At 40.0% G+C, this 122,685-nt stretch overlaps 1 protein-coding gene across 5 annotated transcripts; it reads left to right on the forward strand.

The window, feature by feature from the left end:
* Positions 1-18,003: 18,003 nt before the first annotated feature.
* RECK (reversion inducing cysteine rich protein with kazal motifs) lies at positions 18,004-105,382 on the forward strand. Of its 5 annotated transcripts, XM_049896683.1 has the most exons (21): positions 18,004-18,169; positions 24,550-24,608; positions 30,485-30,559; positions 31,458-31,494; positions 34,029-34,114; positions 36,212-36,259; positions 65,431-65,464; positions 66,511-66,708; positions 68,883-69,150; positions 71,531-71,710; positions 77,469-77,681; positions 79,119-79,255; positions 81,525-81,665; positions 83,057-83,245; positions 84,648-84,770; positions 93,895-94,066; positions 98,648-98,840; positions 100,108-100,318; positions 101,819-101,892; positions 102,710-102,865; positions 103,836-105,380. In XM_049896683.1, exons 1-21 carry the CDS (start codon positions 18,070-18,072, stop codon positions 104,055-104,057), a joined length of 2,916 nt encoding a protein of 971 aa, XP_049752640.1. In that variant the 5' UTR covers positions 18,004-18,069; the 3' UTR covers positions 104,058-105,380. The 5 variants fall into 5 exon arrangements, with proteins under 5 accessions (XP_049752640.1, XP_049752642.1, XP_049752643.1 ...); XM_049896685.1 differs by lacking the exons at positions 18,004-18,169; positions 24,550-24,608; positions 30,485-30,559; positions 31,458-31,494 and adding exons at positions 37,393-37,494; positions 54,948-55,163 and having other exon boundaries at positions 34,076-34,114; positions 103,836-105,382; XM_049896686.1 differs by lacking the exons at positions 18,004-18,169; positions 24,550-24,608; positions 30,485-30,559; positions 31,458-31,494; positions 34,029-34,114 and adding exons at positions 37,413-37,494; positions 54,948-55,163 and having other exon boundaries at positions 36,215-36,259; positions 103,836-105,382.
* Positions 105,383-122,685: the final 17,303 nt, after the last annotated feature.

Below are 122,685 nucleotides of genomic sequence, written 5' to 3' on the forward strand. Positions count from 1 at the left end.
AAAAGTTACAGCGGTGCTGGGATCTTGGAGTACACTGTTTTATCCTGTATAGAACTGCTGCTTACTCTACGCTGCTTTGGTCTCATCCCAGAGAAATTTGTTATATCTGATGTAGGGATAAATTAGAAAACATCATCACCCCAACGTACAAGGGTGTACCTTACCATCATGGCGTGTCTTAGCTCTAGAAATAGTGGGACTTAGCAGCTGCTTTGTTTTGATCTAATGAACACTATGAATTTGCCATTCACCACATTCTCTTTATTTTTCACTGCAGGGAAGCTCAGAAGCAAACATGCCACCCCCACTGCGGTAGTAGTACAGTGCTGCATAAATAGGTGCCAGCGGCTCCCAGACTTTTTTCCATCCAACTGAAACGACACATGGTAGTTATATCCAGCACACACTGCCATGAGTATGCGCACATTGTGATGAAATCCCAAAAGGATTGTGGGAAGCAAATGCAAAAATAATTTTCAATCCTGCAACTAATGCCAGGCTAGCAGTATCAGTTACTCTCCCCTAGGTGGCACGGGTAAGATCAGCTGTGGGTTCTGTGCAGCTCCAGAACTCTGAACAAGTTCAGGACTTTCTCCTCTGCTTAAGGATCTTATTGAAATATGAGTGCAACAGACTGTATTATAGTGATCATTTTAAATCCACTTTATATTTATAGAAGTCAGTTACTACTGAACTTTGGTCCTTTAACCATTATTTGTATATGACAAGATGTTCTCTTTTTCTTTCCTCCCTCTTCCTTCCACATCCCCATGTTAAATCAGACCCAAGTCCTTGCCTTGGATATATTTTTTTGGTGGTAGTGCAATGGGTTCTACAGAGACGATGATCCAGGCAACTAAAAAATCTGAAATTCATCAGCTCCTTCACCTTTTTAAAAATCTAACCCCACTAAAGATATACATTTAGGTGCCCTGAAGGGGAAGGGGAAGAGAAGAGCACCCTTGAGTACACGAAGAAAGGAGGGATTCCCAGAGGCAGGGAAGGGGCAGGGGTTGGCAGACTCACCTACTACTCCATGGCAGAGCCCTAAGGCCTCGGAGGGAATGGCTGCTTGATGCTCCCACACAAAGTTTCTCAAAGATGTTGGTTCCCCCTCACTGGTACATTTCATCGTGAAGAGGGTGGCCTTTGGGCCTTCCCAGTAAAAATCATTGGGTGGTGAGTTCTTTAGTCTCACATAGTAAGTCCATTCTACCATTCACACACTCCCTGAACCTTCTAATCTCTTCCTCCATACTCTGCAAAAACAATTCCAGCCTCCTCATCCCATTTACTATAGATTATTGTTGTGTCCCAGCTTCATGATCCCTTTATAGCAGTGATTAGGAGGTGTCCTTGCCTTTCATCTTAAGTCAGGGAGACTGCTCCGTATCAAGAAACTCTCCCCATCCAGTGTTGTATACTCCTCAGTCCAACACCTTTAAGATCAACTCCCATACATATTTCCCTAGTTGCTTCTGGTATATACTAGCCAAATTCTTTTGGTGAGTAAGCTATTTCATCTCAGAGCAGGAACTTCACTGAATGGAGGTATGAGAATAGGCCAGGGTGAATCTTCAGGAAGGTATCTACCTTAGATGAGGTCTTTGCATGATGTCCAGGTAAAGGGAGGGGGCTTCTTCTGTTGGCCTGGAAGACTCAAGGGAATCTGAGGGTTCATAATTCTCAGGTGCATCCACTCAAATATCCTCATCTTAGGACTCAAGGTCCCACTCTTTACCTATCAGAACCTTGATTTTTGCACTGTAAACCTGTCCTACACATTCAGTCTCCTTTGTAGCTCTGCTATTTTTACAATTAAATTCTAGATTTGCTTTTTAGCCCAATCTGCCCTATGGATGAAGGAGATGAGAATTTCTTTTAAAACTTCCATAGAGGCTTTCTGGCTTTCATTGCATACCCGGAGTTAACAGTTGGCTTATCCAAGCCTATTATTCCCATTCTTTAAGAAAAGAGAGTCATTTCTACCATCCTTACAAATTCCATTAACCCAAATTGTTGAAGTGCTAAAGCTAAAGTTACTCAATACTTCCCCTTCTACCCGCACTTCTTTAAGGCTGAAGCATTTATTGCCAACTCCCTTCCCCCATTGGTTGAGCATTGCCTCCAAAGTTGTGGTATTGGTTTTCTGTTGCTGCTAACAACTTAGCAGCTTAAACCAACACTCATTTATTAACTCACAGTTATACAGGGCAGACGTCCAGCATGCATGGCTGGGTTCTTTGCTTAGGGTATCAAACGGTTGAATTCAACCAATGTGTCTTCTGGACTGAGTGCTTCTCTGGAGACCCTGGGGGAAAATGCACTTCCAAGATCACTCACATTGTTGGTAAAATTTAGGTCCTTGCCTAAGGTTTTCATTTCTTTGCCACATGGCTCCCTCAAGTCAGCATCAGTGCGCACAATCTTTCTAGTGCTTTGAATCTCTGTCTTCCTCTTCTGCCACCAGTCAGAGAAAACTCTCTGCTTTTAAAGCATTCATGTGATTAGTTCAGGCCCACCCAGATAACCTATTTTAAGGCTGTGTCATATAACATGGAAACCTTGGTGGCATAGTGGTTAAGTGCTACAGCTGCTAACCAAAGGGTCAGCAGCAGTTTGAATCCGCCAGGCACTCCTTGGAAACTCTATGGGGCAGTTCTTCTCTGTCCTATAGGGTCGCTATGAGTCGGAATTGACTAAACGGCACTGGGTTTGGTTTTTTTGTTTTGTCATATAACATAATCCATTCACGGAAATCGAATCCATCATTTTATCAAATCCCAAAGATTCCAATTCCAGTATGCCTGAGGTAGAGCCAATAACAAAACTGGCCTTAACAATAGTTATTTAATGTTTTAAATCCCCCCCCCAAAAAACCAAAGGCTCTATTAATCTTCATAAATTGCTAGTGAAGAATAATTGAACAATGCAAGGATCTTTTGAGGGTAATAATGTTAGATTCTTCTTACCAGATTTGGACTTATTATGAAGTAACTACTACTGAACTGTATATCATTGGTTTTCAAAAGTTTGTAAAATCAAAGATATAAGAGATGTCAGAAAATGAATCCACACACTATAAAAATTTAATACATATATGTCAGATAAAAATTAGTTGCATAAAGCAGGAATCACTTTTTAATAAATGGTGAGACAGCAACAATATTCAATCAAATGAAGATTTGCCTTTGATCCATACATCACACCATATGCTGCAAAAAACCTCAGATGGATAAGTTAAACATAAAACACCATCGTGATTACAAAAAGCTAAAACAGAATGACATATTTATTCCAGCTGTGGAAGAGAGTGTGATTAATTATTTTGAAAGAGAAAGAGGGTATCAGAGTTAAAATACACGTGTTCAAATGCACATTTTACAGAACCCTTATACAGTCTGATCAAATAAGAATCAAACTTCTCCCAAATAGATGTTTGTTAGGATTTGATCTGAGTTTCTTTTTAAAAATACATTCTAAATAACTTTTAATATGAAGTAGAAGACTGTTGTTACTGTTGTTATTAGGTGCTGTCCAGTTAGTTCTGACTCATAGTGACCCTATGCACAACAGAACAAAACACTGCCTGGTCCTGTGCCATCTTCACAACTGTTGCTGTTTGAGCCCATTGTTGCAGCCACTGTGTAAATCCATCTCATTGAGGGTCTTACCCTTTTTGTTAACCCTTTACTAAGCATGATGTTCTTCTCCAGGGACTGGTCCCTCCTTATAACATGTCCAAAGCATGTGAGATCTCACCATCCTCACTTCTAAGGAGCATTCTGATTGTACTTCTTCGAAGACACATTTGTTCATTTTTCTGGCAGTTCATGGCATATTCAATATTCCTTGCCAAACACCATAATTCAATATGTCCCATAGGGCTTTCCAAGGAGCAGCTGGTGGATTCAAATTGCCCACTTTTTGTTTAGCAGCCTCAGCTCTTAACCACTGTGCCACCAGGGCTCTAATGATTCAATAGACATCCACAAACTTGTTTCAGTTTTTCACACTTTAGTGGCTACCACCACGTTACCGTGGTGCTGCCGAATTGACTCACTTTTGTACAGACCTTGGAATAAATCTTTTCCTGACATCTCTGTGCATTTATTGATCTTCTTTAAATGTGTCCTTGATTAGGAAAAGTGTAGCTCTGCATGGATATTTTCTTTAATCCAAGCCTATGCATATCCGCTCATGTAAAACCGTACAAAGGAGTATCTATGTGCACTGTTCTCAATTAAGTGCCAGGCGAGACTCAAAGTCATCTTCTCAGTGCTTGTCCTCATTATGGTGCTACAGACAATTGCACCTCAACAAATGAACATGTAACTGGCTACATGGTAATGATATCACATGATAAAAAGTACCACATTAACTATAAATTTTAGATGCTACTTCTCTTACCTTATATTTATGATAAGGAATTTGAGCAGCTATTAAATCTTATTAGTGACCTGATGTTGAAACAAAAAATTCTGTACTTTTTTTCAAGGTACCCCCTTAATTTAATAAAAGAACAATCTTTTCAAAAAACGTGACACTTTGCAAATGACTCCTCTGTATGAATCAGGATTTTCTTAACGGTCGGTAACCAAAACAAAATATAGAAACTAAATTGAAAGCTGAAAATGGTATGACTGCAACTGTTACTCATAACTCCTGATTTCAAATTTGTATGTTCATCAAAATCTCACCATTCTCGTTCATTGTCTTTGAACCAAGTAATCGTTATAGACTTGAACTTATGAAATAAATTAGTAGCAATGAAACAGTGTTTTTTTTTTCTGTTTTTTTTATAGCAGGACTCTGTAAGATTTTATTGAAAAAATAATTCCACTGCTAAAAATAATATATATATATTTTTTAGTTTGAAAATTGCTTAAATAAACAGACAAAGAGAATAGAGAATGGGGACAATTTCGTTCTCATAGTCTCTTGCCTTTGGAGGGCTGGTTGGAGACTGGCAGAATATTGTACCAGAATTACAGGTCAAGGTTCACAATGCTTAATGTCATAATATGTTGATGTTGAATGCCTTGGAGTAGAGCTTTCCTTTCTCCTCAGAGATCTCACTTCAGGGACCAATGTGGATGTCAGAAATGCTGATTCTGCTCCAAGGCACAGGGACCCTTTGTTCACCAATGCCATATTCCCAGTCATTAATTGAACAGCGAACATGACACACTAGAATCTGGAAAATGCTGTCTCTGGCTGGGCAGTTGCTTCCAAGCAACAACTTCTAAAAGAGGTATACAAATCTATAATGGACAGCTGGTTGTCTCTGCCATATCCCCCTTCTTGCTGAATGACTAAAACTTAATCTAAATCAGTTCAGTGGTATCTTAGTTTAGTTGGGGTCTCTCTCTAACTCCTGTGCCTAGTTTTGAGAGGAATATGTACCACCAACACCACCAGTTGGGACTGGGGAAGAATGCAGGACGTCTGATCCTCCGTTGTCATCATTAATCCCTGTTGGCACCTGCATTCTCATCTGGTATCCAGTTGCACAGTCCATGTAAATATATGTCACCTTGTCCTAATCTTGAGGCATCTTCAGGCTCTCAGCTCCCTCTCAGCTGCTACTATAACCCTCTTAAAAAAAATAGAAAACATTTAGCTGCTTTTCTGTGGCACTAGGTGGGAAGCAAGGAACATGACTTATTTGCAGCCATTTCTACTCTACACTCATCACGCTGAGGACAGGGGTTTTATGAACTCTGGAAGGGCTCAGGTCCCCTCTTATCTCATATTCTTAAGCCTATCTGGGAGTTCTTTATCCCATCTAACTCCACCCCTCACCAGGAAGTCCTTCTTCTTCTCCAGTGACTCCTCTTATCCTCCATCTTGGTCAGTCAAATCATCTGGAGACTGGTGAGGGTAAAGCAGCTGCATCTGACTGATGACAGTATTCTTCCAAGTCTTTTGTTTATACAAATATTTTATTCCCTCAGCCTTTCAGGGCATAGTTTTGACATGAAAAGCCTAGGTTCTGATACCTCTAAATCTTTTTATCTTAAAGCCACCATCTCTGCTATAATTTCTAATGCCTATTTTTAAAAATCACAAGCAAGCTCACCCTGCACAGAGGTTTATTCTTCAGGTACAAATCCTGTTAAAATTCATAACAAAATATAAATATACGGATAGGCTAAAAGTAAAAGAATGAGGGGAATATATCATACAAACACTAATAAAAATATTTGATGAGTTTTGCTTACCTAAGAATACAAAAAGGGAGGCAGGGCCAAGATGGCGGAGTAGTCAGACACTTCCTGTGGTCCCACTTAAAACAAAGACCTGAAGAAACAAGTGAATTGATTATATATGACAATCTAAGAGCCCTGAACATCAAAGGCAAAGTTGAGGAATTGGACTGAGCAGCATGGGGAGGGAGAGACAGTTCAGAAGCAGCAAGGAGTTGCCAGACCTGATCCAGCAGGAACTGGCATGCTGCAGGCTGGGATCGGCTGGAGCCAGTGGTAAGACAAGCCAGTGACATTCAGGATGCGTTTTCCACATCAGGAGAGACTGAGTGGCGGACAGTCTACTCACGCCTCCAGAATCAGTGAAAAGTGGTGCTCAATTGACAAAAGATAAGTATGTGCGTCTAAGTTACATCGCAGATCAAAAAACACCCCTTTGGGAAAAACCTCTCTCCCATTTACTTGCCCCCTTCCCACTCTGCACTGGTCTGAGCCAGCTTCAGAGATTGCCACATTGCCTGGGCCAGAAGTAGGACCTGTCACACACTCTGAACCATTCTCCTAGCCTTGGAGAGGGAACAAATTAACAAACAGGGAAAAATAGACCACTGGCTCCCCTAAGCCAGGAACTCAGAGCAAAAACAGCTCCTTTGCCTAGGCACAGGCATAAGGGGTCCATGAACTTTGAATGCCTTTCATCCCTGCAGACCTGTGTGGGCCCATTTCAAAAGTGTAGAGCCTCATTAGCATGGTACAACAGGGTATATACCTGAAGTCTAACATCAACTGTTTCAGCTACATGGTGGAGAGGCATGTTTGTGACATTTGACACCACTCTGCCTATTAAGGAGGTCCTCACCTACCCACATCAGGAGCCTGAGGACTGGTGGCTCCACCCATGCCACCTAGCCACCTGTGACAGGAGTCCAAGAATAAATGATGCCTCACAGTCCTTATAGCCAACAGCATAGGATGCCTGCAGTTTGGCTGCAAAACCCACCTACCTAAGCTCTCTAGGGAATAGGGACGTGCTTTCATCACAGACACTCAGGGGCAGGTTGTCAGGCCCCTGCCTTGCTCAGGGCATGACCCTCTACTACAGCCAGAAACCTGTGCCTATGCCAGTCACCCCCTGCTTGTCTAGCACTGTAGGTGACAGCCTGCACCACACACTTGGTGACCAATTACATGGACACCTGACCTGAATCCATACAAGAAAAGTAAGTGGACTCCTGGGCTCACATACCTAGTAACATCTCTAACTACCTGGTGACAGGACATTAGAGCTTCAACGGTGCCAATAAGCAAACTAGCTTACTCAAGCAGCCTATTTGGGCGTATCAGAACAAAACAAACCAATAAGCTAGGACACAGTAAGCAAAAATAAAATAAATACAATAACTTATTGATGGCTGAGAAATGACAGTCAACATCAAATTACATAAGAAGGCAGACTATGATGGCTTCAGCAAGCTCCCAAAAAAATGAATCAAGAAAACTTCCAGATGAAGATAACTTCCTGAATTACCAGAGGTAGAATATAAAAAATTAGGGTATAGAACTCTTTAAGAGATCAGGAAGGAGATCAGGCAAAACGAAGAACAAGCCAAGTAGCACACAGACAAAGCAATAGAGGAAATTAAGAAGATTAGAGAAGAGTATGATAAGAAGTTTAATAGGCTTCAAAAATATGTAGAGAGGCAGCAAACAGAAATCCAGAAGATTAACAATAAAACTTCAGAATTAGACAACTCAGTAGAAAGTCGCAGGAGCAGAACTGAGGCAACGGAAGTCAGAATTAGTGAGGCTGAAGATAAAGCAATTGACACCAACATATTTGAGGAAAAATCAGATAAAAGAATTTTAAAAAGTGAAGAAACCCTAAGAATCATGTGGGACTCTATTGAGAGAAATAACCTACGAGTGATTGGAGTACGAGAACAGGGGGGATAACAGAAAATACAGAGAAATTTGTTGAAGATTTGTTGACAGAAAACTTCCCTGATATCATGAAAGATGAGAAGATATCTATCCAAGATGCTCGTTGAACCCCACACAAGGTAGATCCCAAAAGAAAGTCACCAAGACATATTATAATCAAACTAGCCAAAACAAAAGATAGAGAATTTTAAGAGCGGCTAGGGAACAAATGAAAAGTCACCTACAAAAGAGAGTCAATAAGACTAAGCTTGGACTACTCTGCAGAAACCATGCAGCCAAGAAGGCAATGGGATGACATATATAAAACCTTGAAGGAAAAAAAATTGCCAGCCAAGAATTATATATCCAGTAAAAATGTCTCTCAAATATGATGGTGAAATTAGGACATTTCCAGATAAACATAAATTTAGGGAGTTTGCAAAAACTCTCAACGGCACTGGGTAAACCAAAATTACAAGCAATACTAACGGGAGTGCTCTGGTTAGAAAATCAATAACATCAGATCACAACCCAAGACCAGAACACAGGACAGAGCAACCAGATTATCAATACAGATAGGGAAACCACAAAAATAAATCAAAGTTAAAATTCTCAAAATAGGGAAACAGACATCATTATCTAAAAGATGACAACATTAAAACAAAAAAGAGGGACTAAAAAATGCAGTCTTAGATCTTTCGCAGGGAGAGGAAGTCAAGATGATATAAAGAAATAAAAGATTGGTTTAAAAACAGAAAAGCAGGGGTAAATATTAAGGTAACCACAAAGGAAACTAACAATCCTACACATCAAAAAAAAAAGAAAAACATAAGACTCAACAAACAGAAAATCAACAACAATGAAAAAGATGAAAAGAAAATACATAAAGAAAAAGACTCGGCACAGAAAATTAAGTGGAACAAAGAAACTGTCAACAACACACACACACACACACAAAAGACATCAAAATGACAGCACTAAACTCATACCTATTTATAATTACAATGAAAGTAAATGGACAAAATGCACTAACAAAGAGACAGAGAGTGGCAGAATGGATTAAAAAAACCTGATCCATCTATACGCTGCCTACAAGAGACATACCTTAGACTTAAAGACACAAACAAATTAAAACTCAAAGGGTGGAAAAAATATATTAAGCAAACAACAATCAAAAAACAGCAGAAGTGGCAATATTTACTTCTGACAAAACAGACTTTAAAGTAAAATCTACCACAAAGGATAAAGAGGGACATGGTATAATGAATGATCAGAGGGTAAATACACCAGGAGGATATAACCATAATAAATATTTACACACCCAATAACAGGGCTCCAAAATACATAAAACAACCTCTAACCACATTGACAAGAGAGATACACAGCTCCACAATAATAGTAGGAGACTTGAACACACCACTTTCGGTATAGGACAGAACATCCAGAAAGAAGCTCAGTAAAGACACAGAAGATCTAAATGCCACAATCAACCAACTTGACCTCACAGATATATACAGAACACTCCACCCAACAGCAGCCAAGTATACTTTCTTTTCCAGTGCCCGTGGAACATTCTCCAGAACAGACCACATATTAGACCATAATGCAAGCCTTAACAGAATCCAAAGCATTGAAATATTACAAAGCATCATTTCTGACCATAAAGCCATAGTAGTAGAAATCAATAAGAGTAAAAGGAAGGAAAAAAAAAATCAAGCACATGGAAACCAAACAACACTTTGCTCAAAAACTACTGGGTCATAGAAGAAATTAAAAATGGAATAAAAAAATTCATAGAAACAAATGAGAGTGAAAACACATCCTACCAGAACCTTTAGGATGAAGCAAAAGCAATGCTCAGAGGTCAATTTATAGCAATAAATACACACATCCAAAAAAGAAGAAAGGGCCAAAATCAAAACATTAGCCCTACAACTAGAACAAATAGAAAGACAGCAGCAAAAGAAGCCCTCGGGCACCAGAAGAAAGCAAGTAATAAAAATTAGAGCAGAATTAAATTAAGTAGAGAGTAGAAAAACAATTGAAAGAGCTAACAAGACCAAAAGCTGGTTCTGTGAAAAGATTAACAAAATCAATAAACCATTGGCCAAACGGACAAAAGAAGAACAGGAGAGGAAGCAAATAACCCAAATAAGAAAAGGGATGGGTGATATCACAAAAGACCCAAATGAAATTAAAAGAATCATAAGAGAATACCATGAAAAACTGTACTTTAACAAATTTGAAAACCTAGAGGAAATGGACAAATTTCTAGAAACACACTACCTACCTAAACTAACACAAAGGTAGAACAACTAAACAAACCTATAACAAAAGAAGAGATTGAAAAAGTAATTTAAAAACTGCCCCCACCCCCCAAAAAAAGAAGCTCTGGCCTGGACGGTGTCACTGGAGAGTACTACCAAACTTTCAGATGAGTTAAAACCACTAAAGGTATTTCAGAGCATAGAAAAGGATGGAATACTCCCAAACTCATGCTATGAAGCCAGGATAACCCTGATCCCAAAACCAGGTAAAGACACCACAAAAAAAGAAAATTACAGACCTATGTAAAGAAAAAAAATTTCTCTTTTACTTTATATCCCTCATGAACATAGATGCAAAAATCCTCAATAAAATTCTAGCCAATAGAATTCAACAACATATCAAAAAAAATAATTCATCATAATCAAGTGGGATTCATACCAGGTATGCAAGCATGGTTCAACATTAGAAAAACAAAAATAAAACAAAAGATAAGAACCAATCTTATCAGTTGACACAGAAAAGGCAATTGACAAGGTCCAACACCCATTCATGATAAAAACTCTCAGCAAAATAGGAATAGAAGGGACATTCCTCAACATAATAAAGGGCATTTACGCAAAGCTTACAGCCAACATCATCCTAAATGGAGAGAGTCTGAAAGCATTCCCCTTGAGATCGGGAACCAGACAAGGATGCCCTTTATCACCACTTTTATTCAACACTGTGCGGGAGGTCCTAGCCAGACCAATAAGGCTAGAAAAAGAAATAAAGGGCATCCAAATTGGTGAGGAAGAATTAAACGTATCTCTATTTACAGATGACATGATTTTATACACAGAAAACCCTAAAGAACCCACAAGAAAACTACTGGAACTAATAGAAGAGTTCAGCAAAGTATCAGGATTCAAGATAAACATACACAAATCAGTTTTATTTCTTCTGCACCAACAAAGAGAATGTTGAAAAGGAAATGACCAAATCAATACCATTTACAATAGCCCACAAGAAGATAAAATAATTAGGAATAAATCTAACCAGAGATGTAAAAGACCTATGCAAAGAAAAGTACAAAACACTACTGCAAGAAACCAAAAGAGGCTTACATAAATCGGGTAACGTACCTTCACATGGATAGGAAGACTCAACATTGTGAAAATGTCTATTCTACCCAAAGTAATCTATGGGTACAATGCAATCCCGATCCAAATTTCAATGGCGTTTTTTGATGAGATGGAGAAGCAAATCACTAATTTCATATGGAAAGGGAAGAGGCCGGGATAAGTAAAGCATTACTGAAGAAGAACAAGGTGTGAGGCCTCACACTACCTGATTTTAGAACCTATTACACTGCCATGGTGGAAACCCTGGTGGTGTAGTGGTTAAGTGCTACGGCTGCTAATCAAAAGGTCAGCAGTTCAAATCCACCAGGCTGTCCTTGGAAACTCTGTGGGGCAGTTCTACTCCGTCCAATAGGGTCGCTATGGGTTGGAACTGACTCGACGGCAATGGGTATACTGCCATGGTAGTCAAGACAGCCTGGTACTGGTACAGCAACAGATAGATACATAGACCAATGGAACAGAATTGAGAATCCAGACTTAAATTCATCCACTTATGAGCAGCTGATATTTGACAAAGGCCCAAAGTCCATTAATTGGGGAAAAGACAGTCTCCTTAACAAACAGTGCTGGCATAACTGGATATCCATCTGCAAAAAAATGAAACAAGGCCCATACCTCACACCATGCACAAAAAATTAACTCAAAATGGATCAAAGACCTAAATTTAAAATCTAAAACGATAAAGATCATGGAGGAAAAGATAGGGACAATGCTAGGAGCCCTAATACATGGCATAAACAGTATACAAAACTTTACTGACAATGCACAAACACCTGAAGAGAAACTAGATAACTGGGAGCTCCTAAAAATCAAACACTTATGCTCATCAAAAGACTTCACCAAAAGACTAAAAAGATTACTGGGACTGGGAAAAAAAATTTGGCTATGACAAATCTGATCAGTGTCAATCTCTAAAATTCACAAGATACTGCAACATCTCAACAACAAAAAGACAAATAATCCAATTAAAAAACGGGCAAAGGATATGAACAGGCACTTCACCAAAGAAAACATTCAGGCAGCTAATAGATACATGAGGAAATGCTCACGATCCTGAGCCATGAGAGAAATGCAAATCAAAACTACAATATGATACCATCTCACCCCAACAAGGCTAGCGTTAATCTGAAAAAACAAAGTAATAAATGTTGGAGAGGTTGTGGAGAGACTGGAACACTTATATACTGCTGGTGGAAATTTATCTGGAAATCAATTTGGTGCTTCCTTAAAAAGCTAAAAATAGAACTACCATACAATCCAGCAATTCCACTCCTTGGAATATATCCTAGAGAAATAAGAGCCCTCACACAAATAGAAATATGCACACCCATGTTCACTGCAGCACTGTTTACAATAGCAAAAAGATGGAAACAACCTAGGTGCCCATCGACAGGTGAATGGATAAATAAATTATGGTATATTCACACAATGGAATGCTATGCAATGATAAGACCAATGATGAATCTGTGAAACATCTCATAGCATGGATGAACCTGGAAGGCATTATGCTGAGTGAAGTCAGTCGCAAAAGGACAAATATTGTATGAGACCACTATTATAAGAACTCACAAAAAGGTTTAACATAGAAGAAAACATTCTTTGATGGTTACAAGGGTGGGGAGGGAGGGAGACAGGTATTCACTAACTAGATAGTAGACAAGAATTATTTTAGGTGAAGGGAAGAACAACACACAATACAGGGGAAGTCAGCACGACTGGACTAAACCAAAAGCTAAGAAGTTTCCTGAATACAACCAAACACTTCAAGGGACAGAATAGCAGGAGCAGGGGCCTGGGGACCATAGTTTCAGGGGACATTTAGATCAATTGGCGTAACAACGTTTATTAAGAAAATGTTCTGCATTCCACTTTGGTGAATGGCATCCGGGGTCTTAAAAGCTGGCAAGCGGCTATTTAAGATGCATCAATTGGTCCCAACATACCTGGAGCAAAGGAGAATGAAGAATACCAAAGACACAAGCAAAATACAAGCCCAGGAGACAGAAAGGGCCACATAAACCAGAGACTCCAACAGCCTGAGACCAGAAGAACTAGATGGTACCCGGCTACCACAAATGACCTCCCTAACAGGGAACACAACAGAGAGTCCCTGATGGAGCTGGAGAAAATTGGAGTGCAGAACTCAAATTCTATTAAAAAGACCAGACTTAATGGTCTGACTGAGATTGGAGGGACCCCAGGAGGCATGGCCCTCGGACTGTTAGCCCAAAACTAAAACCATCCCCGAAACCAACTCTTCAGACAAAGATTAGACTGGACTATAAGACATAAAGTGATACTGGTGAGGAGTGTGCTTCTTAGCTCAAGTAGACACATGAAACTATGTGGATAGCTCCTGTCCGGAGGCTAGATGAGAAGGCAGAGGGGGACAGGAGTTGGTTGAATGGACACAGGAAATATAGGGTAGAGAGGAGGAGTGTGCTACCACATTATAGGGAGAGAACTAGGATCACATAACAATGTGTGTATAAGTTTTTGTATGAGAAACATGTGAATTGTAAACTTCCACTTAAAGCACAATAAAAAAAATAAAGTTGGAGATCAGCAAAAAAAAAGAATACAAAAAGTTTTTTGTTTTTTTTTTCACTCAGGACAAAATCCTTGGTCAGTAACATTTTGGAAGTGCAATACGGAACTCTAAGCACTAATCTTTCTTTAGAATGAAAGATTACACCAACACTGTAGAATAGAAATATAATGCAAGCCACAGATGTGACACACAAACATAATTTTAAGTTTTCTAGTAGCGACATTAAAATTTTTAAAGAAACAGGTGAAATTAACTTTAATATCTCACAATTTTTACATTAAAAAGGGTTAAAATCTGGTTTTAGCATATCTCAATGTCTCAAATGTAGACTAACTACATTTCAAGCTTTTAAGAGCAACATGTGGCTAGTTGCTACCGTAATGGACAATGCAACTCTAGACTTTTTGACTCTTCTCTCCTGTGGGGTGGGGAAAGTAGGAAGCAGATCTAGCCAGCCAATTCTGTGGCCCAAGTTGAAGGTAGTCCCCATCTGTCTTAGTCATCTAGTGCCGCTATAACAGAAGTACCTACAAGTGGATGGCTTTAACAAAGAGAAATTTATTCTCTCACAGTCCAGTAGGATAGAAGTCTGAATTCTGGGTGCCAGCTCCAGAGGAAGGCTTTCTCTCTCTGTTGGCTCTAGAGGAAGGTCCTTGTCTTCAGTCTTCCCTTGGTCTCGGAGCATCTCAGTGCAGGAACCTCAAATCCAATGGGTGTGCTCTGCTCCTGGTGCTGCTTTCTTGGTGGTATGAGGCTCCCATGTCTCTCCGCTCTCCTCTCTCTCCCACATCTCAGAAGTGATTGGCCCAAGACACCACTCAAACCTGTAGGCCTCACCAGTACAACTGCCACCAATCCATCCCATTATATCACAGTGGTAGGATTTACAACATATAGGGAAATCACATCAGAAGATAAAATGGTAGACAAGGGAATCATGATCTAGCCAAGTTGACAGATATTTTGGGGGGACACAATTCAATCCATGTTCTGGCAAACATTTATCACCTGCCAAGCATTGTGTTAGACATTTTAAGTACAGTATCTTCTTCAATCTTCTCAAGAAGTCCAAGATATAAGTACTATCAGTTCCATTTGAGACAGGAGAAATCTGAAACGTAGAGAAGTTAAATGACTGCACAAAGTTATATAGCTATTTAGTGGTAAAGTGCAATTTGGAATCAGATGTGTCTAAAGTTCATGCTCTTTCCACTACATTAAGTTACTGCTCTCTGTCCCATGGGAAAGCTGTTCCTGGTGGACTGAATGGAGGGAAACTGAAAACAAGCTTTTGGTTTCATCACTGAACAGCAAGTCGATTCCACAATGGATGATGTGGTATTTGTTGAAGCCTACTAACCATGCCTGAGGCCTGTGTCAGACCAGTTGCCTCATTGGGCAACAGACAATAGAGTCTCCAGTTTCCATCTGCCTTATGGGTTCACCTCACAGACATTTAGTGGCCCAGAGAATATTTGGCCAAGAAGGGCCCTATTTCCTGACTTCTCCCAGGATACAGTGATTGGTCAGCAATCTTTCAGGGCAGGAAGATCTGAAGGGGCTCCCTCTTAGCATGTCTCATTACCACAACTCATTTCAGCCACTCTTCTAATATGTCTATCCCAATTATACATCTCAGTAGTAGAAATACTCACTCTTCCCTTACAGGGCCCCTCAGCCTCATTAGCATGACTACGTTGCTTACTTTTACAGTGCAAGTTTGCTCCCATATCTCATAAGAGTTACCTGGAAATAAAGTCATTTCTGACTACATAACTAAGAAATCTCCAAGTATTCAATCATTCTCTTTGTGTATAAGGTGTCACCTCTGTGGCTCAACAGGTGTGGGCCCAACCACCCCTCTTATTTGAACTGCACCTGGTCAGTAGTCCTATATCCTTTTCCTCTTTCTTCAGCCTCTTCTTCAGAGTCAGTGATTTCTAAGTGGGTGGATGGATGGCCTTTGCTTTAGGGACCCAGTGGTATAAGGACCCATTTCCATAGCTTATAGCAGTCAGTTAACCTACTGAATTACCTTGGGAGTACACAGAGCTAGGGTGATCAACTGTTCTGTTTTGCTTGGGACTGAAGGAACTCCTGGGACAGGGGACTTTCAGTTTTAAAACCACGAAAGTCTCAGGCAAACCAGGATGAATTGGTCACCTCATCCAGAGCCCACTTTCTGCTTAGGTCTTTCCAGGGCACAGTTGGGCCCAGAGCAACCACCTTAGTCTCCTCAGCTGAGCCTGATTACCATAAGAAGTTGGGGGAGGGGGGGTTCTGGGCTGAGAAGACACACATGGTGACAGAGAGGTGAGAGCAACTAAAAGGTGTGGGATAACAAGGTAAGAGGTTCTGAAAGAATAGGTGAAGGAGTGTGTGGAGATGAAATTAGGAAGGTGGTTGGGTGCATTTGCTAAGAACACCATGTTAATTAAATAAGTGTGCATCACTCTTTTCTGTAAGAAATGCCCTCTCTTAAGAGAGTTTGAAACAGGCAAGTTGTTAGAATAGTGTTTTAGAAAGACCATTGTAACCTATTCATGTTTTCCTGTTGTAAACTTAGAAAGAGCATGGATTTAAAGAGGTCTATGAGGATTATTTATTTATTTTTTTTTGAGGATGGCGCTGGGTTTTTGTTTTATGGTGCAGTTCCGAATCAACTCGGTGGTAACAAGCTTGGTATGGGGCAGTTATGCTCTGTTCTATAGGGTCATTATGAGTGGGAATTGACTCAAGGGCAACAGGCTTGTTTTGTTTTTTCTGGTTTAGGAGATATATAAATCAATTTCCATATATAGACTTTGTTTGGAACTTGATCCGAACAAACCGTAAAAAGAAGTTATGAAACAATCAGAAAAATGTGAATACTGGCTGGGTATTTAGTGATATTAAAGAATTAGAATGTTTGCTGTGGTTACTTTTCTTTTAAGGGGGAAAAGGAAAAGGGTTTAATTCAGAAACAGGGAGAGAATATTAGCTTTGATAGCCAATGGACCCTCTCAAACTCTCAAACATACTCCACAGTAGCTGTGGGGGTGGGGGGCAGGGAGCTGAGAGGGTAAGGGGATGGGGTGAGGACTCACCTCCAAACTGTCTCTTGAACACAGTCTAAACTCCTTAGTCTGACACTCAAGGTTCTCCACATCTGGATACACAAACCTCCCTCCTCCCATCTTTTCCCAAGGGAATAGGTACTTAATAGTATTTCAAAGACACACTGAGGCTACAGGTGCAAAAGAGCTTTGGTGGTGAATTCGTGCTTCAGGCCCTTGTCAGAGGGTCATGTCTAAAGCAGAGATCTTCAGCTTGGGGGATGCGAGTTCTCTGGTCGTGATACGTCTACTTTCGGTAGCTGTGAGGCAGCATCTCGGTAGAAAGAAAACTAAGAGCATCATTGAGGGTACGTGAACAGAGAGGTCCCTTTGATTTAGTCTTGGCCTAAGCCCTAGATGGAAAACCCGGTGGCACAGTGGTTAAGCGTTTGGCTGCTAACCAAAAGGTAGGCAGTTGGAATCCACCAGGCGCTCCATGGAAACCCTGTGAGGCAGTTCTACTCTGTCCTATAGGATCGCTATGAGTCGGAATGGACTCGACAGCAACGGGTTTAAGCCCTAGTTCTCAGGAGAACTCGCAGGTCCCGGGCAAGTCAGTCTCCTTTCTGGGCCTCAGTGTGCCTATCCGTAAACCTCGGACGGTGGGGGAGGAGTTCTGAGGCCCTTCCAGCTCTGGTATCTTCCCATTCCCCTATTGGAGAACGCTGACCGCGAGGGTTTGCTGCAGAATCCGACACACAGCTGGGCCTTAACAAAGAGCCGGGGTCCAGGGCAAGTTCCCGCCCGCTAGAGTTTTTAGAAACTCTGTGCGGCTGGGGGGCGGGGCTTGAGCGCACCTCAGCCAATCATCAAAGGCCCAGGGCAATGGGGCGGAGCCTCGCGCGAGCAGCTGCTGCCCGGCTGGGTCCGAGCATCCCGCGGCTCCCGACCCGCCCGGCCCGGACATGGCGACCGTCCGGGCCTCGCTGCGAGGCACGCTGCTCGTTCTCCTGGCCGTGACGGGGGTCGCGGAGGTGGCAGGGGGCCTGGCCCCGGGCAGCGTAGGTGAGTACCCGCCGGCGAGGCGCTCCAAGATGGCGCGGGGCAGGGGGCGGGGGTGCGGACGACCACCAGACCCGGCCCGGCCCACATCCGGTGACCCAGGGTCCGGAGGTCCCCGCAGTCGGGAGGAGAGGGTAGGACGCGACGGAGGAAGCCCCCTCTCCACCCTCGCTCTCCCCGCCCCCGAGATCCTCCGAACTGGCCCCGGCGACCCTAGCTGGAGGCCTTTCGCAGCCACACCAGACCCGGGCCCCCAGCCCAGCTCTTACCTCTCCGGCGGGCCCGGCGCCTGTCAGAGAGGGACGAAATGCCGTCGCCCAGGGTCGTTGCGAGGATTGGACCGGGTTTCCGATGTGCAGCCGCCTTACGACCGCTCTGCCCTGTTCTTGTTATTTGTTGCGTGACCCTCTCTCGGTTCCGAAGGGCCGGCCTCGGTGGCGGTGAGCATTGATGGGCCCCACAACCCGCCTGGTTCGAGTCTCAGGAGAGAATGGGCCCAAGTGTTCTAAACCCGATTCTGCTGCCTTTCACTCTGGGTACTGTGTGAGAGAGAGTTGTGGGCCCAGGCGGGGGACAAATTGGCAGGCTTGAAGAGAGTTTTGTTTTTGCTCTAGAGAAATTAAACTAAGGGTAGATAAGAAATTAACTCTCGTCAGTGCTTATTGATTGTTTCCCAGATGCTGGGCTTTAGAAGTTGGTGCCAGCTCCTGCCCACCAGGAGCTCTCTGGCTAGGAAGTGAGATACCACAGGACGAATTCAAGACAGAAGTGTCCAGGGGAGATGAAGGGCCGGATGCACAAAGGGAGAGAGATGACACCCACCTAGGGTGGGAGGAAAATTGACTGATCCCCCTGCTGCAGTAGGTGTTAAAAGATGGATGGGATTTGTACTTGCCGAAGGGAAGTGCGTTGCTTACAGGAGGAGACACTTAAAAAGAGCAAAGTCAGCCCCCACAAGGCTTATTTCCATGTTAAAGATTAAAAGAAAGCAAAATATTTAAGGAAGGGAGAGAATTGGGTAAGGAACCTGAGATAAGGTAGATAACTGTAATTGTGTTCTAAAGTTAGCCCAGAAACCAAAAAAGGGAGTGAGAGTAATGGTTAGATCAACTGACCTTTCTGAGCCCCATTTTTCTCACTGTTAAAGAAATTGGACTAGAGCACTTCCAAAGTCTTGGTCCATAGAATGCTAGTTGTCCGTTGTTATCCCACACTCGGTAGACTCTGAGGAGTAGTAGAGTATTAAGAACACTTGAATAAGTTACTTAGCCATAATCTCTGATGCTTTGATGTTCACATTTATAAGATGTGGATAATCCTAGTACCTTCTCAGGGAGTTAAATGTGAGCATTAACTGAGGTCGTACATGTATAACATTTAGAATAAAACATTTAGAATAGCACATAGTAAACACTTGAATGTTCGCTATTAAATAAGTTTGGGAAACAGTTCACATTGTATCCCCTATCCCCCTCTTAGAAACTCACAGAACACATTAGGTTCACCAAAAAGGGCCCAAGAATTCTTAGTGTAAAGAAACTTCTTTGCTGGGGGAATGGATGCTAATGTAGATAGGGTTTCTTTTGGGAATGATGAAAAATATTCTAAAATTAGATACGATTGATGGTTGCACAACTCTTTAAATATGCTAAAAACCACTGAATTGCACACTTTAAAAGGGTGAATTCCATGGTCTGTAAATTATATCTCAATAAAATTGTTTTAAAAAGGAAACCTGCTTGCCCATAGAACTTTTTTTTTTTCCCCCATAATACCGAAAGCACGCTGTGGAAAATGCTGAGCTAGGTGATTTCTAAAGGCCCTTCAAACTCTAAAAGTCTGTGACAATATATAGTTTGATAAAAAGAAGAATTCCAAGTTTGACCTAAAAGTGAGTCTTGTTCCTTGAACTAAATTAAATTCTAGGAAGCATATATCATTTGAGCAATATAATAGACAAAGGGTTCCACTGTGAATTTGTAGAAAGTGCGGAAAATGTTTTTCAGTCCCAAACAAAAATTGAGAACACAGTATTAAATTGTATTTCAGTGAAGGCCTGGCTTAAATTCCTGCTCAATCTTCTAACCCCTCTTTTCACCCCCAGTGTTGGATACTCCTGTCTCCTCTGGTATAAGGCTTTTCAGGTCACTGACCCCTGTATACCATAAGACTTTACAAGTCTTATCTGCTTTGATTTAGGAATTTTCATTCTCATACCTGGGGATGGATGTAGGGGAATGAATGATAGGATTTGCTCAGTGATTACCTTTTGTGCAGTTTGGCCACAAACGTTGGAGTAATGCCACACTTCCTATTCCAGTATACTTTCTGGCCTCTCTGCCACTCTCTCACACGTGCACGCACATACCTTCTAGTGTTCTTTTTGGAGGATAGGTTTGAACCGAATCCTGCATTCTCAGGATCTGTGTATCCTGGCACCTGATAGTAGCTCTGTTTCTAATTTAACAGTACAAAAGAGGGAAAGATGTAACATTAATGGCTAGGTTTCAAGAAGTTGACATTTAAGGAATTATGTAATAGCCCAGAATCCTAAAAATGTAATGAATTTTAAGTTGGAAGAAGCAAAGGTCTATCTGGAGAAAAGTAATGAGAAGCAGATTCTCTTCCCAAAGAAGTGTCTTGGCCCATGTTATTAGAAGAGCTAGTTTTGGTGATAGACCAGATATGACAGTTTATTCTGCTATGCTGCTCCAAATTCTGTCCTGCATCCATAGATTTAGGCAGTCCTTCATTAATCATATTTTTCTCTATGCCACTTCTAGGAGAAAGTGGGAAAATATCAAGGACGGGATTTTTAATGTATTAATGTTGTTGTTAATTGCCATCGAGTCAGTTCTGACTTGTGGTGTCCCCATGTGTGCAGAGTAGAACTACTCCATAAGATTTTCAAGGCTATGACCTTTTGGAAGCAGATCGCCAGGCCCGTCCTCCGAGGAGCCTCTCAATGGATAGCTTCGAACAGCCAACCTTTCAGCTAGTAGACATGCACTTAACTGTTTATATCACCCAGTGACTCCTTTTTATGTACTATGAATGATGTACTATGAATGTGCTTTTTTAAAAAGCAAAACAGCAAAGTAAAAAAATTTGTTTATTCAGAAAATGCATATTGAGTGCTTACTGTTCTAGTTTCAGGATTGCTGCTCTGAATAAGCTTACGTTCTAGTGGAAGGGAGATAGACAATAGACAAATACAGTGTTTTCTGATAGTGATAAATATGAAGAAACCAAACCAGATGAGAACACAAGGAATTGCATGAGTGAGAGGGGGAGTGATTCTTTACATATGGAAAATGACAGTCACTTTAAGATGTTTTGATTAAGTTTGATTTAAAAATAAGATTTCACATTGGTAATAAAAACAAGATAAGGCCAGATTTTTTTTATTAACATATCTTTTTAGAATGGAATTTTTCCAGTATCAGTCAGGTGAGATTTAACTTTTTTTTGTATGTACGTATTTTGTTTTAGTAATTCTTTAGGTAGGTTAACTAAAACAAATCTTTATTTTCTTTAGAAAAGAAAACAAGAATGGCTTTTCATTAAAACCAAATTGAATTATAGCTTTTTGGAAGCTTCTGTGGCAAAATCCCTATAATCTTTAAAATCCTATAATTCTGCGAATATTTCTTATTTTTAGATTAGGGTGTGTATTAGTTTTTTAAAATGCTAGTTGGTCTTAGAAGTTGCATTTCTCTGCATGTGGCTGGAACATGTGCTTCCTGCTTACTTGACTATCTTTAGTACACACGTGGCCAAAACCAGCAGCCAAACCTTGATGTTTTTAATTATTGGATAATTCTGCTTGGATATTTCAAGGCTACACAAATACCTTCCTAAACCTGGCACACATAGCCTTTAATAATCAGTTTTTTGGTTTTTATTGATTTTATGATCACAGACTCTCAGAATGACAGTGTAAGACATGACACTCTTCCTTGTGTCTTTAATGAGCATAACGCCTCTGCTTTTTATCTTCTCAATATCAAATTTTATTTTGAACTGTTTTACTTTTATCTGTTCAATTTCATTTCATGAGAATAGAGAGTTTTAAATTATTTTTGTTGAAGAACATTCAAATCAAATTATAAAAACCAGACATTTCTAGAATTTATTGGCGTAGAAAACGTTAGGCCTTGGAAAATAGACCATTTGTGCACTGTAATAGTTAAATGACCCAATTAATCCATTTTAATTGCTCTAAAAAAGATAAAGACCTTTAATTACCACATTAATTGCACTTGAATCCTCTTTCCCTCCCCCTCCTAATCCTTAATGAAGGCATATGAATTGATGTATGGAGAGTGTTAAAGATTCTAGTAAGTGTTTGTTGTTTCAAAGAAAGAAAAATGTGTGCTAATATAATAAGGGCTGAGGTTAAGAATAGGATGTGGAAAATGCGGTGGAGCAGAGGTCCCCTAACCTGTTCACAGGTGGCAGGCCTCTCAAGGGAGGAGGATGAAGGGAAATGTACTATTACAGAGGAATGCTTGTTTGCGGGGAGGGCAGGAGGGCTTGTTACCAGGAGACTTCCGGCTGTCCTCTTTAATCCCATTTTGTCAGAAATATCAGAAAAAGTTTTTGGAAGTACTAGAAGGAAATACACCATAATGTCAATAGAGCTTGTGGCAGGGTGATGGGATTATAGATCATTTTCATTTTTCTTTTCCAAACTTTTGGTACCTTTTTAATAGAAAAAAAGAAACTCTTAAAATTTTAACTCTGGGGGTCACTTTGCAATAAATATGCCTTACATTAAATAGGAAAAAAAGGCTTTTAAATTTATATTTTTAATAAAACCATAATTATTGGAGTTTTAATTATAAGATGTTTTGTGTTTCAGTTCTAAACAGACCTTCGCTCCAAGAAACTGTTTTTCAAAAATCCCTAGGCCCAAATCAGACTCCTGTCTGCCTGATTGTTTACTTTTTTCTAAGCCTGTGTTTATTGGGACCATATGTTATCCTGAGTTATCTTCGCTTATGATCAGCTGGGTACTTTGCCCTCGTGTGACCTTCGCGTCAGTGGATAGCAGAAAGTGCCGACTTCTAGAGTACTTCAAAAGAGCACATCAGAATCACACATGAGAGCCTTTTCCTGCCTGCCCTTCCCATTTTAATGAGGTAGCATGGTGTGACATTACAGGGGTGATGGGAGTTATGAGAAAGCCTCATGAGTGATTAAGCCCTCCCCCCAAATTAGAAATTCTTAGAAAGTAACTCCAGGAAACTTTTCCTTCTGAAACTTAGTGAGATTTTTATAAATGGTCTACAGAATTTTGTAAGTCAAATGCTTATGACTTCAAGACACCTTTTCCATAGGAATAGTGTTAGAAAACCAGCCCTGCAATAGTCTTTTAGAAACCAAACTGTACTAATATGCCGATCGTATCATAGACCCTGTCATTGTTGTATGCAGAGGTGTTTCCAGCTTCAAACTTAGAAGCCCTGTTGGTAAGATATAAAGAGGATTTCTTCTTTTATTCATTTGTTTATTCATTCATTTCTCCCCAATTCCAATCCTACCTCAATTAAAAAATGCTCTGCTTTTATCTCATTTGTATACTGAAATTGATATCTAGCTGCCTGAAATGTAGTAACTTTCACTTCCTTGTCTCTTTTGATTTGTCAGCCCAAGACACCTCCCACACAGGCCCGATCGATCTTTTTGCCAGCCTGCCACACCACTAGAACAGTTATATGCCCCTGCAGATTGTCTCTGTAGGCAATTTGTGAGTTCCTCTCAGCTGGTAATGCTGCTTGGCACCCTTTTTGCTTTTCTCTAATTTGATCTTTCTCAAACTGGCATTCTAAAATGTTAATAAGTGACATGAAGAAAGTGTTTTCAGCTCTGAGAAATCTGTCTACTAGGTCTCTATTTAGAAAGCTCAGTGTGCATTAATGTATTAAAGGTTTTGAGAAGTCTTGCAGTGAAGAAATCTGTTTAACTTTGTTTAATCCTTCATTTCCCAATTTATTAGAACATGAAACATTTTCTGTTGAGGCATAAATGTTAATATCTCATGAAAGTGTTCCTTAGAACAGTAAAGGTTTGGTGAGTTAAAACGACTAATAATTGGTCTGTTAAATGAACAAGGAAACCCTGGTGGCATAGTGGTTAAGTGCTACAGCTGCTAACTGAAGGATTGGCAGTTCAAATCCGCCAGCTGCTCCTTGGAAACTGTGGGGCAGTTCTACTCTGTCATATAGGGTCGCTATGAGTTGGAATCGACTTGACGGTACTGGGTTTGGTTTGGTTTTTTTTTTTTGGTTAAATGAACAATTTGTCTAACCACCTGAAGTAAGTGAGTCACCTTGTTTACTTAACAGTGGGACAACAGGTGTTTATTTTTTTCTCCCTAGGTGTGTTGTGCTGTAATCACTCAAAGGATAACCAAATGTGCCGTGATGTATGCGAACAGGTAAGCTTGCATAATAGCTACAGAGGCTGTTATTTGTGTCATTGTTTATAAAGTACTGTTGTTTTCAGAGAAATCTGTTGGACCTGACCTTAACCAAGTGATCAGAGTTCACATCACCAATAATGGGACAAATTGATATGTGTCTGCTGACAGGATACACTGAGAAGGAGTGCAGTGTCAGTTATGTAGGATTCCTGCCAAAAAGGCATAACTGGAATCATGAGGAAACAAACCCAATTGAGGGATAATCCTCAAAACAACAGCCTCTACTCTTCGAAGAAATGCCGAGAAACTGTTCCAGATTAAAGAGACAAAAGATATGACAGCTAAATGCAATGTGTGATCCTGGGCTGAATCGTGGAATTAAAAAAAAAAAAAATGCCGTGTGTTGGAACCGACTTGACGGTACCTAACAACAACAATAATAAAGGACATTATTGGAATAAATTGGTAAAATTTGAATATGGGCTTATATTTACTGATAGTACTATATCAATACTGTGATCCTGAATTTGATTTTTATCTTGTGATTAGGTATTATGGTATCCTTGGTCTCAGGAGATACATGCTCATACATTAGGAATAAATGATCATGATAAGTGTCATTTCTAAAATGGTTCATCAAAATAATCATAATAATAATGTTGTATATATATGTATAAAGAGGGTTAAAGCAACGTTACAAAATGTTAATAATGACTGCATCTAGGCAGAGAGTATGTGGGTGTTATAGTGTTTTTGAAATTTTTCTGTAGGTTTGAATTATTCTGGTTGAGCTTTGCTAGGCAAGTTCCACTGAGAAAATGCCTGTTCACAAAGACTTACCTTTCTTTCGTCATATAGGTTGTAGTTCTATCCCTAAAGCTTGAGAAGTGATGATGTCAGTCATCTTTTGGAGGAGTTTTCAAGTGATAACTTAGATTTTTTCACTTCCTAAAACTGAGAGAGCTACCTAACTAGAGTTGTGACTTCTCTCAAGTAATACTTTGGACTTAGAAAGATTTTGCAAGACACTCTTTGATTATAAGGTATGATAGTGACTCAGTTTATCTATCTGAATAGCTGCTAGAGAATTCAGTGACATGTTGCAATCTGCAGTCACTATTTGGAGCCCTGGTGGTGCAGTGATTGAGAGCTCGGCTGCTAACCAAAAGGTTGGCAGTCTGAATCCATCAGCCTTTCCTTGGAAACTCTATGGGGTATTTCTACTCTGTCCTATAGGGTCTCTATGAGTTGGAGTCTACTCAACAGCAATGGTTTATTGCACAGTAAGTTGTGTGCAAATTTATTGCAGGAACAATAAAGTAAAGCAAAAATGGCCCCTTGATGGTGCCACTGTAAGGAAGCTTTGAAAGTAGCTCTGCTACTTTCGGAACCACTACTTTCCTGACCTTTTCCCTTTGTTTCTTCATGGTTAGAAATTCTGTACTTAGCAATATTGCATCAGTCAAGCAGATGTTAAACTATTTAGCAATGCTTAAATGAAAACAAGTTTTGTACCACTGATCACTCTAGAGAAGGCCCCAAACTTGGGTATTAAACAAGGATTTACTGACCTCTTCTTGCACACCCTAATGGTGTGGTGGTTAAGCACTCAACTGCTAACCGAAAGGTCGGCAGCTCAAACCCACCACCTGCTCTGTGGAAGAAAAATGTGGCAATCTGCATCTGTAAATAGTGAAGCCTTGGAATCTCTGTGGGGCAGTTCTGCTCTGTCCTAGAGGGTTGCTATGAGTTGGAATCGACTTGACAGCAGTGGATTTGGTCAGTGGGTTTTCTTTTATAAGCAGTACTAATAAGGCATTGAAGATAGCAATGAAGTATAGAGTACTTGCTGCCTTGTGGGAGCTTAAAATCTTATTGGTGAGAGAGAAGACCTGCATGGATAAAACAGTTAGGTAACTCTCAGGCAATATATCCTAAACGCCAAGTTGAGAATAGAATGCCGTGGATAATAGGAACTGTAGGAGTTTCAGAGGAGTATACATGGACTGGAACAGTCAGAGAAGGTCTTGTGAGGCAATGGTACTTCACCTAACTTTTAAAGTTTAACGTTTAAAGTGAGTAGGAAGATATGTCATCTGGGAAGAAGAAACTGAATGAAGGCTTAGAGTTGAGAATAAGCATGAAACTTTAAGAAAAAATATGAACTCTGTAGCTGGCACAGAGTAACATGGGTAGGGAGTGGGAAAGGAGCAACAGGATTGTGTCCAAGCCTTAAGTGACATGGAAAGTGATTTGGACTTTCTCTCGAGCCGTGGGGAGGTTTTTGAGTGAGGGAGTGAGTGATAACGGTGTCTTAAGATTAGTATGGTGGCCATGTATAACACAGAGGGCTTGAGGTAGGAAAATGAAATCAGAGGCTGATATTATATACAGGTTTATTTCTGAGGTGATGAACACTCAGATTAAGGTTATGATCTTAGAAAAGGCTATGAGGGATACTGTGGGGAAGAATCTATAGAACTAGAAATAGTGTGGCATAATGGAAAGAGCAAGAACTTCAGAGTCAGACGTGGCCTGGGACAATTTCTTTCCCTACCGCGTAATAACTCTGTGACCTAGGATAAGTTGTTTTAACCTCCCTGAGCCTTAGTTTTCTCCTCTGAAAAGGGGAGATAATAATACAGAATATTGAGGATTAAATGAGAAAATGTATGTGATGTATATAAATGTACCTCAAGCACTAAAGGAATTCAGTGTATAATAACCAAAAACCAAACCCATTGCCATTGAGTCGATTCCTACTCATAGCGACTCATAGGACAAAGTAGAACTGCCCCACAGGGTTTCTGAGAAGTGCCCAGTAGATTTGAACTGCCAGCCTTTTGGTCAGCAGCCTTAGCTCTTAACCACTACACCACCAGCGTTTCCTCAAAATATATAATAGCTATGGTTATCAGTAATTAGTTGAGTACTATAGATGGTGCAGTAGTTGAGAGCTGGGCTGCTAAACAAAAGTTCGGCAGTTCAAATCCGCCAGCCGCTCCTTGGAAACCCTATGAGGCAGTTCTGCTCTGTCCTATAGGGTCACTATGAGTCAGAACGGACTTGACACCACATAAAACACAACAATAGTTACCCCACTGAAGAAAAATTTTCCCTGACCAAGTTGCTAACTAAATGAAAAATAAGACAAAGGAATAAGGCAGATGGGATAGAAAATAGTACTTTTATTACTGTTACGCAGCTGTGGAATGTGGCTTTTATCTCCAAGCACACACTAAACCACAGAATTAGACTTAATTCATGAAAAGGCCTGGGTTACATATGTTCAGTTTCTCCTACCAGACAACAGTCAGATAAGTCTGTCTTCTCAATCATGGGAGGAGTGAGTGAAGGGTATGGAGAGACGCCAGGGCTATTAAAACTAATAGAGCTCACTTCAAATGGAAGGAATACCAGGAGTGAGAAGTGATTTCTTTTACCACCAATAGAGAATGCAAAAAGGGTGGAGTCCTTGTGGCATTTAGGTTTTGAATAGCACCTTGGGAAAAGGATTTGGTTTGAAGGGAAGGTGAACTTCCTTCTATAGTTGTTGAATTATCAGTGAAAACCACTGGGTAAAGACAGTTGGAGATATGGAATGAAAATGTTTGGATTTGGAGCTTAGTTAAGAAGTCAGGGCAGGTGTTTTATAATAGTCAACAAAATAAGGATAATTAGTTTACAATAAGACTGTCAGCAGTGTCAGATGCCAAAGAAAAGTCAAGGAGTTTGAGATGTGAGAAAAGGCCCTTAGTTTAAAAAAAGACTGTCAGTGTAGATATTCTGGAGCAAGGACTTTTGTCTGGTTCGTTTATGCTGAATTCCCCCGTACCTAGAACAGGGCCTGACGCTTAGAATGCTCTCAATAAATACTTCTAGATTGACTGGAGTGGTGGGCTTAAAAATAATATTGCAGGGAATTTTTTACTTTTTTATAAAATGAAAATTCTAATTTATTATGTAATATTTCAGACTTACAAAAAGGTATTCAGTTTTTCTATCTTATCTTCCCAGCCATTTTATAAATTCTTTGAATGTAGGAATTGTATCCTGTTCATCTTTGTTGTACCCATGTCTCATGTCCCTTGCTCATGGTAGCTGGTCAGTAAATGCTTGCAGGTTGGTTGATGAAGAAGTGGATGCAATCAATGAAAGGAAAAAATAAGGTATTATTTGGAGAACTCAGTAAGTCAATGTGGAAATGAAGTTTTTTTTTTTTTTAATTAAATTAAAAGGCTTTTGCTTGTTCGAAGACAAAGGGAAATGAGTTATAACAGAGGGAGTGGATGCACCTGGGTAAAGACCTCTCAAGATTCAGGGTGTAAGCTCTGTGCTCTGATTATCCTTGCCTTATATGGTGTATATGTTTGGTTATTAAAGTTTTTGCTCTGAGATAGTTTGTATAATCATAGTATATGTTCTGGGTAAGGATTCATTCTTCTTTTTGTGATTACCAGTTGTTTAGTGAGAAAAGTGACTGTTTATGTTCAAGTCTACCTTATTAGCTGAAAGTATACATGTTGGTTCTATATGTCTTTTAAGATTCATCTGTAGATTATTCCTTGCAATTTGTTTGACGAAGAAATCTGGTCATTTATCCTGCAGAGTTTCCCATAGTCTGACTTTTGCTATTTGCATCCTGTGGTATCATTTCACATGTTCCTCTCTTCTCTGTATTTCCTGGTACTTGGTACTTGGTAGTTAGATCTAGAGCAGAGCTGTGCAATAGAACTTTGTCCAATGATGAAAATATTCTATACCTGTACTGTCCGATGCAGCCCTGGTGGCATAGTGGTTAAGAGTTTGGCTGCTAACCAAAAGGTTTGCAGTTCAAATCCACTAGCCGCTCCTTGGAAACCCTACGGGGCAGTTCTACTCTGTCCTCCGGGTTGCTATGAGTTGGAATCGATTTGAGGACAATGGGGTACTACCCAGTAGCCACTAGCCACATGTGCCTATTGAAATGTAGCTAAAGAGGCTGAGGAGCTGAATTTTTAATTTTATTTCATTTTAATTATTTAAATTTAAATAGCTACACATGGCTAGTAACTACCTTATTAGACCCAGAGGCTTGATTAGATTCAGGTAAAACTTTTTGTTTTGGCCAAGTCTTTCTCATATATGGTATTTTGTCTGGTTGCAAAATGGTGACGTTATAGCTCTTTTCAATTCTTAATTGTGGTTGGTGGTTTTGGAGAAGAGTGTCTACTAAATAAACTGGAGATAAATCCTTTTTCATTGCCCTTAGCATTCATGAATTTTACAGTCTTGACTATTCACAGGTAACTATGAAGGTCTGTCTGATACATGTAATGGTTTATAATTTACTGAGGCACCAAATTGTAACTTCATTAATTAAAGTCCTGTTTGAAAGTGTGCCATTTAGCCTGGTAAGTGAACCTTGTCAGTTCCTAAGCATCTATCAAAAATAGCGTTGTCTCTGTTTTTTGGAGAAGTTATGTGCCGTAATGCTGTTCACAAATTTGTTCTTCACCAGTATCAAGGGTATAGTCAATTTTCCTTGTAATCAGATGGCTAAAAGCAATTCATAGAACAGTTTAGAATAAATTTATCTTTTTTCCTTATTTTTCTGTTTTCTTCTCTCTCAGTCCTCTAACAAGTCCTTTTTTGGTCATTAGAAAAGGGTCTTAGACCTGCTGTATTTGAACTTTGTTGATTATTTGTCAAACTAACCAACCTTAAAAAAATGTTACATCAGCTAAAATTTAAATACTATCCAAAGGTTTTCCATTTATAAAAAGGAAGTTGGATAATGTTCTGTAGAGAATTGATATAGCTAGAGGATAAGTCGTCTTACCTCTTCTCATTTCTTATGAAACGAAAAAAAAAAGCTGCAAAAACTTTTTTTTTCTTTTTGTGTGAAATAGATTTTCTCCTCAAAAAGTGAATCCCGTCTAAAACATCTGTTGCAGAGAGCTCCAGATTATTGTCCTGAAACAATGGTAGGTCTTATTTAGCTTAACTATGGAAGCTTTTGTTTAAACAAAGCCACCTAATAAGTTACTTTTAGATTTAGCAAAATTTTAAATGTTATGGGGGCTTGTGGTCAAAGTAAAATGTTAGATTTAACTGGATAAATTTAACAAGATCTTCACACAAATTGCTAGATAGAATATTGTTTTTTTTTTATCTTTATTGTCTATTCTGTGATACTGGTTCAAAAACAGTCTTAAATGTATTCCAGGCTTTAAATTTCATTATGATATTTTATTTGGAACTTGAAATTTTATTTATTGTTGTATTTTGACCAATTTTATGAAAACCGTAGTGACTAAATCTTATATTTATTTTGAATTTGAAAAGTTGAATTTGGGATAAAGGAAAGGTGTGACTTCTCATTACTCTTATATTCTCATTTTTCTGTATACTGTAGGCACATTGCTTGCTGGTCTCAACCACATAACTTAAGATGGCTCTAATGCTTGGGCTGTCTATCCTCAGTGTTTGGGATAGCCTCATGAGCTTTCATGAAGAGAGCCTCTTTAGATGTGTTGAGTTGCATTGTGTGAGCGGGGGCGGGGGAGGAGGAGGAAGCTGATGATCAAACAGTTCTGATGATTTTGTCTATGTGCTTGGAAACTGTGCTTCCAAGGACCGTTCTGAGTAACTAGAGTCTCCTTAGCACTCAAAGATGGGAAGTAGAAAAAGAACAAGCTATATTTTTACATCTCAGTTTTTTTCTTCCCTGAAAAACTAGACAGTGTGTATATAGTCCTAGAACATAGACTGTATTAAAACAGCCATAATCAAATAAGCTATATATATAATTTCTAGAGAAGTTAATTGTCATATTTAGGAACTGGTTATCTACATAAAAGTTTTTGGTGATTGCTATTTTAGGTTGAAATTTGGAGTTGTATGAATTCGTCTTTGCCAGGTAAGCAATAAAAGTTTAACATTTAGCACTTTATTTTTAAAAACTTATTTTGTGACTACAAAATCAGTGTCATAGTTCCTGTAACCCGATATATACCCTTAAGTTTCTATTCTCTCCTTCCTTTCACCACCCAAATTTTCAGATGTGCAATTTATTCTCATTCACTCAGCCCTTAACTTTGTGCTATACCATTCTATTGAAACTGCTCTTTGAGAGATGACCAGGATCTCTTGTTTCCTAGATCCTATGGTTTTTTATTAGGACTTATCCTTTTTTACTTTCCTGCCATACTTGTACTATTGACCACTACTTCCTTGTGACTCTGCCTTGGCCTCATCACCTTGTTATCACTTTCATTTCTCCTCTTAGCCCCATAAGGACTGTGGTTATTTCTGTGTGCCTTGTCCTCTTCTCTTCTCTCTCCATACTTACCCTGGTAATCTCATCCCTCCCTAAAACAGTTAACTAATCACCCCGAGAAGGTAATTATTAAATCCAAATCATTGTTCTTGACTTCCAGACATCTCTACCTGGAACTCTGCATCCAGGTGACATCCAAAGTACAAATCCAGAATCATACTCATCTTTAACTGCTTCTTCTGTGAATGACACTAGACTGAAAACACTCAAGTTATCTTTGATTACTGTTTTTTTCTAGCTCCATTGACTTTCCTTTTGTAAAACTTTGCATCTGTCCTCTCTATTTCTAGTTCAAGCCTTTATTATTACAGTCTTGGAATAGATGATATAATAATCTTATAACTGGCGATTCAACAGGTCATATCTGTCCTCCCTACACCCTTCAGAAAGAATCTTTCAGTGAATATCTACTTCCGTTGGACTAAACGCCCAAACTCCCTAGCCTGACACTGAAGGTCATCTGCCATCCCTGGTTAAAGCCAGTACCTTGAAAAAAGGAGTATATGTTATGTGTCTCTGAATTCTAAGGACTTGTCACACTGTTTTGAAGTTTGCATTTCAAACAAATTGGACTGTTTGCCTTCCTGGAATTACCCACCTTCTTGTCTGTTCTCCTGGTTATCTCTCTTCCTGTTGTCCTGGAATCACACACACACACTGTTCTTGGCAAAATCTAATCTCCATAATTGGGTAGATCATATATTTAATCCATTTCATAGCCTACTAGTACCTACTAGAGTGCCTAGCACATAGTAGGGCCTCAGTAAATGTCAGTGCTTGTTGGATAATACTTTCTAAGAGGCCAGTGAATATATGGAACCAGCAGTATGCTGAACTATGGTAAAAACGTTCACTGAGTTTATGACCTATGTTGATTCCATTCAAAATTTTTTTGAAAATGTGAAGGATTCTGAATAGCAAGCAGTAAAGATTTAGAGGAAACTATACTAGGCACACAACAATATTGGGGAGTGGAGTTAGAAGGGAGCTTGTTGCCCTTTGTACGCTTAAAACACATAGGAATACAGCAGTTTATACTACGCAGTATTTTTAGCCAGTTTTTACAATTGGGGTGGTTTATATCTGTATCAACTTTGGAGTAGTTTATAGTTATATTTTGAGAGCTTTCTCTGTGCCGTTTGATTTTTTTTTTTTTTTTTTTTAGCAAAATACTTCTGTTGTTATAATAAGTCCTAGTTTTGTTTGGAGAACTGTGTTACCTATTGCACTGAGAATCCCTGACATTTTTCATATGTAAATAACAATCTAATTTAGTTTAGGTGTGGATCTGCAGATCCATGTATTTTATGGAAACAGTGTAAAGCATTTTTAAAAAGAGGTAAGGAGAAATTTGTAACATCTCTGCAAGCTTAAGTCTTTTCTCTTTTTATAATTATTACTTATATCTCCTAATTTTAACCTAGAGTCTTTCACTGACATTTATGACTACAAAAAGGATCTAAAAAATACATTAGAACACTTTTATAATTTTGTCATCTCTCAGTATCACAGTAATTTGGTTGGAGAGACTGCTGCTGTGCATAAATTGAACCAGAATAGTCATCTTGCCCCATGATCAAGTATACCCATCAAAGCCAAGGTTGGCTCACAGAAGATATTCCTGTCTGTTTACTAAGTATCAGTTTTAAAACAATATCATGGGTTTTACTCTATTCTAGGTATCTAATATTTGGAATACAGTAATTTGTTTCTGTTTGTTGGTTTGCTTGTTAAGTTAAATTGGAATCTTTGCCTCTGATTCACTCTGAAGTTGAGGAAGGCATCTCTCATGCTTTCCTTACCTTGTGTGTCCTTTGATGAAGGCACTATCTACCCAGAAGTGAGAATGACCTAAACAGAGTCTAGGGTAGGTATGGGAATGAGAGAAAAAGCAAGGGACCTGATAATCATATTGTGAAGGACTCTGAGGAGCCTGATCATGTTGGATATAAAGGTAGGGGGAAGGGCTTACTAATTTTGAGCCCCTGCTACCTGACCTAGTTATTCTGTGGACACCTACTTTGACTTCTAGTAGAATCCATGAACCAATTTTGCATGCTGTTTGTGTTTGTCAGTACTTATGACCAACCATATTTGGACATTTTGTTTTTAAGGTGTGTTTAAGAAGTCTGACAGCTGGGTTGGCTTAGGCTGCTGTGAACTGGCTATTGCCTCGGAGTGTCGACAGGCATGCAAGCAGGTAACACTGGGCAGTCAGGCTCTTAAGGAGAGTGGAGTGCCAGTGGGATTGTAGCTGTGCATGTGTCCTGGGCCTTGCCTACCTCATAGCTTTGGAGAGGTGACCCACAAAAGCTGCAAATTTAGCATTTCTTGGACAGATCGTTTCCTTTTAGACTTGCTGCTTTTTCAGTTATGGCTACTGCACATAAGACTGTCAGCCTTCTCTCTTTATTTCTTTATCTATCCTTCTCTTTGCCATGCAAAGAAAGAATATTATAGGAATCAAGACGTTTCGTACTTTGCCTGTGGTCATGCTGAGTCTATGCACAGTGACTCCAAGTGATCATGTAAGTTTAGGATATGCCTAGATGAGAGCAGCGACATAGTTGGCGTGTTTTGTTTTCATCCTCCCCTCTCTCTTTTATCATGAATTTACCCTGACCATGTTCTCATATCCCTTCTCTGTTCCTGAGATGACCATGACTCCTGCAGTGATTGATGACTTCTCTTTGTTGATTTGATATATCTCTAGTCCAGTTCAGGTTAGGCTCCTGAGTTCTTACTCACCATGTATATTTTGATAGTGGCTCCTCAGAGTTCTGTGGGAAAACAGACCTTCTGGTGCCTCAGACCGCAAGTGATGGGAGTGGACCTGAGTGGAAAATTAGAAATGATTGTTAAAAAAAAGACCAGACTTACTGGCCTGACAGAAACTGGAGAAACCCTGAGGGTATGGCCCCCAGACACCCTCTTAGCTCAGTAATAAAGTCACTCCTGAGATTCACCCTTCAGCCAAAGATTAGACAGGCCCATAAAACAGAATGAGACTAAAGGGGCACACCAGCCCAGGGGCAAGGACTAGAAGGCAGAAGGGGACAGGAAAGCTGGTAATAGGGAACCCAAGGTAGAGAAGGGAGAGTATTGACATGCCATGGGCTTGGTAACCAAGGTCACAAAATGATATGTGTACTAATTGTTTAATAAGAAGCTAGTTTGTTCTATAAACCTTTATCTAAAGTACAGTAATAAAAAATAAAGAGATGATTGTTTAGATAGGCCTGAAACTGCAGCTGGAAAGCCTCCTCTTGGTTTCTTTTTCTAGGCACTGGCCTCTGGACAGGAGTGTATGAGGCATGGTATCACCTTCACTTTCACACAAACCACTGTACTACAGCCTGAGCAACATTCTTTGGGCAGCACATAGCATAACTAACTGTTGCTTTCCTCCAGGCATTGGAATAAAGCTGAGTTGTGAAGGATATGAACTGTCACGAGTCTAGTGAGACAGAAACAAATGGCCTGCCCATTCTGTGTCATGCCCTCCTTTCCTTATCAGTAGGCCTGTTCTAAATTGCACGGACCTAGGTGATAGAACAGGAGGGAAAGGAACAAGGCTAGAGCCCATGGCTCTCAAACTATGTTTCTAGATGGGGCCTGATGTCATGTGGAAGAATAGCCACCACTATGTGGATTTATTTTCACTTTTTGTGTATAGAAAGTACATACTTAAATGTGGTAAATAACTTGCTATTTCTCTGAGTATCTGTTTCCTCATCTGCAGGGAGAATAATAACGTCTTCACAAACTTACTAAGAGAATTACATTAAAATAACTTTTGTTAATTGCTTGGCATAGTAACCTCTACCTTTTTAGTTTCTCCCTCCATTATATGTGGCATTTTTCTGAGAAGTTCAGTAAATTCAGTGTGAGAGCTTAGAATATGAAGGGTTAAAGAAAAAGCAAAATATAAGTGCCCTGGCAAAGCTTCACAAGAAAATTCGTTGCAGAGTGGGATTCAACTAAAAAAGACCCTCTGATTTACATTTTCTTCAAAGTCAGCTGGTTTCTGAAATAACAAAAGGACCATTTTATTATGTGAGATTAAAGCCATAAGAATTAGAATGAAGTTCTAACATATTGTGTAGGTCCTGGGGGTAATGTTTGTCTTAAAGAAATTGCATGAAACTTGTTGTATTTTATGAACTTTTAAACATTTGAGCAAAAGGTTTTCCTTGATGAAATAAACCCTATACCAGGTTTATTCATTTGTGTTCTTTTTTGTCCTGTTTTGAATGCTCTGTGCAGTACATTAATGGAGAAATTTGTTGGTTTTTAGGCATCTTCAAAGAATGATATTTCCAAAGTTTGCAGAAAAGAACACGAGGTATGCATTTTATTTGATAAGTTTTGATAGACAATTCAAATGTTATCTGAATTTATAAAATGACTTAAATTTTAAAAATGAATTCATTCTTACACAGAATGCCTTTTTCCTTATAGAAAATTTAGCCTTGACAAAAATGTCATTTACCTTGTTTGGAAATATTATGACTTTGTTGAAATTAAGTATTAATTTTAAAGAAATGCTTAAATCTCATGTACAGAAGACTTAACCTATAATGTTTCTACATAAAAGTGACTGGTTGTACCCAAGGTTGTGAAATTGATAAAGCTTTTCTTTTTGCCCCTTTTATATATCCCTTGACCCATCCGGGTGTCTGTTTTTATAAACTACCTTTATTATGGAGAAAAGTTATCAGAAAAACAAAATCTACTGTGAATAGCTTTAGACTTTCCTAGCATCTTACATTTGAAAAAAAATACTAAATTGCCAGGCTGTGATAAACCTGAAGGTCTTAACTCCCAGTGGTGGGATTTCAGACACTGTGATATCTAGATGGGAGAGATACTAGGGTACAGGTAGAGGAGGTGTTTCACACCATGTATATATGTGCAGAAGATTGTCCCTGATATGAAAAAGCTCATCGTTGGGACTACATTATTCAGTTTCTAGAACCCCATTGTACAATGTGGCAGTATTAATGTTTTTCATAGTGTGTAAGGCCAAGTAATTAAGGATACTTAAGGGCATATGCCTCATTCATCATTTTTGTATACAAGCATTGGAATTCATTGTATTCTCTTGGAGAAGAAATACAGAACAATTCTCTTAACTACTTCTAGATTATAGTTCTGATTTTTTTCTTTTCCCAAAGCCTGTTAATTATATCTCTTTATTAACATTTTTGAACTGGAGAATCTTATTTATCTTTTGTCCCTTTGTACTTTTTGCTAAGTTATATCTGCTTCTTTGAAGACAAGTTTTCAAATTAACTACAACTCTCTTCTTTTCTTATTGAAAGGAGCCTTGCTATAAAGAAGTAAAAAATCTTTCTTTTTTTTCTTATCTCTTTAGCGTTGAAATGACCAGTTGTAGTTTCTCTTGAACAAAGTGGCTAACTGTGATAATCCCTTCTTTTCTCCCACATGATGTCTGACACTGTCCATCTCATGTAGCCTGTCCTCCATTATTTTAGTGTGCTTCCTTCTCTTGTCTGGATTTCTCCATTGCCCTAGGAAGTCTGCCAGTATGTGTTGATGAAGGACGGGACAGGAAAGGTAAGAGAGACAAAAACTGTCCTATGATGGAAATACTAAGAGTAGTTTACTTTTCCCAGTTTGTCTTCCTTTATTTGGTCTAGGATTAAACAACCATTTCCAAATATCTACATGTCAAGAGAGTTCTTTTATTTTTATGTTAAAAACTATCCCACAAATTATTCAAGATAATTCAAGACTTAATTTCATTTCTTATATGTTATTTAGAAATAAAAAAGAGAGGCAAGTACAGAAAGAGGTTCTGCATTATAAAACCCAAATAACAGTTACCATCATGATTGTTGAAGCCTAGTCTAGAGATACTGGCTATTTGTTAGAAGGTTAACTGGGTAAGTTTGGTGTAATGCAGCCTGTTATAACTGGATTGATTAATTATGAACGTCAGAATAATTTGGAAAACCAAGCTTTTAATAACTTCTCTTAACACTGGAGTGGTCCCTAGGGTAAACTTCTGTTTGTGTAAAGCAGTTCTTTTAGGCTTACAATTTTAGGGGTTAGCATTTACCCTGAAGGATCGTTTTGTGTAGTTTAATTGGAGATTCAGAGAATGAGCAATTAAATTTGGAGGAGCTAATGTTTATCTTTACTGTTAAGCTGCTTCTGAGTCTCTTTTGAGGGAATTTCCTAAGAAATTTATTTAAACAAATAAAGTTTAAAGTTTTTAATGCCATTTAAGATTCTGTTTCTTTCCAACCAAGCTAAGATAAACCAATTAGATGTAAAGCATTGTTTTACTTGATTTATGGGGTCTGGGTTCTTTGTTATGCAAATTAATAAATATTCATTGAATACTGAGATAGTTTTATATGAGGAATAAGGAAAATCAAAGAAGAATAGATGCCTTTGAACTATGGTGCTGAGAAGAATATTGAATATACCATGGACTGCCAGAAGAACAAACAAATCTGTCTTGGAGGAAGCACAGCCAGAATGTTCCTTAGAGGCAAGGATGGTGAAACTTCATCTCATGTACTTTGGACATGTTATCAGGAGGCACCAGTGCCTGGAGAAGGACATCATGCTTAGTAAAGTAGAGGGTCAACAAAAAAGAAGAAGACCCTCAACGAGATGGATTGACACAGTGGCTGCAACAATAGGCCGAAACATAGCAACAATTTTGAGGATGGTGTAGGAGGGGGCATTGTTTTGTTTTGTTGTACATAGGGTCACTGTGAGTTGGTACCAACTTGACAGCACCTAACAACAACAAGAATTATGTAGTAGAAAGAACACAAACTTTGGAGTCAGACCTAGCTTAGAATTCTGATTAAGCTACATATAGCTTAACTAAAGTATTTTACTAAATACTAAAAAAATTCAATACTAAATTTTTAATACTGATTTAAATACTAAATTTAAATTCTTTAAAGTACTAAAGAATTTTATTTATTGAGTCAGGATAATTAAAATATATGCTGTACATACAAGGGCTCAGGGAAATCAGACAGCAGAAGGGGCATGTTGAGAGTTATCAGGGAAAATTTTGCAAAAGAGAGAGGCATGAAAGGATTGGTAAGATGTGGGTAAGAAGACTCTGGATCAAAGGTATGTTAGCAGAAATGCACATGGGTTTTTGCAGAGGGCAAAGAGATGATTGTCCTGTTTAGAACTGAGAATCTGTGCTTGGATAGGCAAAGTGGGATCAGATCCTGGAAAGATAACATTTTGGGACTCAACCCATCATTAAGTAGAGGAAGATGATGAAGATTCTGTAATGGGAGACCAACATAACAAATAACAAGCCCAATATTTTAGAAAGCTTAAATTCCTAGTTGTGTGCAGACTACATTTTAGCTCCCCCAACCCCCCCAGCTTAGCTTAAAAGAGATAATGCCCAGAACTAGAATGATAGTAATAGAGTCAAGTATTAAAGAATAAATTAGAGATTTGAAGGCGTAATCCAGCAACAGAATTTGTTATGTTGAACTGAATACAAACCAGAAAAATCAAACCCATTGTCGTCGAGTTGATTCCATCTCATAGTGACCATACAGAAGAGGATGATATATTCAGAGAGAGAGAAGAAACAGTTCTAAGCTATTAAGCCTAGTTTCCTGGGGTGCATTTACTGTTCTCCTAAGCTTGAAGGTATTGTTTGAAACTTTCTGGCAATAAGGCAGATTTGGTACCTGGACCAACTCTCCTTATGGAAACAATTAGAATGTTGGATTAATTTGTTGGAAAGAAAAAAAATGTTCAAGTCGAAAACTAAGTGAAAGCAGGAATCCGGAGATGTAAGCAAAGCACAAAAGGAGGCATTAGCCTTGAGGGAATTTACTGGTCAATTCTCCTAGCTTTGTAGCTTCATGGGCTCAGAGGTCAGGGGACAAATCCTAGGTCCCGAGTAAAGGTGAAATCTGATTGGAGTTCCCTCCTTTTCCCACCAATAAATATGGATTCCCAAAGGGTGTCCACCCTCAGTATTTGGGTGATCAAGAAATAAACTCACCTTCACATGCTCCAGAGGACTGCCAGGGAAATTGTTTTCCCAAACCTTAATGTTGCCTCCATTGAGAATTCATATCTATAAGCTGCCTTTCATTTGAGTTTTCAGCCCAAATTCATACTAAACAAGTGTTCGTAAAACCTCAAGCTGAGAATTTATTTGAAGTTGTTCTGAAATGACGGTGGCCCTCAGGTACCTGAGAAAAGAAAACACAAATCCTCTCTAGAGGAACCAATCTTCATACATTTCGTGTTTAATATGCCTAAAAAATAAAATAATCTTGGAAGTATGAATAAAGAGCAAGCATATTTGAAAAAGAACTAAAGAGGAGAGGTGGGGCTGAGATGGCAGAGTGGTCAGATGCTTCCAGTGAACCCTCTTCCAACAAAGACCCGAAAAAACAAGTGAAAAGATTACATTTACGACAAGCTAGAAGCCCTGAACTAGAATCAAAGGCAAAGTTAGAAAACGGACTGAGTGGCAAGGGGAGGGAGAGACAGTTCAGAAGTGGAGAGGAGTTGCTGGACCTGAATTGCTGGGAACCCTCAGGCATCATTCCCAGGAGCGGCTGTGGCGGGCTGGTGGTAGTGTTCAGCAGCAGTTTCTTCAGGGAGAAGCATCCAGCCACAAGGCCTACTCACACCACCAGACCCAGAGAAGAACAGCACTCTTGGCAAAAGCTAAATGCTTGCATGTATTTTACTGTGCCCCCTGCCCCAAAGCTGGCTTCAGTGGCTGTCAATTTCCCTGAGCCTGAGATAAGTCCTGTTGCATGCTCTGAGCTATTCTCCCAGCCTTGGAGAAGGAATAAATTCACAGTTGGGGAAAAGATAAAATGCCAGCTCCAGTAACCTGGGGAGCTCAGGACGGAAGTGGCTCTTGTCCAGGCATAAACGGTCTGTGAAATTTGAATACCTTTCTCCCCTGCATGGACCTGTGTGGGCCTGTTTCAGGAGAATAGGCCCTTGTTGGCAGACTGCAACTATTTCAGCTGTGCGGTGGATAGGTAGGTGTTTGATGTTTCACACCACTTTGCCTATTAAACAGGGTCCTCGCCTACCCACATCAGGGACCTAGGGACTGGTGCCACCACTCAGGTCACCCAGCCACCAGTGACTGGGGTCCAAGGATAACTGGTACCTCCCAGTCCTTACAGCCAAAAGCACTGGGTGCCCAAGGTCCAGCTGCAGAACCCACCCACCTGTGCACTCTAGGGAACAGGGATGCGCTTCCTCACAGATGCTTGGGAGAGTTGTCAGCCCCCTGCCTTGTTTAGAGCGTGACCCCCTGCTGCAACCAGATACCGGTACCTACACCAATCACCCCTGCCCCCCAAGACTGTAGGACAGAGCCTGTACCACACACTTGATGACCAGCTACCTGGACACCTGAGCTGAATCCATACAAGAAAAGTGAATGGACTTCTAGGCTCATATACCTGGTAACAGCTCTAGCCAACTGGTGACAGGACATTAGAGCTTCAAGGTAAAAATAATCAAGGTAGCTCACTCAAGCAACCTATTTGGGCATATCAAAACAAAACAAAGGAAGCTAGGATACAGTAAGCAAACAAACTAATACAATAACTTATAGATTGCTTGGAGACAACAGTCAGTACCAAATCACATAAAGAAGCAGACCATGATCGCTTCAACAGGCTCTCAAAACAAGCAATGAAGGGATCTTCTGGACGAAGGTACCTTCCTGGAATTACCAGATGCAGAATACAAACGATTAATATACAGAACTCTTCAAGACATCAGGAAGGACGTCAGGCAATATGCAGAACAGGCCAAGGAATACACAGATAAAGCAGTTGAAGAAATTAAAAAGGTTATTCAAGTACATAGTGAAAAATTGAATAAGCTGCAAGAATCCATAGAGAGACAGCAATCAGAAATTCAGAAGATTAACAATAAAATTACAGAATTAGACAACTCGATAGAAAGTCAGAGGAGCAGAATTGAGGAAGTGGAAGGCAGAATTTGTGAGATTGAAGATAAAGCACTTGCCACCAATATACTTGAGGACAAATCATATAAAAGAATTAAAAAAAATGAAGAAACCGTAAGAATCATGTGGGACTCTATCAAGAGAAATAACCTATGAGTGATTGGAGTACCAGAACAGGGAGGGGTAACAGAAAATACAGAGAAAATTGTTGAAGATTTGTTGGCAGAAAACTTCCCTGATATCATGAAAGATGAGAAGATATCTATCCAGGATACTCATCGAACTCCACATAAGGTAGATTTTAAAAGAAAGTCACCAACACATGTTATAATCAAACTTGCCAAAACCAAAGATAAAGAGAGAATTTTAAGAGCAGCTAGGGATAAATGAAAAGTCACCTACAAAGGAGAGTCGATAACAATAAGCTCGGACTGCTTGGCAGAAATGCAGGCAAGAAGGCAGTGGGATGACTTACCTAAAGCACTGAAGGACAAAAATTGCCAGCCAAGAATCATATATCCAGCAAACTGTCTCTCTAATATGAAGGTGGTAGGGCAGGGCTGAGATGGCTGACTAGGTAGATGCTACCTTGGATCCCTCTTGCAACAAAGACTCAGAAAAACAAGTGAATTGATCACATACATGACAATCTACGAACCCTGACCAACAAACACAGATTTAAAGAGTTGACCTGAGTGACAGAGACTGAGAACGAACAACCACGGGGAAGCAGCAACTGTTTTCGGAGCCTGGAGCCAGCGTCCCGGTCAGGAAACCTTGGCACCAGGCTTTGGACTGGGTGCAGGGGAGCTGAGCACGGCATCCTATGATGGCGCAAACATGGGGCGCAACCCTTCCCCCCGAACTGACCTCGGGGGGGCCCAACCGGTCAGCGTAGGCGGCGCGGCCACGCGGCTGGCGGGAGGAGAAGTTGCCGGGAGGCAGCGACTGGTTTTGGAGCCAGGAGTGTGGCGTCCCAGCCGGGGAACCTTGGCACGGGGCTTTGGACTGGGCAAGCAGGGGAGCTGAGCACGACATCCTGTGACGGTGCAAACACGGGGCGCAGCCCCAGCCCCCTGAACTGACCTCGGGGAAAGCCCAGCCAGTGCACGCAGGCAGCGCAGCGACGTGGCTGACAGGAGGAGAAGTCACCGGGAGGCAGCGACTGTTTTTGGAGCCAGGAGTGCAGCGTCCCAGCCGGGGAACCTTGACGCTGGGCTTTGGACTGGGAGTGGAGGAACTGACCGCAGCTTCTAAGACAGTGCAAGCACGGGACGGGAGGTGGGCCTGACCCTCGGGGGCAATCTCTACCCAGCCAGCTCACACAGTCCATGCACCCCTCGGGAATCTCGGATAAAACAGTCATCCCAAGCAAGATAAGTAACTTTGTCTATATTCCGGGGTGCTACTCTCTCCTGTTTTTCTGAACCCTCCCCTCCCCTTCCCAGGCGGCTTCATTAACATTGGAATTTCCAGAGGGAGAACTGCTCCGCGGTTTTTCTTTTCCTTTTCTTTTTTTGGTCTTTTCCTAACCCATTCTTCTGGCCTGAGAGAAGCAACCACAAAAAACCCAGGGACCAAAAATCCTTCCCCAATTGGACTAAAAACACAGAACCAGCTCCAGCCAAGCATATGTGATCCCTACAGGGAACAAGGTGGCTATTATAATGCAAAGGCATTTCTGATAGGGATCTGACTGCAATTGTTTTAGTTGATTTACTGGAAAGACAAGTTTCCCAGGTCTGATATCTCTGCGTATTCAACAGAGCCCTCACTGACCCACAACAGGGAACTGAGGGCTGAAGCTCCCCCCAGACCACCTAGCCTCCTGCCTTAGGGGTCTAAGGAGGGTGACATCTACCAAACTGTAGAGGTACTTGCATTGGGGGCCTAAGGTACAGCTGCAGAGGGGGAAGCCTCTCAACATCCTGCCCTCCCTGGAGTGTGAACCCCAGCTGCTACTAAAATCTGGTACACACAACTATCACCACTACTTCTCTAGGTGGATAGGTGACAGTCTGCATCACACACTGGATGACCCAAAATCAGATTCTACTCAATAATAGTGAATGGACTCAGGCATATATATCTGGTAACAGGCCAAACCCGCTGGTAATAGGTCGTAAGTGAGTCAAGGGCTATAACAATCAAGACAACGCAATCTAGTAGCCCATCTACGTATATTGAAAGAAAACAAAACAAGATAAGACTCAGTGAGCAAATATAGAATAAATCACTACAATATCTTAGTGATGGCTCGGAGACAGCAGTCGATATCAAACCACATAAAGAAGCAGACCATGACTGCTTCTACAATCCCCCAAACTAAAGAATCAAAATCTTTCCCAATTGAAGCTATAATCCTGGAATTGCCAGATACAGAATATAAAAAACTAATTTACAGAATGCTTCAAGACATCAGGGATGACCTCAGAAATGAAATAAGGCAAGCTACAGAAAAAACCAAGGAACACACTGATAAAGCAGTTGAAGAACTCAAAAAGATTATTCAAGAACATAGTGGAAAAATTAATAAGTTGCAAGAATCCATAGACAGCATTCAGAAATCCAAAAGATTAACAATAAAATTACAGAATTAGACAATGCAATAGGAAGTCAGAGGAGCAGACTCGAGCAATTAGAATGCAGAGTGGGGAATCTGGAGGACCAGGGAATTAACACCAATATAGCTGAAAAAAAAATCAAAAGAATTTTAAAAAATGAAGAAACCCTAAGAATCGTGTGGGACTCTATCAAGAAGGATAACTTGCGTGTGATTGGAGTCCCAGAACAGGGAGGGATAACAGAAAACACAGAGAGAATAGTTGAAGATCTGCTGGCAGAAAACTTCCCTGACTTCATGAAAGACGAAAGGATATCTATCCAAGATGCTCACCGAACCCCATTTAAGATTGATCCAAAAAGAAAAACACCAAGACATATTATCATCAAACTTGCCAAAACCAAAGATAAAGAGAAAATTTTAAAAGCAGCCAGGGATAAAACAAAGGTCTCCTACAAGGGAGAATCAATAAGAATAAGTTCAGACTGACTACTCAGCAGAAACCACGCAGGCAAGAAGGCAATGGGATGACATATACAGAGCACTGAAGGAGAAAAACTGCCAGCCAAGGATCATTTATCCAGCAAAACTCTCTCTGAAATATGAAGGCGAAATTAAGATACTTTTATAGATAAACACAAGCTTAGAGAATTTGCAAAAACCAAACCAAAGCTACAAGAAATACTAAAGGAAATTGTTTGCTCAGAAAACCAATAATATCAGATACCAGCACAACACAAGGTCACAGAACAGAGCAGCCTGATATCAACTCAAATAGGGAAATCACAAAAACAAATTAAGATTAATTAAAAAAAAAAAAAAAACGCTCAAAACAGGGAATCATTGAAGTCAATATGTAGAAGATCACATCAATCAAAAAGAGGGACTAAATACAGGTGGCATAAAACTGCCATATGGAGAGGGATACAAGGCAATATAGGACAGTACAAGTTAGGTTTTTACTTAGAAAAATAGGGGTAAATATTAAGGTAACCACAAAGAGGTATAAAAACTCCATAACTCAAAATAAAAACCAAGAAAAACGTAACGACTCAGCAAACATAAAGTCAAATACTATGAAAATGAGGAACACACAATTTACAAAGGAAGACGTCTCAGCACAAAAAAGTACGTGGAAAAATGAAATTGTCAACAACACACATAAAAAAGCATCAGAATGACAACACTAAACACATACTTATCTATAATTACGCTGAATATAAATGGACTAAATGCACCAGTAAAGAGACAGAGAGTCTCAGACTGGATAAAGAAACACGATCCGTCTATATGCTGCCTACAAGAGACACACCTTAGACTTAGAGACACAAACAAACTAAAACTCAAAGGATGGAAAAAAAATATATCAAGCAAACAATAAGCAAAAAAGCAGGAGTAGCAATATTAATTTCTGACAAAATAGACTTTAAAGTTAAATCCACCATAAAGGATAAAGAAGGACACTACGTAATGATAAAAGGGACAATTGACCAGGAAGATATAACCATATTAAATATTTATTCACCCAGTGACAGGGCTGCAAGAGACATAAAACAAATTTTAACAACTGAAAAGTGAGATAGACACCTCCACAATTATAGTAGGAGACTTCAACACACCACTTTCAGAGAAGGACAGGACATCCAATAAGAAGCTCAATAGAGACACGGAAGACCTAATTACTACAATCAACCAACTTGACCTCATTGACTTATACAGAACTCTCCACCCAACTGCTGCAAAGTATACTTTTTTTTTCTAGTGCACATGGAACATTCTCTAGAATAGACCACATATTAGGTCATAAAACAAACCTTTGCAGAATCCAAAACATCGAAATATTACAAAGCATCTTCTCAGACCACAAGGCCATAAAAGTGGAAATCAATAAGAGAAAAATTAGGGAAAAGAAATCAAATACTTGGAAACTGAACAATACCCTGCTGAAAAAAGACTGGGTTATAGAAGACATTAAGGAGGGAATAAAGAAATTCATAGAAAGCAACGAGAATGAAAATACTTCCTATCAAAACCTCTGGGACACAGCAAAAGCAGTGCTCAGAGGCCAATGTATATCAATCAGTGCACGCATACAAAAAGAAGAAAGAGCCAAAATCAGAGAACTGTCCCTACAATTTGAACAAATAGAAAGTGAGCAACAAAAGAATCCATCAGGCACCAGAAGAAAACAAATAATAAAAATTAGAGCTGAACTAAATGAATTAAAAAAAAAAAATGAATTACAGAACAGGAAAACAATTGAAAGAATTAACAAAGCCAAAAGCTGGTTCTTTGAAAAGAATTAACAAAATTCATAAACCATTGGCCAGACTGACTAAAGAAATACAGGAAAGGAAACAACCCGAATAAGAAATGAGATGGGCCACATCACAACAGACGCAACTGAAATTAAAAGAATTATATCAGATTACTACGAAAAATTGTACTCTAACAAATTTGCAAACCTAGAAGAAATGGATGAATTCCTGGAAAAACACTACCTACCTAAACTAACACATTCAGAAGTAGAACAACTAAATAGACCCATAACAAAAAAAGAGATTGAAACGGTAATCAAAAAACTCCCAACAGAATAAAGCCCTGGCCCGAATGGCTTTACTGCAGAGTTCTACCAAACTTTCAGAGAAGTGTTAACACCACTACTACTAAAGGTATTTCAAAGCATAGAGAATGATGGAATACTACCTAACTCATTCTATGAAGCCAGCATATCCCTGATGCCAAAACCAGGTAAAGACATTACAAAAAAAGAAAATTACAGACCTATATCCCTCATAAACATAGATGTAAAAATCCTCAACAAAATTCTAGCCAATAGAATTCAACAACATATCAAAAAAATAATCCACCATGACCAAGTGGGATTTATACCAGGTATGCAAGGCTGGTTTAATATTAGAAAAACCATTAATGTAATCCACCATATAAATAAAACAAAAGACAGAAACCACATGATCTTATCAATTGATGCAGAAAAGGCATTTGACAAAGTCTAACACCCATTTATGATAAAAAGAAGTCTCAGCAAAATAGGAATTGAAGGAAAATTCCTCAACATAATAAAGGGCATCTATGCAAAGCCAACAGCCAATATCACTCTAAATGGAGAGAACCTGAAAGCATTCCCCTTGAGAACGGGAACCAGACAAGGATGCCCTTTATCACCGCTCTTATTCAACATCGTGTTGGAAGTCTTAGCCAGGGCAATTAGGCTAGACAAAGAAATAAAAGGTATCCGGATTGGCAAGGAAGAAGTAAAGTTATCACTATTTGCAGATGACATGATTATATACACAGAAAACCCTAAGGAATCCTCCAGAAAACTACTGAAACTAATAGAAGAGTTTGGCAGACTCTCAGGTTATAAAATAAACATACAAAAATCACTTGGATTCCTCTACATCAACAAAAAGAACACCGAAGAGGAAATAACCAAATCAATACCATTCACAGTAGCCCCCAAGAAGATAAGATACTTAGGAATAAATCTTACCAAGGATGTAAAAGACCTATACAAAGAAAACTACAAAGCTCTACTACAAGACATTCAAAAGGACATACTTAAGTGGAAAAACATACCTTGCTCATGGATAGGAAGACTTAACATAGTAAAAATGTCTATTCTACCAAAAGCCATCTATACATTTAACGCGCTTCCGATCCAAATTCCAATGTCATATTTTAAGGGGATAGAGAAACAAATCACCAATTTCATATGGAAGGGAAAGAAGCCCCGGATAAGCAAAGCACTACTGAAAAAGAAGAAGAAAGTGGGAGGCCTCACCTTACCTGACTTCAGAACCTATTATACAGCCACAGTAGTCAAAACAGCCTGGTATTGGTACAACAACAGACACATAGACCAATGGAACAGAATTGAGAACCCAGACATAGATCCATCCACGTATGAGCAGCTGATATTTGACAAAGGACCAGTGTCAATTAACTGGGGAAAAGATAGCCTTTTTAACAAATGGTGCTGGCATAACTGGATATCCATTTGCAAAAAAATGAAACAGGACCCATACCTCACACCATGCACAAAAACTAACTCCAAGTGGATCAAAGACCTAAACATAAAGACTAAAACGATGAAGATCATGGAAGAAAAAATTGGGAAAACCCTAGGAGCCCTAATACAAGGTATAAACAGAATACAAAACATTACCAAAAATGATGAAGAGAAACCCGATAACTGGGAGCTCCTAAAAATCAAACACCTATGCTCATCTAAAGACTTCACCAATAGAGTAAAAAGACCACCTACAGACTGGGAAAGAATTTTCAGCTATGACATCTCCGACCAGCGCCTGATCTCTACAATCTACATGATTCTGTCAAAACTCAACCACAAAAAGACAAACAACCCAATCAAAAAGTGGGCAAAGGATATGAACACACATTTCACTAAAGAAGATATTCAGGCAGCTAACAGATACATGAGAAAATGCTCTCGATCATTAGCCATTAGAGAAATGCAAATTAAAACTACGATGAGATTCCATCTCACACCAGCAAGGCTGGCATTAATCCAAAAAACACCAAATAATAAATGTTGGAGAGGCTGCGGAGAGATTGGAACTCTCATACACTGCTGGTGGGAATGTAAAATGGTAGAACCACTTTGGAAATCTATCTGGCGTTATCTTAAACAGTTAGAAATAGAACTACCATACAACCCAGAAATCCCACTCCTAGGAATATACCCTAGAGATACAAGAGCCTTCATACAAACAGATATATGCACACCCATGTTTATTGCAGCTCAGTTTACAATAGCAAAAAGTTGGAAGCAACCAAGGTGTCCATCAACGGATGAATGGGTAAATAAATTGTGGTATATTCACACAATGGAATAGTACGCATCGATAAAGAACAGTGACGAATCTGTGAAACATTTCATAACATGGAGGAACCTGGAAGGCATTATGCTGAGCGAAATTAGTCAGAGGCAAAAGGACAAATATTGTATAAGACCACTATTATAAGATCTTGAGAAATAGTAAACCTGAGAAGAACACATACTTTTGTGGTTACGAGGGGGGGAGGGAGGGGGGGTGGGAGAGGGTTTTTTATTGATTAATCAGTAGATAAGAACTGCTTTAGGTGAAGGGAAAGACAACATTCAATACATGGAAGGTGAGGTCAATTGGACTGGACCAAAAGCAAAGAAGTTTCCGGGATAAAATGAATGCTTCAAAGGTCAGCGGAGCAAGCGCGGGGGTCTGGGGAACATGGTTTGCGGGGACTTCTAAGTCAATTGGCAAAATAATTCTATTATGAAATGATTCTGCATCCCACTTTGAAATGTGGCGTCTGGGGTCTTAAATGCTAACAAGCGGCCATCTAAGATGCAGCAATTGGTCTCAACCCACCTGGAGCAAAGGAAAATGAAAAACACCAAGGCTACACGACAACTAAGAGCCCAGGAGACAGAAAGGGCCACATGAACCAGAGACCTACATCATCCTGAGACCAGAAGAACTAGTTGGTGCCCGGCCACAATCGATGACTGCCCTGACAGGGAGCACAGCAGAGGACCCCTGAGGGAGCAGGAGATCAGTGGGATGCAGACCCCAAATTCTCATAAAAAGACCAAACTTAATGGTCTGACTGAGACTAGAGGAATCCCGGCGGCCATGCTCCTCAGACCTTCTGTTGACACAGGACAGGAACCATCCCCGAAGACAACTCATCAGATATGAAGGGGACTGGTCAGCAGGTGGGAGAGAGACGCTGATGAAGAGTGAGCTAATTATATCAGGTGGACACTTGAGATTGTGTTGGCAACTCTTGTCTGGAGGGGGGATGGGAGGATAGAGAGAGAGGGAAGCCGGCAAAATTGTCAAGAAAGGAGAGACTGAAAGGGCTGACTCAAGAGGGGGAGAGCAAGTGGGAGTAGGGAGTGAGATATATGTAAACTTATATGTGACAGACTGATTGGATTTGTAAACGTTCACTTGAAGCTTAATAAAAGTTATTAAAAAAAAAGAAAGAGCCAAAATCAGAGAACTGTCCCTACAATTTGAACAAATAGAAAGTGAGCAACAAAAGAATCCATCAGTCACCAGAAGAAAACAAAGAATAAAAATTAGAGCTGAACTAAATGAATTAAAAAAAAAAATGAATTACAGAACAGGAAAACAATTGAAAGAATTAACAAAGCCAAAAGCTGGTTCTTTGAAAAGAATTAACAAAATTCATAAACCATTGGCCAGACTGACTAAAGAAATACAGGAAAGGAAACAAATAACCCGAATAAGAAACGAGATGGGCCACATCACAACAGACCCAACTGAAATTAAAAGAATCATATCAGATTATTACGAAAAATTGTACTCTAACAAATTTGCAAACCTAGAAGAAATGGATGAATTCCTGGAAAAACACTACCTACCTAAACTAACACAATCAGAAGTAGAACAACTAAATAGACCCATAACAAAAAAAGAGATTGAAACGGTAATCAAAAAACTCCCAACAGAATAAAGCCCTGGCCCGAATGGCTTTACTGCAGAGTTCTACCAAACTTTCAGAGAAGTGTTAACACCACTACTACTAAAGGTATTTCAAAGCATAGAGAATGATGGAATACTACCTAACTCATTCTATGAAGCCAGCATATCCCTGATACCAAAACCAGGTAAAGACATTACAAAAAAAGAAAATTACAGACCTATATCCCTCATAAACATAGATGTAAAAATCCTCAACAAAATTCTAGCCAATAGAATTCAACAACATATCAAAAAAATAATCCACCATGACCAAGTGGGATTTATACCAGGTATGCAAGGCTGGTTTAATATTAGAAAAACCATTAATGTAATCCACCATATAAATAAAACAAAAGACAGAAACCACATGATCTTATCAATTGATGCAGAAAAGGCATTTGACAAAGTCTAACACCCATTTATGATAAAAAGAAGTCTCAGCAAAATAGGAATTGAAGGAAAATTCCTCAACATAATAAAGGGCATCTATACAAAGCCAACAGCCAACATCACTCTAAATGGAGAGAGCCTGAAAGCATTTCCCTTGAGAACGGGAACCAGACAAGGATGCCCTTTGTCACTGCTCTTATTCAACATTGTGTTAGATGTCCTAGCCAGAGCAATTAGGCTAGACAAAGAAATAAAGGGCATCTGGATTGGCAAGGAAGAAGTAAAATTATCTCTATTTGCAGATGACATGATCTTATACACAGAAAACCCTAAGGAGTCCTCCAGAAGACGACTGAAACTAATAGAAGAGTTTGGCAGACTCTCAGGTTATAAGATAAACATACAAAAATCACTTGGATTCCTCTTCATCAACAAAAAGAACATCGACGAGGAAATCACCAAATCAATACCATTCACAGTAGCCCCCAAGAAGATGAAATACTTAGGAATAAATCTTACCAAAGATGTAAAAGACCTATACAAAGAAAACTACAAAGTACTACTACAAGAAACTAAAAAGGGCCTACTTAAGTGGAAAAACATACCTTGCTCATGGATAGGAAGACTTAACATAGTAAAAATGTCTAGTCTACCAAAAGCCATCTATATGTACAATGCAAGTCCGATCCAAATTCCAATGACATTTTTTAATGTGATGGAGAAACAAATCACCGACTTCATATGGAAGGGAAAGAAGCCTCGGATAAGTAAAGCATTACTGAAAAAGAAGAAGAAAGTGGGAGGCTTCACTCTACCTGATTTCAGAACCTATTATACAGCGACAGTAGTCAAAACAGCCTGGTACTGGTACAACAACAGGCACATAGACCAATGGAACAGAATTGAGAACCCAGATATAAACCCATCCACAAATGAGCAGCTGATATTTGACAAAGGCCCAGTGTCAGTTTATTGGGGAAAAGATAGTCTTTTTAACAAATGGTGCTGGCATAACTGGATATCCATTTGCAAAAAAATGAAACAGGACCCATACCTCACACCATGCACAAAAACTAACTCCAAGTGGATCAAAGACCTAAACATAAAGACTAAAACGATAAAGATCATGGAAGAAAAAATAGGGACAATGTTAGGAGCCCTAATACAAGGCATAACCAGAATATAAAACATTACCAAAAATGACGAAGAGAAACCAGATAACTGGGAGCTCCTAAAAATCAAACATCTATGCTCATCTAAAGACTTCACCAAAAGAGTAAAAAGACCACCTACAGACTGGGAAAGAACTTTCAGCTATGACATCTCCGACCAGCACCTGATCTCTAAAATCTATATGATTCTGTTTAAACTCAACCACAAAAAGACAAAACAACCCAATCAAGAAGTGGGCAAAGGATATGAACACACACTTCACTAAAGAAGATATTCAGGCAGCTAACAGATACATGAGAAAATGCTCTCGATCATTAGCCATTAGAGAAATGCAAATTAAAACTACGATGAGATTCCATCTCACTCTAGTAAGGCTGGCATTAATCCAAAAAACACAAAATAATAAATGTTGGAGAGGCTGCAGAGAGATTGGAACTCTTATACACTGCTGGTGGGAATGTAAAATGGTACAACCACTTTGGAAATCTATCTGGCGTTATCTTAAACAGTTAGAAATAGAACTGCCATACAACCCAGAAATCCCACTCCTCGGAATATACCCTAGAGAAATAAGAGCCTTCACACGAACAGATATATGCACACCCATGTTTATTGCAGCTCTGTTTACAATAGCAAAAAGCTGGAAGCAACCAAGGTGTCAATCAACGAATGAATGGTTAAATAAATTGTGGTATATTCACACAATGGAATACTACGCATCGATAAAGAACAGTGAGGAATCTGTGAAACATTTCATAACATGGAGGAACCTGGAAGGCATTATGCTGAGCGAAATTAGTCAGAGGCAAAAGGATAAATATTGTATAAGACCACTATTATAAGATCTTGAGAAATAGTACAAACTGAAAAGAACACATACTTTTGTGGTTACGAGGGAGGGTGGGAGAGGGGTTTTTTACTGATTATTTAGTAGATAAGAACTACTTTAGGTGAAGGCAGGACAATACTCAGTACATGGAAGGTCAGCTCAACTGGACTGGACCGGACCAAAAGCAAAGAAGTTTCCGGGATAAACTGAATGCTTCAAAGGTCAGCGGAGCAAGGGCAGGGGTTTGGGGACCATGGTTTAAGGGGACTTCTAAGTCAATTGGCAAAATAATTCTATTATGAAAACATTCTGCATCCCACTTTGAAGTGTGGCGTCTGGGGTCTTAAATGCTAACAAGCGGCCATCTAAGATGCATCAATTGGTCTCAACCCACCTGGATCAAAGGAGAATGAAGAACACCAAGGTCACACGATAACTATGAGCCCAAGAGACAGAAAGGGCCACATGAACCGGAGACTTACATCATCCTGAGACCAGAAGAACTAGTTGGTGCCCGGCCACAACCGGTGACTGCCCTGACAGGGAGCACAACAGAGAACCCCTGAGGGAGCAGGAGATCAGTGGGATGCAGACCCCAAATTCTCACAAAAAGACCATACTTAATGGTATGACTGAGCCTAGAGGAATCCCGGCGGTCATGGTCCCCAAACCTTCTGTTGGCCCAGGACAGGAACCATTCCCGAAGACAACTCGTCAGACATGAAAGGGACTGGACAGTGGGTAGGAGACAGATGCTGATGCAGAGTGAGCTACTTGTATCAGGTGGACACTTGAGACTGTGTTGGCATCTCCTGTCTGGAGGGGGGATAGGAGGATAGAGAGGGTTGGAAGCTGGCAAAATTGTCACGAAAGGAGAGACTGGAAGGGGCTGACTCATTAGGGGGAGAGCAATTGGGAGTATGGAGTAAGGTGTATATAAACGTATATGTGACTGACTTGATTTGTAAATGTTCACTTGAAGCTCAATAAAAATTGAAAAAAATATATATATAAAAATATGAAGGTAGAATTAGATCATTTCCAGATAAACAGAAGTTTAGGGAATTTGTAAAAACCAAAGCAAAACTACAAGAAATACTAAAGGGAGTTCTTTGGTTAGAAAATCAATAATATCATATATCAATCCAAGACGAGAACACTGGACAGAGCAATGAAATGTCAACGTAGATAGGGAAATCACAAAAATAAATCAAGATGTAATTGAACTAAAGAGAATTTCCAGAAAAGTATAATACTTAAAAATAAAGTAGATGGGTGGTATAGTATATTAGATGACAGTGAAGAAAGCTAGTTAACTGGAAGACAGACCTGAAGAAATTATATAGAAAATTAGATGGAGAAGCAGCGCAGAGGACATGAGGCTAATGAAGAGTTTGGGAAATGTTATGGATTGAATTTTGTCTCCTGAAAAGATAAGTTGAAGTCCTAACCCCTGTACTTGTGAATGTGACCTCGTTTGTAAATACAGTTTTTCTTTTGTTAGAAATTAAGTCAAATGAGGTCACACTGGAGTAGGACATATTATAATTCTTATCCCTTCTGTGTGGTGTTTTATAAAAGAAGATACACAGGGAAGACAGACACCATGTGATGATGGACACAGATGCATCTGTAAGCAATAAAGGAATGTCATGGGTTGCTGGCAGCCACCAGCAACTAGGAGAGGAGCATGGGACAGTTCCCCTCTTCAAGCCCTTAGAAGTCAACACAACCAGTGCCCTGATATGGACTTCTAGCCTCCAGAACTGTGAGACAAGAAATTTCTATTCTTTAAAGGTAACCCGCTTTGTGGTATTTTGTTATGTCAGCCCTAGGAGACTGAGACAATAGACATGGATAGAATGAAGAAATCTTCTAATTGGAGTACTAGAAGAAGAGTGAGTTGGGACAGAGGCAATGTTTAAAGAAGCCCCACAAATTCTCAACAGGATTTTTAAAAATATTCACATGTTATAGATATATATCATAACCAAAGATCTTAAAAGTGGTCAGAAAAAAATACATTACTGACAGGAATAACCATTAGATCAACAGCTGATTTCTCGGTAGCAATAGAAAAGCCAGAAGACATTGGAATGATACTTAAACTGTTTTGAATGAAAATGATTATCAACCTAAAATTCTATATCCAGGAAAAATATTTTTCAAGAAAGAGGACAAAATTAAGACATTTCTAGGTAATAAACACAGAGAATTGCCAGTACTGAACCTTTTCTTGAAATCTTTCTGTAAAAGAAGTTGTAAAAGATCTATTTCAGGCAGAAAGTCATTTGAGTTGCAAAAAGAAATTATGCAAATACAAAGTGGATAAATTAAAACACCCATACAGGTTGTATAAAACAAAAATGATGTATTGTGAGGTTATAAAAGGGTTAAAATACACAGTAACAATAACATGTATGTTGGGAGGGAGGTGTTAAATAGCCTAAGGTTAAAAAAAAAAATTACTTGAAACATATTGAGAGTTAGGTCTTTTTAAATGTAGGGACCCATATCTCAGAGGTGGCTAGGAATACAAAACTAAAGATAAGGAGTGATATCATGCCCAAAGTCAACCTTGAAGTGACCCTTGAACCTTGACTGAATGAAAGTGTAAGCTCCATGAAAGGGTAAAACAGAGTAGAGAGTTTTGAAATAATTGCTTCCTGAAGGGGATTAAAAGAGGAGTCAGGTACTGAGTTGATATTTCAGTACAAGAACCCTACCTGTGTTCAAAATGGCATAGAATGTTCCAGAAGAAAGAGAACTTCCTGCCACTGGAAATGTTAAAGGCTTAGCTTTTGGTTCAAGCAAAGGTTCACATATTGTGGAGGGAATTTCTGCAACTGACAGAAGAGTCATGATCCCTTTTCCAACTCTGCAACTCTCTTACTCTGGCCTATACTTGAGAAAGCACTTCTTTCAGAATCATACCTGTTTGAATGGGGGTCACCAAGCCCTGGTCTATAGCAGTGACCAAAATCAACCAGTGGATACAGGGCATGTTCAAGTGCCGTGGGCAGACTCAGTTCTAGGTGTTCTGTGCTTTTTCACAGGCTCAGCCCTTGGCCCACCAAATGTATTAGCCAGGCCAGAGTCATCACAAATATGTGATGGTAGACCTAGGTGTGGTAGTCAAAATATTCAGCAGCTGGATTGACACAGGCACCAACAATTAGAACAGATACTGGCATTAAACCACTGTTTCAGCCATACTAATGTGCATTGGCTAAGAACTAAAGTAAAAATGAGCTCATGTTTTTCATGAGGGGTGAGACATGTATTGGTTCTTTTTGTACAGACTTTGTCCACAAGTTATAGACATTTTCTTCTAGCCATCAGAATGGTGATTTTTTTTTTTTTTAATGTGGTTGTTGATAGTCATTTTCTTTCTTGAATGTCAGAGTAAACATCATTAAGATGATGGGAGGCTTGTGAATTCCAGAGGCCTGGCAGTGGCTATAAACACAAATTTTACTTGGGGTTCATAAATCCATTTCACACCTTTAATGTCAGCTCTTACCATTTTCTTAACATTGTGGCTGTGAAAACTTTTCCATTTGCTGCATGAGCTCCTGAAGTACAGTGCTACAAATTTGTCATCAGACTTTCACGTTTTTACTTGTTTCTTCTTTCACAGATCTTTCTCTAGGCTTTCCTTTATGTTATTTTCAGAAGTATCATTTCATCTCCCTCCTTTTTCTCACTTTCTTGAGTCCAGCTATTTGATGTCATTTCATTAGGGCAGGTGAGAAATTATAAAATAAAGTCAGTAGGAGGTATTTTTGTGAGGACTGATTTTTTTTTTTGTTTTTTAATCATAAGGCAGTTAAATTTTAAAGTAAGCAGTTATTAACACTTAACTAAAATATTGTTCTGCCTTGGGGCCCTGGTTCTGTGTGAATGCTAAGATAAAAATAAGGATATTAAAAAGAAGCTCTAAGAAAGACAAAAACAAAAATGATCAGCTTTGTGAGTTCCACTTCTATCACACCACCCTGTCAACACAGCTAAGTGTGTAGGAGACAGGTGCAGGTGTGCATTAAATTTTTTTTTTTTAATATTCACAGAGTTCAAAATTCAAAATGGTATATACTAAAAAGTCTCTTTCCCACCCATTCTACACCAGCTACCCAGTTCCTAAAATTATCAAAGATAATTTCTGTATATAAAAATAAATATGCCTGTATAGTCTCCCTTTACCTGACTTTTACACAAGTGGTGGTTCACCATAGACTTTATTCTGCCCCTGGATGCCAGTGTTTGGAGCATATTTATGTATGCCTACATGGGCTGTGCAGTGTATCCTCAGGACATGTCACAATAAAATGTTCTACTTTAAAGGCTTTTATTTATTAATTTTATTTTGTTCTCTTTTTTCTCAACTTAACCTTGATTTTAGATTTACTACCAGAAGCATAAAAGAAAAGGGATGAAAAAATAGCCCAATTCAGAGATAAGAAGGGCAGGGATATCAGGACCAGCAGAATTCTCTGGGCAGCCAGTGGTCTCCTAAGCCTTAGAGTTTGGATCTGTGCTGCATTGGTTCTAAGAGCAGAGGAGACCATCTGGTATGGCAGATGACAGTCCTGGCTATGGACAGCTGTGTTGTCCTTCACCAGTCAGCTTTTGGGTGTTTGACCAAAAAGAAACTTTGTTCCAGGGAAGCCTTTAGGACCTAAGGAAACTCAAAGAATTGTTGTTGTGTGCTGTTGAATCGATTCCATAACAACCATAGGACAGAGTAGAACTGCCCTATAGGGTTTGCTAGGCTGCAATCATTACGGGAACAGATAGCCAAGTCTTTTTTCTTGCAGAGCCGCTGGTTGCTTCAAACCACCGACCTTCCGGTTAGCAGCTGAGCGCTTAACCATATGCCACAAGGGCTCCGGGAGAATTGTTAAGATACAGTAAATAGGAGACTGTGAATAGGAGGCTTTGTAAATGGTATTAGAAGAGGTTTGAGCCGTTACCTGCAGCTGATGAGCTCCAAAAAGAGCGAAACCGAATAGGTCCTGCAGTACTGGCTTAAGACAGCATAAAAACCTTGATTATGTCCCACTTGTATATTGTTTTGGTTTGTCATACTTTGTAATGTATTTTGGGGAGGAGAGTAACTCCTGTTTGGTCTCTTGCTACTAGTGTACTTCCTCTCTAGTCCATTCTTCTCAGAGGTCACCTGAGTGGGCATCCCAAAAGGGAAATCTGATCAGGTCACATCCCTTAGTGGCCAATTTCTTCTTCCTAGCCAATCTCATCTACCGCCAAAGCTTTAATTGCCCCTATAAGATGACTACTCCAGAATCATTTTTACTGAGCTCTTTTTCTGAGCTCCAGACCCACTACTGGACCCGTGTGCTTTTGATGTTCCACTGGCATTCCAAATCAACAAAACTGAATTGTTACTTTCCCTACCTTCCTTTCCCTTCATCATATCCCCTTACATTCCTCTCCCTCCACCCCCCCCAACCCAGCCACACACACACACACATACATATCCCAAAATAATTTTCTTATATTCCTTGCTTGGTTGTACCACTACAGTCCTCCTGGACACATAAATTAAAACTTAATATGTATTGTCTGCTCTTTACTCTTCCTCAGCACCTTCACAAATAACTGGCTGTTAAGCCCTAAAGATTTTGCTTCCTTAGTATAGCTATACTAGCTTACTAGCTTACCTTATACACCTTTCTGAACTACTGCAATAGCTGCCCAAGTAGCTTTCCTATCTGATTTCTCCTCCTGTCTACTCCTCTGCTTCTCCCAGGGTGAGCTCTTTAAAGACCAAACCTGGTCATATTTGACTCCTTTCCTTAATAAAACCCTTCGATACTCTCCTATAGGATACAGTTCGTGTTCCTAAGCCTGGTACACCAAGCTTTTCTCCAACTAGGCCCTGACTTTTGTCTCCTTTACACTACTAGCATGCTGCTTGTAATTTCCCAGATTTACCATGTTGTTTTTGCACAAGTTACTTGGCTGTACGTGGAATTCTCTCTCCCCCATCCAGTAGTATGCTGGAGCTGGCTCCTACCAGCTAGGGGGAACTGATTGTTAAATATTCAGAAATTCTGCAAGCCAGTTTGTAACTTGGAATTAGTCATGGTGGGAGTATTTACCCCACAGATACCAGCAACTGCTGTAAATCTAGAGCTTTTTTTTCCCCCCTCCCAGAAAGGTGGTCCCAGCCTATCACTACCGTATCCAACTGACAACTTTTACCTCAAATTCTGACTTAGATGGCACCCCTTTGAAATCTTTCTTGCCCATCCCTCTTCCCTCCATACACATAAAGTTGATTGCTACCTCTGAACTGTGTATTACTTTATTACAGCACTTATACTTTATAATGTAACTATTTATGTGTCTCTTTTTAATACTAAACTCTGAGTCCCTGGGGATAGAGTTTATGTCTCAATTGTCTTTTTATCTGTCATTTATTCCTTCACTGAACTGATATAATTAGTATGTATTTTTTTTATGAGGCACGGTTTTCAGGGTACAAAGATAAATAACATTTAGCAACTGTCTGCAAGAAGCTCATAGTCTAGTCTACGGGGAGAGAGAAATTCAAATAGTCCATTATAATACAGTCAGAGAAGTGCATTGCTATAAGTGTGTATAAGGCAGTGTTGGAGCCTGGAGGAAAAAACCCTGCCCAGGATGATGGGGAAGTCTTCACAGAGCAGGTAAGACTTAAAGGATAAGCAAAAATTTATTGCCTATAAATAGGTGATATTCAGTACTTACATAAGAGTTTTTTTATAGAAATTTCTCTTCGTTTTGGACAGCTGAATTACACCTTTGTTTCAGAGTAAATAGTGGTTTTATATAGAAACCACATGAAAAGTTCTATGAAATAGGCATTCTTTGAATGAATAGAGACTGTACCATTCATTTATTCAACCAACATTCATTGAGTACTGTATCAGTAATCTGTTGCCATGATAATGTGTAGCAGACCATCTCAAAACTCCATAGCCTAAAACAATAATAATTTATTATTTTTCATGAATCTGCAGGCCAGCTGGGCAGCTCTGATCTAAGCCAGGCTTAGCTGATTCCACTGGTCTCACTTATGTGTTTCCAATCAGCTGGAAGGTCATCTGGGGGCTGACTTGGTTAGGATGCCCTTGGCTGAGTCAGCTCACTTCTCCTCCTTGTGTCTTTCCCATCCCTCTAGCAACTAACTCAGGCATGGCTCCATGAAGGTGGCAGGGGTCCAAGAGAAGTGAAAATGCACAAATGTATGTTTGGGCCCCTGCTTCAAGCATGCTAATGTTCAATTGGCCAAAGCAAATCACATGGCTAAGTTCAGAGTTGGTGTGAGTTGGCATATATACAGGGAGATGTGAAAAATTGGGGCCCATCACTGCAGTCAGTCTTCCACAAGCACATACTGTGTGCCATGCTGTGTTCTAGACCCCGTGTTAATCTGCAGGCATTACTTACCATTGAATTTGCTTCCATCTGGTTGGATGCTCTGTGATGATAATGAACGAACTTCTCTCAGCATTCTAGACATGTTAATCTTATTTCAGTTCGAGTTTTCATTTTTATCCATCTATTTGAAGTGATGTCATTTGGTTGGCTGTAGAACGTGAAGATATCCATGTAATGATATCAAACTTCTTTACATATTCTAGTGACTTACACTTTTTGCCAGCCATAGTGTCCACAATGAAGAAAAAACACCTTGTAGATATTTAAGAACACGTCTGTTTTTAAAGGTCAGTTATTTAACCTCTCCAACTTAGTGTTTGATGAGCTAGATTCCTTGTATGAAATGCAAAGCTTCAAACTGGGAGAAATTTAAATCCATCTGTGAAATGCAAACAGATTTTATTTTTTGACGTCTTAGTAACAGAGCATCCCCTTTACTTTTTAACTAGTAGGCTTGGGAATAGAAAGAACTAAATAACAGTTCATAAAATGTGCTTTTTGGTCTTCATCAAAAAGTGACTAAAACACAAAATTCAAACATGAATTTTTAAAATAAGATTCATATGATCAGTGTTTGTTTAGTTTTCATTGTCCTCATCATTGGTGAGAATAGGACAGGGAGCTGTAGTGGCAGGTAGTATAACGGCATTGGACAGAGAAAGGATTGAGACAAGTGGGCAAGTGAAAAACATTAGAAGGCAGTCACTTAGTGGAAAAGTGGGTGGTTAGGGCAGAAAACAAATCTGCAGAGCTGACTTCTGGGATGGAGGTTGTTGAACCATCAGAGTGTATCTTGCAGATACACCCAATGACTCTTTCCCCCAAAAGGAAGGTCAGCATGGCATGAAGGAATCTGTAGGGTTTCTTTGTCTTTGATTTCACTCTTCCTCTTTCAGTTCTGCCAGGTTTACCCACAGGTTGCTTGTTCCCAACACTAGTTTAAAGAGCTTGTTGAAATTCTCTAAAACCAGTGGGAGTAGGCTAGGTTAATGAAGGCAAGAGGAAAGATTTCAGGAGCAGTTTTTTTTTCCCCACAATTTAAGGTACTAATTTAAAAAATAGGACAGTGCCTGTTCAATTAGATTTGTAAATTCAATCCTGAGTTGACTGCATCTAGAAAAAAAATCCAAACTATTCATGCAGCATATTGGGAAGAACATTGGTGGAGCCGTCTGGATTCTAGCCCTGTTTCTGCCCTTCGCTTGATGTGTACACTGTCTGTTCAGCTGAATAATGAGGGCTTTAGGATTTGAAGATCTCTTGGGGCCCTGTCACCTCCCATACGCTTACGTGTTCTCTGAGTCTCTGAGGTGGTGGTAGATCCTTACCTCAGTTGTTAGGTGCCTTCGAGTCAGTTCCAACTCATAGCAACCCCATGTACAAAAGAACAAAACACTGTCTGGTCCTGCACCATCCTCATAATCATTGTTATGCTTGAGCCCATTTTTGCAGCCACTGTGTCAATCCATCTCTTTGAGGATCTTCCTCTTTTACTGACCCTCTACTTTACCAAGCATGATGTCCTTCTCCAAGGACTGGTCCTTCATGATAACATGTCCAAAGTAAGTGAGACAAAGACTCTCCATCCTACAGTTGCACTGTGATTTGGAGGGAGGTGTTATATGAAGGCACATTTGGTATGGTATTGGGAAGCAAAAAAGTGAAAAGAGGCACCATGTAATTTGCATATAAGCCCATAGTTACCTCCTACTTTTACCACCAGATGGCTATCAGACATTTGAAAAATTTAAGAATCGACTTTAGCTAAAACTCTAAGATTAGCTGTCTTAAGAAATGAAAAACGTGTGTATGTGTATATAGTAAATAAGCCCTGTCAAATAAAATAATCTGCAGTTGTTTACACAGTGAAAAGGTGGAGTTGCCTATAGTAAGATTAGGAATCTTTCACCAAAGAAGAGAATTATCAAAGTCTATGAAATCATGATGGGTATAAAATGAGCAACAGAGAATTGATGAATTCATCAAACCAGTATGCTAGAATGAAGGACCATTGTTTAAACCATAAAAGAGGTACTGCCATGTGAAAATATAGAAGTTTTTAATTCCACAAATTATGCATGAAAAATTCATCAATGGATATTTAAAAATGGGAGATACTGGGGAACATCTCTGAACTCTGGAAGTGACATCAAGGGAGAGAGCTGTGCCCTTCTCCTTCTGCATCAGGGATTGGAAAACGTTACCTGTAAAGGGCCAGATAGAAAATATTTTAGGAGAAAGATGTGACATTCTGTTTCCGTAAAGATTATAGCTTAGAAACCCTATGGGGCAGTTCCACTCTGTCCTGTAGGGTCACTTTGAGTTGGAATTGACTTGATGGCGGTAGGTTTGGTTTTTGGTTTAGGCCATATAGTGTATGTTTACTCAACTTTGCCATTGTAGGGTGAAAATAGCCATTTACGATACATAAATGAATGACTGTGGCTGTGTTTCAATAACACTTTATTTACAAAAACATGCTGCAGGCATGGGCACTGGTTTGCTGAACCTTGTTTGTGAGTAAAAAATAGGGTCAGTAATTATTTCCTCTTCCTACACCTTAATCTCTGGTTTCTGTCAAATAAGGAAGTTGGATTAGGTGATCTCTCTGACATTTTTCAGGTTTTGTGTCTTTTAGTACCTCTCTTAGAAGCTAGGTCCACAAGGCTGAGCCAGAGTATCAATTCTATTAATATGTAAGGTCAGATGTTAAAAATCCAACTTGAACAAATGTTTAAATCTCTAGGGCAGGGTTTTGCAACCTCAGCACTATTGACATTTGGGGCCAAATAGTTATTTGTTACGGGGGCCTGTTCTGTGCATTGTGGGATGCATCCCTGGCTTCTGTCCAGTTAATACCAGTAGTCACCTCCCTCTCTTCCCCCTCATTTGTGACAACCAAAAATGTCTCCAGACATTGCCAAATGTCTCCTGAGAGGCAAAATCATCCCTGGTCAAGAACCACTGTTGTAAGTACTTTATAGTAACTGGAAGAATAACAAAAATGCAACCCACGACAGCCACCAAGATAACAAACACATTTCTTCAGGTTAAAAAAGGCAAAACCAAAAGGAACAACCAGTTTGTTAGAAAGAGAAGGGCAATGAGAATTATATCCACCCAGTCAAAGGAGGCTGGAAAGTTGGTAGCAGATACCCAAAAAAAATTTTAATATTGATTTAGATCATTTTACAGAAAGTGTTCCACAGACCAGTGAACCCAAATAGAGAGCTATGTATAATGGGTAGATGACAAGTCACACTAAAAAAAGGGCACATGGATGAAAAATATAAAGAACAGTAAGCAAGATCATTATTAAAGACAATCAAGAATGTTTACTTTTTTCACTGTGTTTACATTGCTTAGTGAAATGGCTAGCAGAAAAATTCATACAGGTTGAATTCATTAGCCCTTATCTGTAAAGCTCAGATGTTTTCATTTTGCTTTATTTCCTTTTCCTTTAAATGGATAAATCAAGTGTGGCTTATTCCTACAATGGCATGTTGTTTGGTGGAGAAATGAATGCAGTACAGCTTCATACAACTGCACAGATGGATCTTTGAATCTAGGCTTTAAATGTCGGTGAAGCTGGTCCTTTAATAAGTCTGGATCACATAGCCTGCTTGTGATTTAGCTGCAATTAAAAGCCAAAATCATCTCTATTCAACAATGCTTGACTTCCATCTTTTTTTTTTATGCTCATATTACTTCTTTTAAGAATTCATTATCTTCTAAATGTGAGTGATATTAATCATATCTAATAAGCCCTGAATATCTGAATAGCTTTGTAGGAGGGATTTTTTGCTTCTGTCTTGTTTTGCTTCTCATTTTCTTATGTTTTTCTTACAATGACTTTGATACAGTGTGGTATTTCCTGAACAGTGGTCTGAGAACTCTGAAAACACAGATTCTAGTTTCAGACTCTGCCTTTGACTTGCTCTGTGACCTGGGGCAGGTTTCCTTTCTCTGGTGAGGAAACCATTTCTTCATTTATAAAGTGGTAGGGAGATTCCCAAACTCTGGTCCCAGGCTGGCTATGTCAGAACCATCTTTGAAGCCTTATTTAGAATTCAGATTTCTATGTCCCGCCCCCAGATTCTGATTCTGTAGATTAGGGTAAGGCCTAGGAAGCTGTATTTCTTTAAGTTCCCCAGATGATTCCAGTGCATGGAATCTTTAAGATGATCTTAGGTCATCTCTAAAGTCCTTTCAGCTGTAAAATGTAGTGGTTATGTGAAATGTACATTTCCTTAAATGTGGCTTATTAGATTATTTTCTGGAAGGTTTTTAATATCATGCAAGAAATAATTCAGATTAATATATTGTAGCCCCCCAGCACACGTGTGCGCACACACGTTGGTACAGCTTTTACTTACTTAGTTTGCTATAACGTGGCTAGTTTATGGCTTGGGGCGATAATCCTGATCACCTGATACAGTGATAGAAGATGGTTTTCCTTTTCACCGGGATGTCATTTCACAGCTTCTTTGTTTTCAGTCTTGGATCTGGAAAAGAATGAAATAGCTTGATATCCTGATTTTTATGTAACCATAAAGTGGATTAAAATTAGAAATTCTGCCTGGTTGTTAATTTCTCTTTGTTTTTCTTTAATTTACAGAATGCTCTTTTCAGTTGCATTAACAGAAATGAAAGTAAGTATATTGTCAATGGTTATACAGGCAATTCAAAGAACAAAACACAATTCACAGAACATGATTTAGCTGTCATAAATATTGCCAGGATCCCAGCATTACAACACCATTAGTGAACCATCTGAATGAACGTGCACAGCAGAATTCTAATTGGCTCTTTTTTTCTGGGGTGTTCAGGGTATTCACGTATTATAACAATTCGCATACCCTAATTACAGATCTACAAAGCAGGTACCAGAGCTAGATATGCCTAGGGGAAGCTCATGTCCCACTTGAATAAATAGGACTTGCAAACATTAAGCACACCCACATTAGATAATGTAGCAGTTGCCTAGGGCTGCCTCTCAGTTCATTCAGGAGGCATTTACCAGTCATATAAATTGTGAGGAAAGGACTGTCTCAACTTAAGCATATTCTTGGAAATGCTTAAATAGTGTAGAACAGTATAAAGACTTCTGGGATTTCGTTTTAAGATATACAGCTATATAATTGTCAAATTTATGAAATGATTCTGATATCTGAGTTTTTATGTGTCCTGTTTTATAAATGTGAGACTTTTTTTTTTTAAATAAACCTCATCGAGTCCAATGTGGAAAGAAGCTTGGTTCAGTAGTTCTCAATGTGGACACTGTTGGCATTTTGGGAGACAGTTTTGGTCGTGTATGACTGTCCTGTGTGTTGCAGAACATTTAACAGCCCTGATTCCCATGCACTAAATGCCAGCAGTAGTCCTCAAGTCATCATGACACCCAGAAGTACTTTCACGTGCATGTGAACTCTCCCAGGAGGGTGGTACTGCTCCTGGTTGAGAACCACTGGACTATAGACTATAAGTTGACAGATAATGACTTTCTTACGTCAGTATGTGCCTGAATGTCCCCATTGCTGTGCCTATATTAATGCTGATCTTAATTAAGTGCTTGTTTTCTATGACATGGTCTCATTTCTCAAATTCAAAAAGACACATATTATTCCAGCATTATCACAATGAATTAATGTTGACAATCAGCTGTTTCCATTTCAGTGTCATCTTTTTCCCCCCATAGTGGGCTCCGTTTGTTGCAGTTATGCAGGTCATCACACAAATTGCCGAGAATACTGTCAAGCCATTTTTCGAACAGATTCTTCTCCTGGTCCATCTCAGATCAAAGCAGTGGAGAATTATTGTGCCTCAATTAGCCCACAATTAATACACTGTGTGAACAATTATACCCAGTCTTATCCAATGAAGAACCCAACAGATAGTAAGTAAAAGGGACATATCCCTCTCATTTCAATCTTTGCTAAATAGTTTATAAGAAGAAAATGATAAGCTCTTGTAAATGCGTGTTGCCTGAGTCACTTGGGAAACAGCAGTCTTTGGTGTTTAAATTTGGAAGATTGGATATCACCGTCACAGCTAATAGATGCCGAGAAAGACTGGAGCTGTTGAGGGTGTGCAGGAACAGGCACTGTCTGTATTGAAGTTGGGAAGATTAATTGGTACAGAGTTTTTGGAGGAAAGTTGGAAAATAGCCATTAAAATTTCAAATAATCATACTTTTTGATCCAGTATTTCCATTGTCCTGGAAGAAAATTCATACTAGTTTACAAAAATAATTGTAGATACGCATATGAATGATGTTTGCTACATTTCCAATAAAAAATATCATAAAAATGAGAATCCTAAAAACAAAAAAGCGAAGCCTGATACTTTCTTTGGGGCCCTGCTGGCACAGTGGTTGAGAGTTTGGCTGCTAACCAAGAGGTCAGCAGTTTGAATCCACCAGCCACTCCCTGGAAACCCTATGGGGCAGTTCTACTTTGTTCTGTAGGGTCACTATGAGTCAGAATCGACTCGAGGGCAGTGGGTTTGGATTTTTGGTTTTGGATGCTTTCTTTGATCCCAGCTCGTACTGAACCTACATCTTACTGGGTTCTTCAAAGTCTCAGCTTCGTGGATCCTAGAACCCATTTCTTCGTCTAGAGATGACCTAACTTTAAAGAGCTGATTAATTGACCGAACTGACAAAAGATGACTTATAAGCCAGGTGCCAATGTATTGATTTACATTGGCATATTAAAAGACTAGTTTTTATGAACCTAGAAGCAGCCTGTAGGCCTTGTTTGGCTGTTATCTAAGTCAGAACTCTTAAGGCTTTTGACATTCTGTGGTATAGATTTATGGTGAAAATCAAAGGATGAAGCACTTGTCCCAAATAACCTTCATTCATTGTAAAGGTAGATCTGCCTTCCCTGACACACTACACAGTAGTGCTGCTGCAGCTAAAAAGCTAGCAAGCAGCTCAAAATAAGCAGAAAGATGCTATAAGGGCATCTCTAGTATCTACGCTAATACATCGGGCTCTGGAAAAAAGGCTACAAACAGACAAGCTTATGTAGGTTTCTAAAAAAATAAAAGGCACCCAAGAAAATTTTCAAAGAAACTCTTCTCAACGCTACAGTCTGGTTAAAAGTGTCCTTTTACTTTAGGATTCTTTGTAGAAAAAAGGCAGAAATTCCACAGAAGTAAACTGATATCTTGGCAGAGTATGATATTGTATTATATACAATAAAACCTGCAAAAGCCAAAACCTGTGTAAGACAGAAACCTGTCAGAGAAGGAAAACTCAAATATTTTCTACTAGTAGAGAGCGATAGAAAAGTGGTAATACTGCACCCTGTCAACGGTAGAAAACTTGCAAGACCTGGAAAAACAAGGCAGTCCTGTTGAGTTCCGGCTCTCACAGGTTTCACTGTAATTACAGTTGTGTTTGGTTAATTAACTTACATAAACTTATAAAAGCTTTATGCTGTCCTGGAATGTGATGAAATAATGGTATTTGTGGTTGTTGCTATAGAAATTAGTCATCTCTGTCATATCAAGAACATAATTTCTTTTAGATAGTTGTTTCTAGCAAGGAAATAATTTCAATTTTATCTACAATACCTTTTCCAGGTAAATGAAACACCTTGCATATAAAGACTTCTTAGGAATAGGATATCCTTAACATTTATTCTATGGTTGGGGACAATGGTAAATTCTGGTAATAGATTCTTTGTCCCATCTTTAACTCCTCACCTATTTACTGTACTTCAAAGTAATGAAGAGAGAATTTGATAGGCCCTATATACTGCAGGTGGAGCCCTGGTGGCACAGTGGTTAAGAGCTTGGCTGTAACCAAAAAGTTCAGCACTTCTAATTCGCCGGCCACTCCCTGGAAATCCTATCGGGCAGTTCTACTCTGTCCCATAGGGTTGCTATGAGTCGGAATCAACTTGATGGCAACGAGCTTGGTTTTTCATATATACTACAGATACGGATATCATGACTCAGAACAGTAATAGTTTTTGATATACCCCCAAACATGTTCTTTTTTTCTGAGCAGTGCATAATATAAAACCAGCTAATTAAGCCACTTATATTCTGAATATGTAGGCTTATATTGCTGTGACAGAGCTGAAGATCATGCTTGCCAGAACGCCTGCAAGAGAATTTTGATGTCTAAGAAAACAGAAATGGAGATTGTTGATGGCCTCATTGAGGGTTGTAAGAAACAGCCCTTGCCTCAAGATCCTCTTTGGCTATGTTTTCTTCAAGGCTCACTATCTCGTCACCCTGGAGTCACTGCACATCCACCTCCCTCCACAGGCCTTGATGGGGCTAAATTACATTGCTGTTCTAAAGCAAACACTTCAACATGTAGGTCAGTATCTCATTTTCCTTTGTTAAAACCAGTAGAAAATAACATTTTAGTGATTTTAAACCTAGCAAATATATATTGTATCCTTGCATTGCATAGGCTTAGAGTTTAGAAGATATAAAATCTTATTTCAATTCTTTCATTCAGCAAATACCTATTGAGTGGTATATTTTTACGAAACATTGTTTTTATGCGATGAATGCTAAAAGCACTGTGTGTTGGGGTGTGGGTCATTGGGCAGGGCAGTAAGTACTTAAAGGTGATACGCTTTGGACTCTGCCCTCGAGGAGATTATAAAGTAAACTTACAGTTTAGAAGATGTTTTGATCTGACATTTAAGAGATACTCTTTTTATTAGATTAGGAAACTTTGAACTTAATCAAGCTTTTGTTATATTGATAATTAGCCTGGGTTTGCATTTATATCCAAAGTTAGATAGCAGTGTATTGCATTCATTTCGGTGATACACAAGGATTAAAAAAAAATTAGCAGTACAAATATAGGATGGACAAAACAGTATCTAATGATATCTAACATCATAGTGGAACACAGATGAAATAGAAGTTTGCTTTATTAGGGATGTTTTGGGTGAAAAGGCCCACATGTTACTAGAATATTCTGACAGGAATTTCACATATCAAGATTGAAACTGTCTTTCCTGTGGTTTCCTAAACTGGATACACCTTTAGCAAAAAAAAAAAAAATGCACCTAGAATAGGTCATCAGACTTTATCAAAGATACAAAAAATCGGAAAACTGAAGACAAGTAACAAAGAGGCATAAAGGGAAGTTAAGTTGGCCCAGTAATTACGGAAATTTAGGTTGCTCTTAGGAGTAAATGGAAACCCTGGTGGTGTAGTGGTTAAGTGCTGCGGCTGCTAACCAAAAGGCTGACAGTTCAGATCCACCAGGCGCTCCTTGGAAACTGTATGGGGGCAGTTCTACTCTGTCCTATAGCATCACTATGAGTCGGAGTCGACTTGACGGCAACCAGTTTGGGGTTTTTTTTGGTTTGTTTTTTACAGGAGTAAATAAATGTATTTATGGGAGGGATGCTGAGTAGTTCTTTGAATATCCACAAGAGAATTTATTCCTACATAAAGCCAGTAGAGACTGGAATGGCCGTGTAGTGCCCGAAGAACTTCAGTAAGAAACGCTGTTTCCCTTCTCTTACCTCGATGTGAATTTTATGGTTTGCTGAATGCTTTCACATCTATCTTGTTTGATCCTCGTGAAACCTTATGAGGTGGTTGAGGCAAGTGGCATAATTCCTGTTTTACAAGTAGGAAGCTATCTTTGAGATGTTAAATAATATGTCCAAGATCATACAGAAAATTAAGGACTGGAGAAAGGGCTGATTTCCAGATCAAGATACCTGATCTCAACTTCCTCATCCCCATAGAATGTAAGCTCCATTGAAAACAGAGACCTTGTCTGTTTTATTTACCAGTGCATATCCAGTGCCTCAAATAGGGTCTGATGCAGAATAAGCAGTCAATAAGCACTGGTAGAGTGAATAAACAAATTTGTAAAAGTAAAGATAGTTCCCACATAAGCTAATTACGAGAGACAAATAAAATGTGAGGGGAGTAGAGGATTTTTACTTGTGACATGTATATTTCCTTTGTATTAAAATTTTATATAGTGAACATACATTACTTTTATAAGTTAAAAAATAATGGATATAATGTGTGAAAGCACTTTGGAAGCAGTGAAGATGTTCTTTTAGCTATGTACACCCACTTAAGTTGCTTCGTAATCTATGAGTACTAAAAATAAGAATAAAAAAAAAAATAATAAGAATGCCATGTATTAATTACAATAGTGTATAGAGGCTTTGGAGTTTAGAAGCCTTCATATGTAGGCTGTCTTAGTATATCTTAAGAAATATAAGTGGCTGTGGGATAGTTTTTCAGGGAGAAACTAATGAACACTAACTCTATAATATGTTCCTAAATATGTCTGAGGACAGTATCATGTGATTGGGATATAGATATAGGGAAGACAGCTTCATGGAGGTGAAGTCTTGTGATTTACTTTAAGTGCAGGTAAAAGAGGGAGAAAGATATAGGAGGAAATAATTTTATCAAAAACTAAGGATGTGCAAATACTATAATTGAACATTAAATTTAACACTGAGCTTTCTAGCAACCATGGCAAAAAGGGAAGAGATGGATGATAAAATAAGCCTGTTTTTCATGGCAAAGATTATTTTTTTCTAGCTCTAAATTTTAGGAAACTGATCTTAGTCTTTTTTGTTGTTTCGTTTTTTGTGCTTATCTCATTTATACTCCAAAGTATAGTTCATTGAACTCATGTTTTATGCAAATCAAATATTCATTTGGCTCATCTATATGTTTCTGTGTTTGTGCTTTTGTTTCAGAGAATTGTGCACTAAACTTTATAGCATGAGCTGGGGTAATACACAGAGTTGGCAAGAGTTTGATCGCTTTTGTGAATATAATCCAGCAGAAGTATCCATGTTGACCTGTTTAGCAGATGTTCGAGAACCTTGCCAGTTGGGCTGTAGAAACCTTACTTACTGTACTAATTTTAATAACAGGTAGGAGCAAATTATTATACCTGGAATAGAGATATTTTATCATTAATTATTTTAAGATAAGTGAAAAATACCAATTTAATCTGATTTTGTTCCTGCTGGATTAAAAAGAAGCAGTATTTCTTTATGATTTCATCTTTAATTTCCATAATCCATCTGGTAGATCACCTCTGGGAGAGGAAGCACTGTAACAAAGTTCCTTCTATCTAGAGATACCTTGAGCTTCTAGAATTCAAATAACCTGACGTTCTTCCCCTCTCTCTTCTGCTGCACCACCAGTGAGTACAAATCATTGCATAATAAATCATTGTGAACCGTTCATTCATCCAAATGTCCACCTATGCTCAGTTTACTTTGAAGGACCTTCAGACCAGTTGACTTCCCCCTCAATGAGTCCTGTTTCATACAAAAATATTGTCCTTACAGAAGCGATTTGAATAGGTGTTTTCCTATTCAAGTATAGTGAGAAAAACAAAGGACCAAGAGCTCAGCCTTGGAGTATACCTACAGTTAATGGCTGAAGAAACAGTGAAGACGACAGAAAAAGGGCATCCAGAAGAATTGCGTGAGAGAACTCTATCAGAAACTCCAGAGAAAGAAAGTTTCTAAAGAAGAGGTGGCGGAGTAAAAACAGAGCTTACAGACTGGGAAAAAAAATTTGGCTACAACATTTCCGATAAGGGTCTAATCCATAAAATCTACAAGATACTGCAACACCTCAACAACAAAAAGCCCAATAACCCAATTAAAAAATGAGCAAAGGATATGAACAGACACTTCACCAAAGAAGACGTTCAGGTGGCTAACAGATACATGAGGAAATGCTCATGATCATTAGCCATTAGAGAAATGCGAATCAAAACTACAATGAGATACCATCTTACCCCAGCAAGGCTGGAACTAACCCAAAAAACACAAAATAATAAATGTTTGGAGAGGTTGTGGAGAGACAAGAACACTTAAACACTGCTGGTGGGAATGTAAAATGGTACAACCACTTTGGAAAACGATTTGGTGCTTGCTTCCTTAAAAAGCTAGAAATAGAAGTACCATATGATCCAGCAATCCCTCTCCTTGGAATATATCCTAGAGAAATAAGAGCCATCACATGAATAGATTTATGCACACACATGTTCATTGCAGCACTGTTTACAATAGCAAAAAGATGGAAGCAACCTAGGTGCCCATCAACAGATGAATGGATAAAGAAGAGGTGTCTGGCTTTGTAAGCAGCAGCCAAGAAATCAAGAAGGCAAAAAGGAAAAGAATCATTTAGTTGGGCCAGAAGGAAATCCTAGATATTTTTGTTAGGGGATGTTTACTTCAACCTAACATCTGTTATCTTAAAAAGTATTCAGATTATTATTTTGAGTAAGAAAATTAAGATGTATTTATACTAGTGATAGAGGGTTAGCTAATAAAGACCTGGCTTTAGAGATTGAGGTAATGAGCAAATTTGAAATCTACGAAATATTTGAAGTTAATTTGGGCACGTAGTTTTCTGACTTCTGGTGATGGTAGAGTAGTTTGTATCATGCTAACACTCCTGCCAAAACCAATCACAAACTGCACGAAATATAAAGAAACAATTGTTTGAAGGCACTAGAGATTGACCAAAAACAGACAGAAATTGGAAGGGTTACATCTCTTGAAAGGTAGGACCCACACTGAGTGAGGGCCACATTTATTCCCTCATGGCACTTAATCCCCTTGCATGGGAAATAGGGCTCAAGCAGAAAACGGCTGTCTTAGTGGGCTGCAGTGTCAGACATCAGAATTTGAGGTAGCCAGAGTGGCTAAATATTGAAGGGGAAAATCCAAGAAAGGAGGGAACCACAAAAGGAGATGCCCCAAAATTCATATGGAAACTCACCTTAAATCCTTGGCAGATTCCTAAATTATACTTGTGCAGGATGTGACTATCAGGAACTCAGGGAAAAATAATAGCTGGAAAGCTAAAATAAGGTAAGCACAGATACAGCAGTTGCCTATTGCTGGGCAAACAGAGTTTGGAATCCAAGTTATGCCAAGTTAGAAGGGTCTGGTAAACATTTCAGGTTTTTCATTGAAACCCCATAAGGACCACACCTTGGGAGTAAGGACCACATCCCAGGACTAAGAGTAAAACTAAAATATGCCCACCCTGAGAAACCCTGAAACCATGCCTCCACACTAACAAGGCTTTTACGAATAATTTAACTGCCTGCTAGAATAAAGACTTAACATTCTTCAAAAGAAGATAACAAAATCCAGAATCTCCACACAGTATCTTTATAATGTCTGTTATACAGTAAAAATTACTAGAAATGAGGGAAAAAATGGAAAGTGTGACGAATAGTGGAGAGAAAAACAATCAGACCCACCAGTGACCCAGATATTGGAAAGCAGATAAGGAGTTTAAAGTAATTACGATAAATATGTTAAAGGAGCTCCAGGTAAAGATAGATACAGGTGAGAAGATTGAGAGTTTGGGGAGAGTTATGGAAACTCTAAAAAAAGGATCAATGAAAATTCTAGAACTAGAATTCTAGAAAAATATAATATCTGAAATAAAAATTTGTTGGAAGGAATTGAAAATAGATTGGACACAGAAGAAAGGATCAATGACCTTGAAGACTGCTCAGTAGAAATGATCTAAACTGAAGTACAGAAACCCTGGTGGCATAGTGGTTAAGAGCTATGGCTGCTAACCAAAAGGTTGGCAGTTTGAATCTACCAGGTGCTCCTTGGAAACCCTATGGGGCAGTTCTACTCTGTCCTATAGGGTGGCTATGAGTCGGAATTGACTTGACAGCAACAAGTAAACTGAAGCACATCTAGAATCCAGGAGGAAAGGAGAGAAAGGAGCAGAAAAATATTTGATTAAACTTAAAATTTTCCAAGGTTGATCAAATACATTAACCCACTGCTTAGGGTAGCTTAGCAAACCCCAAGTCAGATAAATACAAAGAAAACCCACACCTAGTACCTCTTAGTCAAACTCTTGAAGACTAAAGGTAAAAACAAATCTTAAAAGGAGCCAAAGGGGCAGGGGGGAAAGGCACATTACATATAATGGAATAAAAGTAAAAATGACATCGATAAAGAACAGTGATGAATCTGTGAAACATTTCATAACATGGAGTAATCTGGAAGGCATTATGCTGAGTGAAATTAGTCAGTTGCAAAAGGACAAATATTGTATAAGACCACTATTATCAGAACTCAAGAAATAGTTTAAACAGAGAAAAAAAAATTCTTTGATGGTTACGAGAGGGGCGAGGGAGGGAGGGTGGGAGATGGGTATTCACTAATTAGACGGTAGATAAGAACTACTTTAGGTGACGGGAAGGATAACACACAATACAGGCAAGGTCTAAACCAAAAGCAAAGAAGTTTCCTGAATAAACTGAATGCTTCAACGGCCAGCTTAGCAGGGGCAGGGGTTTGGGGACCATGGGTTCAGGGAACATCTAAGTCAACTGGCATAATAAAATCTCTTAAGAAAACATTCTGCATCCCACCTTGGAGAGAGGGGTCTGGGGTCTTAAACGCTAGCAAGCGGCCATCTAAGATGCATCAGTTGGTCTCAACCCACCTGGACCAAAGGAGCATGAAGAACACCAACGACACAAGGTAATTACAAGCCCAAGAGCCAGAAAGGGCCATATAAACCAGAGACTACATCAGCCTGAGACCAGAAGAGTTAGATGGTGCCCAGCTAAAACCGATGACTGCCCTGACAGGGAACAGAACAGAGAACCCCTGAGGGAGCAGGAGAGCAGTGGGATGTAGAACCTAAATTCTCATAAAAAGACCAGACTTAATGGTCTGACTGAGACTAGAAGGACTCCAGTGGTCATGGCCCGCAGACCTTCTGTTGGCTCAGGACAGGAACGATTCCCAAAGCCAACTCTTCAGACATGGTTTGGACTGGACAATGGGTTGGGGAGGGATGCTGGTGAGGAGTGAGTTTCTTGGATCAGGTGGACACTTGAGACTATGTTGGCATCTCCTCCCTGGAGGGGAGATGAGGGGGTAAAGGGGGTTAGAGGCTGGCAAAATGGCACGAAAATAGTAGAGGGAGGGAACGGGCTGTCTCATTAGGGGTTAGAGCAGTTGGGAGTGTGTAGTAAGGTGTATATGGGTTATTGTGTGAGAGACTGATTTGATTTGTAATCTTTCACTTAAAGCACAATAAAAATTAAAAAAAAAAAAATAACAGAGTAGCTGAGAGCCAGAGAAATGGCAGTACACACCACATTTATTCCCGTCATCATCTTTCCATTACAGTGAATTAAAATGTCTTTGATGCTCTCAAAAAATAGAATTATGATACAAGTAGAAAGCAATCAGAGGTCATCAAAGAGAGTACCTTAATTAAGCTTTAGAACTAAGCACTGCATCAGTAATCCATGTATTAATTTAATGATTTTTCGCTATATCCAAGAACCACCTGGGCCATCAATTCATGCAGTTTATGTGGGATGGATCATCACAGAGACTACTTCAGCTTCAACCTAAGCAACAGCTGTGCATTTGAAGGTTTCATGTGCATATTTTACAAAAACATTAAAATAACCACACAACTATTAAAATCAAAATGTTTGCTTTAGTACTAAAAAAAAATGTAAAAATGACAGCCGACTTCCTTTTAGAAACAAAGGAGGACCAAAGACCACAGAGTGGTATCCTTAAATTGCTCAAAGAAAAAAAAATTCCAACCAGAATCTTATGTTCAGTGGAAATATCCTTCAAAAATTTAGTTGAAATAAAGATATTTCTAGATTAAAAAAAAAAAAAAAGCTGAGAGAATTTGCTGCCAGCACAAAAGTAACCTATGAGGATAAAGATCTGGAAGTCATTGCCTCTGAGGAAAGGGGGAATTGGCTGGAGAGGGGCATAAGAGAACTTTCTGGCATGATGAAGTGTTTCTTAGTTGATTTGAGTGTGCTTACATGAATGTATAAAAAAAAAAAAGTATACATTTGTCAAATCTCAAACTGTATCGATAAAATCTGTCCCATTTATTTTTGTAAATTACACCTCAATTTTAAAAACTTGGATCCCTACCTATTATTTATTTGGAGCCCTGGTGGCACAGTGGTTCAGAGCTGTCTATGGCTGCTAACCAAGAGGTCGGCAGTTCAAATCCACCAGCCAAAAACCCTGTGGGGCAGTTCTACTCTGTCCTTTAGGGTTGCTATGAATCGGAATCAACTTCAATGGCAACGGGTTTGATTTTTTGGTTTAATATTTAGTTTGTGAAATGAAAGAAATGGGGAAGTCTGGAGGCGGTAGACCTGTCCAGAGCATTTTGAAGTTTGAAACTACCTCACAAAACTTTGTGTTAAAAAGAAAACATGCCATCAGATTCTTCGTGCTAGTATCTATGTTGAATATTCATATAATTCAAAGCTGATATCCTTTGATGGGCTGTATGTGCTTGCTAAGGAGCTCTGGTGGCGCAGTGGTTAAGTGTTTGGTTGCTAACCAAAAGGTCAGCAGTTCAAACCCACCAGCCACTCCTCGGGAGAAAGATGTGGCAGCCTGCTTCCATAAAGATTACACCCTTGGAAACCCTCTGGGGCAGTTCTACTCTATCCTATAGGGTCGCTCCAAGTCAGAATCAACTCCACAGCAGTGGGTTTGGTTTGGGCATATGCTTTCTTCTTTAAGAAAATAAAATTTTCCTGAAGTGTTCATGTGTCAGGATTTTACCCATTCCTTCTCTCTAACAAATAATCACTTCTTGATTCCTTCTGGCCTTTTTTCTCTTTAGGCCAACAGAACTTTTCAGGAGTTGTAATGCTCAGTCGGATCAAGGAGCCATGAATGACATGAAGCTGTGGGAGAAAGGAAGCATAAAGATGCCATTTATAAACATTCCTGTTCTTGACATTAAAAAGTGCCAACCAGAAATGTGGAAAGCAGTAGCTTGTTCACTGCAGATTAAACCTTGTCATAGTAAATCCCGGGGAAGTATTATTTGCAAGTAAGTTTCTTTCTTCGGAATAACTCTTCAGTTTTGGTTCAGACCCTCCAAGATCTACCCACAACCTATCTTTTAAAGTTTTCTCTGCCACCGCTTCCCTTTGCCCATCATCTCCACCTGCCAAATGCTTTCCCACCCCATCCCCCCACTCCCACTTGAAATGCCCTTACCCCCATTACCACTTGCCCATGTCCTGCCTGTCCTTCGTGGCCCCTCTCAAATACCAGCCATTCCTGTGGAATCTTCTGAGATTTCTCCAGCAGATAGAAATCTATCCTTCGTACAAATTCCTGTAGAACTTTATTTGTACTTCTCTTAATAGAGCTTTTTTTTTTTTTCTTTATAGAGCTTACTCAGTTAAAGAAACATTTGTTGAAAAACTGGGATGCACACCTCAATTTTATTTTTATAGTTTAACTTGTAAACTTGTCTTATATTCTCTGTTACACTTTGCTGTCTTTGAAGAACATTTTCATTTTTGTGCCATTTTTGTTGTCGCATCCACTTTCCTCTTTTCCTTTTCTTCAGGGATTAACATAACCCTGACACTCAATTGGTATCCCATAAATGTTGCATGAATGAAGGAGTTAGTGTGTATAGCCATAAGGACCTGTTCCTAGTAAACATTTTGTAAGTGGTGTGCTTAGGAGATCTAGAAAATAAAGATGGGAGCTGCTATGGTGGATGAAACCACAACCATTAACTACATAGTAACTTGTCAGCATCTCTTCAAGGATCTCCCCCTCCCCCGAAAACTTTTCCAAAACTGAGTTAATATCCAACCCCTAAGTTGTCAGTTTTGACTCATAGGGACCCTCTGTACAACAGAACGAGACACTACCTGGTCCTGTGCTGTCCTCACAACTGTTATGCTTGAGCCCATTGTTGCAGCCACTGTGTCAGTCCATCTTGTTGAGGGTCTTCCTCTTTTTCGTTGACCCTCTTCTTTACCAAGCATGATGTCTGTCTCCAGGGACTGATCCCTCCTGATAACATGTCCGAAGTATGTGAGACGTAGTTTTGCCATCCTTGTTAGTAAGGTGTCAAACATCTGATATGTTGATAACTAAAAAGATATTTAAAAAGAAAAAAAAAGAAGCATAGGATCCTAAAAGTTAGATGTGTGATTTTGTAGATTTTCTTTCAAAGAGATTGGAAAACCACATTGATGGTATAACAGTATAAAATTTAACAAGGCCTTTGATCTCAGATAAGAGAAAGTTAGGGATGCTTTCATAGCGTAATATATTACTATTCAGCCAGGGGCCCATTATGACTCCTGGTCTCTTTTGCCATACTTACACCCATCCAGTTGTGAAACATTGTTAAGTTATGAAAACTCACTTTCTGGAAAGCTTCAGACACAGAACTGATATTGACTAGACAACAAAAGGAGGTTCCTTAAACCCTAAATTTCCGTGTCTTTTTCTTTTCAAGATCAGATTGTGTGGAAATTCTCAAGAAGTGTGGAGACCAAAACAAATTCCCTGACGACCACACAGCTGAAAGTATTTGTGAGCTTTTATCACCTACAGATGACCTGGAAAATTGTATACCTTTGGATACATATCTCAGTAAATACTTTTTTTTTTTTTCCTTAGATTTTAAGCACTTCCTCCTTCTCTCTTTGTCATTGATGCTTGTTTTGAATGAGCCAGCTATCTGTTGAGAGAATGTGGTTTAGTGATAACTATCTCAGTGGCAGACCCTTACCTTATTCGCTTGGCCTTTTTGGCCTAGGACATAAATGCCATCATAAAATGTATAAGCAGAAGTGATTTTAACTCTTGCTTTTCCTTCAGTTTAAGTTCCTTGCCTTGGCTATTGAGAAGTAATCTTATGAAAAGGAACAGAATAGTTACTAGTTTTTCCTTATACCAGTGGAAGAAGGTAGTAAACTGTTATCAGTCAGGAATTCTAAGCAGTGAATCAGGGACCAGCATTCTTATAACCAGTTCCATGTCATTGGTGTCTCCTTGCCATTATTTGACCTAAAAAAATCCAAACAAACAAACAAAAACCCAAACCCATTGCCTTCCAGTCAGTTCTTACTCATAGTGACCAGGGTGTAGAATTTCCCCCTAGAGAGCCTTAAGCTTTTTGTGGTCAGAGTATCAGTGGACCTGAGCCAGGCATTGGCTTGTGTTACTTACCAAATAGGGAGTAAGGCATGATGGTCTGGGTGGGTACATGAAAATGGAACCTATCTCACTACTTCAGCTTCTCTCTGCGGAATACTCCTGCCAAGAGGTAGATGAGTAAGTTGGTATCTCATTGATGGATCCTAGGTCTAAGCCTCTTGGCAGCAAGGTGGAAATGTGTGGTAGAAACCAGAGGATAGCAAGCAAGTGCAACTCCTACACACCAAGTAGTTAGGATTAAGCTGCCACCAGGGGGCATTAGTGCCATGGGCTGACTGGAAAGGCGATGAATTAAGTCAGATGGAATTAAGCATATAAGAGGGAGACCCTGGTGGCATATAAGAGAACAACAAAATATAAGTAAAAGAAAGCTCAGAAGTAAATAAGTAAATATTTCAGGGCTGCTTTGGTGGCTCCATTATCACCAGGAATCCAGGTTCCTTCTATCTTTCTCCACCACTCTTAACATTTGGTTTCTGTCATAAACGTTACTTCAAGCACTTCATCATCACAGTATGGCTGCTGGGGTTCCAGCCACCATATCATAGTTCCGGACAGTAAAAAAGAATAGAGAGAACAGACACTTTCTTAATTTCATTGGCTGCCCCTAGTTGTAAGGGATACTGGGAAAGGTTGGGCCCACTGGCAGCCTAAGTAAGTTTGGGGTTCCGTTAGTAAGAAGGGGAAACCCTGGTGGTGTAGTGGTTAAGTGCTACGGCTGCTAACCAAAGGGTTGGCAGTTTGAATACACCAGGCACTCCTTGGAAACTCTGTGGGGCAGTTCTACTCTGTCTATAGGGTTGCTATGAGTCGGAATCGACTCGACAGCACTGGGTTTGGTTTTTGGTTGGTTAGTAAGAAGGCAGAGAAGAGTGGATGCTAGACTTGCCGCTAGTAATACCTGCCATATTTTCTCAAGATCAGATCATGTCCCTAAACCTTTGTGGTCAGTATGGTAAAAAAGAGACCTCTTTGAGCCTCAGTTTCCTTATTTGTAAAATAATAGTCTAGATAGTCTTAGATTCTGAGTCTGGCCTAAATCAAGTAAGCAAAACTAATGTATTAGCAATCGTAGTCTCTATTAGAGCAGCCTACTATATGTGTAGAAGGAAACTATTTCAATAGTTTGAATTTCGGTGCTCTGTTTAAATATTACATATATTAGCTGAAACTTTTCTTTGGTCATTATTTCACAAGTTCACAAATATAATCATGGAGTCCATCTGGCCATAATAAATTATTATCATTTTTGGTAAAATGTGCTAAATGATCCCTGTTAGACACACCACCTATTTAACTACCCTATCCAAAATATATCTGTCACTTTCCACAACTTTTTTCTTCTTATGCTTATCACCATCTGACCTTTATAAATTGTGTGTGTGTGTCTCTGTGTAGCCTTTTTCTCTACCAGAATGCAAACTCCATGTTAAGTACTTGTCTGTTTTGTTCATCATTGTAACAGTGCCTACAACCTCGCTTGGCATATTGTAGGTACTCAGTAAATAAAAAAATATGTGTGTGTTTATGCTAAATTCACAACTGATCAAAAAATCTGACTGTTTTAATAGCTACTAGAATCTGGCCTTACCTTAATGCTCATGAGCTGTCTATTTATTCCACCCATGATTAACTCAGAGAATTTGCAGACCTCTGCTACTGTTTTAGGTTGGCTAACCTGATCTTTTACCGGCTTTTTCAGGACCAAGTACTTTAGGTAATATTGTAGAAGAGGTCACTCATCCCTGTAACCCAAATCCTTGCCCTGCTAATGAGCTCTGTGAAGTAAACCGAAAAGGATGTCCATTTGGAGATCCATGCCTTCCATACTCTTGTGTTCAAGGTAAGAGGTAGGTGGGTGTGCATGTAGGATGAGTATGGATAGGTGCTGCCAGTGTTTCCTTATAGGGGTTCTCTTTGGAGTGAGATTACAAGGGGCTTTATACATTGTTCTCCTGAAATGCTTGAGGCTTTCCCAGTAAACATGTATTACGTATCTAAGCAGGAAAAAAAAAAAAGATACTTATAACCTTCAATTGTCATTTATATTGTAAACTAAAAATATCAATCCAAAATGTGACTTTCATAATGAGTTTTAGGATTCTTGAATACAAAAGAACAGAGAACACTGGGCTAGTATTTTATACTTTTTTTTCCATGCTGTAATGTTTGAGAAAATGCACTGTACGTTGTGGTTTGTTTCTTTGTTTTTCTCTCTCTTCTTTCCTTTAATATATGGAGAGTTGGTATACTCAACAGGATGTATAAATATCTCCATGAAGATTGATATCGTGTTTAAATGCATATAATTTTAAGATTGAAAAATCTTTATCCCTTAGACTTTTGATAGTCTTTATCTCTCTGTGGGTCCCTTTAGAATATAGTTGTGGTAATCTTTTGCTTTCTTTTATCAATTTCCCAGTTGAAAATGTTTCTTTATCATGTTGAAACCAACATCTGTAAATATTTATGAAGTAAAACAGAGCAAAAAGTTAAATAAATATGATGTCTCAGAGGATTTATATAGTATTTGTGTAATACCTAAATAAATCACCTATGGAATCATAATAAACCTTATTAAAACTGAAAATGTTTGGGTGTTTTAAATTTCAAGGTAGTATTTTCTTTCTATTATCTTTGCATTATAATTTTACCAGTATTTTCCTTGGCAAGGAAAACAAGGCATATTTGCTTAAAGTAGTGACATACTTATTCTTTAAATATGGAATACAGTTCAGAATTTTCTTGTTTTGTTAAACTAAGAAAACCCACTTCGTAATAAGATAGAAAAGTTTAAGATATAAAATGGATTTTTCTTAAACCCACCCAAATATTCAATTTTTCTTTCAATTTAAGATATGCCTGTGTTCCATCACTAAAAAATTTTCTGACAAAAATGATTCTAAAAATACTGTCAGTTTCTATGTTTGAAAACTTTTGAGTAGCCCAAAGAAAAAAAAAAGTTACACCTCAAAGCATTTTAATGCTTAACTAGAGCTAATTTTGGAGTATAGGTCCTTAATCATCACCATCCCACAGAACACAGAATTTCTATTTGAGAGGATATATTTTTGGCCAATGGATCAAGGCAGAATCCTTAACCTGGTAGAAGTTCTATTATATAATCTTTAATAGCCACAGAGTACCTAGAATACTTTTGTAAAATGTGTCTAATGTCATAGAACAATGTCATAGAGGAGTACCATCTATCTCAGCTAATTTTTGTTTGTACAGGTTGCAAATTGGGAGAAGCTTCTGATTTCATCGTCCGTCAAGGGACACTAATCCAGGTGCCATCATCTGCAGGGGACGTTGGTTGTTATAAAATTTGTTCATGTGGACAAAGTGGACTTTTAGAAAACTGTATGGAGATGCACTGTGTAGACCTCCAGAAGTCCTGTATTGTTGGAGGAAAAAGAAAAAGTGAGTGTTGAACCGTATTCCTTATTTATTTTTGGTTTTAATATGAAACGCTATCTTAACTTTGTAGGAAGAACATTGGATAGATCCTTCTCCAAGGGTAAGCTCTACAAATTAGATACTTCAGGGCATTATTTTGCAAACTATACAGGGCTCTAGGGCTTCTAAAGAACCCTCTTAGAAGCTTCTCAAGAAGAGGCTAATAGCTAATACTGGAATGGTTAATTAATACTTACTGAACTCTATCTGTGTGCCAAGCACTATGCTATGTCTTGGCCTGCAGTATCTCATTTAATCCTCCAGTTACCCTTTGGTACAGGTACTGTTATCATCCCTTCTTCACAGACAAGCAAGCTGCTGATGCTTATTAAAGAGATTGCCCAGCTAGTAAATGGCCAAAGTGGGTTTATTCTCAGCCTATTTGATTCTAATGCTCATGCTCTTCACAGGCAAGACCACAGGTACCCACCTCTCCACCCTTTCCCCATCCATGCCCCACCATCACCACACACACAGACTCAGAGTTCAACAGCATGGAGAGCAAACTGGAGGGTGGGAACCACACGGTTGGTTGGAGGTTGAGAGAGAGCACACTAAGAAGTGCCACTCTTTGATCACCTTCTCTAAAAGTCTTGGGGTCTTGATTTCCCACTGCTTCCTTAACCATCTTTTGTTTATAGCCCTAACAACTCTACTCCCACTCCACCCCCATCAACTAGAGTACTTCAGCTTTTGTATGCTTCTTTATTTACCCTTCTGTGTGAGATCTCATTGGAAAGAAGAGTACTTGTGGCTAAAAAGAGCTTCCGAACTTCCGCCACAGAGCAAGTCAAGTGTTTGTTTCTTAGTCTGTTTTCTGCTTGTGGAGGTAGGGTACCTGAGGATAAACCAATTCATTCCTGCCATAAACTTCCACTGACTGGAGGCCCATTTTGTACCAAAGAACATGCTAATACCTTGCAGAGCTGAAACCAAGATTGTGGATTGGGGTCAGGCTTCACATGGTAAGATGGGAAAGAATGTGAGGCATAAAAAGGAGAGACCAAGTACTCTTGTGGAGTCATTCTTGCCAGGACATCAGGAGGGTCTTTGACCCAAAAAGTGTATCAGGACTAAAGACATGAATGAAATTCTGGAAGGAGGAAAAGAGCATTCCAGGCAGAGGAGCAGGTCAAAACAGTCTCAGAGAATTGGGAGCAGTCTGGTGAGACCAGCACATTAGAAATTTGGAGGGATGTGCTAAAAGGTAAATACAAAAACATAAAGATCACAGATGTAACTCCCTAAGTTACATATTCAGAAGTAATCTTTCAGGAATTTCCATTTTAAACTTTTTAAGCTATTAAATTTTTTATTTATGCTTATTTCTAAATATAGATCAACATTTTATTTCTCTTTCTCTTAGGTCATGGAACATCCTTTAATATCGACTGCAATGTCTGTTCTTGTTTTGCTGGCAATTTGGTGTGTTCCACCCGTCTCTGCCTCAGTGAGCATAGCTCAGAAGATGACCATCGCACCTTCACAGGTAACCATGGTCACCCAGAGGCTATCCTCAGTGGGCCCTCATTCCACTGGACCTATTTTTCCCTTAAAGGCAGCTTCTCTAGGCTTGCCTAACTGATGAGACGCGTGATTTCTCAAGAGTGGGTTTAACTACAGTACACGCGATAAAATACATACAGAATCTGAGAGCAAGACAGTTTCCTACTCTGAATCTCTGCTCTTCTATGAATTGAAGACGTTGAACTAAATGGTTTCTTACGGCCCTTCCAGCACTAATATTCTGGAATTCCGTGAGTCAAAAACAACAGGGTCGCAAACCTGGGTGGGGCCAAGATGGCTGCCTAGGTAGACGCTACCTCAGATCCCTCTTGCAACAAAGACTCGGAAAAATAAGTGAATCAATCACATACATGACAGTCTACAAACCCTGAACATCAAACACAGATCTAAAGAGTTGACCTGAGTGACAGAGACTCAGCCAGCGCAAGCAGACTGCACACTGATGGGGCCAACAAGAGAACGAACAAGCAACCACAGGGAAACGGTGACTGTTTTAGGAGCGTGGAGCCAGCGTCCCAGTCAGAAAACCTCGGCGCTGGGTTTTGGACTGGGCGCAGGGGAGCTGAGCACAGCATCCTGAGACGGTGCAAACACGGGCCGTAGCACTAGCCTCCTGAATTGACCTCAGGGGAAGCCCAGCCAGTGCACGCAGGCAGTGCAGCGACGCGGCTGACAGGAGGAGAAGTCACTGGGAGGCAGCGACTGGTTTCAGAGCCGGGAGTGCAGCATCCCAGCCAGGGAACCATGGCGCTGGGCTTTGGACCGGGAGCGGAGGAACTGACCACGGCTTCTGGGACAGCACATGCCAGGACATGGGCCTGACCCTGGGGGGCAATCTTGACCCAGCCAACAGCACAACAGCACACAGGCTACCTGCCCCTCGGGAATCTCAGATAAAACAGTCCTCACCAAGCAAGATAAGTAACTTTGTCTATATTCCTGGGTGCGACTCTCTCCTGTCTATCTGATCCCTACCCTCCTCTTCCCAGGCAGCTTCATTAACATTGGAATTTCCCGGGCCAGAGAGTGAAGTGCTCTTCGGTTTGTTTGTTTGTTTGTTTTGTCTTTTCCTAACCCATTCTCCTGGCCTGAGAGAACCAGCTACAAAAAACCCAGGGACCAAGAATCCTTCCCTGACTTCCCGAAATTGGACTAAAAATACAGAACCAGCTCTAGCCAAGCATATGAGATCCACAGTCTTGGGCTTTCATCCCTACAGGGAACAAGGTGGCTATTATACTGCAAAGGCAATTCTGATAGTGATCTGACTGTAATTGTTTTAGCGGATTACTGGAAAGACAAGTTTTCCAGGTCTGATATCTCTACCTATTAAACAGAGCCCTCACTGACCCACAATGGGGAACTGAGGGCTGAAGCTCCACCCAAACCACCTAACCTCCTGCCATAGGGGTCTGAGGATAGTGACATCTACCAAAATCAGATTCTACTCAAGAATAGTGAATGGACTCTTAGGCTTATATTTCTGGTAATGGCCCAAACAAGCTGGTAAGAGGACATAAGTGATTCAAAGGCTACAACAATCAAGACAGTGCAATCTAGTAGCCCATCTGCGTATATTGAAAGAAAACAAAACAAGATAAGACTCAGTGAGCAAGTGTAAAATAAATCATTACAATATCTTATAGATGGCTCGGAGACAGCAGTCGATATCAAACCACATAAAGAAGCAGACCATGATTGCTTCTACAGCTCCCCAAATTAAAGAATCAAAATCTTTCCCAAGTGAAGATACAATGCAGGAATTGCCAGATGCAGAATATAAAAAACTAATTTACAGAATGCTTCAAGACATCAGGGATGACCTCAAAAATGAAATAAGGCAAGCTACAGAAAAAGCCAAGGAACACACTGATAAAGCAGTTGAAGAAATCAAAAAGATTATTCAAGAACATAGTGGAAAAATTAATAAGCTACAAGAATCCATAGAGAGACAGCATGCAGAAATCCAAAAGATTAAGAGTAAAATTACAGAATTAGACAACTCAATAGGAAGTCAGAGGAGCAGAATCGAGGAATGGGAATGCAGAGTGGGGGAGGTGGAGGATAAGGCAATTGACACCAATATACTTGAAGAAAAATCAGATAAAAGAATTTAAAAAAATGAAGAAACCCTATGAATCATGTGGGACTCTATCAAGAAGAATAATTTGTGTGTGATTGGAGTTCCAGAACAAGGAGGGATAACAGAAAATACAGAGAGAATGGTTGAAGATCTGTTGGCAGAAAACTTCCCTGACATCATGAAAGACGAAAAGATATCTATCCAAGATGCTCATCGAACCCCATATAAGATTGATCCAAAAAGAAAATCACCAAGACATATTATCATCAAACTTGCCAAAACCAAAGATAAAGAGAAAATTTTAAAAGCAGTCGGGGATAAAAGAAAGGTCTCCTACAAAGGAGAATCAATAAGAATAAGTTCAGACTACTCAGCAGAAACCACGCAGTCAAGAAGGCAATGGGATGACACATATAGAGCACTGAAGGAGAAAAACTGCCAGCCAAGGATCATTTATCCAGCAAAACTCTCTCTCAAATATGAAGGTGAAATTAAAACATTTACAGATAAACACAAGCTTAGAGAATTTGCAAAAACCAAACCAAAGCTACAAGAAATACTAAAGGAAATTGTTTGGTCAGAAACTCAATAACATCAGATAACAACACAACACAAGGTCACAGAACAGAACATTCTGATAGCAACTCAAATAAGGAAATCAAAAACAAATTAAGATTAATTTTAAAAAGAAAAAAATGCTCAAAACAGGGCATCATTGAAGTCATTATGTAAAAGATCACAATAATCAAAAAGAGGGACTAAATACAGGAGGCATAGAATTGCCATATGGAGAGGAAAACAAGGCGATATAGGACGATACAAGTTAGGTTTTTACTTAGAAAAATAGGGGTAAATATTAAGGTAACCACAAAGAGGTCTAACAATTCCATAACTCAAAATAAAAACCAAGAAAAGCATAACGACTCAGCAAACATAAATTCGACTTCTATGAAAATGAGGAACACACAATTTACAAAGAAAAATGTCTCAGCACAAAAAAGTAAGTGGAAAAATGAAATTGTCAACAACACACACAAAAAGGCATCAAAATGACAGCACTAAACACACACACACACAAAAATACTTATCTATAATTACACTGAATGTAAATGGACTAAATGCACCACTAAAGAGACAGAGAGTCTCAGACTGGATAAAGAAACACGATCTGTCTATATGCTGCCTACGAGAGACACACCTTAGACTTAGAGACACAAACAAACTAAAACTCAAAGGATGGAAAAAAATACATCAAGCAAACAGCAATCAAAAAAGAGCAGGAGTAGCAATATTAATTTCTGACAAAATAGACTTCAAAGTTAAATCCACCACAAAGGATAAAGAAGGACACTACATAATGATTAAAGGGACAATTGATCAGGAAGATATAACCATATTAAATATTTATGTACCCAATGACAGGGCTGCAAGATACATAAAACAAACTTTAACAGAACTGAAAAGTGAGATAGACACCTCCACAATTATAGTAGGAGACTTCAACACACCACTTTCGGAGAAGGATAGGACTTCCAGTAAGAAGCTCAATAGAGACACGGAAGACCTAATTGCTACAAATCAACCAACTTGACCTCATAGACCTATACAGAACACTCCACCCAACAGCAAACAAGTATACTTTTTTTTCTAGTGCACATGGAACATTCTCTAGAATAGACCACATATTAGGTCATAAAACAAACCTTTGCAGAATCCAGAACATCGAAATATTAGAAAGCATCTTCTCAGACCACAACGCCATAAAAGTAGAAATCAATAACAGAAAAATTAGGGAAAAGAAATCAAATACTTGGAAACTGAACAATACCCTGCTCAAAAAAGACTGGGTTATTGACATTAAGGAGGCAATAAAGAAATTTATAGAATGCAATGAGAATGAAAACACTTCATATCAAAACCTCTGGGACACAGCAAAAGCAGTGCTCAGAGGTCAATTTATATCGATAAATGCACACATACAAAAAGAAGAAAGAGCCAAAATCAGAGAACTGTCCCTACAACTTGAACAAATAGAAAGTGAGCAACAAAAGAATCCATCAGGCACCAGAAGAAAACAAATAGTAAAAATTAGAGCTGAACTAAATGAACTAGAGAACAGAAAAATAATTCAAAGAATTAACAAAGCCAAAAGCTGGTTCTTTGAAAAAATTATCAAAATTGATAAACCACTGGCCAGACTGACTAAAGAAATACAGGAAAGGAAACAAATAACCTGAATAAGAGACGAGATGGGCCATATCACAACAGACCCAACTGAAATTAAAAGAGTCATATCAGATTATTACAAAAAATTGTACTCTAACAAATTTGCAAACCTAGAAGAAATGGATGAATTCCTGGAAAAACACTACCTACCTAAACTAACACAATCAGAAATAGAACAATTAAATAGACCCATAACAAAAAAAGAGATTGAAAAGGTAATCAAAAAGCTCCCAAGAAAAAAAAGCCCTGGCCCGGACGGCTTTACTGCAGAGTTCTACCAAACTTTCAGAGAAGAGTTAACACCACTACTACTAAAGGTATTTCAAAGCATAGAAAATGATGGAATACTACCTAACTCATTTTATGAAGCCAGCATATCCCTGATACCAAAACCAGGTAAAGACATGGCAAAAAAAAGAAAATTACAGACCTATATCCCTCATGAACATAGATGCAAAAATCCTCAACAAAATTCTAGCCAATAGAATTCAACAACATATCAAAAAAATAATCCACCACGACCAAGTGGGATTTATACCAGGTATGCAAGGCTGGTTCAATATTCGAAAAACCATTAATGTAATCCACCATATAAATAAAACAAAAGACAAGAACCGCATGATCTTATCAATTGATGGAGAAAAGGCATTTGACAAAGTCCAACACCCATTCATGATAAAAAACTCTCAGGAAAATAGGAATTGAAGGAAAATTCCTCAACATAATAAAGGGCATCTGTACAAAGCCAACAGCCAACATCATTCTAAATGGAGAGAGCCTGAAAGCATTTCCCTTGAGAATGGGAACCAGACAAGGATGCCCTTTATCACCACTCTTATTCAACATTGAGCTAGAGGTCCTAGCCAGAACAATTAGGCTAGACAAAGAAATAAAGGGCATCTGGATTGGCAAGGAAGAAGTAAAATTATCTCTATCTGCAGATGACATGATCTTATACACAGAAAACCCCAAGGAATCCTCCAGAAAACTACTGAAACTAATAGAAGAGTTTGGCAGAGTCTCAGGTTACAAGATAAACATACAAAAATCACTTGGATTCCTCTACATCAACAAGAAGAACATCGAAGAGGAAATCACCAAATCAATACCATTCACAGTAGCCCCCAAGAAGATAAAATACTTAGGAATAAATCTTACCAAAGATGTAAAAGACCTATACAAAGAAAACTACAAAGTACTAGTGCAAGAAACTAAAAGGGACCTACATAAGTGGAAAAACATACCTTGCTCATGGATAGGAAGACTTAACATAGTAAAAATGTCTATTCTACCAAAAGCCATCTATACATACAATGCACTTCCGATCCAAATTCCAATGACATTTTTTAAAGTGATGGAGAAACAAATCACCAACTTCATATGGACGGGAAAGAAGCCCTGGATAAATAAAGAAGAAGAAAGTGGGAAGCTTCACTCCACCTGATTTTAGAACATATTATATAGCCACAGTAATCAAAACAGCCTGGTATTGGTACAACAACAGGCACATAGACCGATGGAACAGAATTGAGAACCCAGATATAAATCCATCCACATATGAGCAGCTAATATTTGACAAAGGCCCAGTGTCAGTTAATTGGGGAAAAGATAGTCTTTTTAACAAATGGTGCTGGCATAACTGGATATCCATTTGCAAAAAAATGAAATAGGACCCATACCTCACACCATGCACAAAAACTAACTCCAAGTGGATCAAAGCCCTAAACATAAAGACTAAAACGATAAAATCATGGAAGAAAAAATGGGGACAATGTTAGGAGCCCTAATACAAGGCATAAACAGAATACAAAACATTACTATTTATGACGAAGAGAAATTAGATAACTGGGAGCTCCTAAAAATCAAACACCTATGTTCATCTAAAGACTTCACCAAAAGAGTAAAAAGACTACCTACAGATTGGGAAAAAATTTTCATCTAAGACATCCCTGACCAACGCCTGATCTCTAAAATCTATATGATTCTGTCAAAACTCAACCACAAAAAGACAAACAACCCAATCAAGAAGTGGGCAAAGGATACGAACACGCACGTTACTGAAGAAGATATTCAGGCAGCTAACAGATACATGAGAAAATGCTCTCGATCATTAGCCATTAGAGAAATGCAAATTAAAAATAAGATGAGATTCCATCTCACTCCAACAAGGCTGTCATTAATCCAAAAAACACAAAATAATAAATGTTGGAGGGGCTATGGAGAGATTGGAACTCTTACACACTGCTGGTGGGGATGTAAAATGGTACAACCACTTTGGAAATCTATGTGGCGTTTTCTTAAAAATTTAGAAATAAAACTACCATACAACCCAGAAATCCCACTCCTCGGAATATACCCTAGAGAAATAAGAGCCTTTACATGAACAGATATATGCACACCCATGTTTATTGCAGCACTGTTTACAATAGCAAAAAGCTGAAAGCAACCGAGGTGTCCATCAATAGATGGTATATTCATACAATGGAATACTACGCATCGGTAAAGAACAGTGACGAATTTGTGAAACATTTCATAACATGGAGGAACCTGGAAGGCAGTATGCTGAGTGAAATTTAAAAAAAAATTAGTCAGTTGGAAAAGGACATATACTGTATAAGACCACTATTATAAGTTCTTGAGAAATAGTATAAACTGAGAAGAACACATTCTTTTGTAGTTACGAGAGGGGAAGAGAGAGGGAGGGTGGGAGAGGGTTATTTACTGATTAGTTAGTAGATAAGAACTACTTTAGGTGAAGGGAAGGACAATACTCAATACAGGGAAGGTCAGCTCAACTGGACTGGACCAAAAGCAAAGAAGTTTCCGGGATAAACTGATTGCTTCAAAGGTCAGCGGAGCAAGGGCGGGGGGTTGGGACTATGGCTTAAGGGGACTTCTAAGTCAATTGGCATAATAAACTCTATTATGAAAATATTCTGCATCCCACTTTGAAGTGTGGCGTCTGGGGTCTTAAATGCTAACAAGCAGCCATCTGAGATGCATCAATTGGTCTCAACCCACCTGGATCAAAGGAGAATGAAGAACACCAAGGTCACACAATAACTATGAGCCCAAGAGACAGAAAGGGCCACAGGAACTAGAGACTTACATCATCCTGAGAGCAGAAGAACTAGATGGTGCCCAGCCACAACCAGTGCCTACCCTGACAGGGAGCACAACAGAGAACCCCTGAGGGAGCAGGAGAACAGTGGGATGCAGACCCCAAATTCTCATCAAAAGACCAGACTTAATGGTCTGACTGAGACTAGAAGAATCCCAGCGGTCATGGTCCCCAAACCTGTTGGCCCAGGACAGGAACCATTCCCAAAGACTACTCATCAGACATGGAAGGGACTGGACAATAGGTTGGAGAGAGATGCTGATGAAGAGTGAGCTACTTGTATCAGGTGGACACTTGAGACTGTATTGGCATCTCCTGTCTGGAGGGGAGATGGGAGGGTAGAGAGGGTTAGAAACTGGCAAAACGGTCACGAAAGGAGAGACTGGAAGAAGGGAATGGGGCTGACTCATTAGGGGGAGAGTAAATGGGAGTATGTAAAGTAAGGTGTATATAAGCTTATATGTGACAGACTGACTTGATTTGTAAACTTTCACTTAAAGCACAATAAAAATTATTTTAAAAATAATAAAAAAAACAGGGTCAGTGATTAAAGTGATTAGAATGGTTTTAATTAAATGCAACTTTTTTTTATCTGGTAAACTACCTTACTTACCCGTAAATTGTGGTTCAAAATGCCTGTGTATTTTCTAGGTTGTGTCTGTTCTGTTTTTCTCACCACCTACTTCCTTAGAGTAGCCATGGAGGGGTGTGGGAATAAAGAACATGCTAAAGATTTATAGAGTCAACTTTTACCTTTTAATTTATTTATATCTAAATGTTTTTGGAAGGTGAACTTCACAACTAGCAGAACCTTTTTGTGTGTAGTGTGTGTCCCCTAGTGCCCTGGGATAAATGAAATTAATGACTATTTAGCTAGCAGAATCTGAGGGGATTTTACTGGCCACAAAGTGTACCACATTTCTTGGAACTCAAATGTAACTCAGAAAGAGACATTCATAAAAGCTCATCAGTTTCAAAATTATAATAATTTCCTAAGTCACCTTCTCATTATTTTCTTTTTTTTTTAAGGAGATTAGGAAACCCTGGTGGTGTACTGGTTAAGAGCTGTGGCTGCCAACCAAAAGGTCAGCAGTTGAATCCACCAGGCGCTTCTTGGAAACTCTAGGGGGCAGTTCTACTCTGACCTATAGAGTTGTTATGAGTCGGAATCGACTCAGTGGCAACGGGTTTGGTTTGGTTTTGGTTTGAGATTAGAGTGGAAGGGACCTATGTGAGGAGCCTACAGCCTTCAAGGTCTGTCTTGGTTTTGGTATCACCCTTTCACATTAGAGAAATTCCCCAAGCCAAAGCTCAAAAATCTAAATTACAAATTTTATATACCGAATTGGGAAAAACATTCTTTACTTTAACCACCTATAGCCTTCTTTATAGGGGTCTCTATCTGGGATCAAGATCTGGAAGCCCTTAATTATCTGGCAATGGAAAGAACAAAGAAAAGCCATTATACAGCCATTATGGCGTCTCATAGCCTTGCTGCCTTTAAAAACCCTGTCAGGGATTGCAGAGAAGTTTTTTCTGACTTAACTGACAATTCTGTTTTAACATTAGACCTCCATGTGATACACCTTAAGAAGGAAGTATGAGAGGAGAGGGAATAGACAAGTACATATAGTTGAGACTGTTTCCTCTTTTCAGGTCTGCCTTGTAACTGTGCTGATCAGTTTGTCCCCGTGTGTGGGCAGAACGGGCGCACATACCCCAGTGCCTGCATTGCTCGCTGTGTGGGTCTCCAGGACCATCAATTTGAGTTTGGATCCTGCATCTCAAAGGATCCATGTAATCCAAATTCTTGCCCAAAAAGCCACAGGTAAGTCAAACGGCTCTTATGATCTATGTACCAGGCAGTAGAATGCAAAGATGAATAAGAAGTGGTGTCCACACTAAAGATATTGGAGCGTAGAGGGAAAGAGAGCCAGGTAAAGCATTTGATAAGCAGGCTGTGACTGGCAGCACAGAAGTCGAGTGGTTAATGAAGCCTGGGGAAGGGCCTAGGAAATACCCCAGAGGATGCGAATCCAGAAGGATGAGTAGGCAATTGCAGGTGATAATTTGCAGTGGCAGAAAGGTGGTGTTGGTGAAAGCAGAAAAAGTAACAGGAACAAAAATCTTGGTTGTTGGAAATGAGATAGCATAGTGTATGCTGGGAGCTATAGCAGTTCTGTAAGACTAGAACATGAAGTGTGAGGCAAGGAGACCTAGAAAAGGAGACAAGAAATGGGTATATTTTTATTGGTAGCTATTTATGCATAATAGTAAGGTGCCCTGGTGGTACAGTGGTTAAGCACTCACCTGCTAACTACAAGGTAAGTGGTTTGAACCCGCCAGCCATTCAGTGGAAAAACATGTGGCAGTCTGTTTCTGTAAAGAGTACAACCTTGGAAACCCTCTGGGGCAATCCTGCTCTGCCCTGTAGGGTCACTATGAGTCGGAATCGACTCGACAGCAACAGGTTTGGTTTTTATTATGCCTGATACTAAGAAGAAATTTTCTTCTACTTATATACCTTTATTTTACAGATTGAATATGAGAAATCTCTGGAAATGCATATAAAGTAGGCTACCAGGTAGAAAATTACACACAAAATCCAGCCATTCTGATTGGTGAGCTGGGGTAAGCATCCTGGAGGAGGTGGTGTTCTAGCTGGAAACTGGAGGGTAAGGAGGACCGCACTGGCTTGGCAGGCTGAGGATGCAGTATGGGCAAACGTGTGGTGCGAGTGACACTGCAGGCAGGAGCCAAGGATGCATGGAGTAGAAGTGACATGAGCTGAGACTAGACAGGTGGATTGGGCTCCAGTGATGGAGGCTTTGAAGTCAATAATGAATGAAATATTTTCAGGTGTTTGATTTTCTGCTAAGAAGCCCTGATGGTGCAAACAGTTAAGTGCTCAGGCTGATGGCTCAGACTCAAGCAGCAGCTCCATAGGAGAAAGACCTGGCGATGTGCTTCCCTAAAATATTACAGCCTAGGAAACCCTATGGGGCAATTTTACTCTGTCACATGGGGTTGCTGTGAGTTGAAATCGACTCAATAGCACCCAACAACAATTTTCTGCTTGAGTCCCTGGGTGGTACAAATGGTTAATGCTCTTGGGTGCTAATCAGAAGGTTGGTGGTTCAAGTCCACCCACAGGCACCTTGGAAGAAAGGCCTGGGGATCTACTTACCAAAAAAATTAGCCATTGAAAACCCTATGGAGCATAGTTCTACTCTGACACACGTGAGGTTGCCATGAATAAGAATTGACTCGACAGCAACTGGATAATTTTCAGCTTGGTTAATATGAGCCTGTTTTGAGAGGAGGCTTTACTTTATGTCCTGAAAAATTCAGAGCGAAAGCTTTCAGTTTTTTGAAATTACTTTTCTTAGGCTCCTTTCTCTGCAACTTCCTCACTGAGCTCAGGATATAGTTGGCCTGGGCTTAATGATGGCATTCTGTATGTGGTGGCCACCATGCAAGTGTGCTGTTGACTTTCTTAGGCTTCAGTCTTTTGAAACTGGAGTTTTGGGTTAGAACTGGACTTTCTGCTTCCTCAAAGAACTGAGAGGAATACTTTGCAGTGCCACAGTCTTTCGCTTATGAAGGATTTTGTAGAGAATAAGCAATTGCTTCCCTGTTTGAAAAACTCTGGCACAGTATTAAAAACAAACAAACCCGTTGCCATCGAGTCAATTCCAACACATAGTGACCCCAAAGCACAGAGTAGAACTGCCCCATCGGGTTTCCAAAAAGCACCTGGTGGATTAGAACTGCTGACCTTTTCGTTAGCAGCCATAGCTCTTAACCACTATACCACTAGGGTTATGGAGGGAGGAAAACATTTTCTTATGTGTTAAAAGAAAATGGCAAAGAGAACTGGTTGCCTGTCTAGCAAAGTTTATACCATGAAAACTAAGCCCAGAAAGTTTCTTTGGAAAGAAGACAAGTTGCTGTGCATAAGGAAAGCAAGGCTAAAGCAATAAGCCGAAAGGATTATATAGGTCATGTTGGGAGGGAGAAATGAGGGTTGTTTTGATTTTTGTGTGTTCATTTGTTTGTTTGGTTTTCTTCATTTTCTTACCTTTCTGAATAAAGTTGTGTTGCTTTTTTAATAAAAGCAATAAAAAGAGATCTGAAAGTCAGAAAGGCCTTTTTGGATACAACACAAACCAATGTAGAAGAAAAGATTGAAAAATTTGGCTACATGAAAACCAAAGTTTTCTGCATGGTAACAGGCAAATGACAAACTGGGATGAAGATTAGCATCATATATCAGAGAAAGGGCTTATGTCCTTACAGTATAAAAATATAAAGAGCCCCTACAAAGCGATAAGAAAAAGATCAACAACCTAATATAAAGTGAGCAAAGATCAACCTACTAGAAAAATGGGCCAAGGACATAAACACAGAAAAAAGAAAAACAAGTGGTTCTTAAATACTTGAAAAGATGCTTTTATTAGGGTAAGTAACTCTAGCTACTGTATTCCTCCTCTCCCCCACACCGCCACCAAAAAACAGCTGAATGACAGCAAGAACAGTGAGTTTTATGGTGTTTTAATTTTCCCTAGTCCCATCTTCCCACCAAAAAAAAACCATTGCCAATGACTTTTTTCCAACTCATAGCAACCTTGTAGGACAGAGTAGAACTGCTCCCATAGGGTTTCCGAGGAATGGCTGATTCAGACTGCTGACCTTCTGGTTAGCAGCCAAATGCTTAACCGCTGTACCACCAGGGCCCCCATCTCCCCACAGCCATCCCCAATCCAGCTCCACGATAGGCTTAACAAAAAAACACTGCCATCCGTCGACCCTATAGGACAGAGTAGAGCTGCCCCATTGGGTTTCCAAGGCTATGAATCTTTACAAGCAGACTGCTACATCTTTCTCTTGTGGACCAGCTGGTGGGCCCACAGCCAAGCGCTTTAATCACTGCACCACCGAGGCTTCTTACAATAAATAGGCTTGAAAACCTGCAAACCATGGTGTTAAAAAAAAAAAATACAGCCTAGCTGTCACCAGCAGAGGGCAGAACAGGATTGGAGCTCTTTCAGAGCCTCATTCCTAGAGAACTGTTAATTATCTGACCTGTCTGATGTTCTCTGAAGCCCTGGTGGTGCAGTGGTTAAGAGTTTCAACTGCTAACCAAAAAGTTGACAATTCTAATCCATCAGCCGCTCCTTGCAAACCCTGTGTAGCAGCTCTCTGACTTACAGAGTCACTGTGAGTCAGAATCAACTCAACAGCAAGGGGTTTGGTTTGGGTTTTTGGTGGTTCTCTTAAATGACACAATCATCCTATTAGGCACAGAAAAAGCATTTGACAAAATCCAACACCCTTTCATGATAAAAACACTAGAAATAGAAAGGGAATTTCCTCAACCTATAAAAGCCATCTATGAAGAACCCACAGATAACATCATACTTACAGAGAAACCGAAAGCCTTCCCTCTGAATTTTTCAGGACATAGAGTGACGCCTTCTCTCAAAACAGGCTCATATTAACCAAGCTGAAAATTATCCAGTTGCTGTTGAGTCAATTCTTATTCATGGAAACCCCATGTGTGTCAGAGTAGAACTATGCTCCACAGGGTTTTCAACAGCTAATTTTTTTGGTAAGTAGATCCCCAGGCCTTTCTTCCAAGGTGCCTATGGGTGGACTTGAACCACCAACCTTTTGATTAGCAACCAAGAGCATTAACCATCTGTACCACCCTGGGACTCCAGCAGAAAAATGTTATTGGGTGCTGTTGAGTTGATTTCAACTCATAGTGACTCCATGTGACAGAGTAAAACTGCCCCATAGGGTTTCCTAGGCTGTAATATTTTAGGGAAGCACATCGCCATGTCTTTCTCCTGTGGAGCCACTGGGTGAGCTCGAACTACCAACCTTATGGTTAGCAACTGAGCACTTATCCATTTGCACCACCAGGGCTTCTTAGCAGAGAATTAAGTACCTGAAAATGTTCCACCCATTATTGACTTCAAGGCCTCCATCACTGGAACCCAGCCCACCTGTCTGGCCTCATCTCATGTCACTTCTACTCCATGCATCCTTGGCTCCTGCCTGCAGTGTCACTCGCACCACACGTTTGCCCATACTGCATCCTCAGCCTGCCAAGCCAGTGCGGTCCTCCTTACCCTCCAGTTTCCAGCTAGAACACCACCTCCTCCAGGATGCTTGCCCCAGCTTGCCAGTCAGAATGGCTGGATTCTGTGTGTAATTTCCTACCTGGTAGCCTACTTTATATGCATGCTTGACTCTTCCAGTCTTGTAAGCTCCTGGGAACAGGGGCTGTTTCCGATTTATCTCTTGCTTTCTCCTCAACCTCCTGTGCCTAGCCTAGTGCTTTGCTGGGCTCACCACAGTCCCTCCTTCCATTGGCTCACAGTGTTGCATTTGTGTTTTTCAGATGCATACCAAAACCACAAGTTTGCCTGACAACATTTGAGAAATTTGGATGTAGCCAATATGAGTGTGTGCCAAGACAGCTCACCTGTGACCAGGCCCGCGATCCTGTTTGTGACACAGACCACATGGAGCACAACAATCTCTGCGCTTTATACCAAAGAGGAAAAACTCTCTCTTACAAAGGCCTGTGCCAGGTATAGCTGTTTGGCTGATGAACCAAAGTACACTAAGCATAAGATTGTTTATGATCTTTTATATAAGAATTGGCAGTGAGATTCCTGGAATCTTAAGTCTGGAGAACTCAATCCTCCACTAAAAATGAATCATCCCCAAGACTGGCTTTTTCTCCTGCCTCTGGAGGGCTGTCTTGGTACTGTGTGTGCTTTTGTGTACATCGTGTGTGAGCAAGAGGAGAGAGTGGCTTCTTACAGAGCACTCCTAGGAAAAGAATTTGAAGTTTCACATTCATGGCTTGCAGCAGCACCATTTTCACTTCTCCTAGTTCTGTGGGTACTCACTAGAAAACAAATCAGGAAGAATGTGAGGTAAAACAACCAAGAAAAGACTTTTTTTCCACTCTTCCTACCACAGTCCCACCTTCTGCAGCACTGAAAATTGAAAATTTCTCTAAAACCTAATGTCTTTTTATAATAGCTTATTTATCGATCTCTTGGGGCTGTGGAATCTGCATTCACGTTAAAAAAATAACCATGAGGACAACTCCCACTGGAGACTTCCCACATGCACCACTGACCTATGTGCTGGCCGCATTCCCTGGGGGATTCCCATGTTTGGGCCCAGAATCCCCTGCCCACAACCAGCTAACAGCTGACATGATTGTTTCTCATTCCCTGGTCTTTGTGGTCAGAAAAAAATCCCTTCAGCTTGTCTTTCCTGTACTTGTTTTCTCTCAAAGCTTCTGTCCCAGTTGCATTTGTACCTTCTAAAGATTGAATTCCCAATCTTCTCTTCTACCTTGTCCCCTCTTCCTGGCTGTGATTTTTCTCTGACATATTCCTAACCCAGCTGATGGATCCAGGTTCTACCTGCCCCGCTCTTGATTGCCCTATTCTTCTCTCTGGGTATGGGAGTCTTCTCATCCCATACCCAGTGTGAAATGACAAGACCTCCACATCTGCATGAAGATTGATCTTGTTTTCTTCAGACAGCCATGTCTGGGGTACTAATACAAGCCCGGAGGGAGAGAGGATTTTTATCTCCTATCAGTTCACGTGAAATGAGCACCCAAGCCTTAGAGAGGCTGAAAAAGCAATTTCTTCAGCTTATCTTGGGATATCCCTGTTGTCCCCATTCAGCCCATCTCAGGAACTTAACAGGATCCCTGGAATTTATGTCTGTATCATTTTTCTTCCTAAAAATAGAGAGGTCTGCTCCACACTCTTGGTTAGGAAAAGTATACCCTAGAAGTTCCCAGGCTCACTGTGCTTTATTTGCCTCCAGCCCTTCTGCAGAGACATAGAGCCCGTGTGTGGACACAATGGTGAGACCTACAGTAGCGTGTGTGCAGCCTACTCGGACCGGGTGGCCGTCGACTACTATGGACCCTGCCAGGCAGTCGGGGTCCTCTCAGAGTACAGTTCTGTCGCCGAGTGTGCTGCTGTGAAGTGTCCTCTGGTTTCAGCAACTGGGTGCAAACCCATCGTCCCACCCGGTAGGATGGGTAGCATCACTCTAGGCTGACCTTGAAAAGCTGTGGGTCCCACTTGAGACTATGTTGGCACCTCCTCCCTGGAGGGGAGATGAGAAGGTAGAGGGGGTTAGAAGCTGGTGAAATGGACACAAAAAGAGAGAGTAGAGGGAGGGAGTGGGCTGTCTCATTAAGGGGAGAGCAATTGGGAGTGTGTATCAAGGTGTATATAAGTTTTTGTGTGAGAGACTGACTTGATTTGTAAACTTCCACTTGAAGCACAATAAAAATTAAAAAAAAAGCTGTGGGTCCCCTTAGACATCATCTGGTCCAGTGGTATTACAACAATATGGCAAACTGTTTTCAAATAAAATCTTACAGTAACCAAGCACCAATTTATAAACACATAAAGCAGTATTTAAGAATTAAAAGTTCAAATGCATATATTTACTTATTATAAATTTAATGAATAATAAATTGGTAATTAATGGATGAATAACTAAAGTAGTTTTGATAACCACAAACATTGAAAATTGACAGAAACAGAAGATAGTCATTGTATTAGATTAGCCTTAGCATCTAATTTAATTGTTTTGGTTGCATATAATCAAGAAAGCCTGGTTTCATACAGACTTATAAGCAGCAGCAGTTTTTTCAACAGCTTACCTTATAACCTCACACTCTTCAGTTAAACAGGGGCAGGCAGAGAGGCTTTATTCTGAGTCTGCACGGTACAGGTTAGCCTGAAGCCTACCAAGTTCATTCCTTCACCCGTTAATTCATCAAGTATTTATTGAGCTTCCACGACATGACAGATACTCTTCTAGGCACTGGGGACACAGCAGTGAGCACAACAAAGCCTCTACCCTCCTGGAGACTGGGTCCTGAACGCGGAGACAGACCAAACACACGCTACTGTGCAAAACCGTGCTAAGTCAGGTGGCAACAAGCATGACAAAGTGAAACAAACAAAGGAGGATAGGGAGGGCCTGGGTAGGGAGATTACTAATGCATCGGTTACTGATTGCTCTTGGGTTAAAATGTGGTATAATATTACATTTGATTATGCCACATTTGTTATAATTTTTAACAGTTTAAAATAATTTTTAAAATTAAATTTGAATCAAATACTATGGATCCTCTGAAACACCAGCTTCTTCATTTTGCAGAAGAAAACAAAGGCCCAGGGGAAGCACTGCCCTGCCTCGCCCAGTGGGTTTGGAAGCAGAGTCGGGTCGAAGCCCCACATTTCTCAAAAGGCCAGCCCTCTTTGTGCTGTCTTACCCCACAGCTGCCTCCTTGGAGAAGTGGTAAAGGGTGAGAGCAGAGACATAGGAAGGATTTGGATAAATGCATAGATTATACATCCCAGGTTGGTCAGGGAACAGACCTAAATGTGCAGTCATCAGGAAGGACAGTGCGAATGCTCTTACCACAAAGTGAAGGGCTGATCATTTCACCAACTATTCTTAATTCCCCTTGTTTCTAATTCTGAACATACATAAAATGATTTCTGTTAAACAGGTGCTTGTTGCCCGTTATGTGCTGGGATGTTACGAGTTTTATTCGACAAGGAAAAACTGGATACCATTGCTAAGGTAAATGGCTTTATATACCAGCTGTTGTTCAAATGCTATTCCTAAACCTCTCAGGAGTTTTACAGAGTAGAATGTATTGTCCCCATTTACAATGAAGAAATTAATTTTCAGAGAAGCAACTAGCCGAAGGCCATATGGTTTATAATCAGTAGAACTAGGGTATGGATGCCAGTCTATCTGACTCCCAGTCCTGTGCTCTTCTCCTCTAGACTCTGGCTGAGTGGTGACCTGGTCTCCACATGTCCCAGTCACCCCAAAGCCTTTCCTAGAATAGACCTGCTGCTGGCACAGTTAGGGGCTGGAGGTAGAGCTAGGTAGCCAGAGACTAGTAGATGCCTCCAGTTGGCTCCCCTCACACCCGTCCCCATTCCTCCTGAGGGAAACTTCCAGAGCCTTTCACCCTCCCAGGATAGCTTTCCCTTTTTATTACTATTACTTTTGCTGCTCACTCTTGGGGAGACAGTACTCCAGAAATGTAGCTGTCAACGCCTGCCATTACCTAGATAACTATCCCAGTTTTGATTAAAACCTGTATTTTTACAGGAAGGCTTTAATGATCTACCTCTGGCCTCCAGCTCAGAATAGTCACTTTCAAGAAAAGCGCTTTGGGTGAGAGTGTTTATCTTGGCTGCAAAGCTCCACAGTCAGGCCGAATCCATTGTAGTGGATTCTGGAGACTTCGAATTCAGCCGAGCAGAGCCCTGATGAGGTTCCTGGGTCAAGAGTCTCCTCGGCTGGCAGCCTGAAGCAAGTTAGTTTAGGGAGTAATAAGGAATTCTTCTTGTTTTCAGGTAATATATTTTTTTTCTCTTTCTAGGTAACAACCAAAAAGCCAATAACGATTCTGGAAATACTTCAGAAAATCCGCATGCACGTGTCTGTCCCACAGTGTGACGTGTTTGGATACTTCAGCATTGAATCTGAAATTGTGATCCTGATCGTTCCGGTCGATCATTATCCAAAAGCTCTGCAGGTGGGGTTCAGTACACACTGTCAGCCAGTCTTTTCATTTTTTAGTTTGGTGCTTTAGGAGGGGGGTCAGCACAAAGCAGGACCCACAGAAGACTTGGGTGATGAGGAAGTAGAGGCATTTGAAAAGTCTAGCAGGGCAGGAGGGAGAAGAGCTAGGCAGGCTCTGAAGGCCAGAGCTGCACAATGAGCGCTTTTCTGGGTGACTGAGGCTTAGTGCACATTCGACAGCAGAACACGAAGGAGCGGGGAGAAGGGAGAGGTTAGGAGGCTGTGGCTCTGAGCCTGCCGAGATGGAAGGGATCTGAGAAGCCATTGAATCCAAGCTGCTTATTGTACAGCTGAGGCAGCTGAGGCCCAGAGAGGGAGGCACAAGTCATGCAGCGACAATAGACTCTGGTCTCCCAAAGGCTGTGCTCCCCCTGTGGAGGAAAATCCCACCGAGCTGGGCTTGTAGGCCCCATTATTCTTCCTCACAATCTAGAGGTGTGTGAAACCTCATTCACGTAGGCCCAAGTTGCAGCATCAGAGAGTGAGGGCTCCAATGAAGGAAATAAATGCAAGTGGTTTGTCAACTGCCATCATAGACCTCACTTAGTCTAATTGTTTTCATCCTCGTGTTTAAATAGCAGTTAAAAGTATATTCCATACAACTGTGTTAACCATGTGAAGATACTCTCTACACGTGGGTAAGGATTGAACAGGATTGTGCAAAAATGAAAATAGTTGCTTGATTAGGGCAGTGGCGTTGTGGATCGTTTCTTTTCTGATTTGTTTTCCATTAATGCTGTTATTATTTATGTAATAAATGAAGACTATAATAAACTGTTACTTCAGCTAAGAAAAGAAAGACTGAGAAAGTGTATTCCCTCCGAGGCCACACTGTTGTGGGGATATGTGTGGGATTGATCTGATGTGACCTTTTCACAGACTCTGTGGTTTTATATTAAGAGAATCTGATTTTCCCCTCCCAGATTGAGGCCTGCAATAAAGAAGCAGAGAAGATCGAATCCCTGATCAACTCTGACAGCCCTACTCTGGCATCCCATGTTCCTCTCTCTGCCCTCATCATTTCCCAGGTACAGGTATCCAGCAGCGTGCCGTCAGTCAGCACCAGGGCCAGACCTCCATGCCACTCCTGCCTCTTCCTCTTTGGCCTGGGCCTTGCCTTGCACTTGCTCTCGACACAGAACTGACTACCCGCAAAAGGTGCAACATGTCCCTCAAGGAAATTTTTCCTACTTGTGAGAGACATTCAGGACTGCTAGTGTGTAGTGAGCAGGGCCCACGTAAAAGCACATGTCACCTCTCGTCACCACACAGTGTTTTTTAAATCTACCAATATTGGCAGGGTTATGTTTTGTTTTGTTTCTACAAATGTTAAAATACATTCTTCCAAATACTAACGTATCATTCCAGTGGGTCACTGCGTTATGGTTTCCATTTTACTACTCATTATATAGATCCTCAGATTTATACATCTAAAACAAATTTAATGTCACTGATAGATGATTTTTCACTTTTTAGAAGGAAAACTCACTTTACTGTAGGTTTCATATCAAAGAAACTTCATTTCAGAGTTTTTTTTAAGTGTTAAGGTTCCCCTAGTGTGTTCGTGTTTGTTTACAGATAATTGCCTACTTTATCCAGAAGCGAGGGGGTCACAGCAAAGAGTTACTACAATCTGAGTATAAAATAATAAAGATAAAGCATCTTTGAAATTCTAATGTAAATCATCAGTCAGATTTAAAGTAATTTACAGAAATTTAATTCAGGAACTCACCTATCGTGTTAAGCAAAAGCAGACTGATTAAATGACACGTAATTATATATTGTAAGTGACTGTCTCAGCTGTCACTGATGTGTGTCTGTGACTTTTGTGAAAGGGAGACGTTACATCACCTCAAAGCATCTTGCATTATGCAATTTTTATATTAACCGGATATATATTCTTAGGTATTCATCTGAGTTGAGTTAGAATTTTTAAATACCAGTCTTTAAACCAATTGCTGCTACTTATATAAGGAGCCCCCAAAAAGTGAAATAATTAGTTCATGTAAATAATAAATGACTTTTCTATTTTATTATGAAGGTGAATAGCCATATTTGTAAAACGACAATCATGTGTGTTAACCCAGTGCTTTCTGTTCAGGAAGACACATTTGCTTTTTGTGATATGCACAATGTAGATAAGTGTTATAACTTTTATAAAGAATTGTGGTTTATATATTTAAAAATGTCCATCTAAGTATTAAAATGTTTGCATGTTGTCTAAGAAATTGAATGCTTTGAATGTGTTTCAGTTTGAAATAAGCTATTCAATGTAATACTTCTTGTTTGTATGTACCCAAACTTAGATTTTACATGAAGTATATTTTTCAGTATTATAATATGTACCTTCTGAAACATATAGGGATATGTTTATTATACCAAAATGTTGTTGAAAAGTGGGCACTTAAAGCTTCCAAAATATCTCAGTGCTGATGTAGCATGTTTGTTGCAATTTATTTTTTTCTGTATAAATGTTTTCAATGCAATATACTGGAAAGCTTTTCTATTTTAATAAATATAATTTTATATGATCATGCATGTGTACTTCCAAGCAATGTAGACATTTAAAAATGAAACTGTTGATCACTTGGATGAGCTGTGTCCTTTGACTTGGGATAAGAAGTCATGGAGTGTTAGTATCCCAAGCCAAGGGCCCTGTGTGAGTGGGGTGGGTAGAACAGAGACAGTCAGACCAGACCTAGATGGCCAGCAGTGGCAGAGAGTCAAGTTCAAAGACCCCAGCACTAGGTTTCCAGGACAGAGAGAGCTTCTGGCCCTCTACCACCAAGGAACAGACTAGACAGTTCTACTCCCTATGGCCTTGAGTACCTCCCAGGGCAGAAAGAACTTTAGAATATGAAGACACAGAGCTTATTAATCAGGACCTGAGTGGTTGTATCAGTCAACTTAGGCCAAAACCAGTTGTGGTCAAGTCGATTCCTACTCATGGCAACCCCATGTGTGTCAGAGTAGAACTGTGCTCTTAGGGTTTTTAGTGGCTGATTTTTCAGAAGTAGATTGCCAGACCTTTCTTCCAAAGTTTCTATGGGTGGACTCAAACCTCCAAACTTTCAGTTAGCGGCTAAGCACATTAACCATTTGCACCACCTAGGGACTCCCAACTTAGGCTAAGACCCCAAAATCTCAGGGGTTTACAACAACAAAGGCTTCTATCTTGCTCATATCACATGTCCATTGTGAGTCAACTGCAACTCTTCTCTATGCTATCTTCATTGCAGGACAGAGGGGTCCCTATTGGGGACATTTCCAGTGTCCTGGCAAAGGGATGAAAGACATAGAGAGACCTGCCGACTCTTAGGTCTCTGCTCAGAAATCAAACTGTCACTTCTGCCTACACTGTACTAGCTGGAGCTAGTCACGTGGGCACTCCTGAGTTCAACAGGGTTGGGATGTGTAATCTTCCCATGGTGTTTGTGTGTGTGTCGTGGAGGGACAAGGGAGAGGAACTTGGTAGGGTGGGAGCAGTATGTATTTTGAATGATACTACAATCTATAGAAGCCCTTTTTCATCAGGATAAGACAACAGCTGGGACTGACTAGATTTTTTATTAGAAAAGCAGTAGAAGTTCCATGGTCCAGGAAGGAGCTAAGAGAAATGAGAAAGGGGCTTGGGTCATGGTGAGGGGATTGACTCAAGAGAGAGAAAGGTCTATAATTTGGCCCTGCTCTGAGAACACAATCGTGAGAACTCCAAAGACGGTTATGGGAAAAACAAGCCCAGGTCAGGTCGGTTTAGGAAGATAATCTTGCTGACCACCATTGACAATGGCTTTCCAGCATCGGAGCAGGGTGGAGCCCATGTGGACAGCTCTATAGCATTCTTCTCAGGGCCAAGAGTGTTAGGTTGTGAGAGGCCTTTAATTGAGATCCTACATGAGAGAACTGGGGCCATAGAGGAGAGAGAGAAATGGGGTACCTGTCCCCCTATAATTTTTCCAGGGACTAGTAGAAGAGAGGAGCCCTGGTGGCACAATGGTTAAGAGCTCAGGCTGCTAACCAATAGGTTGTAAGTTTGAATTCACCAACTGCTCCTTGGAAACGCAACGGAGCGGTTCTACTCTATCCTGTAGAGTCTCTGTGAGTTGGAATAGACTCAACAGCAATGGGTTTGGGGTTGTTTTTTGTTTGTTTGTTTAGTAGCAGTGGGTCCCAGAGAAAGATTCAGAGGCTTCTATGGCCATGAGTAATGAAACCCAGATACTAGAAATACAGATGAACTAGACTTCCTTTCCAGTCCACAGTCTGCAGAATGGATGCCAAGAGAATCATGAGCCCAGCCTGGGTCACGTCCCACCTTTGTGGCCCAGGAGAGAAGCTAGGGCAGGTTCAGCCCCACCTAAACTAGGTGGGATGGATTTCCCACAGGAAAGAATTCTGTTCCTAGAAGAAGCCACCTGCTAGATGTGTCCTTTGGAAAGTGGGTGTCTCTCTGACAGGCCATTGGACCCCAAACCTATTCAACCTGTGGGCACTCAGCAGTGCCTTACTCTCAGGCCAGACACACACCTTGAGGTGTTCGTATGCATCAGTCATCAGAGTCCTATAGCTCAGTCAATGGAAATTGAAAAAGTGAATTATCCAGAGAAAGTGACTAAAAAAATAATTATGCCGTATGCAGAGCAAAAATTGCAACAAAGAGATGAGACTATGCTGAGTGCGCAATATTTAAATCAGTTAATGCAAAAAGCAGCAGGCCAACTTGAGGAAGATTCAACTTGCCTCCTATATGCCCAGCTCCAGAGCCAGCTCTTTCAGGAGCTTCCTAAGAGCTCCGAGACAGAAGACCCTGGTGTAAGACTTGATTTCACTGGATAACACTAAATAGTTGCTCTCTCCTAAGTCAGGTCATCATTTTTCTGCAGGCCAGTTATGGCAAATACATGACATTCACACCACCAAATCCTTATTTTACATCTATGGTAAAGAGATCATAGTTCTGTCCTCATGGTTTCATAGTGGCTGTCTCAGCTCCAAGCCAAGCTCCAAGCATCACATCCTTACACAACACTGTTCTAAGCAAGAAGAAATGGGGTGAGAGCCACAATGCCTTCTTTTGATGCTTGTGCCTCTGAGGAGTAAGACAAATATCTCTCAGAAATCACTCAACAGTCGTCCTTTGTATCTCCTTGGCCAAGATTGGTTCATATGCCCACCCCCAGACCACTTTCTGTTGTACATAGGGTCTGTTCTGTTGTACTTAGGGTCGTTATGAGTCGGAACCAACTTGACGGCACCTAACAACAACAGACCAATTGCTGGCTATGGGGAACAGAATGGCCATAATTGGATTAGTCTGGGGATTGCACATGTCGCTGCCCAAGCCAACTGAAGGTTCAGAAGGGCAAATAAGAAGGCAAGGGCTATTGTGCTGGCCACCAACAGCATTTGCCTCAATATAAAACCAGTTTTTTTTTTCTTTTTTGCAATCTCAATTTTTTACTGTATAAATATGAAAAGTTTTATTATTCCAGTAACTGACTCATGGCTATCCTGTTTTCAGCTAGGTAGTTGAGCTGCCATAACCACATCTTTGCCTGGTTCCATGACTTTGTTACCTCCAGTTATTCAAACGGTCTCACTTCTTTTCTCAGGCCTCTCTCCTGGTTATTTTAAAATTTTAATCCCATATCCAGTGCAAAGGCCTCTTCTGCTTCCCCTAGCCTAGGCTAGATGGGGGACTCTAACTCTTTAGAGTGGAGAGTTGAGGGGGAAATGGTCCTTTTGCCCCCAACATAGGCAAGAGTCACTTCTCAGTGAGCTTGGCATGGTGTCAATATTGGCATCAGTCACAGACAGTCATTAGGACACTGTCAATACCAGTTGTGGGAAGCTTGTTTCCAGTAAGAAACTTTGTCAGCTAAGAGTTCCTGAGTGGCATTGTCATTAGTTATGATCTACCTATACAAGACAGAAGACAGAAGAGAGTAAGTGATCTAATTGTACAAACAATATGCCATGGGAGGGTGGGGAAGGGGACATAAAGTCTCACAAGGAAGAATACAGGGACTTCTTAGGGTTTGTGTAAAAATGACGCCAAATGTAAAAATGGCGTGGAGGCAATATCTGATCTCTTTGTCTGACTTCACAAGGGGGAGGAGAGAGGAGAACCAACATCAGCCGAAGGCTGATTCCTATGAGATGGAGGTCAAACATACCTCCAACCTTTGAACCAATTCTGACATCAGCCGTCCCTCCTACGGTACACTCTACTTACTTCTCTGCTGGGTTTGATAATCCATTGCAATGGCCACACAGACCTCACAATACTCATGATCATGGGGTTTACTAGGGAAGTAACAGGTTATAATTCAGGATCAAGAATGTCTCAGGATACAGTTCTTCTATCAGGACAGCCTCTTCTCAGTTGTGCCCACAGGCAGGCCTCTCTCTGGCCCTAGGCCTGCTGGCCCTTGGCTTGCCTCTGACCTGCTTGGGCAAGTGTTACAAAGCTCTTTTAGCTCTGCTTACAAGTGCCTGGAGGCACCCTGCTCTGCCAGGAAGCCTCCTGCCTGAGGGCACTCAGCTCCCTAACTCTGAGGCTGGGCATATCCACTGTAGCCACCTTGCTCCATGGGCCAGGAAGCCCAACACACAGTTTCGTGCTGATCTCCTGGTTCTCTGCTATCATTTCTCTGCCACTGCTTCATGCCGTCTCACACTGTTATCCAGTGTTACAGCTCGCTATATCCTAGGTCTAGAAGGTTCTCAGCACAGGGACCATAGGTTCAAAGGACACACTCCACCCCTGGCTCTTCTTCCTTGGTAGTAGTGAGGTCCCCTCTCTGCTCTGGGATTGGCTCTCTTTTAAGCTGGGATGGCAAAACTGACCAATCCCATGTTAGGGTTTCATACACCTTATTTGCATGGCCCCACCCCTACAGGGGTTCCATGCACCTTATTTGCATTATCAGCAAGCTGTCTAATCCCCTTGGTGGGCCATAAGCACCTTATTTGCATAGTCTCACCTAATCGCTGTGTGGGAGTTGTCAAAGTAGACTTCACAGAAATACTAACAGATATCTGGTCCTTTAATAATGATGTTTTTGCTGTTGTTAGATGCCTTTGAGTCAGTTCTGGCTCATAGTGACCCTATGTACAACAGAACAAAAACAATACCCGGTCCTGTGCTGTCACAATTGTTGCTGTGTTTGAGCCCATTGTCGCAGCCACTGTGTAACTCCATCTTGTTGAGGGTCTTCCTCTTTCTCACTGACCTTCTTCTTTACCAAGCATGGTGTTCTTCTCCAGGGACTGGTCCCTCTTGATAACATACTCAAAGTACGTGAGACAAGGTCTCACCATTCTCACTTTTAAGGAGTATTCTCACTGTACTTTTTCCAAGACTGACCTGCTCATTCTTCTGGCACACAGTGTAGTCATGGTATATTTGATATTCTTCAAAAACACCATAATTCAAAGTCATTGATTCTTCTTCAGTCTTCCTTATTCATTGTCCAGTTTTTCCATACATATGAGGCAATTGAAAATACCATGGCTTGGGTCAGGTACACCTTAGTCCTCAAAGTGACATCTTTGCCTTTTAAGACTTGAAAGAAGTCTTTTCCATCAGATTTGCCCAATGCAATACATCGTTTGATTTCTTGACTGCTGCTTCCGTGGGTGTGGATTATGGATCCAAGTAAAATAAAAACCTTAAAAACTTCAATATTTTTTCTGTTTATCATATTTCTTATTGGTCCTGTAAAAATGGTGTGGGGGCAGTATCTGACCTCCTCTAACTTCACAGGGGAAAGAAGAATCAAGGCCAACAGCCCAAGGCTAATTTTATGAGGTAGAGGTCAGACATGCCTCCTCTCTCCACCACCTTTACCAATTCTGACACCAACCATCCCTCCCACAGTACACTGTACTTCTCTGCTGGGTTTGATAATGCACTGAACTGACCACACAGAACTCACAGACAGTACTCATGATTATGGGGTTTATTAGGGAAATAACAGGTTACAATGTAGACTCAGGAACACTCAGGATAGTGTTCTTCCATCAGGGCAGCCTGTTTTTGGCTATGCTCTCAGGCACACCTCTGTCTGGCCCTAGGCCACGGCCCAGCATAGGCAAGTATTTCAAAACTCTTTTAGCCCCTGCCAATATGAATTGAAGGCGTTGAACTAAATGGTTTCTTACAGCCCTTCCAGCACTAATATCCTGGAATTCCATGAGTCAAAAACAACAGGGTCGCAAACCTGGGTGGGGCCAAGATGGCTGCCTAGGTACACGCTATCTCGGATCCCTCTTGCAACAGACTCGGAAAAACAAGTGAATTGTTCACATACATGACAGTCTACAAACCCTGACCATCAAACACAGATCTAAAGAGTTGACCTGAGTGACAGAGACTCAGGCAGCACAAGCAGGCTGCACACTGATGGGGCTAACGAGAGAATGAATGAGCAACCACGGGGAAGCACCAACTGTTTTTGGAGCCTGGAGCCAGCGTCCCAGTCAGAAAACCTTGGCACTGGGTTTTGGACTGGGCACAGGAGAACTGAGCACAGCATCCTGAGACGGCGCAAACACGGGACACAGCCCTAGCCCCCTGAAGTGACCTCAGGGGAAGCCCAGCCAGTGCACACAGGCAGCGCAACGACGCGGCTGACAGGAGGAGAAGTCACTGGGAGGCAGCGACTGGTTTTGGAGCCAGGAGTGCAGCATCCCAGCCAGGGAACCGTGGCACTGGGCTTTGGACCGGGAGCGGAGGAACTGACCACGGCTTCTGGGACAGCACATGCACAGGACGTGGGCCTGACCCCGGGGGGCAATCTTGACCCAGCCAACAGCACAACAGCACACAGGCTACCCACCCCTTGGGAATCTCAGATAAAACAGTCCTCACCAAGCAAGATAAGTAACCTTGTCTATATGCCTGGGTGCTAAATTAAAAAAAAAAAAAATTTTTCTTTTTTCTTTTACTCTCTCCTATCTATCTGATCCCTCCCCTCCCCTTCCCAGGTGGCTTCATTAACATTGGAATTTCCCGGGCCAGAGAGTGAAGTGCTCTTTGGTTTATTGTTTGTTTGTTTGTTTGTTTTGTCTTTCCTAACCCATTCTCCTGGCCTGAGAGAAGCAGCTACAAAAAACCCAGGGACCAAGAATCCTTCCCTGACTTCCCGAAATTGGACTAAAAATACAGAACCAGCTCCAGCCAAGCATATGAGATCCACAGTTTTGGGCTTTCATCCCTACAAGGAACAAGGTGGCTATTACAATACAAAGGCAATTCTGATAGTGATCTGACTGTAATTGTTTTAGGGGATTACTGGAAAGACAAGTTTCCCAGGTCTGATATCTCTACCTATTAAACAGAGTCCTCACTGACCCACAACAGGGAACTGAGGGCTGAAGCTCCCCCCAGACCACCTAGTCTCCTGCCAAAGGGGTCTGAGGATAGTGACACCTTCCAGTCTATAGAGGTACATGCATTGGGTGCCTAAGGTACAGCTGCAGAGCCCACCCACCAAAGTGCTTTAGGAATAGAGACACACCTACCTCACTGGCACTTGGGGGAAGCCTGTCATCATCCTACCCCCACTGGACTGTGACCCCCTGCTGCTACTAGAATCTGGTGCACACAACTATCACCACTAGTCTTCTAAGTTAATAGGTGACAGACTACACCACACACTTGGTGACCCAAAATCAGATTCTACTCAAGAATAGTGAATGGACTCTTAGGCTTATATTTCTGGTAATGGCCCAAACAAGCTGGTAAGAGGACATAAGTGATTCAAAGGCTACAACAATCAAGACAGTGCAATCTAGTAGCCCATCTGCGTATATTGAAAGAAAACAAAACAAGATAAGACTCAGTGAGCAAGTGTAAAATAAATCATTACAATATCTTATAGATGGCTCGGAGACAGCAGTCGATATCAAACCACATAAAGAAGCAGACCATGATTGCTTCTACAACTCCCCAAATTAAAGAATCAAAATCTTTCCCAAGTGAAGATACAATGCAGGAATTGCCAGATGCAGAATATAAAAAACTAATTTACAGAATGCTTCAAGACATCAGGGATGACCTCAAAAATGAAATAAGGCAAGCTACAGAAAAAGCCAAGGAACACACTGATAAAGCAGTTGAAGAAATCAAAAAGATTATTCAAGAACATAGTGGAAAAATTAATAAGCTACAAGAATCCATAGAGAGACAGCATTCAGAAATCCAAAAGATTAAGAGTAAAATTACAGAATTAGACAACTCAATAGGAAGTCAGAGGAGCAGAATCGAGGAATGGGAATGCAGAGTGGGGGAGGTGGAGGATAAGGCAATTGACACCAATATACTTGAAGAAAAATCAGATAAAAGAATTTAAAAAAATGAAGAAACCCTAAGAATCATGTGGGACTCTATCAAGAAGAATAATTTGTGTGTGACTGGAGTTCCAGAACAAGGAGGGATAACAGAAAATACAGAGAGAATAGTTGAAGATCTGTTGGCAGAAAGCTTCCCTGACATCATGAAAGACGAAAAGATATCTATCCAAGATGCTCATCGAACCCCATATAAGATTGATCCAAAAAGAAAATCACCAAGACATATTATCATCAAACTTGCCAAAACCAAAGATAAAGAGAAAATTTTAAAAGCAATCGGGGATAAAAGAAAGGTCTCCTACAAAGGAGAATCAATAAGAATAAGTTCAGACTACTCAGCAGAAACCATGCAGTCAAGAAGGCAATGGGATGACACATATAGAGCACTGAAGGAGAAAAACTGCCAGCCAAGGATCATTTATCCAGCAAAACTCTCTCTCAAATATGAAGGTGAAATTAAAACATTTACAGATAAACACAAGCTTAGAGAATTTGCAAAAACCAAACCAAAGCTACAAGAAATACTAAAGGAAATTGTTTGGTCAGAAACTCAATAACATCAGATAACAACACAACACAAGGTCACAGAACAGAACATTCTGATAGCAACTCAAATAAGGAAATCACAAAAACAAATTAAGATTAATTTTAAAAAGAAAAAAATGCTCAAAACAGGGCATCATTGAAGTCATTATGTAAAAGATCACAATAATCAAAAAGAGGGACTAAATACAGGAGGCATAGAATTGCCATATGGAGAGGAAAACAAGGCGATATAGGACGATACAAGTTAGGTTTTTACTTAGAAAAATAGGGGTAAATATTAAGGTAACCACAAAGAGGTATAACAACTCCATAACTCAAAATAAAAACCAAGAAAAGCATAACGACTCAGCAAACATAAATTCGACTTCTATGAAAATGAGGAACACACAATTTACAAAGAAAAATGTCTCAGCACAAAAAAGTAAGTGGAAAAATGAAATTGTCAACAACACACACAAAAAGGCATCAAAATGACAGCACTAAACACACACACACACAAAAATACTTATCTATAATTACACTGAATGTAAATGGACTAAATGCACCACTAAAGAGACAGAGAGTCTCAGACTGGATAAAGAAACACGATCTGTCTATATGCTGCCTACGAGAGACACACCTTAGACTTAGAGACACAAACAAACTAAAACTCAAAGGATGGAAAAAAATACATCAAGCAAACAGCAATCAAAAAAGAGCAGGAGTAGCAATATTAATTTCTGACAAAATAGACTTCAAAGTTAAATCCACCACAAAGGATAAAGAAGGACACTACATAATGATTAAAGGGACAATTGATCAGGAAGATATAACCATATTAAATATTTATGTACCCAATGACAGGGCTGCAAGATACATAAAACAAACTTTAACAGAACTGAAAAGTGAGATAGACACCTCCACAATTATAGTAGGAGACTTCAACACACCACTTTCGGAGAAGGACAGGACTTCCAGTAAGAAGCTCTATAGAGACACGGAAGACCTAATTGCTACAATCAACCAACTTGACCTCATAGACCTATACAGAACACTCCACCCAACAGCTGCAAAGTATACTTTTTTTTCTAGTGCACATGGAACATTCTCTAGAATAGATCACACATTAGGTCATCAAACAAACCTTAGCAGAATCCAAAACATCGAAATATTACATAGCATTTTCTCAGACCATAAGGCCATAAAAGTACAAATCAATAACAGAAAAATCAGGGAAAAGAAATCAAACACTTGGAAACTGAACAATACCCTGCTCAAAAAAGACTGGGTTATAGAAGACATTAAGGAGGCAATAAAGAAATTAATAGAATGCAACAAGAATGAAAATACTTCCTATCAAAACCTCTGGGACACAGAAAAACAGTGATCAGAGATCAATTTATATCGATAAATGCACACATACAAAAAGAAGAAACTGCCAAAATCAGAGAACTGTCTGCACAACTTGAACAAATAGAAAGTGAGCAACAAAAGAATCCATCAGGCACCAGAAGAAAACAAATAGTAAAAATTAGAGCTGAACTAAATGAACTAGAGAACAGAAAAAGAATTGAAAGAATTAACAAAGCCAAAAGCTGGTTCTTTGAAAAAATTAACAAAATTGATAAACCATTGGCCAGACTGACTAAAGAAATACAGGAAAGGAAACAAATAACCCAAATAAGAAACAAGATGGGCCACATCACAACAGACCCAACTGAAATTAAAAGAATCATATCAGATTATTACGAAAAATTGTACTCTAACAAATTTGCAAACCTAGAAGAAATGGATGAATTCCTGGAAAAACACTACCTACCTAAACTAACACAATCAGAAGTAGAACAACTAAATAGACCCATAACAAAAAGAGAGATTGAAAAGGTAATCAAAAAACTCCCAACAAAAAAAAGCCCTGGCCCGGATGACTTCACTGCAGAGTGCTACCAAACTTTCAGAGGAGAGTTAACACCACTACTACTAAAGGTATTTCAAAGCATAGAAAATGATGGAATACTACCTAACTCATTCTATGAAGCCACCATTTCCCTGATACCAAAACCAGGTAAAGACACCACAAAAAAAGAAAAGTACAGACCTATATCCCTCATGAACATAGATGCAAAAATCCTCAACAAAATTCTAGCCAATAGAATTCAACAACATATCAAAAAATAATCCACCATGACCAAGTGGGATTTATACCAGGTACGCAAGGCTGGTTTAATATTAGAAAAACCATTAATGTAATCCACCACATAAATAAAACAAAAGACAAAAACCACATGATCGTATCAACTGATGCAGAAAAGGCATTTGACAAAGTCCAACACCCATTCATGAAAAAAACTCTCAGGAAAATAGGAATTGAAGGAAAATTCCTCAACATAATAAAGGGCATCTAAACAAAGCCAACAGCCAACATCACTCTAAATGCAGAGAGCCTGAAAGCATTTCCCTTGAGAATGGGAACCAGACAAGGATGCCCTTTATCACCGCTCTTATTCAACATTGTGCTAGAAGTCCTAGCCAGAGCAATTAGGCTAGACAAAGAAATAAAGGGTATCCGGATTGGCAAGGAGGAAGTAAAATGATCTCTATTTGCAGATGACATGATCTTAGTCACAGAAAACCCTAAGGAATCCTCCAGAAAACTACTGAAACTAATAGAAGAGTTTGGCAGAGTGTCAGGTTATAAGATAAACATACAAAAATCACTTGGATTCCTCTACATCAATAAAAAGAACATCGAAGAGGAAATCACCAAATCAATACCATTCACAGTAGCCCCCAAGAAGATGAAATGCTTAGGAATAAATCTTACCAAGGATGTAAAAGACCTATACAAAGAAAACTACAAAGTACTAGTGCAAGAAACTAAAAGGGACCTACATAAGTGGAAAAACATACCTTGCTCATGGATAGGAAGATTTAACATAGTAAAAATGTCTATTCTACCAAAAGCCATCTATACATACAATGCACTTCCGATCCAAATTCCAATGTCATTTTTTAATGTGATGGAGAAACAAATCACCAACTTCATATGGAAGGGAAAGATGCCCTGGATAAGTAAAGCATCACTGAAAAAGAAGAAGAAAGTGGGAGGCCTCACTCTACCTGATTTCAGAACCTATTATACAGCTACAGTAGTCAAAACAGCCTAGTATTGGTACAACAACAGGCACATAGACCAATGGAACAGAATTGAGAACCCAGATATAAATCCATCCACATATGAGCAGCTGATATTTGACAAAGGCCCAGTGTCAGTTAATTGGGGAAAAGATAGTCTTTTTAACAAATGGTGCTGACATAACTTGATATCCATTTGCAAAAAATGAAACAGGACCCATACCTCACACCAAGCACAAAAACTAACTCCAAGTGGATCAAAGCCCTAAACATAAAGACTAAAACGATAAAATCATGGAAGAAAAAATGGGGACAATGTTAGGAGCCCTAATACAAGGCATAAACAGAATACAAAACATTACCAAAAATGACGAAGAGAAACCAGATAACTGGGAGCTCCTAAAAATCAAACACCTATGCTCATCTAAAGACTTCACCAAAAGAGTAAAAAGACCACCTACAGACTGGGAAAGAATTTTCAGCTATGACATCTCTGACCAGCGACTGATCTCTAAAATCTATATGATTCTGTCAAAACTCAACCACAAAAAGACAAAAAACCCAATCGAGAAGTGGGCAAAGGATATGAACACGCACTTCACTAAAGAAGATATTCAGGCAGCTAACAGATACATGAGAAAATGCTCCGATCATTAGCCATTAGAGAAATGTAAATTAAAACTAAGATGAGATTCCATCTCACTCCAACAACGCTGGCATTAATCCAAAAAACACAAAATAATAAATGTTGGAGAGGCTGCGGAGAGATTGGAACTCTTATACACTGCTGGTGGGAATGTAAAATGGTACAACCACTTTGGAAATCTATCTGGCGTTTCCTTAAAAAGTTAGACATAGAAAATACAACCCAGAAATCCCACTGTTCGGAATATATCCTAGAGAAATAAGAGCCTTTACACAAACAGATATATGCACAACCATGTTTATTGCAGCTCTGTTTACAATAGCAAAAAGCTGGAAGCAACCAAGGTGTCCATCAACGGATGAATGGTTAAATAAATTGTGGTATGTTCACACAATGGAATACTACGCATTGATAAAGAACAGTGACGAATCTGTGAAACATTTCATAACATGGAGGAACCTGGAAGGCATTATGCTGAGTGAAATTAGTCAGAGGCAAAAGGACAAATATTGTATAAGACCACTATTATAAGATCTTGAGAAATAGTATAAACTGAGAAGAACACATTCTTTTGTGGTTACGAGAGGGGGGAGGGAGGAGGGTGGGAGAGGTTTATGTACTGATTAGATAGTAGATAAGAACTGCTTTAGGTGAAGGGAAGGACAACACTCAATACATGGAAGGTCAGCTCAACTGGACTGGACCAAAAGCAAAGAAGTTTCCGGGATAAACTGAATGCTTCAAAGGTGAGCGGAGCAAGGGTTTTGCAGACTATGGCTTAAGGGGACTTCTAAGTCTATTAGGAAAACATTCTGCATCCCACTTTGAACTGTGGCGTCTGGGGTCTTAAATGTTAACAAGCAGCCATCTAAGATGCATCAGTTGGTCTCAACTCACCTGGATCAAAGAAGAATGAAGAACACCAAGGTCACACGATAATTATGAGCCCAGGAGACAACAAGGGCCGCATGAACTAGAGACTTATATCATCCTGAGACCAGAAGAAGTATATGGTACCTGGCCACAACCAATGACTGCCCTGACAGGGAGCAGAACAGAGAACCCCTGAGGGAGCAGGAGAACAGTGGGATGCAGACCCCAAATTCTCATCAAAAGACCAGACTTAATGGTCTGACTGAGACTAGAGGAATCCCGGCAGTCATGGTCCCCAAACCTTCTATCGGCCCAGGACAGGAACCATTCCTGAAGACAACTCATCAGACATGGAAGGGAAGGGACTGGACAATGGGTTGGAGAGAGATGCTGATGAGGAGTGAGCTACTTGTATCAGGTGGACACTTGAGACTGTGTTGGCATCTCCTGTCTGGAGGGGAAATGGGAGGGTAGAGAGGGTTAGAAACTGGCAAAAGGGTCACGTCACGAAAGGAGAGACTGGAAGGAGGGAGCGGGCTGACTCATTAGGGGGAGAGTAAATGGGAGTGCGTAGTAAGGTGTATATAACTTTATTTGTGAGAGACTGACTTGACTTGTAAACTTCCACTTAAAGCACAATAAAAATTATTTTTTACAAAATCAGTAAGAATATATAAGACTTGAACAACTCCATCAACCAATTTTACATAATGGGCATTTACAGTACATTCCACCCAATGACAAAGAACACACAATCTTTTCGAGTGTGCACATAAAACAAAACCAAACTCATTGCCATCAAGCTGATTTTGACCCATAGGGTTTCCAAGGCTGTAAATCTCTACGGAAGCAGACTGCCCCATCTTTCTCCTGCAGAGCCACTGGTGGTTTCAATCTGCCGACCCTTCAGTCAGCAGCTGATTGTCATAACCACTGTGCCACTAGGGCTCAGTAAATACAAAATGACTGAAATCATATAAACTATATTCTCTGATCACAACAGAATTAAATTGGGAATCCATAACAGAAAGTCATCCAGAAAATTCCAAAATATTTGGAAACTAAATGACATTTTTAAATAACCAAAGAATAAATCATGATGGAAATTAGAAACTATTTTGAACTAAGTAAAAATGAAAACACAATGTATCAAATTTGACCTCAGCTTCTATCTTAAGAAACTGAAAAAAGAAGAGTAAATTATCCAAAGTAAGCAGAAAAAAAATAATAATGATAATAAAAATGGAAATCAATGGAATAGTAGATGGGAAAACAAAAGAGAAAAACAATGAAGCCAAAAGCTGGTTCTCTGAGAAGATCAATGGTATTGATAAACCTCTAGAAGACACAAGTTAGCAACAACAGGACTGATACAGGTGACATCACCATGGGCCATACAGGCAGTAAAAGAATGTCAAGAAAATATTATGAACAACTTTATGCCTATAAATGCAACCACTTAGATGAAATGGACAAATTCTTTAAAAGTTATAAGCTACCAAAGTTCACTTAAGAAGAGCTAGATAAATCTGAATAGTTCTGTACCTATTAATGAAGCAGAAAACCAAAACCAAGCCCAGTGTTGTCGAGTTGATTCCGACTCATAGCGACCCTGTAAGACAGAGTAGGACTGCCCCATAGAGTTCCCAAGGAGCGCCTGGCAGATTTGAACTGCCGACCCTTTGGTTAGCAGTCATAGCACTTAACCACTATGCCACCAGGGTTTCCAACGAAGCAGAGTCTGTTGTTAAAATCCTTCTTCCCACCCAAAAAATGTTCATCAATGATTCCTAGAAAACATTTAAGAAAGAAATAATACTAGTTGTATACAAACTCTTCCAGAAAATAGGAGAACACTTACCAAATTTTTCTGAGACCAGCATTCCCTTGATCCCCAAATCAGAAAAAAAACATTATAAGAATAGAAAACTATAGACCGACATCCCACAAAACATGGTTGAGACAATTTAAAGACAGTATAAATATAAGTAAATGGAAAGATATACGTGTCGATGGATGGATCTGCAGACTCAGCATTGCTAAGACATCAATTTTCCCTAAATTTACCTATAAATTCAATTCCAATCCAATGCAATCCCAATCAAAATCCCAGCAGGCTTCCCCCCCCCCCCCCCCAGTAATTGATAAGTTGATTCTAAAATTTGTATGGCAGCTCAAAGGACCTAAGATGAACAAAACAATTTGAAAAGAGGAAAAGATTTATAGTACCTGATTTCAAAATTTACTATGAAGCTGCTGTAATCTAGACGGCATGGTATTAGTGTAAAAATAAACAGACATACGGACATCTTTGACAAGATCAATAAAAAAAAGAAAAAAATTTTCAATAGTATTGATAAACTATTGATAACAGTATTGATAAACCATTTAGAGCCCAGAAATAGACCCACACATGTATGGCCAATTTGGAAAGGATATACTTTTCAAGAAATAGTAGCAGAACAATTGGATATTCACACACCAAATGAAAGAAAAAAAGAAAGGAAGAAAGAAAAAAAGGGAAGAAGGGAAGGAGGAAGTAAAGATCACAACCCTTACTTCACACCACATTCCATAATTAACTCAAAATAAATGCAAAAGCTAAAACTGTAAAACTTCTAGAAGAATACAAGGAACATCTTCACCATTTTGGAGTAGGCAAGTTCTTAAATAGGACACAAAAACAGGAACAAAACAAAAATGATAAATTGCAGGGAGTTTGGGCTAATCACTCTCCTTTGTGTCTGACCTTTGCCGCCATTTGTCTCTAATCAGTGTCTACTGCCTCTCCAACCAACTCACAGCCCTTGGTAGGGGTCAACTTAGCACTGCCTTCTAACTCCATGTGGTGTGCTGTCCCTTCCATACTCCTGTTGCTAAAAGCCCACAGCATCCCACACTGCACAGACTCCAAAGATACCAATAAAGTAAGAAATCGACCCCCATCCACACTCAGGCCCTTTTTTTGCCTCCAGCCCTTGCCTCTGAAAAAGGAGATGAGTGAAACTTCATTTCCAGATGGGCCTCCCTCTCTAGGCAGTGAGTGTCTCCACTGTGTTCAGCTGTCTCTGCCCAGAGCTTTGAAGTTTGGCTTACATGCAAACGGCCTTCTAGAGATTCTAGCGACCACATGGAATTCTTCCTACTGGCTTCATTTGGTCATTTCAACGGAGATTTGTTCCAAAATGGGAGAAGCAATTGAACAGAGAGAGTTAGATCCTCACCTGGAAACAGAAGTCCCCTTTGACTCATAAATAGAGTAGGCACCAGCATGGCCCACTCTAACACTGTTTAAAACATTAAAGTACAACAAGAGTTGATCTCCACCCTCCCACTGCCTGACATAGGGGGAAGGAGTAGAGAGGGCAGTGCCCGGCCCTGATGTTACCCTACTGAACAGTTGTAAACTCTTGATAGTGCAAATTATACCCTTATAGTTTTTTTGGGTAACCAGCAGGTCAATTCACTTCCGTGCCTGCTTACTGAAAAGTCTTAAAGTAGGAAGAATTAGCTTCCTTGAACTAAGGTTTATTGGTAAAGCAGAGGGTCAGCGAAAAAGAGGAAGACTCTCAACGAGATGGATTGACACAGTGGCTGCAACAGTGGGCTCAAGCATAACAAGGATTGTGAGGATGGCACAGGACCCAGCAGTGTTTTGTTCTGTTGTACATAGGATTGCTATGAGTCTGAATGGACTCCACGGTACCTAACAACAACTAACAATGAGGTTTACTGAGTCCCTTCCCCAGTAAGGAGTTGCTCTGGGGAGTCTCACCCAGGTGACCCAGGCTGTGCTTTCAGGAAGTGCACTTCATGGCAGGGGAGGGGCCATGACTGGAACCAAGTTCACCTCATACCAGGTGTGTACTGACCACTGCCCCCAAGGACTGGGAAAGTTGGGAATTCTGGAAGTTGGAGGGACCATTGACTCTGAGGGACAGATAGGACTTGAAGGGGCAGAGATGGGTGACCACTCCAGGCTGAGGGAACAGCATGAGCAAAGCTGGAAGGTGGACTTTGGGAACATCAGGAAGTTTAGTTTAACTGGAGCATGGGATAAAGTTAGGGAGTTGAGGAGTTGGGTCTGAGGTTGATCCCCACCGGTCTGGGGAATGTGACTTGATCTGATATGCAATGAAAAACTAGCGGACAGGTCAGAGCCTGGCTGCGGGCAGAACTCCGACCCGGACTCGCATAGAAACACTGTCCTGGGGAGAGAAGGAGATACGCCCTTC

This window comes from Elephas maximus, chromosome 9 (assembly GCF_024166365.1).
Source record: "Elephas maximus indicus isolate mEleMax1 chromosome 9, mEleMax1 primary haplotype, whole genome shotgun sequence".
Lineage (NCBI taxonomy): Eukaryota > Metazoa > Chordata > Mammalia > Proboscidea > Elephantidae > Elephas > Elephas maximus.

Coding starts and splice junctions, on each gene's coding strand:
- RECK (XM_049896683.1), top strand. CDS start 18,070: ATGGCGACCGTCCGGGCCTCGCTGCGAGGCACGCTGCTCGTTCTCCTG. Junction 83,246..84,647: donor TGTTGGAGGAAAAAGAAAAA/GTGAGTGTTGAA, acceptor TCTTTCTCTTAG/GTCATGGAACATCCTTTAAT. Junction 100,319..101,818: donor CAAACCCATCGTCCCACCCG/GTAGGATGGGTA, acceptor TCTGTTAAACAG/GTGCTTGTTGCCCGTTATGT.